This window comes from Balaenoptera borealis (assembly GCF_965194805.1).
Source record: "Balaenoptera borealis genome assembly, chromosome: 1".
Taxonomy (NCBI): Eukaryota; Metazoa; Chordata; class Mammalia; order Artiodactyla; family Balaenopteridae; genus Balaenoptera; species Balaenoptera borealis.
The window spans coordinates 172,981,246-173,122,836 of record NC_138860.1 but is presented as its reverse complement, the minus strand read 5'-3'; the positions used below and the strand labels follow the sequence as shown (position 1 = coordinate 173,122,836).

General features: G+C 49.7%; 3 protein-coding genes and 1 long non-coding RNA gene across 8 annotated transcripts; 2 read left to right on the top strand and 2 right to left on the bottom strand.

Annotated features, from left to right (window-relative positions):
• Positions 1 to 1,779: 1,779 nt before the first annotated feature.
• On the bottom strand, positions 1,780 to 8,628 carry TENT5B (terminal nucleotidyltransferase 5B). Its single transcript, XM_082349241.1, has 2 exons — positions 8,189 to 8,628; positions 1,780 to 3,678 (listed from the first exon to the last, which is right to left on the bottom strand). Exons 1-2 carry the CDS (start codon positions 8,450 to 8,452, stop codon positions 2,656 to 2,658), a joined length of 1,287 nt encoding a protein of 428 aa, XP_082205367.1. The 5' UTR covers positions 8,453 to 8,628; the 3' UTR covers positions 1,780 to 2,655.
• Positions 8,629 to 8,800: 172 nt separating this feature from the next.
• LOC309608837 (uncharacterized protein) lies at positions 8,801 to 38,178 on the top strand. Its single transcript, XM_082349448.1, has 5 exons — positions 8,801 to 13,988; positions 22,116 to 23,124; positions 23,525 to 23,602; positions 35,759 to 35,858; positions 36,873 to 38,178. Exons 2-5 carry the CDS (start codon positions 23,008 to 23,010, stop codon positions 36,884 to 36,886), a joined length of 309 nt encoding a protein of 102 aa, XP_082205574.1. The 5' UTR covers positions 8,801 to 13,988; positions 22,116 to 23,007; the 3' UTR covers positions 36,887 to 38,178.
• A 29,331-nt stretch (positions 38,179 to 67,509) lies between these two features.
• SLC9A1 (solute carrier family 9 member A1) lies at positions 67,510 to 117,928 on the bottom strand. 2 transcript variants are annotated; one of them, XM_082349057.1, is made up of 12 exons: positions 116,903 to 117,928; positions 80,505 to 80,965; positions 77,172 to 77,422; positions 76,032 to 76,249; positions 74,869 to 75,071; positions 72,821 to 72,910; positions 72,276 to 72,346; positions 71,984 to 72,157; positions 71,637 to 71,751; positions 71,382 to 71,483; positions 69,992 to 70,064; positions 67,510 to 69,369 (listed from the first exon to the last, which is right to left on the bottom strand). In XM_082349057.1, the coding sequence occupies exons 1-12, from the start codon at positions 117,252 to 117,254 to the stop codon at positions 69,032 to 69,034; spliced, it is 2,448 nt and encodes an 815-aa protein (XP_082205183.1). In that variant the 5' UTR covers positions 117,255 to 117,928; the 3' UTR covers positions 67,510 to 69,031. The 2 variants fall into 2 exon arrangements, with proteins under 2 accessions (XP_082205183.1, XP_082205184.1); XM_082349058.1 differs by lacking the exons at positions 80,505 to 80,965; positions 116,903 to 117,928 and adding an exon at positions 80,313 to 80,498.
• Positions 90,387 to 133,017, top strand: LOC309608701. Of its 4 annotated transcripts, none has more exons than XR_014233071.1 (5): positions 90,387 to 107,025; positions 109,524 to 109,868; positions 119,698 to 120,966; positions 122,661 to 122,794; positions 131,051 to 133,017. It is a non-coding gene; the product is annotated as an uncharacterized lncRNA (long non-coding RNA). The 4 variants fall into 4 exon arrangements; XR_014233074.1 differs by lacking the exons at positions 122,661 to 122,794; positions 131,051 to 133,017 and adding an exon at positions 129,786 to 130,125 and having other exon boundaries at positions 106,153 to 107,025; positions 119,698 to 120,031; positions 120,841 to 120,966; XR_014233072.1 differs by lacking the exons at positions 122,661 to 122,794; positions 131,051 to 133,017 and adding an exon at positions 129,786 to 130,125 and having other exon boundaries at positions 90,390 to 107,025.
• The last annotated feature ends 8,574 nt before the right edge of the window (positions 133,018 to 141,591 follow it).

The window sequence follows — 141,591 nt, the reverse complement described above, 5'->3', positions numbered from 1 at the left end:
CTCTTTCCCCAGACATCCGCATGGCTTGCTTCACACTGTCTTTAAGTCTTTGTCCAATCAAACGTCACCCTTTAAAGGAGGTTCACCCTTTTTAAAATTGCAAACCCAGCACTTCCAGTCCCTTACCTTGCTATGTATATTTTTAGGCATTGCTGACCTTCTAAGACTATATAATTTAGTTTATTTTCTTTCTACCCCATTAGAATGTAATCCTCACAAAGGTAGGGATCTTGGTCCTTTGTTTGCTGATGTGTTCCCACCCCTGGAGGGGTGGCTGGCACACGTGGGCTGAATCCAGTGCATACACGCATGTGCCGTGGGTTTCTGGCTCTCTCCCCTCTGAAACGAGCACGTCCAGGTGAACCCCACTCCCCACCCACCCCAACAAGCTAGGCCTGTGTGCTTACACTGTGAGCATTCCCCTCATGCCCAAAGCAGGAGCTGGGACAAATTTAGTCCCCCATCCCAGGACCCTAGTTGGGTAGGCACAGCCAGCGTGGGGTGGGAGGCTGCTTTCAGTCACCAAGCAAAGAAAGCCTTTCCACTCATCCTTCCAGCCATTCTGAGCCCAGCAGGGACCCAGTGAGCAGGTGAGATGGCTGGACTCACCCAGCTGACCAGGGGCCTCCTCTGTGGCCTTGTTTTTTCCACCCTGGCTGGAACCATCAAAGCCAGCACTTCAGAGGCCACTAACGAGGCTGAATATGTTAAGAACTTTGCAATCCTTGGATCAAAGAGGCTGGGTAAACAGTGGGCAGCGTCCAGGCCTGTGACTGGCTGATGCCCTGAGGCATCAGCCTCCCTGAGAGCTTATGGCTGGCAGCTGGCACTCACTCCCAGACAGCCAGGCATGGCCCCAGCTGCGTTTGGAAAGGAGAGTCCCTGCCCCTCTGGGGGACCTGCTTAGAGCAAGCCAGAGTGTGTCCATCAGCAGGAGGGGGTGAGAGAGGAAGCTGGAGCATTGAGGGAGCCTTTCCCAGCAGGGAGGCCAAGCCTCAGCTCTGGCTCTGAGGGCCCTAGAAGCCCCCCAGTCCCAGCTGCCACCACTGGGGGCGGGGATCTCCAGTCCAGACTCACCCTGCTTGTTCTCCACCTGCTTCCTGGGAAGGGTTAGGGAAGGGTGAGCAGGGCTGGGGTCAAGCAGCCCTGAGCACTGGAGTGTGAGGCCAGGTCCAGGGTCATTAGGACTCCAGGTAGGAAACATTGAAATATTTGCTTTTTTTTTTTTTATTTAATATTAATTATTTATTTAGGCTGTGTTGGGTCTTCGTTTCTGTGCGAGGGCTTTCTCTAGTTGCGGCAAGCGGGGGCCACTCTCCATCACAGTGCGTGGGCCTCTCACCATCGCGGCCTCTCTTGTTGCGGAGCACAGGCTTCAGACGCGCAGGCTCAGTAATTGTGGCTCACGGGCCTAGCCGCTCTGCGGCATGTGGGATCCTCCCAGACCAGGGCTCGAACCCGTGTCCCCTGCATTGGCAGGCAGATTCTCAACCACTGCGCCACCAGGGAAGCCTGAAATATTTGCTCTTTAGCAAGAGACTTGCTGAGGTGATGTCCAGGGGCAAGTCACACCTGTGTGGACAGGGGCTCCTAGGACAGTTGCCAAGCTGGGCTGGTGTTGGGGGAAGGAGGAGCATTCCCCAGCTACAGCCCAGGACTCAGACCCTGCCCTCCAAATGTCCCCTCCCATAATACAAGCCAGACTCAGGCTGGGGGAAGCAGCCACAGATCCCACAGACTGTGGAAGGTCCTTCTCCCAGGAGAAAGCATGGTACTAGGTTCAGTGTAGACAATCTTTATTGGCAGGTGTTAAGAGTGCTAAATAGTAGCAAATACAAAGGGAATGGAAGGGAAGTGGGGCGTGGCTCTCCTCCCCCATGTTAAGGACCCTGTAACCAGGCCAGTGGGGTGGGAGCACTTGACTGTGGCTACTTTGGACCCAGCACCTTCTGGAGAACAAGATCCCAGGCAGGAGGGCTCCTCAGGACATGGGGGAAGGCGGCTGTACCCCAGCAGGGGCATGGGCTGTGTCCCACCCCAGGCTGCTTCATTCCTGTCCACCGCACACCTCAATCGACAGCTCGGGGTAGGGGTGTTAGGGGACTGAGCTAAACCTATCCCTTTCCAAACCTAGGTATCTGCCTCATGCCTCAGTTTCCCTCCTCCTAGTTAGTGGCCCAGCCCGACCCAAAGTGAGTAGTTCCCATAACGTACCATATTTTAGCCACTGTGTGGGCTGCAGGCCCTCGGAGGCTGCTCTTTTCACTGTGGGCTGGCCCGACCCAAAAAAGACCCTTTCTAGGCCACAGAAATCAACCTGAGATGATAGGCATTGAAGCTACCATCCCAAACATTCTTTGTCTCCTGAAGGCAGGTGACCCCCAAGACGAATTTCCCCTGCACCCCACAATCATGCTGGTCCAAAAGTGTAGTGCAAATAACCAAAAGGTCCATCTACCAAGAACCTAAGCTTGGCCTTCAGCCCACAGGGGCTTCACTCGGGGGAGGAGTCTGGTCTGTTCAGTTTAAGGCCCAACCCTGCAGCAGTGCTGGGCTACCTGGCACGGGCTGCCCGTCTCTGGTCATGTTCTCCATGCACTTCTGGAGGCCCCACTCCATCTGGAGAGGCCTAGTCCTTTCTGGCCAGGGTCTGAGTCAGTTACAAGGCAGCCAGGTGGGATAGGAGGCGTGGGCCCGGGACAGCAGAGGCTGCACGGGGGTCACGTAGTAATTGACAGTGGCGGGCACGACCCCGTCAGGGACTGGGGAGCGCCAGGCCAGGGCGGCCGCGGCCGCCGGGCCCTGCTCGGCCAGCGCCTGGAGCGCCAGCGTGGCGATGAGGCCCAGCGTCTGGCGGCGCTCGTGGCTCATGAGGCACACTGTGCTCTCGTTGACCACCCGGTGCAGCGTCACCAGGCAGGCGTAGCGGCGCGCCGAGTCGGCCCCGCTGAAGTGGGCCTCGAGGTAGCGCTCCAGCATGCGCTGCTGCTCCGCCAGGTCCGGGAAGTCGATGAAGAAGCGGGAGCACATGTAGCGCTGCAGGGCGCTCACGTCGGTGCTGGGCTGCGGCCGTAAGCCCCGCACCAGCAGGTGGCAGTACTTGAGGAGGCCGCCCCCTCGGATCTCTTCGGGACTGCGTGTGGCGATGACGCGGTGCCGCAGGTGGTCCAGGGCCTCGGCGAAGTCCCCGTACAGGCTCTCGCCTGTCACTGTGGGGTGGAAGGCCTCGGACATGGGCGTGGAGGAGCACTGGCTGAAGAGCAGCAGGGAGTCCAGGAGGATCTGGAAGGAGTCTACGCTAAACTCGAATTGGCGCCTGACCGAATCCACGAACTTGAGCTCCACGTTCTTACCGCTCTTGTTGGACAACGAGATGAGGCTCCAGCGGTCCGTGTCTGTGCACACTTTCACCAGCTTCTGTACATAAGCCTCCTTGAGTGTCAGGGGTGTGATCTTGGCCCGGCTCACACCGGCCGGCAAGAAGTCCAGCAGGCAGGCCAGCACCACCTCTTTGGTCAGCTGGAAAGACGCCTCGCTGCGCAGGTCCACGCGGAACACCAGGTCCAGGTCCTTGTAGCCCAGGCCACTCTCGGGGTGCAGCACGTGGCTGGCGGCCGAGCCGTGCAGCCGCACACTGTGCACGCGCAGTCCCTGCTCCTCCAGGCTGCTGCGGACGACCTGCAGAGGGGATGGCAGGAGGGAGAGGTATCAGCGACTAGGGCTCCTGGGGTCCGCTGTGGGCTTCCACGTAATAATCACAGTGATATCAACCACTGTTGACCACTTATCAGCTGTTGTGCCTTTGGAAAATCATTTAATTCTCTAAGCCGAAGCCTCTATTTCCTAATCTAGAGGGTGGCCCGTTTGGAGGAATGACTCAGCAATAATGATAGCACATACGTGCATAGAATTTATTGAATGCCAGGTCCTGATCTAAGCACTTTATACATTAGGATATAAACTCACGTAAATCTTACAGTGACTCTGTGAGGTGGGTATTATTACTCCCACTCTACAGATGGGGAAATGGAAACACAGAGAGGCCAAGTAACTTGCCCAAAGTCACACAGCTGGTGAATGCAGAGCTGGGAATTAAACTCAGAGTTCATGTCTTAACCAGTATGCAATTCCACCTCTCTAAAACTGCAAGTAAAACACTTCATTTTGTGCCAGACATGATGCAAACTGCTCAAATGTGTTGGGAATGTAATTGGCTGTTCACATGCATTACTACATTAATGCTCACAATAATCCTGTTTGAGTATTATTACTCCAATTTACAGATGGGGGACCTGAGGCACAGAGAGGTCATGTCCAAAGTCAGAGAGTAGTCGGGCTGAGACTAGAACCCAGGACAGTTGGATTCTCAAGTCCATGCGTGCTCTTTTGACTATGACACATTCATTTACCTTTACAAGGACACAGTGAGGCAAATATTAGACTAATTTTACAGATGAGGAAACTGAGGTTTATAGTGGTAAAACACTTAAGGCTCAGAGAGGAAGCCATTCAGAAATGGCAGGGCTGGAAGTTGAAACCCAAACTCTACCTGCTCTTGGTTGAGGGGATGGGTCAAAATCCCTGGACCCGGACATTCAGTTTTCTCAGCAGCCCAGAGTACTTCACACACCGAAAGTGACCAGGCAGCATTCCTACCCTGAGGGATTCTGCAACCCCGCCTTGCTGCCAAGTCAGCTCCAGACCCAGCTGCTCTTCTGGCCTCCCAGGGAATTACTACAAAGAATGCACGTAAGTGCTGAGGAGGCAAGCTGCAGTGGGGCAATCTGAGGCGGGCGGCTCCCTCCAGAAAGCTTCCAGGAGGAGGACCCTGACTAGGGGAAGGTATTATCATGACTATGGGGGGATGGGGAAACATCTGGCCATCAGGGACCTGCGGGGCCAGGCAGCTGGGGCAGGGGAAGAGGAATATTGGCTCAGCACCTATTGGGTGCCAGGCATTGGACCTTCTTACCAGAATCTATGGGGAATAGATCTTTAAAATCTCCAAGTTATAGATGGGGAAACTGAGGAGTGAAGTTACCTGCCCAAGATCACCCAGAGGTGATCCAGGTATGGCTGACTCCAAAGTCTATCTTCTTTCTACCACATTACCAACCCAGGGTTTGGAAGGAGCAGAGGCCAGAAAGTAGGGTTCTAATCCTCTCTCCCTTTCAAAATTTCAAAGTGAGGGCAACCCTCCAATCACTGAAGCCCAGGGCCAGAGTAGCTAGGGAGCAGGAGGGTGGGGGTTGGGGAAGCCTGGCCAGGCAGACGGGGGAGGCTGGAAGTAAGGGGCCAGTTGTTGCAGTCCAGCCTGTGGGACTTCTAACCCACACTCTGGCAGCTGGCAGCTGTGCCCATGTAGGCCAAGGGGAGAATTGGGCCAAAGACTTTGTCCTAAGGACCCTGGCAGACCTGCAGAGTAGACCAGCCCCCTCTCCAAGTCCCATTAGAGCTGACTGGGCCTTACTCAGCGCCAGCTCCTGCTCCCAGGCTGATGCCCACCCTAGGGCATGGCATCTGGCCTGGTGAGTGGGTAGGAGTACCCTTGTTAAATCGCCTGTGTCAGGCCGTGGGGCCGGCCGTGTCAGCCAGCCAGCCAGCCAGTGGCTGTTGTCTCTTTCCCAGGTGTGACTACAGCCAGCTTGGCAGGCAGTCCCCAGATACCGCCACACCCAACGACTGCAGGGCAGCTTGGAGCCTCCTGAATCAGACTTTCCAGCCATGGAGGGGGCAGTGGCTGCACCTTCCTTTCTTCTGTGCCAAGGCCCTCCCCCAAACCACTCTGCTCCCAGGCTGCTGCTGAGACCTGCAGGGAGACCATAGGTGCTGTCAGCCAGCAGGCTTAAAAAACTTGAATCCAGAGCCACTTGATGCAGGCCCTCTAGCTGCAGCTGGAGAGATCCGAGTCTAATTCAATCCTCTGGATCCAGAGAGGGCAAAGGACTTGTTTAGGGTCACACAGCCAATAAGTGGCTGAACTTAATTAAAACCAGTCCTCCTAGAGCTATGAGCAGGGGGCCTCCTACAGGAGAGTGGGTCCCTCTAGCCCAGGGACAAGCAAGAATGGCATCTCTAACTGCCCAGATCACTGCTGTAGGAAAACCTTGTGGGGGGTAGAGAGGGAGAAAGGTTCCAATTCTTGAACCATCGGACAACTCAGCACTAGTAAGAAGCCCAAAATCAACAACCAGCACCCCCCACCACACACACGCAAAACCAGTACCTTCACCCCCTGCCCCCCCCCCCCCCCCACACATATATCCCAATAGTTTGTGAAGCTGCCGGCTGCAGATTCCTGCCAGGAGATGGACTTTCTTCACACCAGGTGAAGGCACCTGTTTCCTTTGGATTCTGGAAGCAGAAGGGGCGTTGGAGAGCAGTTCAACCCATCCCCATTGAACAAATAGGGACACTGGGCCCAGCAAAGGGAATTGACAACTGTCCAGGCCCTGAAGCCAGATGTCCAACCTCCCAGTCCAACTCTGAAGTCGCCACTTCCCCCTCCCCACCACAGCCGGCAGCTCCCTGTTTTGTGATATTTCTGACCCTAGTCTAGGATAATAGTACATTGTACTATTATCACATTGTAGAGTCAGCTCCTATTGACCTGCAGTCTCCCCCACCTGGCTGGAAGGCAGGGAGGCTGGGTCCCAATCACATCTATGCCCCTAGTGTCCTGAACAGGGCCTGGCACAGAGGAGACACCAGTAAAGGCAGTTTGGACCATACTGATAGGGGCAGGGACTTCCCCTCCAGGGCACTGCACGGTGCAGAGGTGAATTGCCACACTGGGCTCATGCCTGGGACAATAGTCCTAGAGATACAGCATTTGGGGCCCAAGGTTGACCTGACTGTCAAGGGGAGAAAAGCCTCAACTGGTTTCCTAATCACCCCATGACAGTGGGGCAGCCAAGAAATGCCTCAGTGAGCACCATTGATGAGTCAGCCCTGGGGAATCTGTCCCCACCCCCTCCCATTCCTTGGGAGGGAGGGCGAGGTAATCCCCCAGCAAGCACCACTCCCCCTCTGTGGAAGCTAAGGCAGAAGGAGCAGGGGGGTGGCCTGCTTCACCTGGCTTGTATGGTTCACCTCCCCAGAAAGAAAGTCCATCTGCTGGCAGGAATATGCAGGAACTGTGGCTAGATTTTCTGGTTTCTTCTATCTGCTAACACCTAGAAGTTGAGTCTTGGGAACTGGGGAAGAGGTGGGAAAACCTTGAACCTGCAGTAACTGGCTCCTGGGAAGACCCAAGATTCTCTGGGTTTGATTTTCCCCTCTAGGTAATCTTAGGCAGCTCGCTGCCCCTCTTGGGGCCTCAGCTTCCCCAGCTATAAAATGCATACAATAATTACCATCTTCTGGTATGTCAGGGCATGACAGTGCCTGGGCTAACAGGTGAAAGAGCAATTTTAGGGTTGTTGAGAGTCAGGTAAAGGGAAGAGGGAGTCTGTGGAAGAGGAGAGGAGTTGCCAGAATTCTCTTCTGCTCCTCAGGAGAGAGGTGGGGCTTGGGGCCAGAGACTCGGCCCTCATTTCCAATCTTGGGGAGGGAGAGAAACACCTAAACTGGACACCTGATGTTGCCCTCCAGCATGCAGGCATCAGGTCTGGCCTGGTGCTTAATCTCCTCCTGCCACAACCCTACTTGAGAGGGAGGGAGTCCTTGCTGGAATTTCTCAGCTGTCCCACCTAGCGAGGGGGCTCTTGAGCCATGCGCTGTGGGAACACAGGACAGAGTCCGCTCCTAGAACCTTGAGAGAGGGAAGAGGTAGAGGGTGAGACCCGGGGATGACGATTTAGAGATGAAAAGAACTATTTTGGACTCAAGCATGTACATCTACCCACCCAGGGCTGCCTGGCATCTGTTGTCCCTGCAGGCGGGGTTGTTCTTCCTCCACGGCCAGGTCCCTCCCCACTTCCCGCCCCTCTCCCAGCCAGGGCCTAGGTGAATGGTCCGAGCGGAATTGGGGCTCCTTAAGGGGCGGGGGACGGGAAAGTCAAGCGGGGAGAGAGTATGAGGTGCAGGGGGAGGAGGGTATGGACTACCATCAATGTCGTGCGATTTTGTTACAGCCCCTGTCCTTCTCTGAGCCTTGTTTCCTTAGCTTTCCAGCAAATCGAACAGACTCCGGGAGCCTCCCAGCCACGAGAGCCTCAGCCCCACATCCCCGCCCAGCGTCTCTCACCTGCACGATCTGCCGGGGCTGCACGCTCAGCGTGGGGAAGTTGCCGCGCCCATGAATGGGAATCGGTTCGCTCAGGAGCGCATCCAGTCGCTTCACCTGCGGCCAACTCAGCCTACTCAGGTGCCGTCCGAGGGAGGCCGATGCGGCCTCCGGGTCGGGGCCGCCGCCTGCCGGGGCAGCCGTAGCCACCGCCGAGGCCGCAGCGGTCTCCACCTGTGCAGCCGCTCGGTCCGGGCTCTCCGCTCCGCTTTTCGAAGGCATCATTAGCCCGGCCCCGGGGCCCCGACGGCAGAAACCGGGGGGCGGTAAAGGGGAAGAGGGCAGGGAGAGCGGCTGGGCCGGGGCCAACGCGGAGGGCGCAGGGCCGGACGGCAGCGACGGCGAGGCAAACCCAGGGCACACCTCCGACGGCAACGACCAACCGACCCGAAAGCTTATGGCCTGGGGCCCAGCCGACTCTTATAGGCCGCGGGCTACACGCCCATTGGTCCCGGCTGCTGTCACACAGCGGGAACCGCCCCGCCTCTCGACGCTCCTACCATTGGTCAGCAGAGCTTTGCACGTGAGTCACTGGTCGCCAGGAAGATTCCGATTGGCTGGAAGGCACGCCCCTGCCCCGCCCTCCTTCTCCGGCAGAATTCCCTCCTTTGGTCCTTAAAGGACTTCTGTTCTCGGTGATTGGCCCGGGCGGAAGGCAGGACCTGGATTTAAAGGGACTGCGCCCTCCAGGGGCAGACGTGAGGGAAGTGACCTGTGGAGTTTGTAGCGGAGTCGGACCACTAAGATCCGCCCCCCCACCCCCACCCCCGCTGGAAGGAATTTCGAAATCACCCGGCCTGGTGCTGGTCGTACGCTGTTTTCAGAAGCCCAGAGAGATTGTGCCACTTGTTCAACTCCACGCAGTGCTCCTCTTGCTCTCCGGCAATCTTCCAGAGTTGAGAAAAGGTAACAAACTTGTATACCGTGGTAGATACTTCTTTTTTTTAATGTGACTTTATTTGGAAATAGGGTCTTTAAAATTTTTTAAATTTATTTAATTTATTTATTTTTGGCTGCGTAGGTCTTGGTTGCGGTGCGCGGGCTTCTCATTGCAGTGGCTTCAGTAGTTGTGGCTTGCGGGGTCTAGAGCGCAGGCTCAGTAGTTGTGGCTCACGGGCTTAGTTGCCCCGCGGCATGTGGGATCTTTCCGGACCAGGGCTCGAACTCATGTCCCCTGCACTGACAGGCGGATTCTTAACCACTGCGCCACCAGGGAAGCATAATACTTTTTAAATGTACTCTCTTGAGTACATCACTGCCTGGCCAGCGTTAATGTTTTGGTTTAGGGGTGAGGAAACCTGCTCAGAGAAGGGGCCTACCTCTCTCAAGGTCACACATTAGGTGAGACGGGGCCCTGGTGATGAATCTGCGCTATATAATCTGTGGGCGCATGCTCTTTCCACTGCACTTGAGCAGACCCAGGGCCTTCATGGGGCTGGAGGTTGGAGGGAAGCTGTAACTGGGGTGTTGGTCTTCTGGCAGGAGCTTCCTGGGCAGCTGGTGGAAGTCTTTCTTGCCAGCCTCTTACCTTTCTCAGGTCCTGTGTGACCTTGGGCAAGTCACTAAACCTCTCTAAGCCAGTTTCCTCATCTGCTCCAGAGAAGGGGCTCAATAAATTTTTTTAAAAATTTGATTTGATTATTTATAGTTGGCAAAACATTTTCGTATGTTCTATTGAAATAATACGTTTACGTGTTTTTGTCTCGCACTTTACAGAGCCTAGTGGGATGAGGCTTATTATTGTTGTTACTTTTAATCTTTTTTTCTTATTTTAAATATATGTGCTTGTGGCAAAATTTTAGAAATTGAGTCTGATTCATCTCTGCAATATTCTCTTTTAAATTAAACATCATTCTTCTAACAATTAATTAAATATCATTCTCCTAACACTCCCATTCCATAAGGTAGGCTGGGCAAGGAGCAATGTGTCCAATGTACAGACAGAGAAACCAAAACCTAGAAATGGTAAACTACATTCCAAGGTCACCAGGTTGTCTCAGACAAACCTAGGACTAGATCCCAGGAGCCTGACTCTCAGACTAGAGCAGCTGCTTCCTCTGTCTGGAGGCCAGCCCAAGCAAGATCCTGCTCTTGTCCCCTCCCTCCCTCCCTCCATCTTATCTGGGGTCAGGGACTTCCTCTGGCCCCCAGGATGGGGACCTGCTATTTGCTCCACTGCTTGGCTTTGTGACTTCGGGCAAGTCTCTTGCACTGTCCTCAGCACAGTTGCTTGCTATTTTGTTTTACCTTCTCTTGAAAGATAAGAAATAGATAAGAAATATACTTCAACCGAACCCAGCGTCTCTAAACCCTTGACCTATCACTTCCATGCCCCAGCAGAGGAAGGAAAAGAAAGGAAACTAACATTTACTTGGATAACCTACTATGCACCAGATACTTTATATACGTGATCTCTAATTCCTAAAAATGCATCTCAAGAAGTGGCATCATTATCCTCAACTTACAGATGAAGAACCTAAGGTTTAGAGAGGTCAAGTGACATGCCTAAGGTCATACAACTGCTAATTGGCAGTGTGAGACTTGAACCCAGGTCTCCTGACTCCAGAGCCCTAATTCCCTGCTCTTCTTAAAAGAGTTGGCACAGGGGCTTCCCTGGTGGCGCAGTGGTTGAGGGTCTGCCTGCCAATGCGGGGGACACGGGTTCAAGCCCTGGTCTGGGAAGATCCCACATGCCACGGAGCAACTGGGCCCATGAGCCACAACTACTGAGCCTGCGCGTCTGGAGCCTGTGCTCCTCAACAAGAGAGGCCGCGATAGTGAGAGGCCCGCGCACCGCGATGAAGAGTGGCCCCCGCTTGCCGCAACTAGAGAAAGCCCTCGCACAGAAACGAAGACCCAACATAGCCATAAATAAATGAATAAATAAATAAATAAAATAAAAAAAAAAAAAGAGTTGGCACAGATCACAGAGTCATGCTTGGCATAACCCTGGATGAATGGACCCACAAGATCCATTCATCCATTCATTTATTCATTCATCAACCAACACAGATATACTAAGCACCTACTGTGTACCAGGGGCTGGGCTAGGCCCTGGGATATTATAGGCAAGGTCCCTGCCCTTCTCGAACTGACATTCAAGTGTAGTAAGACAATAGTCAAGTAAGTAAGTAAATAAGACATTTTGAATAGTGCTAAAAAGAAAATAAAACAGGGACTTCCCTGGTGGTCCACTGGGTAAGACTGCGCCCTCCCAATGCAGGGGGCCTGGGTTTGATCCCTGGTCGGGGAGCTAGATCCTGCATGCATGCCACAACTAAGAGTTCGCATGCTGCAACTAAAGATCCCGCATGCCACAACTAAGACCTGGCACAGCCTAAATAAATAAATTAATAATAAATAAATAATTTTAAAAAACAGGGAAATGGAAGAGAGAGCAGCCACAGGTGTATGTGAGTGTGAAAAATATATAGCAAGAGAGGGGAAGAGAACTAGAGAGATCAATATACATCATTAGATGGTGTAATCATGGAAGTCCTCCCTAAGGAGGTGACATTTCCATTGTGTCTGCTGGATCCACTTCTGCCCTATCTCCCCATGCTTGTCCCTAGACAGCCAGGGCAGCAGAGAAGGTGCCAAGCTACATATTCCTAGAACTCTGAAGGCTTTAGCTGAGAGGCCCTTTGACGATCATTTTGTATACTCTCTTCCCACTTTGTAGATGGGGAAACTGGGGTCCAGAAAGCAGAAGGGATTTACCCCAAGGAGACTGGCTAGGGCTGGAACTACACAGGGGCAGCGCCTTGTGGTGTGGGCTGGTGCTGTGCCCACCCCATACACTTGAATTAAGTTCTCTAAGGAAGGAAACTTAGAGATCTCTTTTCCTCTCCCCTTCCTTCTGCCTGGGCTAGGAAGAGCAATTAGCAAATTCATGAACTGTGAATCACACTTCTGTTGACACTTCTATTTCCAAAGCTAATTGGTCCAATGTTTGACCAATAACAGGACCTGAACTTTAGTGTTGGGGGGGTGTGACTTGGGGATGTAGGAAGAGGAGAGAGAAGACAAGAGCAGGGGTAAACTCATAGGGTTTTTCATTTTCACCAAGACCAACTTTTAATTGTTCCAGTGAATGGAGGGGATAATGACAGCTGAAATACATCCTGAAGAGTCCTACCGGCTTTCAAATTTTATATATGAGCCTTTTCCCCCCTGTACAAATTTCCCATCTTAATTCTGACTCCAGCTGATTTTAAAAGGGAACTTACTCTGTATAATAATTGAGTCATAGTGACACACTTTCCCTATCTGGGCCTCAGTTTCCTATTCTGTAAAATGGGAGAGAAATAGGAGTCAGGCTCTTCCATTCACACCTTCTATGATTTAAGGTGGTGGAAAGGGAGAAGGGGTCCCAGGAGAGTCTTGGTCCCTACATTGGCCCCTCAGCTCTGGGACCCGAGGCAGGAGCATCCTGGGATCAGCCCACATTACTGAGTGCATTGTTCCTAGACCCACACCAGGCACTTTCCACACAGTTTCTCATTCAATTTTCAGAACATAATCTTTTGACATAGGAGTCATCTTTCACTTTGCACGAGAGAAAACTGAGGCTCAGAGAAACTAATTAATCTGAGCATGAGTTGGCCAGTGACACTTCATATCCAGGTCTGGGTGAATCCCAGGCCCATGCCCTACCCAGGGTCCTGCCCCTGAGGATGACTTGGTTTGTTCAATTACACACAGATAATCCTCCCCTGTGGAGAACACCCATTCCCTCCTCCCAGGGTTCTTGTCCTCCACCCTGCCTGCCTCAGCCCCTCATGGCCAAGGTGATTTCCTAGACCTCGTCATTACCAACAATTATGCCCCTACCCTGAGTAATTTCAATATCAAGTATCCCATCCTCCTGACACCACCTCCTGTCTCTTCTGCTCACTCCCTCTAGAACCCTGACTCCATCAGTTGCAGATCTACGAGGACTTCAATCCACTGATCTTCCCACCTTTTCCCCTACTGTTCCTCACCTCCCTCATGTCCTGACTTTCCTCCTTAACCAGCTTAGATTCTGTGGACCATAATTATAATTACTTCCTTGCATACGCCCTCAACCCCCTTGCTCCTTTCTTGTTAAATTGCACTCACCTGGCAAAACCACACCCTGGTTAATCCAACTCTGCACTTGCACCCACACAGTTGGCAGAAGCTGGAGAAAGACACACAGCCCTGCTGACTGGTCTCACTTTCATGTCACACCCACCCTCCTCCAGGGGACCCTTTGCACTGTCTCAAGATCCTACCATATGACCCAGTCCTGTCACTCTCCCATGGTCCTATAGACAATTTCTTACCTTCTCCTCTCTGCTCAATCCCTGACAGCTCTTCCCCCAACCCTCCCTCAGCTCTTGACCTCGCTTCCTACCTCACTGAGAAGATAGAAATGATCAAAAGAGAATTTCTGCAGACTCTCAATACCTCCTCTACCCAATCCCTGGGTCTGTCCCTCATTTTTACCCTCCCTCCTGCTACCTTGGATGAACCCCATTTGTTCCTCTCTGTGCTTCCCTTCCACTCATACACCAAATCTCCTGCCTCTCACCTGCTCAAGGACTTCACTTGGGCCATTTCCCCCTCTCTACTGGTTCATTCCAATCAGTGTTGAGACATAATTTTTTGCATCTCAGAAAAAACCACAACAAAACCAAGGAACCTCTCTTGACCTCACATCTGCATCCCCTCTACCCCATTTCTCTATATAGATCTTCCTTGACTTACGGTGGGGTTACATCCTGATAAACCCATGGTAAGCTGAAAATATCCTAAGTTGAAAATGCATGTAATACATGTAACCTACTGTTAACTAGGCTTAGCCTAGCCTACCTTAAACGTGCTCAGTACACTAACATTAGCCAGAAGTTGGGCAAAATCACCTAATACAAAGCCTATTTTATAATTAAATGTTGATTATCTCATCTAATTTATTGAATACTGTATTGAAAGTGAAAGACAGAATGGGTGTAAATGTATCGGTTGTTTCCCCTTGATGTGATGTGGTCGTACGGTTCAATGGGAGCTGCAGCTCGCTGCCACTGCACAGCATCACGAGAGAGTATCAGACCCAATATCGCTAGCCCAGGAGAAGATTAAAATTCAAAATTCAAAGTACATTTTCTACTGAATGAGTATTGCTTGTGCACCACTGTAAAGTCGAAAAATTGTAAGCAGAACCATTGTAAGTTGAACCACCGTAAGTTGGGCACCGTCTGTATAGCAGAACTCTTTGAAAATGTTCATATTCGCTGCCTTCGCTTGTTCTCTTCTCGCTTGAACACACTTTATAAGGCTTTTGTCCCTACCACTAGACTAAGACTGCTTTTTGTCGAGGTCACCTGTGACCTTCACGTTGCTTAATCCAATCCTCAAGGGGTTTTGGCCCCACCGTGCAGCTTGCAGGATCTTAGTTCCTCCACCAGGGATTGGACCTGGGCCACAGCAGTGAAAGTGCCCAGTCTTAACCACTGAACCGCCAGGGAACTCCCCACCACATTTTTTTTGGAAATAGGTTTATTGAGATATAATTTACCTAATGAATTATATGGGTGAAGTATATGATGGCTAACATATACTTCACCCATATAAAGTGTACAATTCAGTGGTGCTTGGTATACTGACAGAGCTGTTCAACCAGCACCATAATCAATTTTAGAACATTTTCGTCACCCCCCCAAAGAAACCCTGTGCCCTTTAGCAGACCCCATTTTCCCCCAACCCCTTCAACTCACAGGCAACCACTAATCTACTTTCTGCCTCTGTATAGATTGCCCTATTCTGGGCATTTCATATAAATAGAATCACATAATACGTGATCTCTTGTTACTAGTTTCTTTTACTTAGCATAATGTTTTCAAGGTTCATTTATATTATAGCATGTATTAGTATTTCACTTTTTCTTTATTGACAAATAATATGCCATGGATATATGGATATACCACATTTTATTTATCCACTCATCAACTGATGGACATTTGAGTTGTTTCTACTTTTGGCTATTATGAATACTGCTATTAATATTCATGTACAAGTTTTTTTTTAACTTTTTTTCTTTTTAAAGAGCAGTTTTAAATTCATAGCAAAATTGAGAGGAAGGTACAGAGATTTCCTGTATAGACTCTGCCCCCACATATGCATAGTCTCCTCCGTTATCAACAAAATCCCACCAGAGTGGTACCTTTGTTACAACTGAGGAACTTACATTCACACATCATCATCACTCAAAGTTTACATGAGGGTCCACTCTTGGTGTTGTACACATACAAGTTTTTGTGTGGACATGTGTTTTCGTTTCTCTTGGGTAAATATCTAGAAGTGGAATTACTGGTCATAGGTAATAAGGTAACTTTATGTTTACCCATTTGAGGAACTGCCAGACTGGTTTCCAGAGCAGCTGCACCATTTTACATTTCTCACCAGTGGTGTATAAGGGTTACAATTTCTCCATATCCTTGTCGACACTTGTTATTATATGTCTTTTTGATTATAGCCATCTTAGAAGTAGTATCTCATTGTGGTTTTGATTTGGATGTCTCTGATGGCTAATGATGTTGAATTTCTTTTCATGTGCTTATTGGCCATCTGTATCTTTGGAGGAATGTCTATTCAAATCCTATACCCATTTTAAGTTGCTTTTTTTTTTTTTTGGCTGTGCCGTGCAACATGTGGGATCTTAGTTCCCCTACCAGGGATGGAACCTGGGTCCCCTGCAGTGGAAGCGCGGAGTCCCAACCACTGGACCGCCAGGGAAGTCCCCTAAATTGCATTATTTTAAAAAGTTATTGTTGGGACTTCCCTGGTGGTGCAGGGGTTAAGACCCGGTGCTCCTAGTGCAGGGGGCCCGGATTCCATCCCTGGTTAGGGAACTAGATTCCACATGCATGCCGCAACTTGAGTTCGCATGCCGAAACTAAGGAGCCACCTGCCACAACTAAGACCCGGTGCAACCAAATAAATAAATAAATACTTTAAAAAATTATCTTTAAAAAAATTGTTGGGGCTTCCCTGGTGGTGCAGTGGTTAAGAATCCACCTGCCAGTGCAGGGGACACGGGTTCGAGCCCTGGTCCGGGAAGATCCCTCATGCCACGGAGCAACTAAGCCCGTGCGCCACAACTACTGAGCCTGCGCTCTAGAGCCCGTGAGCCACAACTACTGAAGCCCATGCGCCTAGGGCCTGTGCTCTGCAACAAGAGAAGCCACCGCAATGAGAAGCCCATGCACTGCAATGAAGAGTAGCCCCACCTCGCTGCAACTAGAGAAAAGCCCTCGCACAGCAATGAAGACCCAACGCAGCCAAAAATAAATAAATAAATAAAATTAAAAAAAAATTGTTGCGTTCTGAGGGTTCTTTATATATTTTAGATACAAGTCCCTTATCAGATATATGATTTGCAAAATTTTCGTCCATTCTAATTGTCAATTCTTAATCCTCATATTTTCCTAGATCTATAAATTGCATGTGACACAGCTGATCATTCCCTCCTCTTTGAAATACTTTCTTCACTTCGCTTTTAAGATATCTTACTATCCTGATTTTTCTCCTATTTCACTGATTACTATTTTGTGGTTTCCTCCTCATCCCCTCAACTGCTAAACAGTGAAGTGCCCAGGCCTCACTCCCTGGTCCTCTTCTCTTTTCTGTCTATACTCACTCCCTTGGTGATCTCATCCAGTTTCAAGCTTTAAATGCCATCTCTGTGCTGGCAAATCCCAGATTTATATATTCCAGCCCAGAGCTCTCTCCTGAACTCCAGGCTCATTTATCTAATTTTACGCAACACCTCTACATGTATCTTTATGGTCTCCTCAAACTTTGCACATCAAAAGCTGAATTCTGGGCTTCCCTGGTGGCGCAGTGGTTGAGAATCTGCCTGCCAATGCAGGGGACGTGGGTTCGAGCCCTGGTCTGGGAAGATCCCACATGCCGTGGAGCAACTAGGCCCGTGAGCCACAACTACTGAGCCTGCGCGTCTGGAGCCTGTGCTCGGCAACGAGAGGCCGCGATAGTGAGAGGCCCGCGCACCGCGATGAAGAGTGGCCCCCGCACCGCGATGAAGAGTGGCCCCCGCTTGCCACAACTAGAGAAAGCCCTCGCACAGAAACGAAGACCCAACAAAGCCATACATACATACATACATAAAAAGAATGTAAGCAGACAAGAATAGCATTAAAAAAAAATAGAAAAAAAACAAAAACAAACAAAAGCTGAATTCTTTTTTTTTTTTAATTAAAAAAAATTTTATTTATTATTTTTGGCTGTTTTGGGTCTTTGTTGCTGTGTGCGGGCTTTCTCTAGTTGCGGCGAGCGGGGGCTACTCTTCGTGGTGGTGCGCTGGCTTCTCATTGCAGTGGCTTCGCTTGTTGCGGAGCATGGGCTCTAGAGCGCACGGGCTTCAGTAGATGCAGCACGTGGGCTCAGTAGTTGTGGCTTGTGGGCTCTAGAGCACAGGCTCAGTAGTTGTGGCGCACGGGCTTAGTTGCTGTGCGGCATGTGGGATCTTCCCAGACCAGGGCTCGAACCCGTGTCCCCTGCATTGGCAGGCAGATTCTTAACCACTGCGCCACCAGGGAAACCCCCAAAGCTGAATTCTTGAACTGAATTGCTCCTCCCACAGCAAATGGCAACTTCCAGTTCTTGGGCTGAACATATGTAGCCATTTTTTATTCCTTTCTCCTCTCACATCCCACATCCAATTTGTCCGCAAGTCTTGTTGGCTCTACCTTCAGAATACAGGCAAACTCTGACCCCATCTTGCCCCCCACCCAGCTTGCTGCCACCTCCGTGGGCATCACCCCCCTCCCCTGGATTATTGGAGCCTCCCTGCTGGCCCCCCTGCTATTGCACTTGTCTCCTACAGTGTGGTTTCAACCCAGCAGCCAGAGCGATCCTTTTAAAACACAAGTCAGATCATGTCATTTTAATGCCTCCATCTCACTTGGAGTAAAAGCCAAAGTCCTCCACTTACCACAAGGCTCCATGGGACACCCCACCCCCATCTCCTCCCACTCTCCCCTCGCTCATCTGCTGCGGGTACACTGGCCTTCTTGATGCTCCTCTCGCACCTCAGAGCCTTTGCAAATTGCTTTCATCTGCCTGATACACTCATCCCCTCTTAGCCACATGGCTTCTGCCCAGTTCCTCCAGGTCTTTTTCTCAGTGTGTCCTTTTCTCAGTGAGCCCTAACTACCCAATTAGAATGGCAGTCTCCCCTCCCCACCCTCTCCTCTGCTTTATTGTTTCCATAGCGCCCAGCACCATCTACACATCATGCTACACATCATACCTATTTATTGCCTGTTTGTCTGTTGGAACAGACGCTCCAGGAGGGCAGAGATTTTGTCTGTTTTTGTTTTCTGTGTATCCCAGCTCCTGGAGTCTATAAATATTCATGGGACGAGTGAAAGGATGCTTGAGGGAAGGAGGAAGGAGCACTCTTCCAGAACCTGACCTTGCAGGGAGTGGTGCAGTATGGCTAGAGACAGATCTCTGAGGAGGGACTTGAACGGAGTCCTCCTCAAGGTCGTGGCAAGTTGGTTCCTGTTTCCAGCCAAGGAAGCCTGGTGAAGTAGGAGCCAAAAGCTTGAGTTCTCGTTCCAGCTTGGCCTCTTATTGGCTGTGTGCAACTGGGTGCAAATCACTCTCTTTCACTGAGCCTCGGTTTTCTCATCTGCTCATTGGGGTATTATGACCTAGTCTCAGGGCTGGCATAAAAGACCCAGTGCCTGAAGGGTCCTGTCACGTAGTCAGCACTCAGTGCATGCTTGCTCTCCCCAGAAGCAGTGCTAATTTGCTAATTTGGAGCAAGGTTCAGATAGGTGTGGGTTTCTGCAGGGGGCGGGGGAGGAAGGAGGAAGAGAGAGTGAGACCATAGCGGCAGATGAGGCTCTGGGAGAGAAAGAGGAGGCTGAGGGCTAGACCCTAAAGGACAGGGAGAGACACCAGAAGACAGAGCTGTGAGCAGGGCACTCTCAGATCTCACTTCCCTCACCTATGAGGCAGCTCATAAAGCCCCACCCCCACCAAACTCATTTGAGCCTGTCCAGCCCCTTGGGGAGGCAGGCAGACATGACTGATGATTGATTACACCCATTTCATGGGTGAGGAAACTGAGGCTCAGGAGGTGGCAATATGCATCTCTGTCTCATCTCACTTGCTAGAGGTAAGCTCCTCAGGTTCAAGGGCTGCCCACTTCCATTTCTGTCTCCTCAGGGCTGACGCTGCCAACTGAAAACAGGAGTGGGTATTCATCAGTGGGTTTCCAGCCCCAGCAGACCCCACACCCTCTTTTATAATAAATTTCTTGCAATATCTCTTTCCTGTAATGGAATGAGATTCACAGGTAAAATATCCTATTCACACACTCAAAATTTTGAAAAAAAAAAAGAATCAAGGTAATGCCCTAACTGAAATGTAAAGAAGAAATGAAAGGAAGGTAATCTGTTTTTTTTTCACGATTTAATTTTTAATTGATATCTAATCATAAAACATTACTTAAGTTTCAGGTGTATGACATGGTTTGATATTTGTATACATTGTGAAATGATCACCACAATGTCTAGCTAACATCTATCACCACATGTAGTTGCAATTTTTTTTCTTGTGATGAGAACTTTTAAGATCTACTCTCTTGGGACTTCCCTGGCAGCAGTCCAGTGGCTAAGACTCCGCACTCGCCACAGCTAAAGATCCCACAGGCGGCAACGAAGATTCCGCGGTGCAGCCAAATAAATAAATTTTAAAAATATTCAAGATTTACTCTCTTAGCAACTTCTGAGTTATGATACAGTATTATTAACTTTAGTCACCATGCAGTACACCCATGACTTATTTATCTTAACTGGGAACTTGTAGGTATTTATTTATTTATTTATTTGCTGTGTAAATACACAGGCAGACACTTGCAAAACAGGGCTTGTCAAATTGAAATGTGCATAGGAGTTACCTGGGGATCTTGTTAAAGTGGAGATTCTGAACAGCAGGTCTGGGGAAGGACCTGACAACCTGCATCTCTAACCAGCTCCCGGGTGCTGCCCAGCAGCTGCTTCACTGGCGCTGGCGGGAGAAGGATGCTTCCTGTTCCCTGGGCCCACGCACCACTCCGCCTTCTCAGCAGGACCTCCGCCCAGGGCCATCCCCTCCCCAGGCCCGAGCAAGGGGCAGCCCTGTTGGGACGGCCCAGAGCAAACACTGTCCAGGAAAGCGCCCGCCCTGCTGCCAAGCCTCATTCCTGGCACCCACGTGGCTGGGTGCCCGCTGCCGAGGCAGCAGTTCCCACAGGAGGAGCCCGCCCTGGGGTATGGGCCACTGGGGAGGGAGGGAAGCCCTGGGAATCAACGTCTGAAGGGGTGAGGGCTTTGTGTCCCCACCGCACTGCAGCTTGGGCCACTAAATCCCAGTGCACTGTTTTCTTGCCCTGAGCGCCCTCCCATCCCCCTGTCTTCCACTTCTCCCTCATTCCCTTTGCCCTCAGTCTGTCCTAGGCCCCTGTAATGGGGAGCCCAGATAATCTAGCTGTTCCCTATCCCGAGAAACTTTCAGGCTGGAGGCCAGCAGACAGGCAAACAGACAACTTTCACCTTTAAGCAGGTGTTCTGTCAAAGGAGGTATGTGGGAGGGAACTCATTTCCAGCCTTTTGGGTGCCAATCAGAGAAGGCTTCCTGGAGGCAGCAGGAGCCCAGCAGGGCATGAAGGCTGTGGAGGGATACCTTAGACAGCCCTCTCTCCCAGAGTCCCCACCTGGCCAGGGCCTGCTGATTTGGGGCACCAGCAGGGGCATTGCTGCTGTGAGGATTCCAGAGGACCCCATTTTACAGGCTAGGGTAGAGGAAAGAGAAGCTGGGTTTGAGGCCCAGCTGTGCTGCTGACATACTGTGTGCCTTCTGGGGTAAACCCTTTTCCTGTCTGGGCCACCATAAAGGGATGGGATCTGAGGATCCCCAAGGCCAGTCTAGCTCTAAAGCCTGCGGTCCCTTGGTGACCAATGAGGAGGATTTATCATCTCTGAGGTGAGGAGGCCAGGCAGCAGACTTATGCAGGGCTGGAGCTGGCTCTGGGCAGGGGGAGTGGGTTCCGGGGAGACTCTGAGGCGGTCTCCCACCTGAGAGCTAGGCCAGACTGTTCTACTTTCTGGGCTCTGCTGGAAGGCAAAACATTAACCCATGACAGCAGAAATAACAAATGACAACAGGAATAACAAGTGCCCCTCCCTCCCACGAGGACTGTGCTCCACAGCTTACAAAGCTGTTTTTTTTGCTACCATCTCATTTGATCCTCACAAACTTGGCGTTAGTGCCATTTGACAGATGAGAAAACTGAGGCCCAGAGAAGTCAAGTCACTAGCACAAGGTCTCAGAGCTAAGAAGACATCCCAGGACTTGAACCCAGTATCCCATACATGGTTTAGGGAAAGTTTCCTGAATCTCCTGGGTCTGAATTGTCCCTGAAGTACAACCCTTGAACATGGGGCCCTAAATTTCCATCAGGATCATTAACTTTGGATATTAGAGCTGGAAGGCTAAATCTCTCACTGTACAGGTGGGGAAACTGAGGCTGTAGAGAGGAAGGGTCTTGCCCATTTGCCAGATAAGGTACTGGCCTCCACCCCTCGGTTCTCAGGTGAAGTTTCTGGGGCTTTTTCAGCTCCCTCTCCTCCTAGTGATCTGGAGGCCTGTGTGTGGGCACAGTGGGGAGGGAGGGTTTAGTGCAAGAATCCTCCAAATCAAAGAGGGAGCCTGACAGGAATGGGGAGGGGTTAGGTCATAGAAAATATGCTTTGCCTTTAGGCTTTATTTCCTAAGATGAAGATGTGTCACTAAAGCAAGGAGGAGATGGTGGTGGGTTTTAATTTGGTTTTGTTCTTCACTGTTTGCTTCCCAGGCAGGAGCTCAAGCCTTGACTGCAGAGGTGAACGACGCTGAGCCAGCCCCTGGCCAGGTCTGCTCCCCTCTCAAGGCCCTGGCTTTGACGTGATTTTAGTGGTGAGCCTGTGTCAGGCACTGATGGAAATGGGAGTGTGTTTTCTGTGGCCCAATCATAGCCCAACCCAGAATCAGGGTGGGGTTCTGTTGGGGCCTGGGTGGAGATCTTTGTCACTGGGCTCAGGTCCAGTTTATGACCAAGGTCAGGGCTCATCCTGGGAGCAAGGAGCAGGGAGCAGGGAGAAGCAGCCCTTGGTCCCTCCCAGGGGAGACCCAGCCCAGGAGGGTGAGTCAGGCAGTCCGGCTGGGAGTTCACAGGCCTTCCTTTAGGCTCCTGGACTGGAGCAGAGGCTCTGGTGAAGGTGATGCGCAGGCTCTCTGGTCCACCATCAGGTGTGTCTTAAGGGGAGGTGACCTCCCACCTCCACCCAACATCCTCTCACCAGACAACCTGCCCACCAGGACTCTGGACTCTCTTTCTGCTGGTCCTGCTCCAGGCTCTGAAGTTTACAGAGGCAAGTGGTGCGGATCATGGTCTCTAACTGTCCTCAGGGCTCTGTCCAGAGGTAAGCTGATGAATTGGCTAGCTGGGAAAAATAACCAAAAGCCCTGCACTGTGGCTGATTTCAAGCCACCCATGCGATGTCACTGCATGTAGAGTTGGGAAGAGATTCACAGAATCAGCTCTTGCAAGCAGGTAGGAGCCAGCTCCAGCACACCACTGGCTCTGTCCCAGGACAGTCCCACTGCCGTCCACAGGGCAGGTAGCGGCTCGGGTCCCACTAGCTCACAGGGTCAGGGTGCCCTCGAGGGTTTCGTGTCCTATCCTTGTGCCTGTTGGTGTGAAGGTGATGGTGATTATGATCGTGATTGACGTTGTGATTGTGATGGTTGAGGCTTCACTTGCTACCACTGACCTCTTCTCAGTCAAGGAAGTGCCTCCGTTCCCCGAGGGAAACTGCCAGGAGGTATGTGCCCAGGAGTACGATGGCCGATTAGGTCCTCCCCAGGGCTGTATCATGGCTCTTTCCAGGACACTGGAAGCCTGATGTGGCCTTATGGACAGATGTCCTGCCATCTCCTACTCCCCCTGTGCATTGATGACCTAGCCTCATACCTTACTGAGGAAACAGGAGCCCAATGTGTGGGAAGCCCAGCCCTTACCTCTACTGATCCTATACCCCTCCCTGCACTCGGCCCATCTTCTCCTTCCCTACTCATTCCTGAGAACAAGGCCCTCCTCTTATCAAAGGATGGCGCTTAGTGGCTTCCCACTGATGGGAATAAAAATCCCACTTCTTTCCCCGGCTGATTTTATTTTACTTTATTTATTTATTTATCGTTTTGGCCCTGCCACGTCGCATGCAGGATCTTAGTTCCCCGACCAGGGATCGAACCCGTGCCCCCTGCAGTGGAAGTGCGGAGTCTCAACCACTGGACCACCAGGTAAGTCCCTCCCCGGCTGACTTTAACCTCACCTCCTCCCACCCTGGCTTCCTATGCTCCAGCTACTCGGGCCACCTTTCTGTTCCACAAGCACAGCAAGTTTGTTCCGGCCTCAGGGTCTCGGAGTCCACAGTCGCCCCAGATCTCTGCACGACAGCTTCAGCTCAGAGTCCTTCCCTGACCCCCCCATCTTAAGGGGCTCCCCGAGTTCCTCTCCATCTCATCCTCCTTGTGTTTCCTGCCCTGCAGTGTTCTTGTGTGTTACTGATTCAACTGTCTTCCCCATTAGATTGTAAGCTCCACGGTGCAGGGACCTCATTCTCTGCTGTATCTGGTACCTGGTCTGTGCCCAATAAAAGGATATGGAATAAATGAATAGATGTCTATGTTTCTTCCCTCTTTGTTCTCCCTGGGTCATTGCTAGCATCTTGTTTGAATGTCCAGGCCTGGTTTCTGCTCTGTGCTGGGCTATAAATGGAAGGGGCAGTGTCCCAACTGCATTTGGCTGGAGTGCAGGGCACTTGTGGTGGTGGCATCAGAAATTGGTAGGTGATTGCAAGGGGCTTTGGGTCTGACCAGTGTTGAAAGGTCCAGATGCCACTGACTTGGGTTTGGTTTTAATAAAGAAGGCAGCATCTCCTCCTAGCTTCATGCTATCATTACCACCAGGCTTCCTTACTGGGTGGACTTTTGTTGGTTTTTGGCTGCCCTACATCCCAACCCCCTTTCTCTTTAGGGGGAAGCCCCCACTACATGTGTCTCGATGGACATCCTACTACTGAAGTTGAGGGGACCACAGGCCCCTCCTCCCACTCCTTGGCAGATAGGACATGGGCACATGACCTGGGCTTGGCCAATTGGATGCCTCAGCCCAGAGCTTTGAATCTTGAGTGAGTGATGCAAAGATAGGAGGGTTTAGAATTCACTGAGAAAGGTGGCCTTTGGTAGTAGTGGTCAATGTGGTGTCTGATGGTGACAGTTCTATCTGGGTGTCTTGCTGAGGGGCTTGGTCTGTCCAATGCTGTTACTTCTTTGGTTCCTGCCCTTTATCTCAGCCTGGATCACCGGGCTTTGTGTCCATTCTGGGAACTCCCCAATATCTTTTGTTTCTTCATAGGTCAGCCAGAGTCAGGTTCTATTGCTTGCATCCAAGAACTCTTATTGCCACCTACCTCCACCACTAGACATTGTCATTATCACCATTCCCATCAATCCCAAGATCAAGCACCCATCAGTTTAGCCCCATAATCTTCACCAGACACCATCACCATCCATGTCTTGTGACCTCAAGCATCAATAGCTTTAACCATCCTCAGGCTCTCAAACTGTATTTGTCAGGGTTCAGTGCAGGAAACAGAAACCCTGCCTTAGTGTTTTTAGCAGGAAGGTATTTAATAGAGGACAATTGTTCCAGAGGCCGAATGAGCCACGCCTCTAAGAATGACTCCCAGAACCATACAGAACTGACCCACCAAGAGAGTCACTGTGAATTCAAGAACACGCCCCTGAAGCTTCAGTCCAGGTATCAGGAAGCTGCAGGTAAGAAGTTGCTACCACCACATTCACAATTGCCACTGCCTCTGGGCAAGCAGGAAGCTGGACCCGATACCAGAACACTGCTGCAGAAAAACCTCCTGTTACTGCAAACTTGCGGGCTGGCAGAAACAGCCAAAAGGGAGCAAAAAAACAAAAACCAAAAAACAAACCCCCAAAACCCCCACTACAAAAACCAAATCATAAATAGTGCTTATTATGTGGCCAGCACTCTTCTATTATTATCCCTGTTTTATAAATGAGAAAACCGAAGCACGGAAAGGGCTGCACCTCACTTTAGCCTTCCAGATCTTGCTGGAGTGAATCTAATAAGTGGAGCCTGTTCCACATATAAACGCTGCAAGGGAGGGAAATGTAGTTGTTAGCTTTCCAACCTCCCCGTCTAGCAGGGTGGGATGGAGGCTGAGAGAGCCCAGCCACAGGATCTACCCTGTAAACCATCACTACCACTGTCACCTCTCCATCAACAATATGATCTGCTTTTTTTCCCCCTGAAATAAACTCTGCTTTATTCAGATAGCAAAAGGTTGAGAATCAAACATTATATTATATTTTATTTTTTTGGCTGTGTTGGATCTTCATTGCTGCGTGCGGGCTTTCTCTAGTTGCAGCGAGCAGGGGCTACTCTCGTTGTGGAGCCCGGGCTCTAGGCGCGCAGGCTTCAGTAGTTGTGGCGCGCGGGCTCTAGAGCGCAGGCTCAGTAGTTGTGGTGCACGGGTTTAGTTGCTTCGCAGCATGTGGGATCTTCCCAGACCAGGGCGCGAACCCGTGTCCCCTGCATTGGCAGGCGGATTCTTAACCACTGCGCCACCAAGGAAGCCCTCAAACACTATATTTTAAACCTCATTTGCACATCTTTGAAACCAGAGGGGACATCCCTGGGCCAATCACCTGGGATGACCTTGGCTGACAGACACCTGGATGAGGGAACCATCCCCTTAACCACCATCAAGTCATTACCAGCCCCGTCACCTCCTCCACCAGCACTGAGCTCTGACAGCCGTCACTTGACAAACATCACCATCAGTGTCACTACCACCATTGTCATGATTATCCCCATTACCTCCATCCCCAGCGGCAGGGCGGTGTTGAGCGGCAATTGAGGTCACTTCCTTGCCTTGGTGCTCCACAAAGTAATTGCTTAATTAGATGGTTGTGCTTTGAGCTATTTCCTCAAAGTAGGAAATCTTCCCAGGCTCCGATGAGGCTGGGGATGGTTTATATACTGGAGGGGTCTGCCCCTGTGAGTGTGGCTGTGAGGGTCCAAGGCAAGCCTCTGGGAGGCCATTCCATCCATCCCCCTGCCTTTGTGGTGGAGAAAAGCAACATAGTAGTTAGGAGTGCTGGTCAAGTTAGTCTAGGTCAGCTTAGACAAGTGACTTCACCTTTCTGGGTCTCAGTTTCTTTATCTGTAAAATAGGATAGTTCTTATAGAGGAACGTGGGGATTAGAGGTAATGTAAATAAAGAACCTGGCACAGTGCTTAGTGCTTAGGAGGGTCTCAAATGGAAGTCACTAATACCTTTTATTTCTTTTTTTTTTTAGTGTTTTTCTATGTATGGGAATATGCAAGAGCCTGGGCTCATTGAAAATATTCCTTTGATATGCATTTTTTTTAAAAAAATAAATTTATTTATTTATGGCTGCGTTGGGTCTTCCTTGCTGCGCGCGGGCTTTCTCTACTTGCGGCGAGCGGGGGCTACTCTTCATTGCCGTGCGCGGGCTCCTCACTACCGTGGCTTCTCTTGTTGCGGAGCACGGGCTCTAGGTGCGCGGGCCTCAGTAGTTGTGGCTCACGGGCTCAGTATTTGTGGCTCGAGGGATCTAGAGCGCAGGCTCAGTAGTTGTGGCACACAGGCTTAGTTGCTCCACAGCATGTGGGATCTTCCTGGACCAGGGCTCAAACCCGTGTCCCCTGCATTGGCAGGCGGATTCTTAACCACTGCGCCACCAGGGAAGCCCCCTTTTATTTCTTTTATCAAACACTTATATAGAGCTCACTTCGTGCCAGCACTGTTCGGAGCACTTGACAAATTTCAGTTCATTAACTGAAACTTCATAAGAGCCCGTAAGAGATAGGTACTACTATTTTTCCCTTTTTACAGATGAGGAAACTGAGGCACAGAGAAGTTAAGTAGCTTATCCAAGGTTACACAGCTAGTTAGTGATGGAGCTGGGATTTTAGCTCAGGGAGTCCAGCTCAAATCTGAGCTCTTGACCCCGATGCTCTCTGGCAGCAAGTGTTTCTTCCCTGGTCTAAAAAGCTCCCCTTCTGCCCCATCCAGGTTGGAGAAGACGCTGCTCTTTTTGTCCAGCAATTGGAAACGGGCCTCCAGAAGTCACTGTGTCCAGTTTCTCATCTTGGACAGAAATACCCGCATTCACCTTGTCCAGGGCCTCCCATCCCTCCCAGCCAGGAAGTCTTTCCTGTTGTCTGATTTGGATTTGGGCTGAGGCAACAGTTTCCAGGGAGGAACCTCCTGGGCTGAGAGACCTCGTAGTGGGGACCTCAGGAGATGTGGTGGAGGGAGGGGTCTTGACCCTGGGCTCTCAGCCAGTGGGATGGGGGTGGAGGGGGTCTGGGGTGGGTGGAGCTCTGGGGCAGGCCTCCCTGTTAGCTGCTCTGCAGGGGGCCTTGTTTCGCCACCCACTCCATGACTGCACCGGAGACCTCTCAGGCCCCAATGAGCTCCAGGCCCCTCACCAAGCCCCCTCCTCCTAAGCTCCCGCACGCCTCACCCAGGCCCTGCCATGTCCTCTGGGCCCCCTCTTCTTGGTCCCCATCCCTTTTGCCCTCTCGATGTCTGATATCGTTGTCTGCTCCCTGGATTCTGAGATCCCATTCTGCCCAGGCTTCCCTCCCCCTGCAACCCCCTTGGTCTCTTCTCCCTCTTACTGCATCGTGGGGGGCTCCTTGGGGAGCTGGCACCACACCCCAGGGCCTGGGCATCTCAGTCACCACAGCCTCAACATGTCCCAAACCCACCACATCTTCTCGCTCCAAATTTGGCCTCCATCTTAGCCGGGGGCCCAAACCGAAAAGAAAGCTCGGGGTCTCCCTAGACTTGCCCCCTTCTCCTCCCTCCACACGACATCCCGGCCATCTAACAGTTAGTAAGCACTCACTGCATACCAGGTGAGGAACTCCCAGAGTGGGGCCGACCAAAGCAGGTTCCTGGGCATGTATAAACACTCCTGAAGCTTCCACAAATACAGGGATGGGGAAGAGGTTTGTAATAAGTCTGGATTTTTCAGTTAAGCTGGGGTGAGGAGGGCCCCTCTGGAGGGTCGTGTGAAGGGGCTGCTCGTGGATGCTGGCGTACACCACTCAGAACCCCCTACAGGACTCAGGCACTCGTTCCCCCAGAAACCACTTAGTACAAGATTATGTCCCCTCCTTAGGGGCAGCCTGGATTCAGGGACTGGTCACCGGGGAAGCTCAGGGGCCTGGTCCCCTTGCCTCAGCTGGGGTTAACTCTGAAGGGCTGTCCCAGCGCCTTGAGGAAAACATTTCTGACACCCCACCACCTATTAGGCCTCTTGTTCCCTCATGCATAGACTTCCTGTATTTTTCATTCATAGCCTTCGTCCCACTTCATAATTGTCTTCATTCATTTGTTCAATACCAGGAGTGCTCCACGCACTGATACACCAGTGAACAGGAGGCAAAATCCCTGCTCTAGACGGGAGACAGGCCATAGCACGTATATAGTATAACGTGAGGTGGTGACCTGCGTTCTGAAAGAAAGTGAGGAGGACAAAGGATGGAAGGAAGATGCACTTTTTTTTTTAGAATTTTTTTTTTCTTTGATGTGGACAATTTTTAAAGTCTTTATTGAATTCGTTACAATATTGCTTCTGTTTTATGTTTTGGTTTTTTGGCCTCAAGGCATGTGGGATCTTAGCTCCCCAGCCAGGGATCGAACCCGCACTCCCTGCACTGGGAGACGAAGTCTCAACCACTGGACCACCAGGGAAGTCCTGGAAGATGCTCTTTTGAGATGTTAACATTTGAATGGAGGCCTGTGTGGAGTGAGAGAGGAAGTCACAGCGACATCGGGGCATGGGGCATCCCAGGAGAGGGAACAGCAAGTGCAAGGGTCCCTGAGGCAGGAATGTGACCATGAACTTGAGAAACAAGGAGGCCAGCATGTCCAGAATGGAAGGAGCCAGGGCCAGCTGCATGTGCTGGATTCCTTGTTCCTTCATCCCACCTCACCGGTGCCCTTGGGCAAGAGCCTGCCCTGTCTTGAGATTCAGGGTCTCCATCAGGTGCAGCGGGGGTGAGTCATCCTTGGCCACTGCTGGGCAGGCCTGTTGGGGTTAAATTGGGGCCCCTTATCATTTTCTCCCCTGGCTCCCCTCTATCATTCTCTCCTAGCCCTTAACCCAATTTCTAACTATATTTTTATGTGTGATTACTCGCTGTCTGTAAGGTCTCTAGGTGCAGGGACGGTGCCTGCCTCATTCACCAGGAGATGCCCAGAGTCCAGCACTGTGCTGGTTTATACAGGAGGCACCCAGTAAATGTTGAATGAATGAATGACACCACTTTATAAATTATAAAGCAGGAGTGATGGGAAAGGCTGTGATGGTTGTAAAATAACTGCTGTCTACACAGGCAGAGGAAGCTGCCCAGCAGGAATCTAGCCAGTGTGTGGCTCGGGGTGGGGGTGGGGGGCGGGGAATCTGAGCAGCCTCGTCCCCACCCCACCCCTAACCCCAGGACTTGGTAAGACTGAAAATAACACTGATAACAACAGTCATTTCGGCCATGCTACCTCATTTAATCTGCATAACAAAGTCACCGGGTGAGTACTACCATTATACCCATTGTAAAGATTTGGAAGCTGAGGCTCAGGGATTTTAAGGAATTTACCCAAGATAAATAAATGGTGGGGCTAGGATTCACGCCCAGGTCTGTCTGAGATCATGGTCCACCAGAGGGTTAGCAATGACATTCTCCTGCTCCTCTCCTCAGTTTTACACTTTTAAATCTTCCCTATCCCCATCTTGCCTTCTCCAGACTCCCTGCTCCAGGCACCTCTCAGAACCTGTTTATCTATCTGTAAAGTGGACACATTAATCCCTGCCCATTTCATAGTGACGGCCCATGAGGATGAGGACATTCTGTACATTGTCAAGGGCTGGGTGGTGCCGAGGTAGTGGAAGACGCAGCAGGGACCTGCCCAAGGCCACCTCGAGGTGGCAGGTGAGCATCCCTGGGTTGTGGCTGGGCACTGTTGGTGAGTGAGTGTGAGTGTGTGAGAGTGTGGGTAAGTGTGAGTGTAGACCAGCCTTCAGGGGACTCTTGGAGGGCAAGAAAAGCCCCCTCTGCTTCTAACGTAAGGCTTCCAGTTTATTAAATGAAAAAGTAAAAAGGGCTGCATGATACATGGTATATTTTAAATGTTTACATTTAACAAATGAATGCTTTTAACACACAGAATACAATGCAATATAATAGTGCTATTCACAAGATAATTACAGGATTTATAGAAAATATTAATTCATTGTGCACTGCAGGGGGTGTGGTCGGGTAATGAGACCCAAGTTTAGATTTGCCTAACGAGCAGTCTGTGCTTCTCTCCCATCGTGTACCTTTGTCACTGCATGTTATATCCTCATTTGGGCATCTCAACAGCCTATAAGGCCCTACTCCATCTGGTCCCCTCTTCCCCCCACTCAGCCCACTCTCTGGCTTCTTCACGGCTCTTTGAATCAAGGCAAGCACAGTCTTGCCCCAGGGCATTTGCCCTTGCTGTCCCCTCTGCCTGGGACCCTCCTTCCTCAGATACTCTCATGGATTACTTCCATCACATCTTCTGGTCTCTATGCAAATGTCCTTTCTCAGGAGGCCTTCCTGTACCATCCTATTTAAAATTGCAAACCATCCCTACGTTCCCTATTCCCCATCCCATCTTTATTTTTCTCCCTAAAATAACTTTTCAACATCTCATCACCACACACACACACACACACACACACACACACTATATTGGTTTATTGTCTAGCTGCATCACCAGGGCTGCTAACAGCTGGACCATAGTAGGTACTTAATAAACAAGAATGAATTACTGGTTACATCAAAGGGTTCTATCTGATGCCCTGTCTGTGAGGCCCACCCCAGTTCCTTGACCTGGTGCCCATGCGTTATAGGACGAATCTCTGCTATCTCATGGGTGTTGGACATTTGGACCCCAAGGGATGTCCTGGTGCTGCCATCTGAGAGGCACTGGTTTAAACCAGATGGGGACTGTGATCCCCTGCAGCTCGAGTCTCAGGCCATTCCCCAGTGGCCTCTGGGACCTACTTACTGCCCCCTGGTGGCTATACCTACCCCTGAAGTGCATCTGGTGTGGGTAACAAGTCAAGAGTACTAAAGGTTACTGTGGGCCAGGCTTCAAGACTCATGTCATCCTCATCTTATTCCCATTTTGTGGTTGAGGAATCTGAGGCATAGTCAAGGGAGGGTTTTGTTTTAATGGCAAATCCCTGATGAATTTCCTGCAGACCTCTCTTCCTCCCTTTATGTTCTCCTAAAGGCTTAGAATTCGCAGTGCACACCATGCAGGTGCTTGCTTGAGCTGTGGCCTCTATCTGGAGTGCCTTTCCCCTTCCCTCCTTTATAGGTCTCAGCTCTGCTGGTTGTCCTTCTCAGGGCTTCAGGGCAGGATGCAGTTAAGTGCCTCCTCTGGGTCTGAAATCTCCTGTGCATCCCTCTGGTAAAGCACTGAGGGAAGGTGGGCAGTGCAGGAGGAGGGGGGTGCGGCGGGGGAGCAGGAACCACTCCTGCCCTTTACTGATCTGCTTTCCTCACCAGGCCCTCAGCGCCTTGAGGGCAGGGACACATTTTCGGGTTTTTAAAAATCTTGTATTCATTCATTGATTTATGAGTTCATTCACAAATGTTTATTGAGCACTTATTCTGTGTTCTGAGATCGATTTTAGCTCAGAGACACAGCATCAGTGCTGTGAAGGGGATTAACAGGGACTGAGACGGAGGATTACAGGAGATCCCAGTGCCCAGTGTAGGGTCTGGCAGAGTCAGCAACAAAAACATTTGAATTAGAGCCGAAAGGCCCCAAAGCCAACCAGCGGTTAAGGGGCAGGACCGACTGCTTCACCGTCCCTCTTCTGTACAGAGAGAAGCTCTTCTGGTCCACTTCCTAGCTGTGTGGCCTTGGGAAAACTCCTTCACTTCTCTGTGCCTCAGTTTCCTCATTTGTAAAATGGTATTAAGTATTACCTCTCTTTTAAAGCTGTTCCAAGAATAAATGTGGTAAAGGCCTGAAAAGGGCTGAGCACAGAGTCTGGAATACAGTTAGTGCTCAATACATGGCAGGGAGAAGATGAGGAAGAGGATGGAGGCCAGGAAATTTGGAGGAGTGCTGGCGGGCCTCCTTCTGCCCTTGGATCACCCGCTCAGCCTGGGTGGGCAGTTTCACAAATGGCCACGAGGTGGCGCCCAAATCCCAGTTATTTAGTTGTCGGTAATTTTTTTTTTTTTTTTTTTTTTCCTTTAGCAGATGAAGCTCTTCAGGGGAGTTGGGGCCAGAGAAGCAGCTGGGCTCCTATGGCTTAGGATGGGTGGGGGCTGGGGTCTGGTCATGGCGGTCCTTCCAGCCTCTCTCTCGTTTTGGTTTTTCTCTTGGGGTTTCCCTGTTAGTGTTCAGGTATACAGTCCACCCCACCCCCAGTGTCCGCCCCGACTTTTCCCCTCCCCTCCCAGGTTTGGAGTCCAAGGCTTCTGCTAAGTAGGCCATGATCCTTGACTGCCAGCTGATGGGCACCCTGGCCCCTCAAGCCATTTCCCCTTCCCTTTCTCATTCATGAACGAGGCTAGGTTGTAGGGATTGGGGGACACTTAACATGTCCCATAGGCCTTGCAGGGTGGCGAGCCAGAGGAAACGACCCTGTTCCTGTTCTTAATATTCTGGGGGTGGGGTGGGAGGTCGGAATAGAAAGCAAAAGAGGCAAAAGGAAAACATGCAGGAGTTACTTAAGAATTCCTTCCCATCTGTATTTGCAGCACACCAGAAATATTATCCTCATTGCACAGATGTGGAAACTGAGGCTGAGAAGTGTTAGGCCACGTGCATATATTGCCCTTCGCGTACACTGGGCTCTCTCACCAGCAGGGGTTGTGGTCCACACTAAGTATATTCATAAATTCATTCAACAGCATCTACCAAGCTCTGCAGATCCAGTGAGAATCAGACCTAGCCCCTGCTCTCGGGCACTAGCAATCTGGAGGGAGAGGCTGGCAGGGAAGCACACAGGGCAGTTTGTCCTTGAAGTCAGTGCTGGGGGCAGTGGGGACCCAGAAGATGCAGTTGCTGGTGCCACCTGAACAGGTTGGGGGCACGATGGGAAGGAAGGTCTGAGAGATTTGTAGATTCCTTGAAGACCAAGAATCTACTCAAGTGTAATTTTCAAAAAGGTAAAATCATGACCTTCATACAAAAAAAAAAAAATGAATGTGTGTCAAAGATTTTCTTTAACTCTGTAACTGACAAGGAACCAGCAAGGTGTTAAAAGTAGTTCAAATGAGAATGTTCTCTCCTGGACAAAATTCCTTTGCGTGATTATAAATAGGAATCATTTGCTTGCTATGGGCAGGAATCATTTGCATTATTATCTGTTTTCTACAAATTACTTCTATCCCTACAGAGTTATAAAGTCAGTCAAAGACAACCAACAGCACACAGTCCTACGGATCAGATCATCATCAGAGGATGCTCAGCCTTCCTCTGAAAGGACACCTAGGACTCTCTTTTGCTTTTTCCAGGGGCTTTATATGTTTTCTTGACTAACACTTAGAAGGATCAGGAAAAATCAGGTAGCAACTGTTCCTGAGGGAGTAGGTCATCTGGAGAGAGCCTGGTCCCCATCCTTCCACCATCCCCTTCTGCATCCAGGTGACAGATTTCCAACTCTAGCAGGAGCTGTCCAGTCAGTGCCCACCAGCAGGTGGCACTGAGGGGAATTCTGGGGCTGGGAACTGGGGGCTGACTCCCAGTTTTCCACCACTGCTGGCCTTCGGGAGTCAGGTTTCATGACTTGAGGATATCACAGGGCTGTTTCCGTGTGAGCTCACCTAGAGCCGTGAAGTCAGTCATTCACTGATTCAGCCATTTTTTCATTCAACAAACATGTGGTCAGGCCCACAAATCATGTTCCTGAGATTCTCCAGAGAATCAGTTCTTTTCTTTGCTTGTCTTTGCTTGCCTGGCTTTGCTGCCAGGACTCAGAGTGATCTGAAATTCTGAAAACTCAGAATCACTCCACTGCACCCCAGCCCTGCCTACGCATGTGTCCACTTCCCTTGGAAAATTCACCTCATCAGAGGTTGAATAAAAGCTTTAATTCTATAATCTCCTTTTAAGATCTTATTATTCCCATTTTCCAGGTGAGAAAGCAGATTCCTCGTCTTCTGGGGCCGTCCTGGCTGTGTGGGAAGGCTGTGCCCCTAACCCTTGAGGACCAAAGATGGCTGAGATGCCACCCCAGACCTCACCATTTCCCTGGCCTTCCCACAAGTTCACACTCACAGAGGCCTGCAGCATAAAGGGCACCTCCTCAGCCCTTCCCAGGGGTCATAAGAGTTCTCCAAAATGTTGTGGGGATAACTACAAACTCAGTGCCCGCCCGACTCAGCAGACAAGGAGCTCTGGAGTGACCTCACCTCTCCTCAGCTGGGACCCCTGATCTGGGGAAGGGTCAGCCGGCTCAGGGATGGAGGTGGGTAGGTGGGGTCCTGAAGGCCACTGTGGTAGTAAGATCTGCGCTGGGGCGTGAGAGTGGTGCGGGGAATGTGGCATTGGGCCACCAGAGGACGCACCTGTCCCACTGGGCACTGGGCAGCGGTTTCCAGGAGGGTCCTGCCCTGGCTCCTTGGCCCTGCCCTGTGTGCTGGGTCCAGGATCGTGGAAGAAAATCTTCCTCCCATCCTGGGAGGTGGGGAGTGAGTTAGGGTGAGGGTCCCTGCTCCCACCATGACAAACATCCACAGGACAGAGGTCACCACAGTGCTGTTGTCAAGCCCCTCTGGAATTTCCCAAAAGAGGAATCTTTGAGAGAAAAGAGTGGGACTACATGGGAGGTGGATCCTGAGGGAAAAGGCCCCTGGTCTCTAAGTACCTTGGGCCTGCAGGCAGCCAGATATGGTGGGAATGAGGTAGAGGTGGCGGGGTGCAAAGCGTGTGGAGAAGTAGAGGACAGGAAAATGAAGAGGAATCATGAAGCTCTCAGAGGCCTACATTTCCCTGAGGGAAGTGACGAGCCCAGACAGGCCAGGAAGATTCTCCACGCTATTAGCACAACCTTGAGTCTCCCTTCTTTCCCGAGAACCATGCAGCCTGACTCAGCATCCAGGACAGCTTGTACCAATGGCTTGGACTTCTTTGCTCTAAAAAATTGGGACATCCCTAAGTTGTTCCTTCAGGAAGGGTCCCTGGGCTTTTTGAAAAGGCAATGTTTCCTTTCCTCAGAAATGCTCTGGGAAACTGCTAGAACTTCTGGTTTGGCAAAGGCTGTGCAGCTGAGAAATGGGCCCCCTCAGTGGTCTTGACCAGACTTTCTGGTTTCTTCTTCTACCAGGAGAAACCAACCAGGGTGGCCTCCTTTGGACTGGTAGATTCTCTGCGATCCTTGGATTTACCTCAGGAGAAAAAAAGGTGCATCTCTCACTATCACCAAGGTGGGCACTAAGATGGGCACGTTGGTGCTATATGATGGGGCAGGCCCTAGAGCTGGTAATATTGCTGAGGGCTGAGAGTCTCACTGGGAGATATTTATTCAGGAAAGAGGTTTGTTCTGTGCAGAAATAAAGTATCTGAAATATTAGGGAGCGCCAAGGCCACATTGCATCCCCTTTCCCTTTCTAGAATCTTCCTGGGACTCTGAGAGCCACTCACTTATTCAAGAAGCTTTCTTCTTGCTTATTCTTCCCCTCTGAATACCTACCGGCATCTGGCATCCACTTATGGGCTTCGAAGTCACTTCAAAATGTGGTTCAAAGACTACCCACTTAGGAAGCTTGTCAAAAATCCAGGCTCTAGGGATTGGGCCTATGAATCTGTATTAAACCCACTACTCAGGTGATCCTAATAAATAAGGTTGAGAAGCACCACCTTGGAGTACTTCAGATGTGGCCCACAAAATGGCAGAGCTCTATGGGAAGCCACTTCGTCACCCCCGTCCCCTCCACTATCCCCTGACCATCTCCTGGATCTAGTTCCAGCACTCTCCAGCGACTCTCACGTCCCTCTCCTAGCAGGAGCTTGGACCTCTGAGACACACATCTTTGTTCTGAACCTACTCCTGCTACCATCTTTTGTTTTTTTCCTACCTTCACTTTCCTTCTGTTCTGATTCTCTCCGATACTCATTTTTAATTTAATTTTATCATTTAAAAATCTTTGTGTTTATATAAACAACCTGAAACAAATTTTTTTCGGAGCTAGGTGATGAATATCCAAATGAAGGAATGAATTTCAATTGTCCCTAATCCTAGGGGATTATTAGTCCCTATGCAAATAGGCCTAATGAGCACTGCACTAGGATTTCTAATTATCCTTAATGAGCTTCCAAAATGCATGGGGCATAATAGGGTAAGGTGGGTTGTTACCTAAATGGCCCAGTGAATCAAGCCTCTGGTATCTATACCCTCCCACATTGACTCTGGGCTTGACCATGTGACTTGCTTTGGCCAGTGGAGTACCAGTAACCATGATACAAACAGAAGCTTGAAAAATGCTGGTACTTTGGGTGTTTCATCTTGGAACTCTCATGGAATCACCATGTGAGGAAACCTAGCTAGGACTATCTTCCTTGAGGATGAAAGACCACATGGAGATGGAGGCCCAGCCCTCCCCACTGTTCTAGCTGAACTCAGCCCTCAGCCATCCCTCCAACTGAATGAAGCTGCACAAGCAAGCCCTGGAAAAACCAGCAGAAGAATGCAGCCAATCCACAGAATCATGAGAAATAATAAAGCATTATTAAGTCCTAAATTTTGGGTGTTTTTTTTTTAAATTAATTTATTTATTTTTATATTTATTTTTGGGTGTGTTGGGTCTTCGTTTCTGTGCGAGGGCTTTCTCTAGTTGCGGCAAGCGGGGGCCACTCTTCATCACGGTGTGTGGGCCTCTCACTATCGCGGCCTCTCTTGTTGCGGAGCACAGGCTCCAGACGCGCAGGCTCAGTAGTTGTGGCTCACGGGCCTAGTTGCTCCACGGCATGTGGGGTCTTCCCAGACCGGGGCTCGAACCTATGTCCCCTGCATTGGCAGGCAGATTCTCAACCACTGCGCTACCAGGGAAGCCCTTGGGTGTTTTGTTATGCAGCAATAGCTGACTGATACATAAGGTCATAGTAATAATCACAGAACAGTACTTCTGTGCCACTATTTCTACCTGATATTCTGTAGCCTCATGTATATCTGCTTTAGTGAAGCAATAAAAAAATACACTGGCTTAAACAAGATAATTTCTTTCTCTTATATGTAAGAAGTAGGTGGTTCAGGGCTGGTGGGGCAACTCTGCCCACCCTCAAAATGGCTCTTCCATCTTTGGGTCCAAGATGACTGCTCAAGCTCTTATTATCCTCCCACCAGCAAGAGAGAGAAGAGCAAGGGGAGGGCATGCCCAGTGCTTTTAAGGGCAAAACCCAGAAGTGGCACGTATCACTTCTATTCACATTCTTTTGGCTAGAACTTGGGCATATGGCTTCACCTAGTTGTAAAGGAGACTGGGAAATGTAGTTTCTAGCTAGGCAGCATGTGCCCAGCTAAAATATGGCAGTTCTTTTTATTAAAGAAAGGAGAAACTACACAACATTGTAAATCAACTATACTTCAATAAAATAAATTAAAAAAAAAAAAAAGGAGAAACTAAGTATTTGAAAATAACTGGCAGTCACTGCCATAGTCTGCCTGCAGGGTGAGTATTCTCATCAATAACTATGAGTGTCCTGTAGACTAGGTGGTCTTATCCTCATTGTAAATCAATAATGGAGTCAAGTTTTTTTTTTTTTTAATTTTATTTATTTATTTATTTGTTTATTTATTTATTTTTGGCTGTGTTGGGGCTTCGTTTCTGTGCGAGGGCTTTCTCTAGTTGCGGCAAGCGGGGGCCACTCTTCATCGCGGTGCGCAGGCCTCTCACTATCGCGGCCTCTCTTGTTGCAGAGCACGGGCTCCAGACGCGCAGGCTCAGTAGTTGTGGCTCATGGGCCCAGTTGCTCCGTGGCATGTGGGATCTTCCCAGACCAGGGCTCGAACCCGTGTCCCCTGCATTGGCAGGCGGATTCTCAACCACTGCGCCACCAGGGAAGTCCTGGAGTCAAGTTTTATGTACAAATTGGTCAGGATGATTTAGGACGCAGGTAACAAAATACTCAACTAAATGTTGCCTAAAGAGTTGAGAGTTTTGGGCTTCCCTGGTGGCACAGTGGTTGAGAGTCTGCCTGCCAATGCAGGGGACACGGGTTTGAGCCCTGGTCTGGGAAGATCCCACATGCCGCGGAGCAACTAAGCCCGTGAGCCACAACTACTGAGCCTGCGCGTCTGGAGCCTGTGCTTCGCAACAAGAGAGGCCTGCGCACCGCGATGAAGAGTGGCCCCCGCTTGCCACAACTAGAGAAAGCCCTCGCACAGAAACGAAGACCCAACACAGCCATAAATGAATAAATAAATAAATAAAAGAACGTGAATTTCTTTAAAAAAAAAAAAAAAAAAAAAGAGTTGAGAGTTTTATTATCGTAAAAGGGCTTGTTTTGGAATCAATACTGCTGTCTTCTTTCTGCCTTCCTGTCTTTTATTGATATGTTAGGGGTCCCTCCTTCATGGCTAAAAGATGGCTACAGTGGTTCCAAACATCATATCCACAGATAAAAATAATAATAACAGCTATCATGTATCGAGTGCTCATCATGTGCCAGAGATGTCTAAACATTTTAGATGTGTTTGCTCATTTGATCTTCACGACAGCCCTATGAGGAAGGTGCCATTATTATTTTCATGTTGCAGATGAGGCAGGAGATCAAGTAACTCTCTCCAGACCACACAGCTAATCAGAGCCCAGCCATGCTTTTAACCCTGACTCTGTTTTTAATGGCTCAGCTGCTCGGCCAAAGACAGCATCTCCAAAAAAGAAAGCTGGGGCAGGCCTTGCTCTAAAATGGCTCGCTCTCCTTTTATTAGAGAGGGCAATCCTTCCTGAAGCCCCCAGCCCACTTCCCCTTCTGTCTCATTGGCCAGAAGAGGGTCACGGGCCTACCGCAACCCAATCACAGCAGAGGGGAGTGGGAACACATAGAATTATCTTTGACAAGTCATCAACCTCCCCCAGCTTCTCTGGGTGGGTACATTGCCCTCTCACCTGAACACAACAGGCTTCTTTTAGTAAGGAAGCAGGGGGCAGAGTCTGCCCCGATGGCAGAACCCAGGCTTGCCTGGGGGTTCCCAGCTCATCAGGACTGAAATAAATTTGACTCAGACCCCATCCCTCACCCTCCCCAAGACTTCTGCAATTTCTCAGGCTTACAATTGTGTGGCTCTGGTTTCCTGCTTCTGCTGAATTCTAGCAGCTGTTCCCTTTATTTCTGCCCTGGAATTGACTCAAACGTAGGATGCAGCCCATTTCTTCTCCCAAGAAACCATGAATACCAGGCTGCTCTAGTGAGCAGAAGCTGTCTGGGTCTCTGGAACTCACAGCGCTGCTCAGCACACAACTGAAAGCGACATTATTAAAAGCTGCGGCCCCCAGGCCTTCTTCACTCACGCTTCATCCCAACACCCCCAGCCCTCTCTGCTGCCCTCGCTGGGCTGCCTGCTGCCATCTGCTGGCTCCCCCATCTCCACCTGCCCTCCTTCCTTCACAGCCCTCCCACCTCACCGCCCACAGGGGCTTCCCCTGCTCGGCTCACTTGTGACACCAAGCAGTTTGAGTGATTCGGCCTTCCCCAGCTTCTCCTCCTAAACTCGGCTACCTGGCTACCTTTGCCAAACCCAACAAGGGGCCTCAGAACAAAAGGGCTATTTATTTATTTACTTATTTAATTTTTGGCTGTGTTGGGTCTTCGTTGCTGCGCGTGGGCTTTCTCTAGTTGTGACGAGCAGGGGCTTCTCTTGTTGCGGAGCACGGGCTCTAGGCGTGCGGGCTTCAGTAGTTGTGGTGTGTGGGCTCAGTAGTTGTGGTGCACGGGCTTAGTTGCTCTGCAGCATGTGGGATCTTCCCGGACCAGGGCTCGAACTCATGTCCCCTGCATTGGCAGGCGGATTCTTAACCACTGCGCTACCAGGGAAACCCAGGGCCTTTTATTTAAAGAAGCAGGATCTACTCTCCAGAGAAGGAAGCTGTGGTTATAAATAACAATGGTCCCCCCTCTGGATTCCTCTGGGTGAAATCAAAATTTCACAGTAAATTGACAGCCAAGAGGGTCCTCTCCCTGTCGGGACCTCAGCATCCTTAAAGTTCACCATAAAGGAGACAGTCGCTCTTCCAGAACCTGAGAAGTAAAACCAAACTTAGATCAAAATTAGAAAGGCACTGTCCTCCTGGAGCTTTCTAAACCCCTGTCCCCAAAACTGGTGCCTCTTGATGCATCTAGGGGTTACCCGTCCCAGCCAGCAGGTTCTCTGCTTCTGAGACTCAAAAGCCTCAGTGATTCCTCGTATGAGCCTGCTGTGAGTGATTCTGAGAGCCGAAGAAGTAGGAAGGATCCTCAGCCCAGCATCTCTCACAATATTCCTAGAATCATCTCAGGGCCAGCTTAGCTCAGAACCAAACCCCAGTCCTTGCCCAGCCCACGGGAGGCAGAGTCCCACCCTCAGGCCTTAGCTGTCTTCTGTCTGCCCACAGGGTTTGCTCAGATCAGAAGCACCCCCTTCCCGATCTGGGGGCTCAGACTCAGTATCCTTACTCCCAGGCTCTGCACAGGTGCATTTCTCTGACTCTCCTGCCCTGGGCCCACTGATCAAGGGTTTGGCCACTGGTGGGACTAGGGCTGAGTTGGGGAGGAGGGGGTGGAGGGAACCCATTGCTCTGATGGAGGCATCGAGGGGGGAGGCGTGTGTAGGAGAGAAGGCAAGGAGGAGGGGAGAGGAGCTGGCTGGGCCCTGTGAGGGGTGAAGGGCCCTGAGAACTCACCGAGAACCTCAGTGTCAGGGCAGCCCCAGGGCTTTTAAGAACAGGAGCGGCTCCTGTGCTATTTTCCACTGTGTGCTGCATCTTTACTAAAAGTCTCGCTCACACAACAGCCGGTACCCACGGTTGCTCTGTGAGCTGGGGAAAATGTTCTCCGCCCCTCGTCCTTCACTTGGGTCCATTCCAGGGCAGAAATAAAGGCCATAGTGACAAGAAATCAGCAGAAGCAGGACAGTGGCCATGAGAACTGGCAGAGATCGGGGGACGTCTTCGTAGAGCCACAGCCCATCTCCAACCCCAGAGGCTGGTCAGAGGCCGGGTTACATCTTGGGGGCAGACATTTGTCCCCCTCCTCCTGGGATTCTCAAGGTCTGGTCCTGGGATCATCAGCAGCAGCAGCAGAAGCATCTGGAAAATGCAAATTCTTGACCTTACTTGAGACCTACCTAAGCAAGCCTGGGAGGTGAGGCCCAGAAATCTGTGTTGTAACAAACCCTCCAGGGGATTCCAATGCACCTGGAGTCTGAGAAGCACATCAGAGCTAACAGAAGCCTGATTTTGTCCAGCTCTTGTATAACTAGGGCTTTTCCTTTCCTCTCTGCCAGTTATTCATTTAGGGACAGATGTGGAACACAGTTCTGGTCAATGAGACAGAGGGGGTTCTGGAAAGATATCCCATCCCCAACCCCCTCATAAAACAGGAAAGGCATCTGAGTAGAAGCCTTGCCCTGTCTTATCACCTTTGGACACTGTCAGAAGCTGTGTACAGAGGGGTTAAATGTGGGCGCTCTGCAGTCAGGCTGCTGTGGCATGAGTCCCAGGGTAGAGGGCAAAGGGAAAAATGGAACAAAATTGTAATAGTCATACTGCTAACTTTTATCAAGGGCTTTTCATATGCCAGGTGCTGTTCTAAGTACTTCACTTAGCATATTTCACTCTCATAGCAGTTCTAAGAGGTAGGCTCTGTTATTCCCATTTTATAGATGGGGAAACTGAGGCATGCAGAGGTCTAAATGACTTGTCCAAAGTCACATAACTGATATATGGAGTCAACGATTCAGACCCAGGCCGTGGGGGTGGGCTTCAAAGGCCACGTAGGAGATCTTGGCCTTCTCCTAAGTGCCACAGGAAATTGTTGAAAGATTGTGAGCAGGGGTGCAGCCCTGATTTGCCTTTTAAAAATCACTGAAGCACTTTGCTCATAAAATTCTCCAGGTGGCTGGGGACGAGCCAGATGCACTTGCAGGGCCTGTTCTTCAGCCTCTTTCACTCGCCTCTGAGCCATCATCCCCCTTAGCAAACCCAGAGGCTTGGGTGACTGTGTGGGACCAGGGTGACTCATGCTGGTGGGGGTGGGAGAACCACAAATACTAGTCACCTTCTGGGGAAAGAACAAATAGCACCAAATCACTATGATATTAATTCAATACAAGAATAGAAAGATGATCTTTGGAGAGTGGGATTGTAGGTGATTTTTTTTCAATCTGAATTTTTGCAGTTTCTACCAGTTGACCATGTATCACTTGTTACTTAAAAACCAACTTTATTATGCAGAAAAAGGAAGAAGAAAGGACAAACAGCCCTCTCCAGGTGGTTGGCTTCTGCTGGTAACATCTTTCGCTGAAATAGGCATAATGATGACTAATTCTTGGAGACTGTTGATAGAGAGTGTGCTGGCCCCTTTCTCAGTGCTTTCTGTGACATATTAACCCATTTAATCCTCACCAGGTCACAAAGCTGAGGAGTGACAGGCTAGAGTCCAGCGGTTCAACCACGTACTCTGCTGCTTTTCTGGAAATTGTTTCCAAGTCCCCTGTGGATAAAAGGCCTGTCCTCCTTTCCTCTCTCCACAGTGAAAGTGGCCTCCATTTTGGGCAGCAGGATCACTCAGGTGGTGGGTTAGGAGCAGGGGAAATTGAGGAGACCGACAGGAGTGTCCCGCAGTAGTTTGAATCCTTGGAAGCCCAGACAAAACTCATTCTTCTTGTTTGTGTCAGTGCACAGAACCATCAGCCTAGACCCCAGGCTCCTGGGACTTCCATGGTACGTGTGGGTAGAGAGGGGTGGCTATTTGAGAGCTGTAGACATCCAAGCATTGTGGTTAAAAAATGTGTGGCTTCAAATCCTAGCTCTACTATTTACCAGGTGTGAGACCTTTGGCAAGTACCTTGTCTTTGTGAGTTTCAGTTTCTTCATCAGTAAAATGAAGATCTTGACAGTTGTCAGTGTTAAGTGGCATAATATATGTAAAGCCCTGAGCATAGTTCCTGGTGCGTGATAAGCACTCATTAAATGATGGTTATTGTCGTTATTATTCAACAAGCATTTAGGGAGCAATTACATTGTGCCCAGCACTGTGCCAACAGCAAACACTCCTGGAGGTCCCAGAGCCCAGGAATTGCACCTCCAGGCTCCAAACACCCACAGACATAATTTAGCAGAAGCAAGAAGCCAGAGCTAGCGACCCCTAGCATGACCACGGGATGGGGTTTGAGTGAAACTTACCTCAGTCTCATGGGGCTCCTCTGCTGACACCTGGCTTATAGACATTAGGGCAGCACATACCCTTTCTTCCTGGCTGGCAGAAGTCTGACATGGTCAAGGTTTGGGGGGCACAATGTATCCAGGTCTCAGGGGTAAATTGTGTCTGGTCTGAGCTGAGTATGGCTTACCTATTCTGTTTTGCCAGCAAAGAACTTGATCAGAGTCACTCAGGAAGTAGCTGGCAAGGCTAATCTTTCAATTGGTGCAGTTTGGGGGTGAGTGTGTGACTCCATTCTGACAAACAAGGAATAGTAGGACCTATGTCACAAGATTGTTGGAAGAATTGAATTCATGGTTACACACAAAGAGCTTAGAACAGTTACTGACATTCATAAGTATACGACTGGGGTTAGTAGACTGGTTTTATCTTCCTCTCCCACCACCCTTTCCTCTCTGTTTCAGCTACTTTACACACTCTGTGCCTTAAATCACTATTTACAAACAAATATCTATATTTCCTGATCTCCCTTACGACAGATCTAGCCATTTAACTAAGTTCTGGCTAATGGAATGTAAGTAGAAGTGGTTGTTTAACTTCCAGGAATTGCCCTTAAACAAGACTGTGCTGTTTTCTTCCCCTTTTCTTTTCTCCTACTGGATGAAATGCAGGCGTGATGGCTGGACCTGGAGCAGCCATTTTGGACCACGAGGCAAAGCTGAATGTGGAGGATTTGGGACCAACAAGATAGAAAAAATCTAGGTTCCTAATGATTGTGGAACCACCATACCAGCCTGAATCCAGGACATTCCTGGACATTCACATGAGAGATGGAAACTTCTAACTTCCCTTTTGTTTAGGCTCCTGTTGTTTTGGGTATCTACCCCTCACCGATGCAATGAATCCAAACTGATTCAGGAACAGAACTTGGATTTGGACCCAGGCTTGCCTGTCCCTGAGACGCTCCACCAGGTACATGGCAGACTACCTGAATCAGAATCATGGGTGTGGAACTTGGTTAAAATGTGTATTCCAGAGTCCCACATCAGCTCTGCCAAGTTAGACTTTCCAGAGTTAGGGCCTGGGCAATTCTATTTAAAGCAAGCTGCCCACCTAGAGGGTTCTGATGTACACTCAAGTCTGAGAACATGACATGTCATTCTGTTTCCTCTTGCAAATCCTAAGAAAATCAGAAGTCCATTCTGATCCTTTGGGTTGAACTAAAGGTAAGTAGAACTCAGGGGCCTAAAAATAACAGAGGACTCTGGGTTGGAGGGGGGCTTGTGGACAGAGGTCAAGAGTCAGGAGCCTCAGGTAATCTGCATCTATCCCCCGAGGCAAGGGGCTGTGCAGCCCTCTCTGAGGTCGAGGACGTAGCTCTATTGCGGTGGTGGGTAGGGGTGGCTGGATAATGTGGAGGATCAGCCATCTCCACACTCCTGCCCTCACACATGACAGTTGCTCCAAAGCTGGGATCGTCTGAGTCCCCGAGTGTCTCTGGCATATTGAGATGCCCTTATGGAGCCCAGGACAAGCCCCAGGAGGCAAATCTCAGCTCAGGAGCCTGGATTTTGGTGCAAAGCTGTTTCCCCTTTTGCCAGCCACTGTTCTCCTTTTGAGAAACAGCTCATGCCTTTCATAAGCTGGTGGGCCCCAGGGGAGACTCAAAGCCTGACATGAGGCACCTGGGGACCGTGTGACGAGAGCTGCGTGCTGTCTGACTTTGCCACAAAGTCAGGTGTGCCCAGCAGCATCTGTCATCAAAGGGAGAAGGCACACAGGGAGAGAGACTGGGCCCAGGCACGTCCTGAAGCCCAGGCGAGCGCTGAGCAGGCAGCTAACTCCCCGGAGGCCCTTCTCCAGCTTCCAGCTGCCCATCCCTCCACCCACACCTCAGACGCAGGTCCCCCAGGCCCAGTTGCCCAAGGATTGAAAACTCGATCCTGTGCCATGTAAAGAGCTCGGGGGACACTTGGCCCAATACTCAGTGAAGATTGCAACTCACGGGCAGAGCGCCCACAGACAGCAGGTCCCTGGTGAGACTGGAGGCACCATGGGACAGAGGGACCCTGGTCCCCGCCTTGTTCTCCCTTTCACAGGCAAGTGTGCGAAGGACCTCGGGGCGATGGCGTGAGGGGAATGAATGCTAAGCAGTCTGACCTTAAGCGTCAGCTATTTGGGAAAGCCAGCCTGGAGGCCTTGGGCGCCTGTGCCCCACCTCATCATCATCCCAGGAAAGGCTGAGTTCAGGCACAGCCCCTCCTTCAGGGACCCAGAGCCACTGGTCCCAGCTTGCTAGTTGCCAGGCAACCCAGGATGAGCCTTCGAGGTCGTTTCTCAGACAATCTTGAGGTCTCTCCACAGGCTGCTAACAGATGGTTCCGCAGCAGCCAGCCCAGCCAGAAATCGATTGCTGTGGCACTGCTGCCCGTTTCCGACGGCGACGGTGACGAGAAACCTTTTCAGGGTTTCTAGCAGTACATTTTGTTGTCCGTTTTGCCTGGAAGGAGAGGCGGCTTGAGGTCAGGCTCTATGTCAGTTCTGGGCAGTGGCTGGTCTTGCCAGGTGGGCAGGGATTTGGAGGGAGGGAGATCGGAGGACTGGTGATAAGGAGGTACTGTGTGGTTGGACTCTCAGGATGGGCCCGGATTGCGAGAGAACGATTGTCCCAGGTGACTGTCCACCAAGGGGCACCCCTTGAATGGAGGCTCAATATTCAGGGGATGCCTGTGGGTGTCATTCTCTTCCCTTCTCTGTTTTTAGGACCTGGACAAAATTAGAGAAAATATTGCAACATCCACTAGGCCTTACCTTTGATACTTCTAATTGCAGTGAGACAAATTTTAGGACAAGAGACACAAGTCATGGCTTTTTCCTGTCCTGTTACCCTGACCTAAGATAATGCTAGCAACATTTGGCTACTATTCCCTGGGGACAGAACTAGTCACAACTAGATTGTGACTCTTACTCATTCCAGGCAGCTTCAGAGGTGACATCTCAGCATGACTTTCTTGCCTTCTCTGAGGCACGAAGAGCTTCAACTTCCTGATAGAAATGTTAAGCTGCAAGCCAGCATTTTTTTTTTTCCAGGACAAGGACAAACTCCCTTAAGAATTTTGCAAACATTACATGTTCTCTTTCCCCTTGTTGCAGTATGTATAATTTATCTTCTGGTGTAACTTGCTTAATAGTCATAGTTTGTTAATTCCATCTGTTTCCCAAGAAGAGGACAAATTGTTACATGGTGACACCCTGGGTTCTGAGAGTCTCCATAAGCCACAGCTGGTCAAGAGCCTCATCAGTGGAGAAGCAGCAATTTGTCCTCCTGCAATAGAACCTTATTGTAGAGTTGGACGTGCTTCCCCATCCTCCTTCTGCACCGCCATTCTTAAACTTATTGAATGGCAGCGCTGGGCCTTGTCTAAGACAGCATGGCCCACTACAAAGAAGCTCATGTTTCTGTGAAGACCAAAGGCATACACCAACAAGCCAGGGTCCATGAGGTTCAGTGGTCTTTCCTTGTGCCCCTCACCCAGGACCAGGTGGCCTTGAAGCATGGGGAAGTGTCCCACTGCAGGCTCAGTTGTGATATGAGCTGAGAGACACCTCCACATGAGACCTGCTGGCCTGAAGATGGTGGAGTGCTCCGAACCAGTATCAACATAGGATGCTAGTTCTCCTGGAGTCATACACGTGGGTCTGGGAGCCAGCGGGGGAGGTTGGAGCGGTACATACTCAGTACCCAGGAGGAGAACTGGGTCCATCAAGAGATACAAAAGTGATCCCTCTGAAGTGGAAGCTGAGACTGTCACTGGCCACTGAGAAAACAGGTAATGAGGTGGGTTACGGTGTTGGCTGGGTGTTGACCTTGACTGTGGAGAGGAAATGCAGGCTGCCATAAAGCAGAGACAAGGAGGAACCTGGAGACAGCCGGGGGTGGGGTGCGATCATCTGGACACCTCCTTGTTCCTCCAGTCCCAGTGGTAAAAGTAAATGGAGGATTTCTACCCTACATGGCAAAAATACACGCGGGGTTGAGATTCTTCACGAATGAAGCCTTGAATCATGAATGAATCCTCCAGCGGTGGTGCTGGCTAAAGGCAAAAGGAACGTGCAACCGAAGTGCCAGTGAGAACCACTGCCCCAGGAGGACCAACAGACTCGGATGCCCCTTGGTGGGCCCTGCGGAGGGCAGTGGGGGTCTAGACTGGGACAGTCAAGAGGGAGCCTGTTCAGACAGCCCAGCCCCTCCTAGGGCAACTGGGAACCCTGAGTCCTTCCAGCCTCTCCTCCCCTCTCCTCTTCTCCAGCCCCTAGCGCTCAGCTCTCTCTTCCCGTCTGGAAGGACAGGGACGTCTGGCCCTAGAGAATAGTTTGGTTGGGTTCCCTCTCTCCCCAATAGCACCTTTCAAAAGTGGTCCAGAGAGGTGTGTCAGAGTTTGGGTCTAGCGTCTGACCTCTTGGATTCCAGCCCCAGCACAACAATTACTTGCTAAGGGTGTGTATGTGTGTGTGCCCATGTGCGAGTTACTTAGTCTTTGTGTGGCCGTAGTTTCTTCCCCTATGAAAGGGGAAAAAGTACCTAAATCTTACGAATTGTTGTTGAAATTAAATGTAGAACTAAAACCATAAGGTTGGGCTTCCCTGGTGGTGCAGTGGTTAAGAATCCGCCTGCCAATGCCGGGGACATGGGTTCGAACCCCGGTCCGGGAAGATCTCACATGCCAAGGAGCAACTAAGCCCGTGCGCCACAACTACTGAGCCTGCGCTCTAGAGCCTGCGAGCCACAACTACTGAGCCTGCGTGCCACAACTACTGAAGCCCACATGCCTAGAGCCCGTGCTCCGCAACAAGAGAAGCCACCACGATGAGAAGGCTGCGCACCGCAAGGAAAAGCAGCCCCCGCTTGCCGCAACTAGAGAAGGTCCGTGCGCAGCAACAAGGACCCAATGCAGCCATAAATAAATAAATAAATAAATAAATGTGTAAAACCGTAAGATTTCTAAAAGAAAAAATAGAAAATTTTTACAATCTGTGGGTAAGAAAAGGTTTCTTAGACTGGACACAGAAAACAATAACCATCAAAAAACAGTAAATTAGACTTCATTACAAAAGTCATCTTTAATAGAATGAATAGACAAGCCACGGAGTGGAAGAAAATATTCACAAAACCCATATCTTGACAAATGATTTGATTCCAGAAAATATAGAGTTTCTAAAGCTCAATGATAAAAAGACTAATACCCAGTTTTAAAATGGGCAAAAGATTTGAACAGATACGCCACAAAGAAAGATATGAACTTGGTCAATAAGCATAAGACAATATGTTTAACATCATTAGTTGTCAAGGGAATGTAAATTAAAGCCACAATGAGATACCACTGCAAAACCTAACAGAATGGCTAACAATGAAAAGACAGTCCCAAGAGACACTGAGGATGTGGAGCACCTGGAATGCTCGTGTATTGTTGGTGAGAGGATAAAATGGCTCAGTCAATTTGGGGAAAAGTTCTGGCAGCTTCTTATAAAACTAAATACTTACATACCCTGTGACTGGCAAGTCCACTTGCAGGCATTTACTAAAGAGACATGAAAATATATGCCCACAAAAAGATTTGGACAACAAGATTCATAGCAGCTTTATTCACAAGCCCAAATTGTAAACAGCCCAAGTGTTATCAACAGGACAATAGATTTGACTGTATACTTACAATAGAATACTAACCAATGAGGTAGAAGGGACTATTGCTAGATGGCAGCAACATGGATGAATCTTAGAAACAGGCTGAGGGAAAGAAGACAGACACGGAAGAACACACAGTGTATGATTCCATTTATATGAAGTTCTAGAACAAGCACAACCAATCTATGGTTAAAAAAATTATTACAGTGTCTGCCTCAGGACTGGGGACAAGGGTGACTGAGAATTGACTAGGAAGGAGCATCAGGGAATTTTCTGTGGTGATGGAGGTGTTCTATATATTGATGAGGGTCTGGGTAACATGGATACATGCCTTTGCCAAAATTCATCTAATGGTACACTTATAATCTGTGCATTTCACTGAGTCTAAATTTTATCTCAAAAGTAAAAAAGGGGGCAGAAGACCTGAATAGACGTTTTTCCAAAGAGGTCATGCAGATGGCCAAAAGGCACATGAAAAACTGCTCAGCATCACGAATCATCAGGGAAATGCAAATCAAAACCACAGTGAGATATCACCTCACACCTGTCAGAATGGCGATCCTCAAAAAGAACACAAATAACAAATGTTGGTGAGGATGTGGAGAAAAGGGAATCCTGTTCAATGTTGGTGGGAATGTAAATTGGTGCAGCCACTGTGGGAGACAGTGTGGAAGCTTCTCAAAAAACTAAAAATGGAACTACTATATGACCCATCAACTCCACTTCTGGGTATATATCCAAAAGAAACAAAAACACTAATTCGAAAAGATACATGCACCCCAATGTTCATAGCAGCATTATTTACAACTGCCAGGATATGCAAGCAAACTAAGTGTCCACCAACAGATGACTGGATAAGGAACATGTGGTATATATACAACAGAATACTACTCAGCCATAAAAAAGAATGAAATTTTGCCATTTGCAGGAACATGGATGGACTTGGAGGGTATTATGCTAAGTGAAATAAGTCAGACAGAGAAAGACAAATAATGTATGATATCACTTATATGTGGAACATACAAAATACAACTGACAAGTGAATATAACAAAATGAAACAGACTCACAGATATAGAGAACAAATTAGTGGTTACCAGTGGGGAGAGGGATCAGGATAGGTGCATTATAAGGGTAGGGGATTAAGAGGTACAAACTATTGTGTATAAAATAAGCTACAAGCGGGAATTCCTTGGAGGTCCAGTCGTTAGGACTTGGTGCTTTCACTGCCGAGGGCCCGGGGTTCAATCCCTGATCAGGGAACTAAGATCCCACAAGGCACACGGCGCAGCCAAAAAATTAATAAATAAATAAAATAAGCTACAGAGGGAATGGATAAAGAAGTTGTGGTGTATATATACAATGGAATATTACTCAGCCATAAAAAGGAACAAAACTGGGTCATTTGTAGAGACATGGATGGACCTATCCATTCAGCCAGTCTATGTCTTTTGGTTGCGGCATTTAATCCATTCACGTTTAAGGTAATAATCGATATGTATGTTCCTATGACCATTTTCTTAATTGTTTTGGGTTTGTTTTTGTAGGTCCTTTTCTTCTCTTGTGTTTCCCACTTAGAGAAGTTCCTTTAGCATTTGTTGTAGAGCTGGTTTGGTGGTGCTGAATTCTCTTAGCTTTTGCTTGTCTGTAAAGCTTTTGATTTCTCCATCAAATCTAAATGAGATCCTTGCCGGGTAGAGTAATCTTGGTTGTAGGTTCTTCCCTTTCATCACTTTAAGTATATCATGCCACTCCCTTCTGGCTTGCAGAGTTTCTGCTGAGAAATCAGCTGTTAACCTTATGGGAGTTCCCTTGTATGTTATTTGTCGTTTTTCCCTTGCTGCTTTCAATAATTTTTCTTTGTCTTTAATTTTTGCCACTTTGATTACTATGTGTCTCGGCGTGTTTCTCCTTGGGTTTATCCTGTATGGGACTCTCTGCGCTTCCTGGACTTGGGTGGCTATTTCCTTTCCCATGTTAGGGAAGTTTTCGACTATAATCTCTTCAAATATTTTCTCTGGTCCTTTCTCTCTCTCTTCTCCTTCTGGGACCCCTATAATGCGAATGTTGTTGCGTTTAATGTTGTCCCAGAGGTCTCTTAGGCTGTCTTCATTTCTTTTCATTCTTTTTTCTTTAGTCTGTTCCGCAGCAGTGAATTCCATCATTCTGTCTTCCAGGTCACTTATCCGTTCTTCTGCCTCAGTTATTCTGCTATTGATTCCTTCTAGTGTAGTTTTCATTTCAGTTATTGTATTGGTCATCTCTGTTTGTTTGTTCTTTAATTCTTCTAGGTCTTTGTTAATCATTTCTTGCATCTTCTCAATCTTTGCCTCCATTCTTATTCCAAGGTCCTGGATCATCTTCACTATCATTATTCTGAATTCTTTTTCTGGAAGGTTGCCTATCTCCACTTCATTTAGTTGTTTTTCTGGGGTTTTTTCTTGTTCCTTCATCTGGTACATAGCCCTCTGCCTTTTCATCTTCTCTATCTTTCTGTAACTCCATGGATGGACCTAGAGTCTGTCATACAGAGTGAAGTAAGTCAGAAAGAGAAAAACAAATATCGTATATTAACACATATATGTGGAATCTAGAAAAATGGTACAGATGAACCAGTTTGCAAGGCAGAAATAGAGAGACAGATGTAGAGAACAAACATATGGTCACCAAGGGGGGGGAAATTGGTGGGGGGGATGAATTAGAAGATTGGGATTGACATATATACACTAATATGTACAAAATAGGTAACTAATAAGAACCTGCTGTATAAAAAATAAATTAATTAAATTAAATTTAAAAAAATAAAATAAAAATAACAGAAAACCCTAAAAAAAAAAAAAAGCTAAACAGGGAATATAGCCACTATTTTATAATAACTATAAATGGAGTATAACCTTTAAAAATTGTGAATCACTATACTGTACACCTGTAACATATAATATTGTACATCAACTGTATTTCAATAAGAAAAAGAAAAAAAGAACTGCAAACAAATATTGAACTCTGGCCAATGCTATTCATGCTGAAGTGTTTAGGAATGAAGTGTACTGACACCTGCAAATTACTCTTAAATGCATTAAATATAAGATGTGTTGTTATTCACAATAGTCAAAATGTGGAAGCGATCCAAGTGTCCATTAACAGATAGATAAATAAAATGTGGTATAGACACACAAAGGAATATTATTCAACCTTAAAAGGGAAGGAAATTCTGACACACGCTACAACATGAATGAACCTTGAAGAAATTTTGCTAAGTGAAATAAGCAAGTCACAAAAGGACAAAAACCTCTATGATTCCACACATATGAGGTGCTTAGAGTAGTCAGATTCATAGAGACAGAAAGATCGGTGGTTGCCAGGGGCTGGGGGTGGAGGGGAATGGGTAGTTATTATTTAATGGGTACAGAGTTTCAGTCTTGCAAGATGAAAAAAATGCGGAGATGGATGGTGGTGATGGTCACACAATGTGAATGTACTTAATGCTGCAGAACTGTACACTTAAAAGTGCTTAAAATGGCAAACTTTGTGTTATACATATTCTACCACAATTAAAATAGACAAAGTAAGATGTATTGATGGATAAATACATGATGAAGCAAATATAGCAAAATGTTAACAATTGTAGAATTCAGGCAGTGAGTATATGTGCATTCATTGTACAGTTTCTTCAACTTTTCCATGCATTTGAAATTTTTCAAAATAAAATATTGGGAAAAAATAGATATGGGAAAGTAGTAATAGTGTAAATTAGTACAACATTCCTGGAAAAAAATTCAGCAGCATTTATCAAGAGCCTTGCCCCACTAATTTCCCTGTTCTAAGGGAATAATTGGAAATGAGAACAAAGATGTATGTAAAATTGGAATTGTTACTTTAATACTTGGCAGAACTTAGCGTGGAGGCCTGGGATTTTTCTCTGTGAGAAGATATTTGACTGCCGATTCAATTCCTTTACTCATGTGATGAGCAGACTCTAAGATGACCCTCTTCTGGTATCAAGTCTTTGTGTAATCTGCTCCCCTTGAGTGTGGCAAAGACATGTGATTTGCTCCTAAACAATAGAATATGGAATCATGGAATGTCACTTCCATGATTAGGTTACATAAGATTGTAACTTCTGGCTGGCTGGCAGACTCTCCCTAGACTCTCCCTATTGCCTTCTTGGCTTGTACCCTCTGATGAAGCAAGTGGCTGTGTTGGAGAGGTCCGTGTGGCAAGAAACAGATGGTGACCTCAGGTTAAGAGCCAGCTGGGAACTGTAAGCCCAGAGTCCAACAACTTTTGAGGGACTGGATTCTGCAAACAACCATGTGAACCTACAAGTGGACTTTCCCCAGTTGAGCCTTCAGATAAGACCTAGCCCTGGCCAACAATTGCAGCCTTGTGAGAGAGTCTGAAACAGAGCACCCACCTAAGATGTGCCCAGACTCCTAACCCACAGAAATCATGAGATAATAAACATGTGTTTTTAATTTGCTAAGTTTGTTGTAATTTGTCACATTGCAATAGGTTACTAATTATAGAACTATTCAGATATCTTATTACTTTTTGATTCAGTTTTGTAAAGTAGTAGTTTTCTAGAAATGTATTCATTTTGCCTCAGTTTTCAAATATATTGGCATAAAGTTGTTCTGTTTAAAAACTTGATTGTAAAATATAACTCACATACAGAAAGGTGCATAAAACATAAATGCATAGTATAATGTACAATTACAAAGCAAACATCTGTGTAATCACCACCCAAGTCAAGAAATAGAATATTGCCAGCACCACAGGAATCCCCATGGGCCCCTTCTCAATCACATCCCCACCTTTCCTCTTAGGAGTAATCATTCGTTTATTTACGGTTATCTCTGCCTAGTGTTATAGTTTCATCGTTCTATATAGCTTATCCATCCTTATATAATATAGTTTAGATTTTTCTGTTCTTGAATTTTAAATAAATGGAAAAGTTCCCTACATATCTTTTGTGTTTTGCTTCTTTCGCTCATCACTGGATTTATAACATTAATTCATGTTGTTGTGAAGTTCTAGTTTATTGTCACTGCTGTTTAATATTCCATGGTATGATTATACCAAAATTGACTTAGCTACTTCACTATTGATAGGCATTTTGATCGTTTCCAGTTTGGGGCTCCCTAAATAATTCTCCTCTGAACATTTTTTACATGTCTCCTGGTGCACAGTCCATGCATTTCTTAGGGCATTTTTCCAGTGGGGATGTTGCAGGGTCACAGGATGTGAGTATTTATACCACTTTACTGGAGAATGCCAAACTTTCTCCCAGAGTAGTTGGGCTAATAGTCACCAGCAGTGTATGAGAGTTCCTGTTGGACCATACCCTTGTGACCACTTGGTCTTGTCCCACTTTTGAATTTTACCCAACTGGTGTGTGTATAGCGGTATTTCATTATAGTTTTTGTACTACCTTGATTATTTATGGAGTTAAGCACTTTTCCATGTATTTATTGGTCATTTGGATTTCCTTTTTTTGCAAAGCATGTATTGAATTTATTTGCCTATTTTTCTGTTTGGTGGGTTTGTCTTTTCTTGTTGATTTGCAGGAGTTCTTTATATATTCAAAATAAGACTCCTTTATCAGTTATATGTGTTCAAGTATTATTCCATTGTATGGCTTGTCTTTTCATTCTCTTTGTGGAGTTTCTGGATTGTGATATAATTAAATGTATCTATTTTTCCTTTATGGTCACTTATGATAACTTGTTCCCTTGTTTGCATGGTTAACGGTTCACATTTTAAAAAACATAACTTGTTGAAATTTTGAGGCTTAGGATGATGGTGCATTCCTTCGGTGGGCATTTGCTTCTATCAGGTGCTAGGGGACATTACAAGTCCAGGATCATTTTAAATTAAATTTACAGTCTGAATATTTGTAGACCATGATAGATGATGTGAATTGTATGCATAAGGGACAGCTTCAGGAAGCATCTTCTCAGGGATATGGTTTCTTTCCTCCTGCTCTTTTCGGCACCATGGCGTATTTCCTTGTAGTCCCCGGGGGGTGGGGGTGGGATGGTTTCTGCTGCTTCACTCTTACAGTGAGAGTGTGGCCCCTTGGGGTCTCTTATCAGCTTCTCCTTCTTGGTTAGGTCCTAGGCTTTGTGAGATCATCAAACCCGAAGACCATCAGATATCAAACCCAAAGTTGGCAAATGACCTCAGGGAAAAACAGCTCCACACCTTGACTAACCTCACTCATTTCGCTTAGGTTTTGCCTGGTTATTCATTATAAGCTTGTCGGAATTCAACGATGCTTATTCATATAAGCATCTTCCTAAAAAAATCTTCTTTTCAGGAAGATGTTTTTAGGAAGATGCTTACCAGAAACTTCACTCCCAAAGACTTATGTACTAAGATGTTAATTGGCAAACTAGTTAAAATACATACAAATTAGGTAGAATAGGTAGTGTTCAAAAAAAGGTGAATTATTAAATTATGATATCCATATATGACAATTACCGTGCCCATTTTCTAAAGTACCCCCTATGGCAAAGACTGTCAGATGTCCATCAAAATCTGTTGTCTCCTTCTTTTGTATTAGCAGTAGGGTTGCTTATCTGCCAAGCTAGAAACTACATTTCCCAGCCTGCATTGTAGCTGGGTGTGGCTACATGATAGATTATTCTCAGTGGATGCGAGCAAAAGTGATGGGCGTCACCTCCAAGCCCAGACCTTCAACTTTAGGTGCATTCCCCTTCATGTCCTTTTTTTCCCCACTGGGCTAAACATGGGCCATGATTTGACTATGAAGATGAAGACAACACCTTAGGAGATATCAGAGCCACAGGATGGGAGAGACCTAGTCCCTGAATGACCGCAGGGAGCACAGTGGCCCCAACAATCTGGACCACTTATCTCAGGATTGTTACATGAGAAAAAAAAACAAACTTCTGTTGAGTTACTGTATTTTGGGATATCTTTGTTATAGCACTTTGCCTTTCCCCCTAATTAATACACACTCACTTAATGCTCCCATTTCATGGAGATGTCAATCCATTGACCTCAGTTGTTCTTCTTCCTCCCATCTTTACTTCTCTTGGGATCTCTTCTTGATTCTACGGTCTCTTATGACAATCACATCCCTGCAATATTAAGTCTTTAGCCCCTCTTTCGTTTCATTTTACTTGGCAAAACTCATCCTTCGGTGCCTGTGCTCAAGTATCTGAAGACCACTGATAAAATCATACAATTAAGGCTGACTGGTTTTCTGTTCTCAAACAGAAAATGGACTCAACATGGAAAATTCTACTACGTTTTTTGAATAAGCACCATTTCCTTCTTCTCTACTCTCTCAGGATTACAGTTTCATTTCTTTTCCTTGTTCTTCAAAATTTGTACCTCCTTTCCTAGGTTCATTCTTGTTTGGTGACCTTGCCTCATTTTTTCCTAAGAGAATTAAAGCCTTCAATCACACCGACATGTTTCATCTTCCCGCCACTAAATCTGCAAACCCACCTGCTTCTGCAGGCCCTGGAGAAGCTGGCCCCGCTTCTCTCAAGGGTGTCTGACTCTGAATCTCCGCCTCTTTTACATTCTCAAAGTGTTTTCTTCTCAACTGGGTCATTTTCCAATAGCTCACGGATATCTGTAATATCTCTCTTGTTTCGCCCAACGAAACAAGACACATATCTCTATTCACTTTCTATTCCGTATGACACACAACCACAGACTTAGCGGCTTAAAACAACCCAGATTTATTGCGTCACAGCTTCTGTGGGTCAGAAGTCCAGTAGGTTTTTGCTGGGCTCTCTGTCCAGGGTCTCACCAGGCTGAAAGCAAGGCTCTGATCGGCCAAGGCTCTGATCTCCTCTGAGGCCCATGTTCCTCTTCAAACTCACCAGTTGGTGGCAGAATTCAGCTCCTTGCTTCTCTATCCACACTGTCTCCCTAGGTAGGGTCAGTTCATCTGGTGATGTGGCTTTAAACGCCATTTAGATACTGAAAGACTCACATCACTTTATCTCTAGCCCAAACCTCTTCTCCAAGCTCCAGACTCATTTCTGTGGGAACTTATCTGATAGTTTCATTCAGCTCTCTCACTGGCATCTCAAACTAAACGTGTCCTAAAGGGAACTCTGGATTTCCTGCTCCCCAAACCTGTTCTCCCTCTGGGTGACTGCACCAACCCGCACCCAGTCAGAGAGCCAGGAACCTGGAGTTTTCCTTGATCCCTGCCTTTCCCTCACTTCTCATACACAGCCTGTCAGGGTCTGTCATTATACCTCTAAACTACACACACCTGCATCAACACTGTCTGTACCCTAGTCCTGACCTCTGTCACCTTTTCCTGGACTACTGTTCTAGTCTCCTTACTTCCTACTTCCATCTCAGAGCCCCTAAATCAATTCTCCATATGGCCCAAAGGAATCCTTTAAAAGCATAAATCAGGTAATATAACTTTCCTGCTTAAGTCATGTGAATAATTTCCCAATGCACTTCAAATAAAATTCACTTTCTGGGACTTCCCTGGGTCCAGTGGTAAAGACTCCATCTTCCACTGCAGAGGGTGCAGGTTTGATCCCTGCTCAGGGAACTAAGATACCACATGCCTCGCAGAACGGCCAAAAAAAAAAAAAAAAAAAAAAAAATTCACTTTCCCCCCTGGCCTATGAATTCTGTGGTCTGTGTAATCTGACCATTGCCTTCTCTGAAGCTCTCAAAAATGTCATCGTCCTGCCCGTCCCTCTGACCAAACAATCTCTCTACTGTTCATCAGGGCTGGTTCCCTCTTTCCTTCAGCTGTGGTTTAAATGGTACCAGCTCAGAGAGCCCTTCGCTCTCCAATGAATCTAAAGGGTCCCCTCCTAGTGCTCCCTCCGTCTCTTTCAGGGCACTTGTTTGATGTGTGCACTTGTTTATTGTCCGTCTGCCCCACCAACCCATGGTTGGTTTCACCTTTGCACGAATGGTGAACTTGCAGAGAATGGGACGCTATTCTAGCTGTGGGACTGGGCTGACTTCTAACCAGCCAGGCTCCCAGAAGCCTCCCAAGTAGCAGCAGAACAGCGAGTGCTGCAGGGGTGAATTATCCAGGATGTGAACTCAGGGCTGGTCGCTAGATTTTTTTTTTTTTAATTTTATTTATTTATTTACTTTTGGCTGCATTGGGTCTTCCTTGGGTTGCGTGGGCTTCTCATTGCAGTGGCTTCTCTTGTTGTGGAGCACGGGCTCTAGGCTCGAGGGCTTCAGTAGTTGTGGCTCTCGGGCTCAACTGGCACAGGCTCAGTTGTAGCACACGGGCTTAGTTGCTCCCCGGCATGTGGGATCTTCCCGGACCAGGGCTCGAACCCATGTCCCCCGCATTGGCAGGCGGATTCTTAACCACTGTGCCACCTGGGAAGCCCCAGATTTTTTGATATCTTTTTTTAAATGGATATAAAATTTACACATAGTAAAAAAATGCACACATCCTAAATGTACAATTCAATGAGTTTTGATAACACCCTGATCAAGATATTGAACACTTCTATCACCCCCAAAATTCCTACTTTCCCCTTTCCGGTCAGTCCCCAAACCACACAGGCAACTGCTGTTGGTAGCTGGATTTTTTATTCCCTGTTCAGGCAAGGACAGTGGAGTGTTTCTATGATACTCCAGCCAATCCATATATCTTGACACCACTATTTTTATCAATGAGACCCATTTCTATAATTAAAAAAAAATTTTAATTTATTTTATTTTTTAGCAATAAAGGTATGTATATTGTTTTTGTAGACAGCGCTATTGCACACTTAATAGACTACAGTATAGTGTAAATATGACTTAAAAATAGTTTTTATTTTATATGGGACTACATTGATTTATAATGTTGTGTTAGTTTCAGGTGTACAGCAAAGCGATTCAGTCATACATATACATATATCTATTCTTTTTCAAATTATTTTCCCATTTAGGTTATTACAGAATATTGAGCAGTTCCCTGTGCTATACAGTAAGTCCTTGTTGGTTATCTGTTTTAAATATAGTAGTGGGTATATGTCAATCCTAAGCTCCCAATTTATCCCTCCCCCTCAGTGAGACCCATTTCTAATATTCAGTGTGCTAACTGTCACAGCTTCTGGGGTCAATGGGAAATAAAATAAGCTGAAGCTCTGGCAGTGGTCAGGACTGGAGAATGGCCCTTCTGGCTAAATGAGAGCTGATAACCTCCAACCCTCTTCCCTCTCAGTGTGAATTCCCAATCAGAGCAATTGTCTGCTCCCTGGAGCAGAGCTTAAACTAATACACATCTCACATCACACTGTTTATGCTCAAATTCAGACACTACAGCGAAGTAGAACCAGTGGAACAGGCTAAGCAAAAGGGACCTTGGGGGTGGGATGGTGGGCCTGGAAAGCCAGCCAGTGGACCCAGGGCTGGTGGGCTGCTGAAACAGTGAGTCTGGGTGATGTGTCCTCCGGGGCACACACCCAGCCCAGCAGACGGAGATCACATCAGAACGCAGTCTTCCCTTACGACCTGCCACCTTGTTTCAGAGCCACCCCTGACCTCCCCTTCCGCCTTCCACGATGTAGGCTGGTACCAGGGGCTCCTTGGGGATGTGGAAGGAGAAACAGTTCCAGAGATGCTTGACCAAGGCTGCCCCCTTCTCTTTCTCTGCAGCTCCCAGACTTTCCACCTTGGACTCAGGGACTCCCTCTCCTGGGTTCAATTTCCTTGGTCTTTCTTCCTTACATCACTCTCTGGGACACCTTGGGCACTAAGAAGGTGGGCTTCAACTATCTACAAGTGTCCACTTCCACCCCCCCATCCTCTCCCTGAGCACAGAGAACAGCATACAATGGGTCCTCAAAAAATATTCCTTGATGGAAAATTGCTTTCCTGGATCTCACTGGCATGATCCTTTTACTGAGTTTATGACGTGGGCAATAATTAGGAATCCTTTGTTACAGACGAGGAAATGAGGCTGAGTGTGTCTCCCTCACCAGGCTGCCAGTTCTTCCAGGATGGGGCTCTGTGCTTCTGTTTCTCCACAGCAACACCCCCCCCACCACCGAGCCTATTTGCTGAATTGCACGAGGGCAGCTAAGGCTTAGTTTCCTTATCTGTAAAATGACGCATCATGTCTGGCGTTCTCCATGTGCCAGTACCGGTCCACTCTTCACTTTTCTCCGTTCTGCACTGGTCAACAGAGGCTGACATTTCCTAAGGCTGCAGCTCTCATCAGGTTCTGGGACCGTCCCTTGCTCCCTGGGTGGTGAAGCTGCCTGCCGCTGCTAGCCCCTGAGTACCTCACCAGTCTTTCTTGGTTCCTTTAACTGTGCCCACTACTTTGAAATAATCCCTTCATCAAACCCTTTTCAATTACCCCTTTAAATGTGCCATCTGTTTCCATCCAGTGCCCTGACTGCTACAATAATTGGTACCAGAATAGCCTCGGGAAACAGATTCTTGGCTGGGATTCTGGGATTCTGGGATTGGGTGGCTCACACATCTTGATTAGTGTGTGAACAGCCTCCTTGACGGGGGTAATGGACGATGGTTATCTGTGGCATCACAGTTACTGCCTTTATGACCAGTGGTGGCATGACATGAACTGGTAAGATGTTGGGAGCTCAAGTAGCTATGACACTTAGTCACTATGGTGACAGAAGTGATTACAAAGACGGGAGTGGCCTTCTGACTCTACATCTGATTGCCCTTGGAAACACACACAAAGGAAAAAAACAAAACAAAACAGATTGAAAGCCTTGAACTGGACTAAATGGGATAGAATTCTCATTATGGTCCTAGAGGCAATGAGAGGTGATGGAGTGCATCCTGAGGAAAATCAGCATCCCTTGTGAGGAAACTGCCCCAAGTGAAGTCCCTGCAGGATATTTATGCTAGGAAGGCTGGTTTCCTCAGACTGAAGGCGGGGGGTGGGGGCTCGGGGCGGGGTAGGGTTGCTGCCTTCACCAACGAGGAAGATTCAGGAGGTGTTGGGGGTTCCAAGTTCTGACCAAATGTCCCCATCCCATGCCTGGGCTTCCCATTCTTTCTTAACCAGTGCCTTTCCATTAGCATAAGAGACTTGGTAGGGTTGCACATTTAACTGGCTCTGCAACCCTGGGACCCTGACCATCAAGGCCTGGGCTTGGTCCTCTGTTATATCTGCTCTGTGACTACCAGAGATCAAAGATTCCTTCAGAGTCATTCTGGAGGCTTTTTGAATGTCCACCCTTGCACTGAGTCATGAGTTCAAGGCTTTCAATTCGTTTTTAGCCTGAGTGAGCTCAATGTGACCACAGACCCATCCTGTGTCTGTAAATTAACTGGCAGAATCCCACCACTGATTTCTTGACTCATGGTAAAAGAGCACTTAGGTGTGGAAGGGCCAAATGGAAGACCCTGAACGGCAACGTCCCCACCATCAAAACAGCAAACCAAAGGCAACACTACATCCCTAAGGGAATTCTAGAAATTAGCGCCACCATCAAGGTTCTGAGATATGTCAGGGGGGGTCACTCCTATTAAGACTCAGTTTAACATACCTATTTGGCTGGTGCAAAAACCAGTTGGGTCTTGAGGAAAGACTATAGATTACTGTAATTAATTATAGATTACTGTAATTACTACAGTTAACTAGGTGGGATGCCAATTGTAACTGTGATTCCAGACATGAAATCTTTACTGGAACGAATCAACACAACTCTTGCCCTCGTGTACATCTTTGACCCCAAATTCTAACTTTTCTATTCCACTAAGTAAAGATCATCAGAATTAGTTTGCCTTTGTGTAGCAGGGACAGCAGTATATCTTCACTCTACTACCTCAGGGCTTTGTTTACTCTCCTGATTTCTGCCATAATATAGTCCAAAGGGAAACTGATCATCTTGACATAGTTCCAAACATGCTGGTCCATTATATTGATGACATTATGGTAATTGGGCCTAGTGAGCAGGAAATTGCAAGCACTTTAGATTCTCAGTAGAACACATGTATGCCAAAGGAAGGGTGATAAATCCCACAAAAATTCAGAGGAATGCCTTTTCAGTGAAGTTTCTAGGGTAGCCAGTGGTCTGGGGTATGTCAGGATATCTCCTCCAAAATGAGAGACAAGTTATTGAACCTGATACTACCTACAACAAAGAGAGAGGCAAAACATTTGATGGGACTCTGGATTTTTGAGGCAATATATACTACATTTAGTCATGCTGTTCTACCCATTTACTGGAAAAACCCATAATACTGCAAGTTTTGAGTGAGGCCTGCAGCAAGATTAGACTCTACAGCAGGTCCAGACTGCGAGCAAGCTGCCCTGTCACATGAGCTTTACGATTTAGAAGTTTATGGCAGAAAAAGATGCTGTAGGGACAAGCTCCAGTAGGAGAGTTGCAGTACAGTTACAGACCCTTAGGGTTTTGGATTAATTCATGCCCTCTTCTGCCAATAGCTATTCTCCACTTAAAAACAGCTCCTGGCTCAGAGCTGGGCATGATAAAGACTGAATGCCTGACTGTGGGACACCAAGTGACCCATGCAACCGGAACTGGACATTTTCTGATCCATCTAATCATCAAATTAGACATGCATGGCAACATTCTATTATTAAATAGTATATATGAGATCAGGTCTGAGCAAGTCCAGAAGGCACAAGGAAATTGCAGGAACAGGTGGCTCAGATTCCCGTGGTAGGTACTCTTAGTGCTTCACCGCTTCTCTCTCAACCCAAAGGTCGGGAAGTTGCTATGGCCAGTTATCATGGAGGAAAAAGCAGACATGGTTTCCAAATGAGTCTGCATGGTATGTGAGCACCAGCCACAAATGGATAACTGCCACATTAAAGCCACACTCAGAGTGTCTCTAAAAGACAGTGATGAAGAGGTATCCTCTATGGGCAGAACTTCTGGTTATACTGATTGTCCATTTTGCATGGAAGGAGAGATGACCAGAGGTACAGATCTACTCTGATTCATGAGCAGTGGCTCACAAGTTGACTAGCTGGTCAGGGACTTGAAAATAAGAAGATTGGGAGATGGGTGATGAAGTGTTAAGAGGTCTAAGGGAAAGAGATATGGATGAATTGCTTGAAATGGGCACAGGTGTTGAAGTTATTTTTAACCCACACAAATGTCCTGAGAGGGCATCCATTGTGAGGGAGGGTCTCAGTGATTAGGTGGACAAGATGCCCTATCCTGTTGATGTCAACTTCTTTCCCCATCTACCCTGGTTCTTGCTCAATGGGCCCACATACAGAGTGGCCATGATGGCAGGGATAGGGGTTATTCACAGTGTGGTAGACGAATAATGACCTCCCAAAGATGTCCATGTCCTAATCCTAGGGACCTGTGAATATATTTTATATGGCAAAGGGTAAATTAAGGTAGCAGATAGGATTAAGGTTGCTAATCAGCTGACCTTAAAAATAGGGAGATTATCCTGAATTACCTGGGTGGACCCGGTGTCATTACAAGGGTCTTTAAATGTGGAAGCAGGAGGCAGAGTCAGAGTCAGGGTGGTGTGAGGTGAGAAAGATTCTACTGGCCATGGCTGGATTTGAAGATGTAAAGAGGGAGCAAGCCAAAGAATGCAGGCAGCCTCTAGAAGCTGGAAAAGGCAAGAAAACAGATTCTCCTCTAGAGATTCCAGAAAGGACTGCAGCCTTGCTGACACCTTGATTTTAGCCCAGTTAAACTCATTTCAGTCTTCCGACCTCCCAAAATGTAAGATAATAAATTTGTGTTGTTTTAAGCCACTAAGTTTGCGGTAATTTATTACAGCAGCCATATAAGGCTAGTACACATAGACTCAACAGATTTCCCTCACCAAATCTGATTGGGCAGTTGGCACTGTTGAGTGCCCAAGCTGCCAGCAGCAAAGACCAAGCTGAGTTCCCTGTATGGCACTATTCCCTGGGGCAATGGTTCTCAAAGTGTGGACCAGGAAGCCCTGGGGGTCCCCAAGACTCTTCCAGGGGTTCTATGAGGTCAAATCTACTTTATTAATACTAAGACAGTATTTGCCTTTTTCACTGTCATTCTTTCATGAGTGTACAGTGGAATTTTCCAGAGGCTACACGACGTGTATACAACAGACTGAATGCTGAAGCAGATCTGAGAATCTAGCTCTCTTTTATTAAGCCAGACTCTAAACAGATTTGCAAACATGTCAAATAATGCCACCCTTCTCACAATTTTTGTTTTGAAAGTTATTTTTCATTAAAATATTATATTTATGTTGCTATGTAATGGGTTTATTCATTTTAAATAAATAGTTTAAAGCTTTAATTTCTAATCCAGTAAAATAGATATAAACCATATAAACAAAAACCCTTTGCAATTTTTAAGAGTATAGTTTTTCAATAATTTTGAAGAGTGTAAAGGGATCCTGAGACCTTAAAAATATGAGAACAACTGCCCTAGGGGGACCAGCTACTTACCTATTGGTAGGTTGATTGTCCCCTTCCTTCGTAAAGGATCTATGACCTCATGGTAATAAATATGTATTCCTGCTCTGGACTTGGCGTCCCTGCCTGCAGTGCTTCTGCCAGCCTCATCATTTTTGAACTTGCTTATTCATCACTATGCTATCCCACACATTGCCTATTTTCATTTTATGGTGAAGGGCACATAGCAATGGTCTCACCCATGGAACGTACTGGACACACAATATGCCCCATTGCTCAAAAGCAGCTGACTGGATAGAGAAACCTTCAGTGCCAGCTGGGAGACAGCAACCTTCAAGGTTAGGTTATTGACATGTAGGATGCAGTATAAGTTTAAAATCAGTGGCTCCACCTCTCTCACAGGCAGAATGCAGAGGCCCAGGGACCAAGGGGTGGAAGTGGAGGTGGCTCCTCTCACTATTATTCCAATTCACCTCCTGGAGGAATTTTTGCTTTCCATCTCTCAACTTTCTGTTCAGTGGGTCTGGAGTCCTTAGTGTCCAAGGGAGGAATACTTTCTCCAGGCAACACAGATGTGGTTCCTTGAAACTGGAAGTAGAGTCTTCCTTCTGGTCATTTTGAGCTCTGTATGTTGTTTAACTAAGAGGCAGAGTGGGCATCAACTGTACCAGACAGAGTGATGAATCTGGAAAATGGAGGGTGGGCAGGAAGGCCACGTCTGGAATCCAGAGTATTCACTGGGTACCTCTCAGATCTCCCATGTCTAATAACAACAGTGGGAAACGGCAACCCAATAAACCAAAGACCAATAAGAAACTGAATCGCATAGGAATAAAGACTTAGGACACACACACACACACCTGGTAAAGAACCAGATCAGCCAAAGTGCTGGCAGCTGGTGAGAGGAGCATGGAAGGGGTGGGAGGAAGAAGGCGTGACTGCTAACTCAGGCCTCCTGACCAGCTACAGAAGCGGGGCTGGAGCAGGTTTCTGCTGTTATCCCCCCTCTGCTGTCTGATTGAAAGAGCCTTGATGATGACTAAGTTAGGCTCCAGGTGAGTGTGACTGAAGGATGACAAGGATATGGGGGCTGGTGAGACTGTTTTTCCCTGTTAGGGATGAGCTTTCTTTACCCCTTAATTTTTTTTTAAGTATTGAGGTGAAATTCACACAACATAGAACAAGCCATTTTAAAGTGAACAATCAGTGGCATTTGTGCAACCATCACCATGATCTATTTTCAAAACTCTTTCACTACCCCAAACAAATTCTGTAACCATGAAGCAATAGGAACATGAGTTTAACAAGGACAAGAGTGAATGGTGGGGGAGAAGGGGGGGTAAGGAATTGCTCTGCTTGGATACCCTGTCTCCCCTCTAAACCTACTCTCCCCTTGTTCCATTCCTGGAAGGCTGACCTCTGTGGACTACACTCAGTGAAGTCACTCAGGTGCCTCCGCTTTTGGCTTGCAGATGGGTCTGACCAAGGGGAGGCACCAGCAGGATCCAAGTCAGAATATTTATCCCCTGGCTCCGCCTGGCAGAGGCTGTGTTCCGCTCCCCATGGCTGCGGCCCCAGCAGGGCATCCCCTCCCACCCACCCCCCTGCCCCCATAGTAACAACTCCCCCCTTTCGCTCTTCAGGTCTAGGAGTTGTAACGGCTTCCTGTAATGTGAACCCCCTGGGTCCCATCCCTGGTAGGTTCCCTTAACCCTGCCCATACCTCTGTAAAGAATTCCATAGTTGAAGGCTCTTCAGTAACCCTTTGAGTGTACCATCCGTTTCTAGCTGGGACACTGATACAGAAATGGATTGTGTGGTCCCTCCGTATGGTCCTTTTGGCATGGACCACTTCAGGTTTTATGGATTAAACCAGCTCTGTTCACAGGTCCCAGTCTGGGCAAAGGAGATGCTTTCCTCCACAGAGCAGGTTCCAAGGGTGCCGGGTGTGTGTACCAAGGCCTCACTGCCCTCTGGCGGCCAGCTCCTGAAAATGCACCTCAGGGATCCAACCTCAGCTGAACTCAGCCCACTGGGCACTGGTGCTGAGCCCATTTCACTCCTGAGCACGTTTCACCCAGGGGTTATTGTTCCCACTTTAGAGCGGAGAGCCTCTCCATTGCCCTTAGTATAAACCAAAATCTTGACCATGGGCTGCAAGGTCCCATCTTCGCCTCCCCTCCTGTCACTCTCTGCCCCAGCCACATCAGCCTTTCCTCAGATCCTAGGGTGTTCCCACATGCAGCTCCCAATTAGAACATGTGGGCACTCTCTGAAACCTTCTTCACCAGGTTAACCTCGGCTCATCCTGTAGTTCTATCCATCACTTAGGAAAGTCCTCCTCATCACCCCTTCCTCCCCTCACTGTCATTCTCACACACACACACACACACACACACACACACACACACACACACACACACACACACACACACACACACACACACACACACGGGTTTTCCTGGTAGGACTGATTAATGCTGCTCTTCCCCAGAGGCTGAAGGAGCCTGAAGGGAGCGTCTTGCTTTGCTCACAGCTGTATTCCTGGTGCTGGACCCACAGTAATAACCACACCAACCTCTGACATGGATTAAGTGTTTCTCTGTGCTGGCCATTGAGCCAAGTCCTTCAGGCCCCTGGGCCACCCTCCTCCTGCAAGTCCCTGGTCCCCAGGGAGCAGCCCTCGACTCTATCAAAAACTCACATGGATTTATTAGAATATGAAAAAGATTCGGTTTCTTCTGTACAGGGGGCAGAGCGGCAGCAGCTGTGGTGGCTTTGAACATGGTTGTCAACGTTACCCTTGCATGGTGACTCCTGCCCAAAACAGCACTTACATGGAGAAGAGGGGGGACAGATGAGCACCCACTGCCCAGTCCATTGGGAAGGGGGACGCTCTGACTATTGCACAATCCTGGGGAAAGGAGTACCCTTGGGAGAAGGACAGACACCAGGAGGCCTGGGCCTGGCCCATGGTGGCAGTGGGGATAGGAGTGTGTGTCTGTGAGCAAAGGCCTCTGGGGGCCCAGGACTCAGCCCACCCACCAGCCCTGGCCGGTGCGAGATGCTCAGGGGAGGCCCCTCCCCTGAGGACGGGGCTCCACGCAAGCTGGGTGCAGCGCTTATAAGAGAGGTTCCCGGGGCCAATGGGGGAGTGGAGAGGGATGAGAGAGAGAACAGGCCAGCGGGAACTGAGGGTCAGGCCCAGGAGAAAGAAGGTGCCAGGAGGCCCGGCGTCTGTGACTTAGAGACAATCATGATTAGGGTGTGTATGTGAGCGGGTGAGGTCACTTCTGAAATCAGAGCCCTGGGGACAGAGGACTGTTGTGGGGGAGAGTGTTGGGCAGACAGGCACAAATGAGGATGGCTAATGCTCCAGAATAGGATGGCTGGAGCTCTGTTCAGCTAGAGGTTTTCAAAAATGTTTTAAAAACAGGAATGCCCTCTGTGCAAATAGAATCATACATGGAAGTGTGAACAAACAAAACAGATAAAAAGGCAGCACTTTCTGGAGCCCCTGGCAGCGGCCCCTGAAGGGCCCAGTGGTCCCCGCTGGAGCACAGTTTGGAGAGCTGAGTCATATCATCGTCCAAAGCGCCCCAGCTCCAGACAGAGCTCAGAGATGCCCTCAGCCTGCAGCTCTGAGTAAGGACAGGTCAGGTGGCTGGCCAGGGTGACAGAGCTGGCTGGAGGAGGGTAGGATGGCCATGGGTCACCGATCCCTCCCCCAGTCAGATGCCTGGTCCCCTAGTCTTAACGCTGTTAATGGAGGGCCTGGCTTAGGCCAACAGAAGCCTCGGCTCCTTCCCTTTCCAGGAGGGACCAAGGCTGAGCCAGAGGCTCTTCGGTTAGAAACTAAGATTGACTTCAATGAGGAGGGTGACAGATTGGGAGGGGGCCCTCCGAGGTCTGGGAAACTCAGAGGCCCTGGTCTGGGTATGGGAGAGAGCTTGGATCAGGAAGGGCAGGGTTTGCCTCAGCCCAGCAGGTCTGCCAAAGGACTGGGAAGGCAGTTCTGGTGGGAGGGAGGGCGCTTCCCAGGAGGCAGGGGGAGCCGTGCTGCGGTGGGGGCTATGGGCCCAGCTGCCATGCGACAGGGGGAGGGGCAGGGCCAATCCAGGTCGGGAAGGACGAGGGGAGCCCCGCCAGCAGGCCCCTGCTCTGGTGGGAGAGTCTGTGGTGGGACGGGCACTGCCCGCTGGCCCCAGTGCTACTGGCCCTTGGGGATGAAAGGCTCTCCCTCCCCAGGCTCAGGATGGGGGCCTGGGTCACTGAGGCAGCGCTGTATCCTCTGGGAGCTGGGGCTGTCACTCGGCGCAGGGCTGAAGACGTCGTCGGTGCCTGGGGACGAGGGCTCCTTGGTCCGCATCATGATGCCCCTGTCGTCCTCATGGTCCTCCTCGGCCACTCTTTCTGGATCCTGGCTCAGCCCCAAGACCTTGCCCTTCAGCTCCTCGTTCACCAGGTCCACAGACTCGGGCGACTGTGGGGAGGCTGGGTCGATGGTGATCGCAGGCAAGTCGGCCTTTGGCTCATAGGCCAGCGGGTCTGGGGACGGAGAGCAAGGCACAAGCTGGCTTCTGTCCCTGAGCCCTGCCCAGCGTGTGCCCCACCTCAGCCCGTGCCAGCAACTCCTACAGAACCTCAGCAATCCTGGCGCGCTTCAGATCACTCCACAGGGGCCTTTCCAAGCCCTTGTCAACACAGCAGATTGCTTTTCTTCCCCTCGGACGGGGGTCTGAGAGGTAGGACTGTGTTCCCCTCCTCAGCCCTGGGGCTCCCATAGGAGTCCCTCCTCAGACCAAGAATTCAGGCTCCCTCCTGAGCCACCGGGGTCCTGGAAGGTCTGCCCTTGTTTTCCCCACACGCTGGCGATCCCAACGGTGCAGCCGCCTCCAGCCTCCCTGCCAGGCACCCAGCTCCTCAGCAGGAGCCCCACGTGGAGCGCTCTGTCCCTGGGGAAGACAGCAGGGCCACTCTTCTGCCCCCTTTGGTGAACCCCCAACTCTACCCGATGTAGGAGGAGCTTGGGAGGAGGTCAGGGAGGGAGCAGCCCGTCCTCCACGCGGGCTCTCTGAGGCCCGTCCCTGTTGGAGCCTCATCCTCGGGATGGTGGCACTGTGTGCCCAGCCTTGAGGCCCCTCGCCCAGCACCCTACGCCCTGCCTTACCTGAGCCAATGCGGGCCCGCGACATGGTGGGCGAGTCCAGCTTGTGGGCCGGCACCGTCAGGTAGTTGTTGATCTGACAGAGGAAGAGCAGACAGGGGTGAGACTGGGCGGCCCCTCTGGACGGCGCCCAAGGCCAGTGGCCACACCCTCCTTTGGTGTGTCTGGGGTGCCCGTTCCCTCTCTGCCCGGGCCAGTGCTAGGTCCTGAGGGCTTGGTCCAGCCTCTTGCCAAGCTCTGCAAACTCCGGGGTGGCCTTGAACACGCCCCTCGCTGCCCCGCCTCTCCCACGGTGACACTTGCCCAGACTCTAGCTCCAGCCCACACCTACCCCTGAGGTACAGACCCAGAGAGTCAACTCAGGAGTGTCACCTGGGCCCTGGATGGCCCCCAGGTATCTCAATGCAACACGCTGAAACTGAACTTAGCTTCTTATCTTCCTGCAAAAGCTGTTCCTTCCTCGGTGTCCCCTCTCTCAGCCACCACTCCTGACTACCCCAATGGTAGGCTAGACATGACCCCTGACTCCTTTTCCTCTTCCCTCAGTCCCACCGCAGTGTGGTGACCAAGTCTTGCTGCTTCCACCTCCTAAATGTCCCTTGAATCTACCTGCTCCTTTCCTCCCCCTGCCACTGCCCTAAGCCGGGCCACCCCCACTGTTTCCCATGTCGTTCCCTTGCTTAGAACCCTCCTTCATGACTCTCCACGCCCTTGGAATAAAGCCCAAACCCCTACACCATTAACAAGCTTCCTGGAAAGCTGAGCCCCCTCAGTCTGTGGTCAGGAACTTATGCACAGCTTCTTCCTTCCGCCTGGACCTCCCTCTGCCACACTCCCTCCCCTGTGGCTCTTATTCCTAAGCATACCCTGACCACTTCCTTGTTCAGGGTGCTCAGGGCCCCTTGCACTTCCTGTCCTGCACGGGCTACTGCATGAGAAGCTCCGTACGGGAGGGACTGGGCCAATTCACCACCGGATTCACAGAGGATACTCTGCTGCTTGGCACTTAGGAATCGCTCCACAAATGCTTCCTGAACAAATGAATGAAGGCGTGTGTGCCTTGCTTTGTGATTGTGGACAGGTCCCTTTCCCCTGAGCCTTAGTTTTCTCACTAGAAAATGAGGGGTTAGAGCACATGGATAGACTCTTCTAGCTCTGATGCCTGAGGACACAATGGGGAAGGGGGCCTCTTTGCTGCTCTGAGTGGGGAAGAGGGAGAGAAGGCAGCTTTCTGGAACCCGCCCTGGGGCTCAGCCTTTGAAACAAGTGGAGGAGGCCAAAAACCAGATCGGAGTGGCTCTATCTCCAAAAGGGCCTGGTGGTGGCGGTGCAGGAAGAGGAAGAACCCAGGCTCCCGGAGTAAGGCGGGAGCCAGCTCCAGTCCCAGACACACCTTCTGCTCCAGTTGCCGGGCCTTCTGTCTCTGGAGCAGCATCTGGTTCCAGGCCTCCTCGTAGGGGTCTGCCACCAGGGTGTGTCTGTTGTAGGACCGCAGCTGTGGGAGGAACAGTTGTCAGGCAGGGCAGGCCCCAGAAGCTGGGCCTGGAGGGGCTGGGCGGCTCTGGGCGTGTGGGGCGGGGCTGGAGCAGAGAGGGGGCAGAGGGGCTCCTCTGCTGTAGGGGGGGCCGGGTGGGGAGGAGCTCCTCACCCGCTGCCTGGTCTTCTGCAAGTTATTCCTCAGGATCTTGCGGATCTCCTCTTCCTTGTCCTTGGACAGTGCTGGCAGGATGCGCTCGGCAGGCAGGGACTTGGGGTGGATGTTCCTGGGATAACGGGGCACAGATGAGAAAACTCCTGGGACCCTGGGGCCTGCTGGGCTGGGCCAGAAGGGTCCCCGGGGGATGGCCGGGAGGGTGGGCCAAGCCTCAGGTCCTCAGTGTGGCCCTGCAGCTCTCCCGCCCACCCCGGTAGGATGCCCCAGGGGGCCTGCTCCAGGTGGGTGTCGAGGGGTCAGTGCGCCTGCAGAGGCTGCCAGGGCTGGCCACTAGCACTCACTGCATGGAGACGGTGGAGACGGCAGAGGGGATCTTGCCCATGCCCCCACTTTCCACCAGCTCGATAGCCTGCTTCATCTCCATCTTGTGGTAGAAAGCGATAAGCTGGGGCTCCTTGGAGCGCTCGCCAGCTATCAGACACTTCTTCACATACTTCTTATTAAACCGATTGAGCCTGGTGGGAGGAGGGAGGACATGGATGAAGCCACCTCCTGGGATGGGTTGATGCCCAGGCCCCGGGAGACCCTTACCTGCCCCTCCCCACCCTCCTGCCCACAAGGCCTGCCACCTACTTGTCCTTCCAGTGGTGGTGGCCGTAGTGGCCACAGATGTCCTCGATGCCTGTCAGAAGGTGGTCCAGGAACTGAAACGGGCCCAGGGCCAGGTCAAGCCTTACTACTGGGCTCCTCCCCTACCAAGACTTCTGTATGGGCGCCCCCCTTCCACCCTAGTGCAGCTCTGCTCAGCCCAGCCCTATAGTTCCAGGACCAGCCAGGAGGTGGCACCTATACCTCACTCATCCTGAACCCCAGGGAAACCTCAAGCCCTCTGGCCACTGGGGCCCGGCTGAGACCCCTTCTCTGAACCCACTTGTGCCGATGCCTGGGATAGGTTTGTGCAGAGGCAGAGATTGCATGACGCCCCTTCCTCAAGTTCTCGGCTGCTCATACCACACCTCCCTATGGTGTGACCTTGTGACCTCAGGAGGCTGAAGGACCACCCGGGCACTGGGATGAGGGAGGAGGGGCTGACTGAGGGCATGGACGCGAGGCCTAGCTGCTCCCCAGCTTCCGGAGCCTCCTCCTGCAACACAGGGCCCAGGCCCAGCTTCCAGTACCTGCGTGTGGATCTCCTCGTTGATAGAGCGCTTCGTTTCTTGCTTTTTCTTCACAGCCAGCAGGTCTACCAGGGGCCGAATGGTCATGCCCTGGGGGGCAGGTGGGTGTCAGGCACTCTAGCTCTGCTACTCTGGCAGGGAGAGCACAGAGGTCCCCCACCCCAGCGTCCCTGAGTCTGGGATGCCCTCTGCTCTGAGGTCCCCAATCTCCCAACCTCCCAGCAGCACTTATATAAAGCAGGTCCTTAAGGCCCGCTTCTTCCCAAAGACACAGCCAGCGGTTTCACAGCCCATCCAGCCGAGTGACTCACACACAGGCATCTAGCCCAGGTCAGGGGTCAGAGGGCCTGGGTTCAAGTGTGAGCTCCACCACAGATGCGTTCTGTCACCCCAGGGAAGTGAGGCCTGGCTAACAGGGAGGACCACCTCTGCTCTGCCCCCCCTTGCAGGACTGCTACCAAGGAGGACCTAGTAAGAGCAGCAGCAATTTAACTGCACACTTGCCATGTGCCAGGACCAGTTGTGTTTTACTAGGATTAGCACTTCAATACCCACAATGACCCTAAGAGGTAAGCCCATTCATTATCCCCATTTCACAGATGAGAAAACTGAGACTCAAAGAGGTTAAGTAACTTCCTAAGGTCTCACAGAAGTAGTAAAGCTGGATTCAAACTCAGGCAGGGAGGTCCCTACCTCAAGGCTGTTTTCATTAAAAATGGGCTTGGTAGGGCTTCCCTGGTGGTGCAGTGGTTGAGAATCCGCCTGCCAATGCAGGGGACATGGGTTTGAGCCCTGGTCTGGGAAGATCCCACATGCCGCGGAGCAACTAAGCCCGTGCAACACAACTACTGAGCCTGCACTCTAGAGCCCGCAAGCCACTACTGGAGCCCGTGTGCCTAGAGCCCGTGCTCCGTAACAAGAGAAGCCACCGCAATGAGAAGCCCGTGCACCACAACGAAGAGTAGCCCCCACTAGCTGCAACTAGAGAAAAGCCTGTGAGCAGCAACTAAGACCCAATGCAGCCAAAAATAAATAAATAAATAAATAAATAAATAAATAAATAAATAAATAAATTTATATTAAAAAAAAGGGCTTGGTAAACCATTAGCATATACAACTGCAAAGTCAAGGTGATAAAATATTTTTGAAGATGGAAGCAGGGTAAGACGACAAAAGAGGCAGTCCCCTCTCCTTTTAAAGGACAGAAAACAAGTCCAGCCCCAGGAAGTTTCCTCTCTACTGTTTTTTCCCGAGAAGGCAATGATGTTTCCCATCTAGGGCCTGGCCAGGATTAGTGTCCAGGAACGATGGAGGGGATGGTAGAGAAACAGAGGCCCAGACAGGGTGTTTCTCACTTGCCCAAGGTCACAGGTCAGATAAGGAAAAGCAATTTACATCATCTCAGGCTGGGCTTCCTTGGGGACTCTGAGGGCGGTGAGGCTCTCAGCTAAGTCTGGGTTGTTTAAATGCACAGGAATCACGGCCAGCAGGCTGGAAGGATTCTTCAGGATCATCCAGTTCAGTCCCCTCACTTCACAGATGGGGATCTGAGACCCAGAGATGGGAGGAGAGTCTTTCCCGGGGTCACACTGACAACAGCAGAGCTCTGGCTAACTCTAGACCTCCTGCTGGCCAGTTCAGGGACCTTTCCAGTTCCCCATGTTGTGCTATTATTCCCATTTTACAGATGCAGAAACTAAGTTCCTAAGACATTAAACCACTTCCTTAAGCCCTTACAATGAGCATCATGGGCCTGCTGACTGGACCCGCTCCTCTTAATGCTATCTGGATTCCTAACTGAACTAGGCAGCAGTCTGGTTACTTTATATTCTGATTGGTCACTTTGTAATGACACATGATCACAACTCTCCCTTTACAATTTAGGACACTGGGGCCCAGAAAGGGGGAGTGGCTTGTCCCTGTGATAACTGCACAAGTCATCAGTGGAGCTGGGACTAGAACCCATGGGCCCCCTCTCGGGTCATGTGCTTCCTCTTTCCTGGTAGAGTCAGGGTCCCCAGGCAGGGCTGCTCCACCCCGTCCAGCACCTGCACAAAGACGGTGAAGAAGATGACGGTGATGATGGCCGTGAGGAACAGGTCACACATGGGAAAGTGCTTCTTGTCCAGGAGGTAGCCCAGGGAGAAGGCGATGGCCCCTCGCAGGCCCCCGTAGGCAATGATGAACTGGTCCTTGGGGGTCAGCTTCACGATGCGGAACTTGTTGATGAACCAGGTCAGGCCCAGCACGCCTGCCAGGGACGGGAAGAGAGGGGTCAGGCTGTCCCAGGCCCTCCTGGCTTCTGCAGCAGAGAGACTTCTCTGTCTGGAGGAAGCCTCCATTAGTAAGCCCGCCCAGCTCACTCATTTCTCAGGTCCCTCAGCCCAAGATGCTCCAGATCCCTCAATCCAAGAGCTGGGTGGATCTTCAATTTAAGGGGGTCCCTCAACCTGGATATATTTTAGAGACATTACAGAGGCCTCCAGTGGCTGGAGGTCAGGAGGGGGATGGGAAAAGAGATGGCCACAAGTTGATACCTATTAAATATGATGGGTACATGGATCTACTTTTCTGTGTGTTTGAAATCTTCTGTAATAAACAATTATTTAAAAATGCAGAGTTCGTCCAATCTCAACCCACAGAACCAGAATCTCTGGAGGATGAGGCCCAGGATTAAAGGGGTTTTAAGACAGTGCAGCAAGTAAATGTGACGCCCAGACCTAACCTCAGAGAGGAGGTGAGATCCAGAGCGGGGAAGCCATGCAATCACTGAGGTAATATTTGCCTGCAAGGTGAAGCAGCACCCAAGGGCCTAAGGCCTGGTCCCCGTGTGCACCCCAGGCTGGCAGCAGAGGTTGGGAGGAGCTGCAGGCAACTTTGAAAGTGCTAAAGTCCAGACACTCACAGACCTGGCTCTGTGGGCCTCGGTCCCCTCCCCAGACACCGACAGGCTCAGAATCATAGGGCTCCTGAGGCCCCTCCACTGGCACACCACGACTGTCTCCCCAGAGATCACGGATGCACCTCAAGCACGTCCCTCTCTCCCCTCAAGGGCCCATCATGGCCTCAGCACTGCAGACAGCAGGAGTGGGGAAGCCCAGCCAGGAGCCAACCCCAGCCCCTCCACCCAGCGCCCTTCTCACACACACACACACAGCACCCACCCCCAACACGCACACACACCGCCCCTGGCTCGGGCCCGGGACCTCACCCAGCACTCGGGCGATGAGGCAGAAGAGCAGGGTGCTGATGACAAAGGTCCAGTTCCAGTGGTGGGAGCCGGCCACGGTGGAGACACCGAGGAAGATGAAGATGAGGGTCTCGCTGACACTGCTCCACATCTTCAGGAAGTACTTGATGGTTGTGTGGGACTTGTGGGAGATGTTGGCCTCCACGTAGGGGCGCATCACCACTCCCGAGGCAATGAGTCTGGGGTCAGGGAAGAGCGGGGTTCGGAGTTCAGAGTCGAGCTGTACCCTCCCAAAGCGCCTCCACTGCCAGGGAGGCGGACAGGTGCACATCTCCTGAGCGCCCCTTACGAGTCAGACGCCCCTGCGGGCTTCACACACTTGTTCTCACTCAATCCTCTCACCCAACCCTGTAGATACAGGCATATTCTTGCGTTTTCCAGATAAGAGATCTGAGACTTGTAGAAATAAAGTCGCCTGCCCACGGCCACACGGCCAGTGAGTGGCAGAGCTGAGACGCAAACAAAGGGCTGCCCAACTCCTACGCCTGTGCCTTCTCCCCGAGGCCATGCTGCCGCTCGACCTTATAGAAGTCAAGTCTGCGGCCTCGGGTTTATCCCCCCGAGTGTGGTGTCCCTTTAACCTGTGGGGGTCCCCACGGGGAGCTCTCTTCCGAGCAGCAGCCCAAGCCCTCCCAGCCTGGTGCCCACACCTGGGCCCCATTCCTGATGGCCCAGCCTCCTCGTTGTCACCCCCAGTGCCCCAATCCGGCCCCGCCTCCACACTTCCAATGGCCTCCCCTACTGTGAGCACCTTTGCACCTCACTGCCTCTCCACACTCCCCCGGCTTCACGACCCATGTGGGGCCTCAGGACCTCCAGGACCCTCACTTCAAGCGAAGCCTGGAGCCTCCTTGCTGGGGCTGCTGAGGGGAGGAGCAAGCGCGAGTGACTGTGTCCGGCTACCACAAGGGGTTCCCTTCGCGACAAATGAAGGGAAGAAATAGCTGGGCTGAGACTTTCCAGAACCTTAAACTCAGTGCTTCAGGGGCAGTCCCGGGACCTGGAGTCTGGATCTGGGGGCTGGGCGCTGGGTAGCTCCCTTTGACCCTACAAGCCTGGGGAATCTGAGTTGGCAGCCCCCCACGCCACGCCCAGACTCACGCCATGATGCCCGACAGGTGGAAGAGCTCGGCTGACAGGTAGGCCATGTAGCTGTAGAGGAAGACGAAGAGCGGCTCGATGACGCGGATGTGGGAGGTGAACCGGGAGGTGAAGGCTGCGATGACCCCGTAGACCACGCCCACAAACACCCCGCCCAGGGACACCACGAAGAAGCTCAGGAAGCCGAGGACGATGTCCACGATGCCCACGCGGTCGTAGTTGGCAAACTCCTCAAAGAGGTGATACAGGACCTAGGAAGAGTGCGCAGGCTGGTCGGCAGGAGGGTGGGGCCCTGCCCCACGGCTCCCTGGGGTGCACCCAGGGTGATCCTATCCCCTCCGCTGACCACGGCCATGTGGTAGCAGAGAAACCTTAGCACCGAGCAGGTGCCAAAGCCACCGGCCTCAGGGCCAGAGGGTCTTCGGGCCTGCAACGTGCTGTGCAGGTAAAGAGCACAGCTCTGCGGCCAAACCACCTGGGTTGAAATTCTGGCTCTGCCGCTCCCCAGTTGTATACGTGAGGCAAATTACTCAATCTCCCTGTGCTTTAGTTTTCCTGACCAGAAAATAGGGGTAATAGTACCGACTTTACAGGGCTATTGTGAGATTAAATTAGTCGATGAAGGCCAAGTGCCTATCACAGTATTAGCTGCTACTGCACCAAGTTCGCCTCTCATGTCCTTGCCTGGATTTCGGTTTTTCCTTCAGCACAAAGCAGGGGAAGTTCAGATAATGAACTAGGACAGGACTTAACCGCTGAAGTTTTCTGAAAATATACACGGCCAGGCCATACATACCCCACTTGGACTGTCTGGAAGTGGGGCCCAGAAATCTCTGCTCAACAGGTGGTTGCAATGAACCACCAAGTTCAGGCACTGTGGGACTAGAGGCTCTCCATGGCTTCCCCACCTCCAGGCGGGGGAAATAAACGGTCATTGTAACACTACCATCAGACTTTAAGTGGCACTTCATACACTGTAAAGCCCTTTGATTATGGTCATCCTGCTCGACACACTACAGCCTGAAGAGGTAGGCGGGCTAAGGATGCTTGTTCCCTTGCTAAACTTACGCTCAGAGTAGTGAAGCGACTTGCCAGATGGCCCCCAGCCCAGGAGCAGCAGAACTGGGCCTAGAGCTTGTTCCCTGACAGCAGTGGACGGGGCCTCCCTGGGGATTCAGCTTGGAGGTTCTGCCCCCTCTTAGGTGCTGGCTGCTTGGCCTGCTCCTAAACAGCTCTACCTAGAAACCAGCTGGGGAGTGTCCAGGCCCGGGGGACACTGAGGGAGTGGGGAAGAGGACCTAAGGATCCTTGAGACAGAACCCTCCAAAGCCCCCAGTACCTGGGCCGCACCTGGAAGCAGGGCACCTCTGCTCCAGGGCAAAGGCCTGAGGCCACTCAGCTTGGGGCAGCCTTCAGCTCTACTGTCTGGAAAATGGGGCACTCACACCCATGCCCAGAGCTCTAGAAAGGGCCTGACTGGGGCTAGGCAGGAAGGGGAGATGCCAAGCACCGGCCAGTCCCCGGTGCTGCCAGGACACAGCCGTCTGGGAGACGGGGCAGGGCTCCGGTGAAGGACAGCGGTGCATTCTCAGCCCTGGGCTACCTAAACTTACTCCTGGCCTGAGGAAGTTCATGGGTCCCTAAAGTGCATCACCTGGGCCAATGGGGCAGGTATAGAGGGCAAGGTCCTCCTTTCTGGCCTGGTACCACTGTCACTGGGACTAGAGAAGCAGAGTAGCATACTGGTAAGTGTTTGGACTCTGGACTCAGACTGTGTAGATCTGAACCCCAGTTACATCATTTATCAGCTAATATGACCTTGGATGAGTTCCTTAATCTCTCAGTGCCTCAGTTTCCTCACCTGGAAAACTGGGGAAAATTACCATGCTAAGCTCATGGAGCTTCTGTGCAGATTAGATGAGACAATACATATTCCGACAGGAAGCACTCAGTGAACACCAGTGATTATCACCAATGCTGCCACCGTCTTGGGGAGGTGTGGCCGTGGCCCAAGGTGGCTGGACTGAGGTATCCACTCTTGCAACCACGCCCTGCTGCTCCCCAGTAGTGCCAACCTGGACCCCAACACCCAGATCCTCTGGGGAGGGCTTCGTCTCTGGCACCCACTGATTTTACAGACATCAGTGAGTGTGGCTCCTGTCAGAACCCCGGGAGGATGACAGGCTAAGCACTGCAATCCCTGTTACAGATGGGGCAACAGGCTGGTGTGGTAACCCTGGGCAAGAAGAGACAGAACAGATGCCAGCCTGCTCAGGTCAGGCTGAGCAGCACTCCACCAGCCTCACAAGGAGCTGACGAGGGTGGCAGGGAAGGAAGAGGGAGAGGAAGCCAAGGCTGTCAGCAGCCGACCACCACCGTCTGTCACTTCTTTCAGGTGTGGCTTCCTGAGGGGCTGGGGGGGAAGTGGGAGTGTGTGTGCGAGCGTGCACAGAGCATACACACACGTCCTTGTGTTTTCCTGTGCGGGCAGCTGCTCTCTGAGGGGTCCAGCTAGGAGAGGGGTGTAGGTGTTTTCACAACATAACGTGAGTGTGCACATACACGTATCTGTTTCCTGAGGAAGCCGACTGGGAGGAAGGGTATGTGCAAACATATACAGCCTTGCCACGTGAAGACCCTGCAGTAGGGGATGTCTGTCCTCGCTAGACCTGGAAGGAAAGCACTAACTACTCTGCCACTCTGCAGCTGTCAAAGGTGAGGCCCAGAGAGGTACAGTCACTTGCCCAAGGTCACACAGTAAGGAAGTGGCCAACCCAAACCAACCCCCTTTACTTGTCACTTTCTGGAGGTGTTAGAGGCAAGGTCCCCTTCCACAATTGCTGCCCCTGAACTCTAAACAAATTAAACTCTAACTTAAGACACAGTTAACATGAAAGCTGAAATGCCCCTCAGAGACTAAATGGTCTATAAAGGGTAAACTGAGGTACAAAGAGGATAAGTAATTTAACCAAGATCATACCACAATCCATCAGGGACAGAGCATATGACCTGGTAAGGCCAAGAGCTCAGGCCCTGGAGTCAGACAGACCTGGCTTCTAATTTTGGTTCTATCATATTCTAGCGAGTTATTTAACTTCTTTGAGCCTGATTCCTCCTTTGTAAAGTGAGAATAATAAGCACCTCCTAAGGTGGTCATGAGGATGAAATGAGATAATCCATGTCCAGTGCCCATCATGATGTCCGCACACAGCAAGCAGGAATGGACATTTGCTATCTTATTACTATCATTAGCGGGTGGATGTGGGATTCACTCTGGACCTGGATTCGGATCTGCGTCTTGTGTGCACGTGGGTGTGGTCCCTGCCCCCTCACCACAGTGACGGCGTCATTGAGCAGGGACTCCCCGAAGACAAGGATGTGCAGCAGCTCATTGATGTGAATTTCCTCGAAGACGGCCAGCACGGCCACGGGGTCCACGGCGGAAATGATGCTGCCGAAGAGCAGGTTTTCCAGGAGGCCGATGTTGTTGATCTGCTCGCCGCCCACCAGGCACACGGCGTACATGAGGCCGCCCAGGAAGAAGGCATTCCACAGCGTGCCCACCACAGCGAAGATCAGGATGGTGCCCAGGTTCTCTGTGAACTGCCGCAGCGGCAGGAAGTAGCCCGCATCCAGGATGATAGGCGGCAGCAGGAAGAGGAAGAAGACGTCTGACTGCAGGAAGGGGGGCGTCTCGCCCACGCCCTTGATCAGGCCCCCCACCAGCAGCCCCACCACGATCAGCAGGCAGCTCTCCGGGACAATGCTCGAGATGGTGGGGATCACATGGAAACCTGCAGAGGGGGAGAGAATGGGAGGCGTGGGCTTGCGGGGAGCAAGGAGAACAGAAGGCTGGGGATGGGGTTGGGGACGAGAAGGGCAGCTGGTGAGAGGGGCACGGGCTTGGTTTCAGAGGGCCGCTCTGTTAACTTCCTGAGCCTCAGCTTCCTCGCCTGTAAAACAGAGCTGATGATACCAGCCTCAGGGGGTTGCTGTATAAACTAAGCGATGATGTTGTTAAAGGGCTTTTTGCAAAGGATATACAGATGCTATCTCTGTCACTGTCATAAAGTAGTAGAAAGAAGCAGCTCTGTATGCCTCCAGAAAGCAGAAATTATACACGGATTACTGAGGCTCCAAGTACCTCCAAGTTCCCTGACCACCCTGTCTGCCCAGGTCAGGGTAGGAGTTCTTTTCTGGTGCCTTCCCCTCTCACAACTTCTATCTGCAATCCTAAGGGCATTACCTACACCTGAACCCAAGTCACTTTCCAGGCACAAGTTCAGGGAGACAGATGTGAGCTCAAGACCAGGCCTAACAATCCAACAATTCTGTCTGAGGGAAGACAGCCAGTTCCTCATCATGGAGGTATTTAAGCAAAAGGCAGACAATGGTTGGTGGGGAAGTGACACAGGAGATACGAAGAAGCACAGAGGAGTCAAAGAGTGTCAGTGCAGGAAGGAACCTGGGGAATCATACTGCCAGGGGCCTGCAAACGTGCAGAACGCACGCAGCAACTTCCAATCCCAGACTCGCGTGCTTTCCTGCTGAGTCCAGAGAGCTGCTCAGGAAGCCGACACCAATACAACAGTTTTGCATGTGAGACAAAACCTGTTTGCCACCCTGTTTCTAGCCCAATTCCACCCACTTTAAAGACAGGGCAACTGAAGCTCAGAAAGGGGAAGGGACTTGCCCAAGGTCACACAGCAAATCAGTAGCAGAACCAGGACAGAACCCAGGTCTGACTCAGAAGTTCCCATCAAATTCCACAGTTCTTTAAGTCAACCCGTCCTTCCTCCCCATTAAGGCATAAAATGACCCTCTGCCTGAGACCCATCAACTATCTCCCCAAGCCAGGTCCTGACCAGCAGTAGCAGCAGGCCACTCTCTGCAGCGGGTCCCCTTGGTTCCAAACCCAGAGCTGGGAGGTAGCAAAAATCCCTTTCAGAGAGGGCACCTCTCAATGCTATGGGTTTGGCTATGGATTTTTGGGTTGTTTTGGGTGAGGAGGTGGGTGGAGAAGACCTGGGCATCTAGCTGCATGTCAGGCACATAACCCCCAAGTCCTCTTGGTTAAGAGGGTCTGCTTGACACTTTGCTCAAGGTGAAAGCTCTTGCTCTCCTACCCTCCTTAACCTGTAAGCTCTGTGCAGGCAGATTCCATATCTGTTTATGATTATATCTCCAGGGCTGGGGACACAGTAGGCACTCAACAGGTATCTACTGATCTGAAAATGCAAAGGGCTTGGCCAGGACCCACATGATTCCCGATAAACTGTTTAGCTAGGTCTCTGCTCTCTTCATCCCTGAGATCCTTGGGAAGGAAGAGGAACATCCCTCCCCATGCCCAAAGCCCTCCTGCTCTCAGGTACTGATCTGGGTGGTGCCAGTACAGCTACAATTCAAGACTCAGTACACTATCTGGCCCAGAACCTTGTCACAGCACCAAGCACCCAGGAGATACTCAAAACATGTTGGAAAAAACGCATCTCCATCCTAGGCCAGGAGACTTGAAAACAGACCTGACCAAAAGTCACCTCTTTTGCTAAAAAGGCCCCCTCCCCCGTCCCCTGTCTTTGAGTGTCCTTCATTAACCCTCAGTGTTCACCCGGCTGGTACACTGGGAAGGGTAGGTCAGGTTGAGTCCGAGTCTCCCTTGCTCACTTGCTAAAAGGTTAAAGTCCAAACTTTCAGCACTGCCTCCATCATCTGGTCCTGCTCCTGTCTCATGCTCCCCACTCCCCACTGTCAATTTTTTTTTTGGCTGTGCCGTGCGGCTTGCGGGATCTTAGTTCCCTGACCAGGGATCGAACCTGGGCCCACAGCAGTGAAAGCACCGAGTCCTAACCACTGGACTGCCAGGGAAGTCCCCCCACTGTTTATTCTTATGTTTCAACCTTGACAAATTCCTTGCAAATGAGCTACATCCTCTTTTGCCTGCAGAACTTTGTGTAGTCTAGTTTGCCTCTCCAGAACACCATTCCTGTACCTCTACCCCCACCATGTGTGGCTGACACCATATCCTTGGGGAGACAGGACAGCATGTGAGTTTGGGGAAGTCAAACCCAGCCAGCTGACCTCCACACCCCTACCCCCCACCCCTGGGAGCTGAGCACCAACGGCTGCCTCAGGAGAAGGTGGAGTCTAAAGAGACAGCCCAGGGCAGGTGGAGGACAGCTTCCACCTCCACCTAGCATGTTAGGCTTTGAAACTGCCTCACCGCCCTCTCTGCCATCATCCAATCCACAGAGCTTTCCTGGCCCCAGGAAGTGCGAGGCAGTGCACGGAGACCCAGAGACAAATAAGCCACAGCCCCGGGGTGGGGGGCTGGGGGTGGTTGGGTGTGTGTGTGTGTGTATTTGTGTGAAACAAGCCAAGAACAATAACATGAAGAATGTTCACTACTCCTAAAGGTGAATCAGGATCCAGGCCCTGAGCAGGGAGCATGGCACATGTCATCTCTTTAGTTCTCACAACAGCCCTGTGGGATAGGTATTGTCCCCATTTTGCAGAAGAGAAAGCTGGGGCTCCGGCAAAATTCAGTAGCCTCCCCAGAGTCTAATGGAGGAGTTCGACTCTAGCTCAGAACGTCTTACTTTCTTCAAATAAGCCAGCCCCCAGAGTACCTGGGGTGGAGCCCTGCTCCCGGAGCAGATCCTCCCAGGTCTTCCTGTGTTGGCCCTGCCTCTCAGAGAGCAGAAGAAACTCCGGGCCCTGAAGGCGAGGGAAGGGGGGGATGGGGCAGGCCCAGGCTGGGGAGGGAGGTCTGGGATCCACGCTGGAGCCAGCGGGTAGGCGGCACATTACTGGAAAGCAGCTTCAGGGGGAGGGGGTAGATTCTGTCATCAGCACAGTGGAACGGGGCCTGAGGGCCTGTTCTGGCGTGTCCCTCTCCCAAGGCCCTGACTCCACCCTGTGGAGTCCCCACCCTGTACCCCTGAAGAGTCCCCTCAAAGCGCAGGAAGCTTGCTGACACTGAGTGAGGTGAAAGGGGGACAGTTGGGTTCCTGGTCCCCTCACAAAGGCCCAGCACTGAGGCAAGACCCCAAGATGCCAAGACATGAGGCAAAACTTCCAAGGCTCGAACTTGTGGCAGTGGTGATGTCACCAGGATGGAATCAGGGGTGGGGCAGAGGCAGTTAGAATCAGATCCAGCACCGTGAGAGGTGAAACAGACCTTGGAGATCATCCAAATCCTCCATTACATGGTTGGGGAAACTGAGACTCAAAGAGAAGCGGTGACCTGTCAGTGGTCACGACCAGTCCCACCACCAGAACCCGTGAAGCTCCAAGTCCAATGAGCACTCAAGCCACACGGCCTCCTTCAGGAGCACCCAGGCCTCCCAGAGCAAGGACAGGAGGAGAAGGTGTGGAATTCAACATCCCCGCCATGGGGCAAACCCTCCGACACAGGTTGGGGCTGGCCTCCCTTTGATGTGAAGAGGCTGGGGGAGGGGAGAGGTGTTTCTCACTCTGTCTAGTGTAGGTGGCAGTTGGGCAAGTGGGGGCACTGTGGGAACACACACACACACATACATACATACACACACTCTCACTCTCTCTGACACACATTCACACTCACACCCACACTCACTCACACACGTACTGACACACACACTCGCTTTCTTACACACATGCACACAATCACCCACATTCTTGCTCTCTCTGACACACTCTGACAAACACACACACTCACCCACCCTCTTCTCCTTCTTACACAGACACACGCACATACTCTCTCTCTGACACACACACGTAAACGGAACAGGCACTGGACTAAACTTCAGATTGATGAGGGGCTCCTGGTCCTCTGCAGCCTCTCTGCTCTCCACCATGAGAACATTTTATTTACAGCTCCTCAGACTGTCTGCATCTGCTGAGACTGGCGCGGTGGAGCAGGCAGGCGAGGCTGTCCCACATCACCCTTGGTTGCCGGGGTGACCAGACACCCCAGTCCCACTTCCCGAATCTTTCCCCTGCCCTGGCGGTCAGAGGAGAGTGCCGGGAAAAGGGGCCTCCTTGGCTCACCAGTGCCGGGTCACCAGGGACCCAGGGGCACGCGATGGGCTCTGCCGCCCTAGTTCCAGGCCTGAGGACTGCTCTGGGGCTGCAACTCGGCCAGGTCCCAAGGGATTCCTGGTTGCACAGCAATTCCGTTTCTTTAACTCCCTCTTCAACTGCCCCAGCAACCAGTCTCAACTACAGTAACGAAAGGTAATACCTCCCAAGGAAAGCCTGGTACTCTATAGTTTACAGCAGTGTGCTGACACGTCTAACTTACTTGCACCTCACCAAGCTCTGGGAAGTCACAATTACCATCCCCTCATTTTAGAGATGAGGAAACTGAGGCACAGAAAGGTGAAGCAACTTGCTCAAAGTCAAGCGGCTGGTAACTGATTCAAATCCAGGCAGTCTGGCTCCAGTCTGTGTTCTTAGCCACTCCCTACATTATCCCTGGTTTTATTATTTTGTTTCTAAGGGGAGCATCAGAACCCAGGACTGAAGAGCCCCAAAGTGGTTCCCAGGGTGCCAGAGGTATTTCCTTCCAGGAGCTCTTCTCCAGGGAAGTCTCGCCACTGCTCCTCTTCCACTCTAGAGGCCGAGGAAAGACCTTGGGGAATCTTTCCCATCTTTTAAGCCTGCCGCCTCACTCCCCAGTTAACTCAGCCAGAAGGGATCAGTCTTCTCCTAAACTCCTAGGGTAGGAGGAGGGAATTGTCAGATTGCTCAGCCCCTGCCTGCCTGGTCTGTATTCAGCTCCGGTCTCCACTGGGGCTGGAGGGTTCTTTGGGGTAGGAGGGGCTCTGATTGTTCTTGAGTCAGATTCCTCTCCGTGTCGATTCTTCCCACCATCAATGTCAGCTCTGAGGACCAGGGAGAAAGATAAACCAGACGCAGTTGGCGGCGCCTCAGTAGATATGCAGCCAGACCGGCAGAGACAAAGACATGTGGCACTCGCCACTCTGCCCTGGGTTCCAATCAGGGTGTAGCCACTGACTAGCTTGGTGGCCTTGAGCAAGTTACATCTCCTACCCTCAGTTTCCCCATCTGTGTAAAAGCCTATTTCAGAAGGTTTCTGGAGCACAAGAGGACATCATCAGGGCAAAGAATGCCAAACAATGCTGGCACTCAATGTTAGCAAAAAGCGGTGACTGCTATTATTATAATCTTCAAAATCCAGGTATAACATGAATCACTCTACGTTATCATGACCTGCTGGTGTGCACTTGTCCATCACTTAGGTGTCAAGCTCCTTAAGGGTGGGAACTTTCTAGAGTCATCTGGGTCTCCAGCTGCCAGCATAGAGTAGGCATACTAACTATTTGTGAATTGAGATAAAACTGACTTTCAGATGTGAAGTGTGGGAAAAAGGGAGGGGGCTCTGAAATTTCAAGAGTAGGTGATGCTCCCAGAGCAGGGACCATCTGAATTGGGCTTTGAAGTTCACCAGAGAGAGAAGCAGGAAAAAAGCCATTCTAGGGTCTGTATTCTTTAAAGACCTCAGCATAAGTACCCTGCACGTAGCAAATGGATGTATGGGTAATGAATGAATTAAAAACAAGGAAAGAAAAAGACATATAGGAAGGCTTGACTTCGCCAAGCCTTTGCCAATATCCAAATATGAGTGTTGCTGAGAAGATTAAATGAGATGGTGTATGTAAAACACTTAGCACAATACCTGTTACATGTCTCTTTGAGTCTTGGTCCCTCCTCTGTCACTGGGGTGATGAGTGACCTGGTCACCCAGTGACCAGGGTGGCTGTGTCACTAAGATCATTTATTTAGAGCTCCTGGCCCACAGGAGTCACCCAATGAGTGACAATTTAAAAAAAATATAAACCAACAGTGCCCACTCAGTAAGACTATATTTGATCATGATTCACTTTAAGATACAATCTCCAGCACAGAGAAGGAGAAAAACACTTACTGGACACTTAGAGTGTCTGATGCAAGGCTTTTACATATCTCCTCTCATTTCATCTCATATCCTGACCCCCATTTGACACATGAAGAAACTGAGGCTCAGAGAGGTGAAGTGACTTGCCCAAGGCTACCTAGCTGGGAAGTGGCAGAGTCAGAATTAGAACCCAGGTCTCCTAATTGCCAGTTCTTTGTGCCAGGCTGCATCAATGAAAACTAAACCTGTGAGCATCAACAGGAAGAGAATTCAAGTCTGCAATATGCCTCCCCTGCAAGACAGCCAAAAATAAATCTGTTCCAAGTACCTGGAGAAGAACTGTTCCCCATGCTGGTGGAGTCAGTCTCTCTCTGTGCCTTTTCCCATCATTCTTCCAAATGGTACCTCTATCTCTTGCTGTTTCAATCTACATCTCAGGGAGACAGGGTCCCACCCTCTGGGAACATCGAGTCTGGGTGGGAAATTAGCTAATAAGCTAGCTGAGAACACAACAGCATACGCTGGGCCACCTGAGGCATGGGGAAGAGAGGACTAGGCCAGGAGGTCAAAACCTGGGTTTGAGGCCCAGCTCTGCCCTTTAGTAACCAGGAGGCTTGGGCAAATCATTACACCACAGACGGCCTCAGTTTCCTCAGGTGTAGACAACTGAGAATCAAGGGACTGGATACAGAAGCACCTGTACATTGTGATGTGGCAGACACACTTCAGAGATGATTGATAAAGGAGAGGTAAGGACAGAAATGCCACATCGGCCGGAGGGCAGGGGGGACAAGGAGACTCGAAAGCAATAAGCAGAGTGATGCTGTGACTGCCGGGCCCTCTCGGAGACCTGGCAGGGGAAGCTGTGATCAGGATTCCAGGTTCGTTAACCCTTAGCACTGAACCTCCCATCCCTATCAACCCCTGTCCTCCAGTTGCGAGAAGTCCCCAAACCCCACCTCTGTGCACACAGAGGGAAATCCTTCACCTTGAACTTCTACCCACCTTTCAAAACCCAGCGCAGGTGTCACCTCCTCTGGGAAGCCTTCCCTGAACCCCCAGGCTGAGTCAGGTGCTCCTGCAAACTGAGGAGTGAGAGCTCTGTAGCTGGTGTTCTAGTCGACTTGGCAGCCCAGCACACGGGGCTGGCACTAATCCTGTCGAATGGATCTGAGGTGGCTTTCCAAATATCCTGAGCCCCATGAAAATAATGCTCAGGATGAGTGGGTTAAGGGAATGATGGAAGCTTCCTAAAGGATGTGGAATTGAAATTGGGTCTGGAGGGCAGGGGGGCTGATGGGGGAAGAGTGAACAAATGTACAGAGAGGGCGTCTCAAAAGCCTTCCAAGGACCCTGAGGCCTCCAGCCAGCCTGGAAATGAGACTGGAAGCGAGGAAGGTGCTGGCACACAGCTGGAGGAGGCAGGCGTGCAAGGACCCAAGTCAAGGGGCCCGAGCTGATGCTGCAGGCCTCAGAGGGGCCCCTGACCTTCAGGCCTGGCCCTTGAGCCAGGTTCTATTCCTGCCCTGCCTTTCACTCCCACCAGACTTCTCCCTGGGTCTCAAGACCCATTTCAGTACCCCCTACTCCCCCCTCACCCCACCCTGAGCTGGAACAGCAACTCTAGGTACCTAGTCCAGCCTCCCCAATCACCCAAGCTCTCCATAAACATTTGTTGAATGAATTTCACTCCCGCAGATTCTCCCCACCCCCCACAGGAAAGATGCTGGCTGGAGAGTCCCCATGCAGTGAGGTGAAGGATGACTCACAGAGGGGCGGGGAGGCAGGGACACAACAGGGACAGGCAGTAAACAGCCTGTGTGTGTTGACAAGATACAGAGCTCCAGCAGGCAACAGCAGGCAGCAGAGGTCTCTGCGCAGCCCGAAAGGGCAGCAGCTCAGCAGGGTGGGTAGGACCTCAGGCTCCAAAGACTCTCGTGGCTGGTTTGGGTCCCTGGCAGGGGACCATGTGATACACACTGGTTTCTTTTGATTTTTTTCAAAATGGAAATATATTACTTTGGTGATTTAAATGAAATCATTTAAAACTTTTTTCCAGAAGTATATAAGTTCGTTAAGTCGAAGGAGAATAATCCGCCAGTGATTCTCCTTTTCCTATACCCATTCTACAACCCCCTTACCCCCGAAACAGATTGATATATAAACTTCGAAGCTTTTCTGTATCTATAAGTTTAAAATTTTTGTGTAAATGGTGTATGTTACACACTGTGCTGTGACTGCTTCTGTGGGGCAGAGACTGCGCTAAACACTTCACTGCAGCATCTTGTTCAATTCTCTCAACAACCCTACTGCAGTAGGTACTATTATTGCCCCCATTTTAAGGTAAGTAAAGAGAAGGTCAGAGGGATGACCACTTACGTGCCCCAAGGTCAGAGAGCCAGGGTTACAGAGCAGTGTTTCAGACCCCACGCCCCCAGCCCCCCACCCCTGCCCCCTGTGAAGCAACCTCACTGTGTGTATGGCCTTGCCTGTGCCATCATGTATTGGATGGTCCCTCCACGATGGCATTAGGCTGAAGCCTGCTTCCTTATACTCTGAGATCCTCCACTAAGAGTTCCAGGGAGGCCTTGCCTCTGTGGCTGGCAGTGAGACTAGAGGGCCTCGGCTTCTGCTTTCTCCTGACCCTGTGGTACCACTGGTATCAGAAAAATCAATCACATCCGTTTCAAAGGAGGCCTTTCTGGGCTCCCCAGATTTCAACCACAGAGTGTGGAGGAGAGGAAAGCACAGGATGCTTGAGCTGGAAAAGAACCTGGCATCAGTCTGGTTTCAAGCCACTATCCCCTTCCTTTCCTGGTGCCCCAGGTATGCCACTCCTGAGCTTGGGCTCTGCCCTCCCTGCCCATCCCCATCCCCAGCCCTGTCGTGACTCCTGCCAGACCGCTCTCAGGACTTACAGAGAGCAGCAGGAGCTCCAAGCACCAGTCTGCCCCACACCTGGGGTGGGGAAGAAACAAGAGGTTCAATAATAGAGGTTCTATTTCCAGAAACCTTAGAGCCCTGGGAAAGCTGGGTTTTTCTTTTCCTTTTGGTGGGGGTAGTGTGTAGTTTGCAAAATCCAAATTTAAGAGAAAACTGAAATTGAGTATACCAAATACCTGTTGTTCTTAATGTCCCAGCTGAAAGTCACTTAGCTTAGACGTACAACAATGAACTAAATTCATTAGATATAACTTGAACTTGCTCACGATATCATCGTACTCAGATATAGAGAGGTGGAGTACAGAGAGGTGGCCGTAGGAAAGCAACACAAAGAGAAATTCTACCATTTCCAGGACAACAGCCGTGCAGAAAGCAAGTCCTGGCGCCCCATTTTCAGCTGCCGCAGAGGAGGGAGGGGGAGCTGCAAAGAGAGAACAGGACTTAGGTGGTGCTGGCTGGGCGGGGAAGAGGGAACAGCGCCCTGGGGAGGCATCTGGGGCCCCTTCGACCCCTTCCAGCTCAACTGGCTACAGAGTCTACTATGTGCTTCACAGTGTCTGGGGGTGGTGATGAAGAAGGGGTGACCGGCACCCCTCAACTAGGTTTTGGTAACCACTCAGAAAGGCCAGAAAGACACTGATGAAAGAAAATGACTCTCAGAGGACAGAGCTTGGAGCGAGCCTGAGGAGATGGGGAGGCTTCCAGTGGGATGGGCATGGGGTGACCCCGAGGCTGGTGTGTCTGGGTGTGCACCTGCAGAGTGGCAAGGGCACAGGAGCTGAACTCTCATTTCCCCACCCCCAAACCCGCTCCTCCTCCCACGGTCCCCGTCTCCCCAGCATCACTCAGTTGCTCAGGCCCCAAACCCTGGAATCATCCTGACTCCTTTCTTTCTCTCACAACCCATAACCCAATCCAGCGGCAAACACCGGATTTGGCTCCACTCCCTCCCTTCTGGCGCTACTGGCCTCCTTGCTTTTCCTTGGATGCAAATATGATTCCACCCCAGGGCCTTTGCATTTGTTGGCTCCTCTGCCTGAAACATTCTACACTGAATACGTGGACATGGATGGCAGCTTCCCTCCCTTCTTACGGGTCCCTCCTCAGGGAGGCCTTCCCGTACCCTCCTATCCGCTTACCCTGCTTTATCAGTCTTGAGAGCACTTATCACTTCCTGACTGTCTGTATGTGCTCACTGACAGTTCCCCTGACCCAGAATGCGAACTCCGTCAAGGCAGACTGTCCCAATCGCTGTCGTGTCCGTAGCACCTAGAGTTGTGCCTGGCACACAGTAGGCTTGCAATCAGTATTTGCTTAATGGATGATCGTCTCCTGCTTCAGTGACCTAACAAGGTTGTTGTGAGGACCACATGAGACCCAGACATGGGAGCACTGAGCAGACCAAGAGTCTGCTCACACCGTATTGCTGGTTGGCCGTCTCCCGTCCAGATTGCTCAAGGGCAGGGACCCCGTCCTACTCACCACTGACTCTCCAGCACTTAGCACAGAGCCTGGCACAGGGCAAGGGTAAAACTTGTTTGTTGAGTCTGCATGACTATTCGAGGGCAGAATTCCTGTCCTAATTTAACCTAATCTCCAGTGTTTGGCACTAAGCTTGTGTGCACTAAACACTAGCTGAACTGGCCTGAGCCTGAAGGAAGGGCTGGGGTTAGGGAGACACGGGGAAGGCCTTGCAGGCAAAGCCCCTGCGTCCGGAAAGGCAGGACAGGCGGAACAAGTGTGGTGTAGGCAGAGGACTTCTGGGCGTAAATGACAGTGAAGGCTGAAGAGGAAACCATTACTCAGATGGTCATCAAGCAGCCTTTCCTCTGGTCCTCATTAAAACCCAAGGCAGTAGACAACAGATGAGGAAACAGAAGTTCAGAGAGATCCAGACATGCACCCAAGATCACGGGTAATAGCAGAGCCAGGTCACAAAGCTGAGACCACTGACCCAGTCCAGTGCTCACCCAGGGCCAGACTGTGAAAGGCCTTAAGTAGCCTGGAGAGAGAATTCTGGGTCAAGCTGGTGAACCAGGCAGAGCTGCTGGAGGGTTCTGACAGAGGTGGTGAAAAAGTCCTGCCTGCAAGCACCTTGGGGAGGGAGTCAGGGAGATGGTGCTGCCCCCAGGCTCAGCACCCTGGGGTGGAGCAGAGCTCTCCAAATGCCCAGCCATCAAGTCTAGGCTCCAGCGGCAGCCGGCACTGCTTCCTGCAGATTCCAGCAGGTGGACAAGCCCAGCCCCCATCTCACCTCCAAATGCCTGCAGAGACCAGGAAGCAACATTGGGAGAGGAAAAGGGCCTGAGCCAAGCTCAGGGTGGGGATCAGGAGATCTGGATTCCTGTCTAGATCCTGCCACCACCACCTCACTAGGTGCTTTGAACAAGCCCTTGCCTTTCTCTGGCCTCAGTTTCCCCATCCTCAGAGGCATGTTGAGAGCCTTTCCAGCTCTGACATCTGACCGATGAGCCCTGCTGATGGACAAAGCTGGGGCTCTGTCATACCGTCTCTGTCCATGCCAACAAGCATGATGTCTGGGCCCAGAACAGTCTTCATGCAGAGCAAGATTGCACAAGCAGCATGGGGCAGTGTACAGAGTCCTGGTCTGCCAACAAGGGAGTTGGCTTCTGTTCTAAACTTGAACTTCTCCGTGATCTCTGGCAAATCACGGTACTGCCCTGAACCCCACTTCCTTCCCCTCTAGCATGGGGATAAAGCAATACCATGGCACAGGGTGTCTGTGAGAAAGAGGAGGGAATGGAAGTAAAAAGACTGAGAGGAAAATAAAACAAACACCCAGAGAGCTGCGGCAATCACCGTGACGACTCCTCTTTCAAGGAAGACGCGGAGGGAGGACACATCTTGGAGGGAGGGGTGGGATGGCAAGGGGCCTCTCTGCTCCTGGGGGGAGCAGGGCATGTCTGCCCTCCAGGGCTCAGCTTATTGTGTGGCCCAGCGTGGCTGCCACCTGACTTGGGTTCCACAAGAGCACAGCAGGAATATGGTGACGCCAGAGGTGCTGGGCCCCCCGCGGGAGCAGAGACTCACTCCGAAGCCTCGGCCCAGCCAGGCAGCCAGGCCCTAGTGAGAGGAGGAACCCCGGTCAGGCGGCAGTCTGCACTAGAGGCAGCTTCTCCTGGGGGCCCGGCAGCCAGCTCTCTGGGGGACTGAGGCAGAGGGACCGGTCCCGGGCTTGTAGGAGGGCTGGGCCAGGGGAGGCAGTCCAGGTGCAGGCTGGGAGCGAGATGGCTGGGAAGGGAGACACTGAAAAAGCACACTGGGGTGTCGCCTCAGAATTCTGTCCCAAGTTTCAACTCAAACTCAGTTACCAGAGGAGGCAGGGAGGCTGGTCTTGAAAATGCAGCAGCCTGGTTTCCTGGCTCTGCCACCTACTAGCAGGCACTCAACCTCGGAGTCTCCATTTCTTCATCTGAAAAGTGGGGCTCATAATCATTTCTATGTCAAAGGGCTGTCCTGAGGGTCCGAGGAGATGATATATCTGGAGCAAAGGGCTGCCAAACAAAGTGCTCAGCAAAGGCCATGGTCCCATCGCTGTCTCCCCAGTCACAGGCCAGAGAGGGCCAGCTGGCACCAGAGCACGGCTGCCAGGGAAGCAGCTGTCAGGAGACCAGGGCACCTTCTGAGGCAGCCCCTCCGAAGCAGAGCTTGGTGCCCTGTCCCTGTCATCACTGGTTCCAGGCTGAGCCTGGCTGGCAGGAGTTTCTAGAGGTGCTGAGAGAAGACAGAGGGGACGCTGAAGAGAGGCAGAAGCCCCACTGAACCTGCTTCTCGTCCCCTATAAGACCTGTAAAACCTTCTCCGAGGGTACCTGAGCACAGATCTTGAGAGCTGTGGATGCGGCTGGGGCCCTGCGGATGCAGGTTCCCTGAAACCTCGGCAGCAGAGTCCCTGCGGTTAAGCTGCTGGAGCTTCCCCCTAAGCAGGTGCCTGAGGCATCCATCTCGGGTCTGCCCTGAAAGTCTCCACACACTTCTCCTGAAAACAGCCCAGTTGGCTGAGTGTCACGAAGCTGGGGGCGGGGGGGGGGGCATAGAGGGAGCATTGGCGGGCCTCTCCCCGCCTCCTCTCCCTGTCCACTGGGGACAGTTTGCCACCTCAGGCCTCTGGGAGCCAGGAGATATGCGGAGTGGATGGGAGAGCTGAGCATGCTCAGAGGAGGCTGCCCTTTAGAGGACACTGTAGAGATGAGGATACAGCCGGCTGCAGGCCTTGGTCCTGGTGCCAGGAAGGCCTGGGGCTCCAGAAACAGCAAAGGGAAGTTGGACCTCTCCTGGCGAAGAAGATGGGCAGCAAAAAGCCACAGGAGGTTAGAAGAGGCAGGGCCTCCCCAGACCATTTCAATCTGACCCCTCCATTTCACAGATGCAAAGAATGAAGCTCAGAGACAGGCAGGGACTTGGCCAAGGTCACAGTGCAAAGTGGTGGCAGAGCCAGGATTCACACCCAGGACTCAATATTCCAAAGCTAGTCCTCACTTGGAACACAATACCACCCCTCATATTACTCCCACCTTTTTTCAAAGAACGACCTTTTTTCTAGCACTTCACTGTGATGCTTTGTACACGTTAACTACATGGTTCTCCTGAAAGTTCTCTGATACAGGTATTGTCATCCTCATTCTGCAGCTAAGAAAACGGAGGCAGAGAGAGGTGAAGGGACTTAACCCAGGCCCTACAGCTGGTCTTTTTGACTCCAGAGCCACGGCTCAGCTAGGCTGCCTCCATCTCGAGCCCTGGCTTTCTGTCCTGCTGGCTGGGAGCAGAAGCCCCAGTTTACTTCCAGCTCTGTCACTCCCTTGCTGTGTGACCTTGGAGGTAAGCCACCCACCCACTCTAAACCTCTGATTCCCTCTAGGTAACCCCTAGCAGCACCCACGTGCCCTGGTTCTGCATGTGCTTTGCTTGCAGGAGAACCAGGAGCTATCTGGTACCCTAGTGAAGAGGAATGGAACTCTTGCAGAGGCACCTCCCAGGCCTGGGTTGGGCCTGTGCGCACGGCCTCAAGGGGCACAGCGTAGCCCTCCAGCTGCCCACCAGCCTAGGAAGGGAGGATCACACCAAGCCCTGTGCTTTCTCATTTCGTCTTAGTAACGCCATGAGATAGGCAGTGTTTCCATTTTCTGAGGAGAAACTGAGGCTCACAGCCTAAAGAACTTGCCCAGGTGGCACACAGCAAGCAACACAACTTGCTTGCTGTATTTGATCCCAGGACCGCCTGATCCCCGAAGACAAGCTCTGCCCTCAAGCCAGGCTGCTCAGTAGAAAACAACCTGTAACAGCTTCCTACTGTCTATCACTCTCGTCCTCAGGGCACAGGTTCCGGAGTCCGGCTCAGATTGTGCGGGGAGAGCCTGGCTGGAGGCTGGGAGCCCATCAGTGAAGAGCCAGGCATGGAGGGGCAAGGTCCCAGGCAGGCTGAGAGGCTGCCCACCTGCCTACTTGCCTGCCACCAGCCCGCCCCATAGAAGGCAGTGCCCCGTGCCCAGGAAGGAGTAAAGAAAGTCTCCATGAACACATGCTTCCCCCTGGGCAGGGCCCATCGTATGATCCTTCACATGGTACAGAAGTGGGGATACCTGTGGCAGCAGAAGCTGGGAAAGTAGCCCCTGCAGGGCAGGACACGGAGGGCCTGGAACTCCGGCTGGAACCCCGGTTCTAATCAGCTAGCTCAGTGGCCCAGCTTCTGCTTGAGATGGGGATGTTAATGATGACAGCCTCACTGAGGGCTCCTTAGTCCTCACAACTACCCAGTGACAGAGGCCCTTTCATGCCCACATCACAGATGAGGAACCTGAGGCTCAGAGGGGCTAGGTTACTTGCCCAAGGCCTCCTAGCCGGTAAGTGGCAGGGCCAAACAGGACTCCAGCCCAGGAAGCTGACTCCAGAGCTGACAGGTGCTCATCCTCCAGGGCGTTTCTCAGCCAGGTTCCCCATCTGAGCCACAGAGAAAATGATGTGGATACCATTTTCTCAATTCTCTGAAGGATGGACCTAACTAGAACTATCTCAGAATGTTCAAAGGACCAGGCTGGGGGCCTCAGTATGCAATAACTGTTGTTGTTATCAGTGGAAAGGAAAGAACACTGTCCCTGAATGCCAGTCCCCACACCGTCCTAACTATGGGCCTCGGGTTTGCTCCCCTGTGAGGGGAGGGGACCAGGGAACCTCAAATGGGTCTTTCACTCTGGCTTCCCAGGATTCAAGGTCACTCAGTTCTTCCACTTTCTGGTGCGTGTGACCCTGGGTAAGCTAGTTAACCTCTCCAGACCACAGGGTCCTCATTTGTAAATGGGGACACTTCCACCCACCTCACAGGGTCAGGTGAGCCCCATTGAGTCGATGAAGGCAAAGGGCCTGTGAGGTCAGGCTCAAGCACCAGGTGGTGGTGCCTCCTATTCTTTGAGCAGGACTCCTGTGACGTCACCATTCACTGCCTCTAGAACACGTGTCACTCCACAACCTCACCCTGAAAGCAGATACCAGGGCTCAGAGCCCCTCCCCAAGCCCCACCCTGGATCAACACGGCACTCCCAAGCAGGGCCTTGCCAGCTCCCCGGTATCACTGCCCTGGTGCTTTCATAATGAGCTGCGGCTCCTAGACGGATGGGAGCCAGAGCACAGGAGCCATTTCTGCTGCTGTGTGCCTGGCACCACATGCGGTGGCTAAACACCGAGGAAAGTGGGGCCCTCCTGGGCTGGTACCGTGCAAATCTTATCATGCCAAATTCTTCCCGGGAAGGGGCAGGGTAGTGAGGCAAAGGCCTAGCCCATGCTGGTCAGGGTTTTGTTTCCGGATTCTTGACCTCAGCCTAGGCTGTAATCTCACAGGCCTGGAAGACGCCCCTCTACCCTCTCGCAGAAGCTGTGAGGGTGAAGCCTCAGGAGACCTGAACACTGAGCTGGAAGCTGTCTGAGCGACTACTCAGTTCCAGGCCTTTGTCTACCTGAGGACAGGGGCAGCGGTGCTAACTTGGCTTCTTAGGAGGAGGAAGTGAGCTCCGTGGGGCTGGGGGACTCACACAGCCCCAGGTTTGGGGGTCCTAGACCAGGGCTGCATCTCCTATCCATCCAAGTCCCATCCAAGTCCCCGCTCCTCTGCCCCACCTCCCTGCTTCTCTGCTTTCTTGGACCAGGGGAGGGTGGGGACAGATCAGTGCCTGGAAGTTCTAGTCTCCAGTGGCCTCAGTCAGGAACCAGGGGGAGAGCACCCTTCCTCCCAGCAGGGAGTCCCCACAGATAGGAGGTGGACCGGTTAGAGCCAAGCTCTGGTCCAGAGAGAGTGGGAATGGTGGGGAGGGGGGCGGCGGCGGCAGGCGGGGGTGAAGTGGGGTGCCCTGTGAAGCTGTAGCTCCTACGCCTCCCTTGGTTCAGGTCTGGCTCCATCACTTGCTGGCTCTGTGACCTTCCCCAGGCCACTGTTTCCTAACATTTAAGACAGTGGGCTGAGTTAGCTTCTCAGAGGCCTCCTCTAGCTCCGACAGCCCCTGATTTTACATAATAACCAGCTCACATGCATCACTTTCCATTTTGCTTTGTACTTTCGCATACTTCGTCTCATTTAAACCTCATGGCATGCTTCAGAGGCAAGTATGGGTTCTCCTCGGTTAAAGATGGAAAAACCAAAGCTCAGGGCATTTAAGCCCAAGAACATATCCAGATAGGGCACAACAGAGCCAGAACTTGCACCCTGGGCTCCACATTGAGGAAAGCTGAAGGCAGTCCAGCCAGGCCAGGGCAAAAGGCCGGAGAGACTGGTTCAGGAGCTCACTTAGCCTGTCTCTCTCAAAGCTGCTCCACTGACACAGAGAAGGGGACTCTTTTAAAAGATCAGATTTAATGACAAAAGTAAGTTGCAAAAGATTACGGACAGCATGATTATTACTGTGAAACTATTTATATTAAAAAGAACTTTATACAACTGTAGGGAAAAGTCCAGGCAGACACACTGAACTGTGAAGACTTATCAGCTCTGAGGAGCAGCTGGGGTGAAAGGTATGATTTGCATTTTTTTCTTTAAATATTTATGTAGTGTTTGTTGGTTGTTTTTTTTTTTTTCCTTTTTACAAACGACAGCAACAAAAATCTGGGGGGAATTTTCTGGGCAGCAGCTCTAAATCAAAACTCAGCATTAAACATGTTACTGTAAATGATTATCTCACTTAATTTTCACAAAAACCCTATGGAGGATAAGAATATTCATAGCAGCTTTATTCATAATTGTCAAAAAAGGGAACCAACCCAAATGCCCACCAACAGGAGAATGAACCAACTGTGGCTTACTCACACGAGGCGATGCCGCAAAGCTATGGAAAGAACAAACCTCTGGGACATGCAAAGATAAAGGGAAACCTCACAGAAATGCTGAGCAAAAGAAGCCAGACACAAGAGTACCTGTGTCTGACTGCGGGTATATGGAGTTGAAGAACAGGTACAACCAAGTGACAATGACGGAAGACAAAATGGTGGTTCCCACAGGGGACAGTGGGGGTACAGACTGGGAAGGGCAGAGGGGACTCTGGGGGGGTACACAGATGTTCTTTATCTCCATCTGGACGTGAACATTTGTAAATAATCAGTGAGCCATACGGACACTTTAAGATCAGCGTACTCTACTGCGTGTATGTATGTTATTCCTCGATTAAATGAACAGAGGGAAAAAGGTTTAAAAAAAACATGCAGGCGAGGGACTTCCCTGGTGGCGCAGTGGTTAAGAATCCACCTGCCAATGCAGGGGACATAGGTTCGATCACTGGTCCGGGAAGATCCCACATGCCGCAAAGCAACTAAGCCCGTGCACCACAACTACTGAGCCTGCACTCTAGAGCCAGTGAGCCACAACTACTGAAGCCCATGAGCCTAGAGCCCGTGCTCTGCAACAAGAGAAGCCACTGCAATAAGAAGCCCGTGCGCTGCAACGAAGAGTAGCCCCTGCTCGCCACAACTAGAGAAACCCTGCGCACGGCAACAAAGACCTAATGCAGCCAATAAATAAATAAATAAAAGAAAATTTAAAACAACAACAACAACACCACGCAGGCGACAATTATTTCCAGATAAAAATGATGCTGGTAGGTCAGGTACTCAGCCCAAGGTTATACAGCTGGCAGGTAGTAGAGCTGGGATTCAAAGCCAGGTTTGTTAGCTTCTGAAGACCTTAAGCCGCCAGGCTATTCTGACCCCTGACTGCCCCGAAGGATGCCCTGAATCTCCCCATGGGTCCCTGTGTCACTGCAAAGGCAGCCTTGCCCCTGGGTTCAAGACCGTCTAAGACCATCTGGCTCTTCACTGTTATCACTGTGGTTCAGTCACCTGCTCACACCAAGTGGGTGGAGCCTGGCTTCCCGGGAGGCTCGGCACACCGAGGGCTGCGGTTTAACCCGCGAGGCCAAAGAGGAGCAGAGGCCACGCCCACAGCTAAGGTCTTGGGCCCACTGGGAGCTAGGATGCAAGGAGTGCTCTGTGCCAGGAGCGGGTGCCTGGTACACACCTGCTTCCCATAATAGGCCCTGGCCCACAGTGATGGGATTTCAGATGTGTAAGGATAGCTAAGCAGCAGTGCTGGGCCTGGGCTTGGCTCTGATACCCAGCCCAGCGCTCCAGCCGCGAGGCTTCACTGCCTCACATTCTCCTATTAGGACCCCAGCTCCTGTTGACCCAGAAAAGCCAGACGCTGCCAGTCAATCTCACCCTTCTTCCCCACCAGGGACCAGGAACAGAGGAGCTCTGAGGAACTGGGCTTCCCCGGAGCCACCACATTGTGCTTTAACTTTCCAGCCTGCCCAGGCTCCCCCTCCCCCTCCAAAGGGAGCCACCTCCTGCTGCTTGGCATGGATCTCCCTCTCCCGCTACATCCTCCCCACTCTCTCCCCAACTCCTACACAATCCTTGTCCCAAAGCATTTCCTGCAGCTTCCCATCTGATCAGTTTCTTAGGAAGCATAATTATCCAGGGAGGGAGGAGGTGGAAAATTCCCAGAGCCAGGAACACTGGGGAAAAGTTCATCCAGTTCATTCTCCACCTGCCAGGAGAGCCTCTGTCCTAAACACAAGCCAGTCAGTCATGGTCACACCTCCCTCCTAAACCTCCGCAGTTCCCGCCACTGCACTACAGTCCTCGCGGCTCTGCAGTGAATCAGAAGCCTTTCTGATCTGGCCCAACTTTGGCGCGGGCCTCATCACCACTACATTCTAAGTGACGGCGCCAGAACTGAGACCGTCTGCCACCAGGGCCCACGCTGCATTGTGCCGCCTCCCTGTGTCACTTCAGCCTGCCTTGTATTTAAGCTGTTTACATGTCTATCTCCCACACAGCCCTGCCATTGCGTAGTAGGTGCTCAGAGGCAAGCTGAGGAGGAGGTGGGATGCCCAGGGGCAGCCGCCTCACCCCTGCAGAAGGGCCAGAGGACTGTTCCAGAGGAACAGTGCAGGAGGGAAGGAGGGAAGGGCCACTCACTCCATCACAGGGGAGCTCCGGACCAGGAGCTGAAGACCTGCACTAGCCCAGCTCTGCCACCGCCCCCCTGTGGCCTGTGGGCAAGTCATTTCCTCTCTGGCCTTCTGCTTCCTCCTCCGTGAGATGAGGAGGCCTGGCCGCTGCTCGGTGCTCTGCACGGCACTGTCACCGAACCTCCACAACTCGGCCCGTCAGTCACCACACAGCTGCAAGGACAGGAGCCGGGATTCGCGTCCAGGCCTTTTAATCCCCAACGCCCTTATCTTTTTCCATTACACCTCCTGGACTCCCAACTCCGTCTCTAGCATCCCTCCCAACAATCAAGTCCAATTCTCTGATTCCAGGCCTGCCCTTTCTGGGCCTGATAACTCCCCAGGCCACGTGGGACCATAAGGTTCAGGCGGTAAGAGGCATGTCAGGGACCTGGTGCTTGGCAGTGCCACGCCTCCCACATGACAGGTCTGGTGACATCCTGCCTAGAGGTGCTGGGGCTGGGCAGGGGAGGGGGCAGGAGTCCAGCAGAGCCTGGCACCTCGCTCAGCCCCTCCCCTCGCCACGTGCTCTCATGCCCTCCCTATCCACTCCTCCCTGGGCACGGCTCTCCATCCCGCTCCTGGCCTGGCCAGAGATGCCTGTTTGGAAGCTTCGCTCTTGTTGCTCTCACAGACCTGGCTGAGTAGCCCTGGGCCAGGGTCCTGCTTTGCTTGGCTCGCTGTGGCCAGCCCAAAGCCAGAGCCGACCCTGGGAGCCATCTCTTGACCCCTAGGCTGCTCTGCACATCCCTCCCCAGCTCAGTGGCATTGCACGCACCTAGAATCCAATCCAATGCCTAACCCAAGGCCCACGGGCCAAGCAGGGTCTGGCCCCCGCCTTCCTCCCTGCCCTCACACCGCGCCTCCCTCTTATTCTACCCCAGCTTCCTCAAAGACGCTCTCCTCAGGGGCCCTGATCTTTGAAAGGTGGGCTCCTTCTTGTCATGTGCTCAGCTCAAAAGCCAGCTCCTTAGAGAGGTCTTCGCTGACCATCCAAAGTAGCACATCCTTCTCATATTTATTTTCTTCTGGACACTGATCACTGCCTGACGTTGTGTCCACTGTGCAACACCCCACACTGGCCCGTGAGCCCCCTGACATCGGGAGCCTCCTCATCTTGCTCCCGGCTGTGTCCTCAGCACCCAGAAGACTGTCTGACGTGGGCCGGGGCAGGGGGTGGTGAGGCGTGTGCTACATATTAGACTAGGGGGCCAGGGAGGCCTCTCTGAAGAGACGGCATCCAACCCAGAGGATGAATAAAGCAGCCGGCCTGCGGCCATCTCCAGGCAGTCTTCCAGGCTGGGGAAAGCAAGCGCCGCGGGCCTACGGAAGGGGAAGAGGTCTGGCAAGGCTTGGTGTGTTTGAGGAACCCAAGAAGGTTGGTGTGAGTGGTGGGGAAAGAGCAGCAGGGAGTGAAGGAGAGAGAGGTATAGGCCACACCTCTCCTGGATTTTATCCCACGTTCATCAGGAAGCAACTGAAAGGTTTTAGCAGGGGAACACCACATTGTGAGTCATGTTTCTAAACGACCCCACTGGCTACTCTGTGGAGAGCTGATTACAGGCAGAGGGGAGTGGGGCCAGGAGGCCACTGGAGGCATCCGGGTTAGAGATGCTTGTGGCTTAGATAGGGAGAGCAGAAGTGGAAATGGAGGGAAGAGGAAAGCGTTCGATCCGTGGAGCCATCTGTCCACCGGCCTGAGAGGCCTGGCCGACTCTATATCCCTCTGGCTGGAGTTCTAGACGCCTGGGAATCCCGCCCAGCGCACCTACCCAATCTTATTTCTCAGTGAACCCCAGCCCAGACTTTCCCCCCAGCTGGCTGGGCCTCCTCTCAGCTGCCCAGTCACACGTGAAGCAGGTGCTGCAACCCTCACTTGACCTGCCACCTGCCCTCCCCTTATGAGGGTCTAGTGAAGGCACCTGCGCAAAGGCCCCTGCTCCCTGCTCATTTCAGCCACATTTCTCCCCTCTCTGAAGTCCTCCTGGGCTTTGAGGCAGTGGCACAGCAATCATCAAGCACTTAATTATTCCCTCTTCCACTTTCCCGAGGTAGCTGTAAGCTGGATAAAGGCAAATACCATGACTCGCACCCTTCGGGGTTGTCGTGACACGCAGTGATGCGCTGTGTGGAGCCCTCAGTACAAGGCCAGGCACTCGGTAGGTCTCACTCAATGGTAGCTTCCTCCTTATCGCCTGCATATGAGGACACCCATCCCTGGTGCACACTGTCCCACAGGGAGGCTCAGCTTCTCTGCCCAGCCAGGCACGTGGGTTAAGTACGTTTGGGGGTGAGTGAGGTGGAGGGGATGCAGAATGCCCCAAAGGGTTTCAAAAGCAAAAGTCAATGGCTCTGCACTATCTATGCTCTGCATTATCCACATCTCGTCTTTCTCCAGCTCCTCCCTCCATGTGAAATGAGCAAACTCCTGCTTAACCTTCAAGCTCTGGGAAGCCTTCCTGATCCGCCCCCCACCCAACTCCTCCCGTGCACCCACAGTCCTGTGGGCCCCTGCTGTGGCACTTCACAGCACATGGCAAGTGCCAGTTTCCATGTCAGCCGCTCCCACGAGGCTGGGATTATATTTATTCATCTTTCCATCTTCAGCACAGCATTTATCACGCACAAATCAGTGTTTACTGAGTGTGTGTCTCCCCCTCTTCCAACTGAAGGCCAAACTCAGACACTTCAGCTCATGGTCTCATTTTATGCCCACCCCAGTCCTGGTGACATTCAGCCCTACCCCAGTGTCCTCTGGCCCCCTTACCTAAAACCATCCTCCACTGCTAGACTTCACTCTCATCTCCTCTTCCTTTATTTTATTTTTTTTATTTTTTAATTTTTTTTGGCTGCTCTGCGCGGCTTGTGGGATCTTAGTTCCCCAACCAGGGATTGAACCCGCACCCTTGGCAGTGAGAGCATGGAGTTCCAACCACTGGACTGCCAGGGAATTCCCTCCTTTTCCTTTAATGTTACAGGACAGCGGTGACTCCCATTTCTGAGCGCTTATGATGTGCTCAGGGCTTTACAGACATCACCGCATTTGATTGGGAAGACTGAGGCTCACAGGGTGAGGTGATTACGAAGTGGCAGAACCTTCTGCCCTTAACGCTGGCACAGATCACCGGGCACCTCATCACAGCTGGGCCTATTTTAAAAATCATCATCTGGGGGCTTCCCTGGTGGCGCAGTGGTTAAGAATCCGCCTGCCAGTGCAGGGGACAGGGGTTCGAGCCCTGGTCCAGGAAGATCCCACATGCCGCGGAGCAACTAAGCCCGTGCGCCACGACTACTGAGCCAGCGCTCTAGAGCCCACGAGCCACAACTACTGAGCCCGAGTGCCACAACTACTGAAGCCCGCACGCCTAGAGCCCGTGCTCCACAACAAGAGAAGCCACCGCAATGAGAAGCCTGCGCACCACAACGAAGAGTAGCCCCTGCTCGCCGCAACTAGAGAAAGCCTGCACACAGCAACAAAGACCCAACGCAGACAAAAATAAATAAATAAATAAATTTATTAAAAAACCATCATCTGTTCTGCAATATTTAGTGCTTTTATAGCTACACATCAAATTGTCATACAAAATCATGCTTTGCTCATTAAATGTTTCAAGAGAAAAGTCTTGCTACTCCAGCTAGGTGGTGAAAGGACTGTTATGTAGGAGAAACAGCATAGGACTTGGAATGGGAAACCCTGGGTCTGGTTTCAGCTGTGCCATAGTCAGGCTATGTGACCCTAGGCAAGTCACCTAACCTCTCTGGGCCTCAGTTTCCTCATTTGTAGAAAGGAGAAGAACAGTATCTCCCCAAAAGGTTTCCTGATGCATGCCGGAAAGTGCTCTACCCACTTCATTAAAATAATAAATTTTGGGACTCCCCTGGTGGCGCAGTGGTTAAGAATCCACCTGCCAATGCAGGGGACATGGGTTCGATCCCTGATCTGGGAAGATCCCACATGCCACGGAGCAACCAAGCCCGTGAGCCACAACTACTGAGCCTGCGCTCTAGAGCCCGCGAGCCACAACTACTGAGCCCATGTGCCACAGCTACTGAAGCCTGCGTGCCTAGAGCCCGTGCTCCACAACAAGAGAAGCCACCGCAGTGAGAAGCCCGCGCACCACAACGAAGAGTAGCCCCCGCTCGCCGCAACTAGAGAAAAGCCCACGTGCAGCAACGAAGACCCAACGCAGCCAAAAATAAATAAATAAAATAAATTTATTTAAAAAAATAATAATAATAATAAATTTTATTTACCCGCAGCCACCTCACCCCTGTGTTTAGCACAGCACTGGATGCCCAGCAGGGCGTCAGTAAGTCTTGCTGAGCGATTTTTCAGTTGCTGGGAGAGTCAGGAGTCACAGAAAACAAGCTAGTATTTCTCCTCCTCCTGATCCTAGAAGGACTCCTAAGTGCCACCATTTATCATATGTTCAGAATGTGTCAAACCTGTGTCATGCATCTTACAAGGGTACTCTCCCTGAACCCTCCTAACATCCCTGCCAGGTGTTACCCCATGTTGGGGAGGATCAAAATGAGACACAAACAGGGTAAAGTGACTTGCCCATAGTCAAGGTGCTACAGTGGTAGAGCTTAGATTTGAACCCAGGTCTGTCAAGTTGCAAAGCCTGTGTTCCTAACCACCATGTCTCCAAAGGAAACTGCTCTGGGACACTCCTCTGCAATCCAAAGGTCCTGCCCCGAGTAGAAGCTTCTGGCTGTGCCCAGTGAGCCCTGTTTCACTCGAGCATCTCATCTAAATCCTACCTATTCTTTAACGCCTAGTTCACCAGTCACCTCCATAAAGCCTCCCTGATCCTCCCAGGTGGGAAGTTCTTTCTGCCTCCTCTAAACCCTCAAAAAATTCCATCTGCACCTCGACGCGCACCCACTTTCTACTGCCTGACTCTCCTGCAACTATACTGAATTTCTCAGACCAGTCCTTGAGCTCCTTGAGAGAAGCAGTTCTTGTGCATCTTTGTTTGTTCCACCAGCCAGGCAGGCCCAGAAGGGTGTGGTAGGGTGCCAGCTCCCCTCCCCCACTGAGCTGTAATCTGAGTCTTGGGCTGGGCTCAGTGAGGTGAGCTGGCCCTGCCTCCACACTGGCATCCTGCCTACCTGGTACTGCATCCAGATTCCTGTGGGCCCTGGCCCCAGGAGATAAGATCTCATTCCCTGGTTTGAGGGCAAAGATGCTATAAAAAGCAGAGCACCCAGGCTCAGTATTGGCTTGTGAAGGAGTACAAAAGCCTGAAGAATTTGATGGGTATGGGCAGAAGCTTCTGGGTCCCAAGGCTTGCACTTTGTTCTCCTGCAAGGACCTGTATGACCAAAGCCAAATGGCTTCTCGGCCAGGAACAGCTCTTCTGATGGATAGTCCAGCACGAAGCTGCCCTTCCTTAGGCTTTTAGGGCCCACTAGAGAGGTACCAATGCTTAGATACCAACATCAAGGCCAAAGACCACAGCCCCTCCTCTTGGTCCAGCTCTTACTGCCTAGAGACCCTTGAGTTAGTTAACAGAGCAGGGAAAGCCCTCCCTGCCCTGCCGTTAATTCACATGTGGCTCTGGGCACATCCTCTCTGGGCCTTAATTGGGAGATGAGAGGACTGGATCAAAACATCTCCATCGGGCTTCCCTGGTGGCGCAGTGGTTGAGAGTCTGCCTGCCAATGCAGGGGACACGGGTTCGAGCCCTGGTCTGGGAGGATCCCACATGCCGCGGAGCAGCTGCGCCCGTGAGCCGCAATTACTGACCCTGCACGTCTGGAGCCTGTGCTCCGCAACAAGAGAGGCCGCGATAGTGAGAGGCCCGTGCACCGCGATGAGGAGTGGCCCCCGCTTGCCACAACTAGAGAAAGCCCTCGCACAGAAACGAAGACCCAACACAGCCATAAATAAATTAATTAATTAAAAACAAAAACATAAAAACATCTCCATCTCTCCTTTGGGCCCTGGGGCCACAGGCTATGATAAGGTTCTTTCTACCTCTAACATCCTACAGGTAGAATAATATTGTCTACTTTCGCTCCCGGAAGCAGGGTCAGAGCAGGAGATGGGGGTCCTCAATCCAAGAAACAGCAGAGGCCAATCGGGGCTGCCTAGTATTGTGCCCTCAAAGCCTGTCCCCTTAAGAGGCAATGCCTTGTTTCTGCTGCCTCCAAGGTAGCTGCTTCGCGTAACAGAGTCTCAGAGGACTGTCTGGGCCCTGGCCACTTTAGGAAAAAGGGCAGGAGGACTGAGTTACCTCCCAGGGTGTCAGCTGAGCTCACCTTGGAAACCCAGCAGAACCAGGGGGCAGAATGAACCCAGTACTTTCCCTGTCTACACTGGGCAGGGGGAGCCTGCTTCATCTGCTTTGATCCCCAATCCAGAAAAGTTTTTCTCTACTTTACAGAATCATCTTTCCTCCTCTTCTCCTGGGACACAGCTTGTTCACTCTGACTGGGTTCATTCCCCTTGCCTAGAAGGAGTCCTGCAGTTCCCCAGGCAAACCCCTCTCATCCCAGAGGTAAGTACCACTTCGTCCAAGGAAAGCCCTTTACCCTTCTTCAGATTTCCACAGGACAAGGGCCAAAGCTCTTAACCTTTGGCCGGGGGGCAGGGGCACAAATCGTGCTGAGAATCTGTGGCTACTATGGGCTTTCTTCCTCTGATACAAAGACACAAATGTCTGCAGATATTTGGAGGGGGAAGGTCCATGGGTCCCCTGAACTCCATCAAGAACTCAGAAAGAATCTCAGAAACCTAGATTTAGATCCTAGAAGAACAGCAGGTCACCCAGGCCATTCTCCCACCTAAGCCAGGATCCTTCTAACAGCAAGTCCCCCTGAGTGATGTTCCTCTTCTCCACCTGGCCCACTGCTCAAGATCACCTCCTTCAGGGAGCCTTCCCTTGTCTCTCCCCCTCCTCTCTGAGCCCCTCTGTATCCTAGCCAGAGCCACACAACTTCCCACCTGTGCTTTCTCCCCTGTGTGTTGTCTTACTTCCCCAGCAAGAGAGCTGGCTCTCTGCAGACCCATTCATTTAACCCCATAACCCTGAGCTAGAGTTGGAGATGACTATTACCATGAACTTGAGAATTCTGTGCTTTGAAGCCAGTGCTCATGATAGCAGTGGCCCATTCCCCCAAAGGATGGGGCTGTGGAGATCTCCTTCCGAGGGCCTCAGTCTGCCCAGGCCTCACCAGAGGAGGGGCTCCTCTGCGACAACTGCCTTTCCTGCTGGAAAGTCCCGGAGAGCCTTTCAACAACTGAAATCAACAGACAGGGAAGCTAAGGCCCAGGGAGGCAAAATGACAATATTCAAGAAAGAGGCAGAGCTAGGACTAGGACCCAGGTCCCTGATTCCCAGCCTGGAGCTCTCTTCCTTACACAAGTGGCTTTATAAAAACTAAATCCGGTTACAATAGCCAGGACATGGAAGCAACCTAAGTGTCCATCAACAGATGAATGGATAAAGAGGATATGGCACGTATATACAATGGAATATTACTCAGCCATAAAAAGAAACGAAATTGAGTTATTTGTAGGGAGGTGGATGGACCTAGAGTCTGTCATACAGCCTGAAGTAAGTCAGAAAGAGAAAAATACCGTATGCTAACACGTATATATGAAATCTAAAAAAAAAAAAAAAAAAATGGTTCTCACGAACCTAGGGGCAGGACAGCAATAAAGATGCTGACGTAGAGAATGGACTTGAGGACACGGGGAGGGGGAAGGGTAAGCTGGGACGAAGTGAGAGAGTAGCACTGACATATATACACTACCAAATGTAAAATAGCTAGTGGGAAGAAGCCACATAGCACAAGGAGATCAGCTCAGTGCTTTGTGACAACCTAGAGGGGTGGGATAGGGAGGGTGGGAGGGAGATGCAAGAGGGAGGGGATATGGGGATATATGTATATGTATAGCTGATTCACTTTGTTATAAAGCAGAAACTAACACACCATTGTAAATTATACTCCAATAAAGATGTTACGATTAAAAAACAAAAAACAACTAAATCTGGGAATTCCCTAGTGATCCAGTGGTTAGGACTCCACGCCTTCACTGCTGAGGGCACGGGTTCAATCCCTGGTCGGGGAACTAAGATCCTGCAAGCCTCGCAGCCACACACACAAAAAAGATTAAAAACTAAAATCTGCCCTCACACTCACACTCATATACGCACAGAGAATTTCTGAAAAGATGCACGAGAAAGTTAACAGTGGTAACCTCTGGGGAGTATGACAGTGGAGGTGGTCAGAGAAGTGAGGAGGAAAACTTTTACTTTTTACCTTAATACCCCTCTCTACTGTTGAACATGTTTTATTTATTCATATCATAAAAATAAACTTGCCACAGAAAGGAGATTCTGGCCCCAGCCCACTCCCAACACACACACACAAACAAAGAGAAGGCATAAGTCAACCTGTCTAGGTACAACTATAAATTAGCAAGACTGCCTTTTTGCATGGTTTATGGCACTGGTCTCATTAATTCACAGTCACAGTGCGGTTGATGACTCGATGAATCTTCCCAGGAAAAGCTTAATTCAATTAGGGCTCTCGGCAGCTCCCTGAGGAAGCTCTGGTATCTTGCTTTTACTTATACAAATTGAGGGTAAACCAAACAGATGCAGACTTTCCCAGAGAGACCCCACCCAGCCCAGAGAGGATGCCCTAGAAGACCCTCCATTAGAGCCAAGCCGAGGGAGACAGAGGGGGAGGAAGGCGGCTGTGGCAGCAGCACTTACACAGGTGCTGGCTGACGCCTAGAGCATCACTCTGTGTCAAGCTGATTTCTTGTCTTCCTCAAAGGCTTCACATGGACACTATCTCTACACGGGAAGTCAGTCATGCACTTATTTGTCCCCCAAGTATTTAGGAGCCCTCCCTCTGTGCCAGGCACAGAGAAGAAAGCAAACAAAGGCTCTGCACTCAAGGGGCTTACATTCTTGTAGGAATCCTGTCCTAAGAATAGCTCTCTCTGTCCTGCCTGCTTGCCTAATTCCTCTCTATCTTCAAGACTGGCTCAAATTCCACCTCCTCTGAGAAGCCTTCCCTAACCACCTGTGCCCTCGGGGACTGCTTGTTCCCTCTGAACTCTGCCTCTGCCAGGAGTCCGCCAAGACCTCAGCACAGATGGACCATTTTCTCCAAACAGACTGGAAGCTCCTGGTGAGCCAGGCCTGGGTCTCACTCTTCTTGGTTCCCCGATGTGCCACAAGCTCAGAGCCCGCTGGCTGGTTTCAGCTGACCTGCCTCTACGACCCCACCTTGGACAGACGAATTAATTAGCTGCTCTCAGTCCTGGCTGGCCAGCCCAGAGCCAGAGCCTCTGTGAGTCTGCCCGGCACACAGCAAGTGCTACGTAAGTGTTAGCTACTTATTATTTTTGTGAGCTCATAGATTCTGCCTGACACAGCTGTGATGTCACCTCTCCGCTTTTCAGTGGCCTGGTCTCAGATAGGCCCAGTGCTGTGGAAGGGCCAGTCTGGGCTTAGGGGTAAGTGTCCCCCAAGGGACCGGGAAGGGGACTTGGGAAGGAATAGGAATTCTCATCCTGAATCTCACTCAGAGCTGCTTAAGGCTGTATGTTTTCAGGAAAGAGCTTGCCTGGGTAATTTGGGGAAACTCCAGGTTCTCAGCAAGTCAGTGTCAGAACTCAGGGGTCATGTACGACCTAACAGACTCCAAAACTGGCCCCGCATGTTGAAAGAGCTTTCAGGGGAAGGAAATGAAGTCAGCACGATCCCAGGGAAGGGGGGCAGCCCACTGATCCCGGCCCAACTCAAAACTTAGTTCAGTTAAAATTAGATTAGCCTGTAAGATTAAAAATACCCACATATAATCACGGCCTGCCTTAAAGTATCAGTTGATGTTTGTCAGCATCTAAAGAGATGGTTGGGCCCAGCGCAGTGTGTGCAGACAACCTTGGGGAGACATGTCTGACTCAGACGTTTACAGGGGGAGTGAGTGCTGCAGAAGGAGGCCCACACAGGCAATGGATGACTCAGGAATAACCCAGGTCCTGGGTTTGCTGAGTGAGCCTTCTCTCCCCACCACGGAAGGAAAGGGGGGCAGGTGGGGGAGGGTGACAGGAGGAGGGAGGGAGGGAGGGAGGGAGGCAGGCCCGCCGGCCGTGTACAGGCTGGCATTCCCAAAGGGAGCCCAGGGCTGCTGAGCTCCAGTGCCCTGTCCCTCCTGTGTTTCTGAATGCTACCACCTCTGAGAAGGGCTATTTGCTTCACGGTAAGACTTGGAGCGGGGGGGGTGGGGGGGTCACAGTTTTCCCCCCAACCCAAGAAATGATCCACAGAGAGCAGCCAAGACTTGAAATGCCTTTAATCCTTCCCTGTTCAAAATGATCATGGGAAAAATAAAACTTTTGAACCGAAAGGGAATCAGGGCATGATGATGAAAAGAACAAGAGCTCCAAAGTGAGACAGATCTGGGCTTCAACCCCACTGTTTTCTAGCTGTGCAAGTACCTGACACAGCCTCTGCAGCAGGAGCTTAATAAGTGACAGCTAATATAATTAACAAATATTTAGCATAAATATTACAAATTAGGACATGAGGGCTCAGAGAAGTAGTGCCTTGCCTAAGGTCACACAGCTAGGCAGCAAAAAGCTAGCAACATACCATACCTCAGGGTCTCTTGACCCCTTCCCTCTCCTGCCCCATCCAGCATGTTTTCTGTTGTAATTCACTTCTCTGCCTCTCCCTTCTCCTCCCAGAGTGCCTACAACACATCAAGGGAAAGGAAAAGTTTCCATTTCAAAAGTTTGCTGCTCCCCAGACTGTGAGAATGACAGGTCCCAAGGCTGAGTCAGCCTTCACACTCTCACACACTTTCTTCATACAAATACAGGCATGCTTGAGGGGTTAAGAACTTGGAGTTAAGTTGGCCTGGGCTCCAGACCAACCCAAACCACCATGCTCCTTTAGCCCTTCGCTCCTCCAAGAGGAAACAGTGTCTCTCCTCTCAACTACTCAAGTTACCAACATGGATGTGCCTGGTCATTTACTCTAGTTAAAGACCCTTGGGAAATCTGGTCCCCCTTGGTCTTCACAATGACCTGACCAGGCAGGAAAGAGGACACGGCCTTGGGTTAGAAATCCAGGGATTGTGTCCTTTGCCACTTACTTGCTAAGTGACCTCAGGCAGGTCACAACCTGGGGCTCGGTTTCCTTAGATGTAAAGTGGTTACATCAATACCACCTGCTATTCTAACCCACAGGACCACTGAGAAGATTGGAATTAAATACTGTACACGCAAGTGCTTTGGAAACAAGTTACAATACTAATGAGAATTACTACTAAACTCTACCTGCCTTACAAGGCTAAAGAGAGTTGTGCCATTTGCTCCCAGCACAGAGGCTGCCTCTCAGGGGATCCTGCTGGGCCCCAAGGGTAACCAAAAGCAGCCCAGTACCCTTCCAGCCCAGAAGCAGGAGATGGTAATCACAAGGTTAGCCATCCCCTGCTGGGAAAAGGAAACTACTCTTTAAGTGGCATTCCCCTGCCCAAGCAGGGAAGAAGCAAGCTCAGTCAGACCACTGAGAGAGCAAAGAGATGGCAGGCAGGGTCACTAGCAGAGGACAAGGGATAGGCCCAGCCTGGCTGTGTGATTCAGGTACACGTATGTGGACTCACAGGGACAGAGGATGGGCCCAAAGCCGGCACAGAACCCCTACAGCTTTCTCAGGGCAGGGAGAGGGCTTCCGCCATCAACAAGTGCCAGCCCCCAGAGGGAGTCCTAAAATCCCGGAAGGCAGGTGCAGTGAGCTGGGCACCCACCCCGTGCAGGGGCCCGGGCATCTGCTGAGGAGGACGTGAGGGGCAGGAGATGCAGCTGCACCCTGAGAGGAGACTGTGCCAAGGCTCAAACAGAAGATAAATGGCAATTCAGCATCACAGCAGATAACCCCTTTGGGCTGTTTCCTCATCTGTGAGACAGAGAGCCTTTATCTCATAGGATGATAGTAGGAATTAAATGAGATTACTTTTATAAAGTGCCTGACACCACTCTGTAGATACTTAATAAATGGTAATTCTTACTAAAACACACATCCCCCCCCAACAGAAGAGATGTCACAGGGCAGGCTAGGCCTAATGCCAAAGTTGTGGATAAACAATAAGGGATACGGTTTTAGGGGAGAAATGAAGGCAACGGCTGCGGGCTGGAGTGGGCTGGGAAGACCGCCCAAAGTGGAGGAATCCGAACAGGCCCTGGAAGCTGCCACAGCACGCTGGGCTCTGTGCTAGCATTCCACGTTCGGTCTCTACATCCGTCCTGGAAGGTAGAGACGGCATCCTTACCTTCCCGATGCGGCAAGTCAGGTTCAGAGAAACTAGGGGCCTGGTACCGAGGGGCATGGGCAGAGACCAGGCTTTTGTGACAACGTCTGTCCTTCCCACCAGGGCCGGAGGGGCTAGGTGGGGCGGGAAGGAGAGGCAAGGTGCACCTCATGGGTGTTCAGCTGAATGAAGTCCAGGCGATATGACCAACAGAGGCCCTCTAAGTGTCCTGGAGCCTCAGGACACACATGTCCTACCTGAAGCTTCTTCCCAGTCCCCAGATGACCTCCCCTCCCACTGTCCTGCAGTCACTCAGCTGTTTTCCCAAAGAGGAAAAGGTCACCTCCTTCTTTTTGGAGAGTTCCATCTGGGCTTCTAGAGACAGTTTCAAGGTGACCTTTAAGTCGTTCCTCTCTCATTCTGAGAAGTGAGAGGCGAGTTCTAGTCTTACACAGGAAACCAGTTGCTGGGTCTGATATCCACGCATGTGAAGTGGGCAATAATGATCCCCATCTCCCCTCCTCACAGACTTGCTCTAAGGAGGCAATGGCAGAACACACCTTGCAAACACCAAAACCAGAAAAAGCTGTAAGATGTGAAGGGACAAAGGAAGGTTTTTTTTGTCTCTGGTCAGGAGACGAGATGAATACTTGCTTCATAGGCTGCCAGGAGTTCCGGGTCCGCGATATGTGTAAACAAACGCAGGGGGTGCCAGTGGTGACCTGGGTTACAGTGAGGCTCTCCCTTGAAACAGGCACTGGACTGGGAGCCAGGTAAACAGGGACAAAGCGGAATTCACGCACAGTCCGAACCACAATGTAAGGCGGGGCTGGGGGAGGGGAATGGGCCTACTTAAGGCTTGGAGTCATTCTCACAGTTCTCCCAATAGTCTAACCCCAACTCACGTCACGAGCCCCTCCTCACCAAGGAAAAGGCAAGAATCCCTGACTGTCAGAGAGAGAAAAAAGGCCCAGAGACGGGAAGTGACTTGCCTAATGTGACCCACTGAGTCACTTAGAAAAGAATCCAGAAGCATCTCCTCTAGAACTTCAGCTCTAACCCCACCTTTCCCACACGCATCTCCGACAGTATCTACCTGAGGCTCTGCTCAACGATTAGGATAGGAGTGAGAACTGCACACAGCACCTTCTATTTTTAAAGGAGGGGTAACTTGCAAGGGAAGCAGCTGCCATAGATGACAGAATGAGGCCTCCAACATAGCTCCTACCCATGCTGGGGTGCTGAGAGAATAGGCAAGACCCCAAAATGAACTCCTAGGCTCCTGGGTATCTGACAGTACAGAGGGAGCATGGTCTCGGCACACCCCCCATCCCCCAAGTCGGTTGGTGCCATGTCCCCTCCCCACAGGACCTGCTCTGGAGGCAGCTTAAGTGAAGGAAGAACAAAGTCAGTAGGACTGACTTTCAGTCCTTCCTGAAACCTTAAGGAAGGACTGCTGGTGGCAGCCCAGGTTGAGAGATTTGTAATCCTCCAGCCTCAGAGGAAGACTGTAGGAGGGGCTGAGGTAGGGATGCGTTTACCTTAGGTGGTTGAAATACCAACAGGAGCAGCTGCAACTCACTGAGTGCTTCCTATAGGTACAAAGCCAGCTTTACGTGCGTTAATTTTTGTCATCATCATGCCAGCAGCATTATAGCTAGATACTATTATTTCCCCCTTTTTATACTTGAGGAAACTGAGGCTCAGAGAGGGTAAGTGCAGAGTGGTGCCAACCTCAATTCAACACTGCAAAGGGGGAGTTCCCCAGCGGTCTAGTGGTTAGGATTTGGGGCTTTCAACTGCCGCAGCCCAGGTTCAATCCCTGGTTGGGGAACTGAGATCCCACAAGCTGCGCAGCCAAAACAAAACAAAACACTGCAAGGTAAAGGGAAAAATGGGCTTTCACTTTTTGCCACCTGAACTGGGATCCTTAAGATCTTTTGGCCATCTTTCTCTCTGCCCTCTTCCCAGGATGGCCAGATGCTAGGGCACCCCTGTTTTCAGAGGCAGAAAATTGCCCTATCAAGCCAGAGACACAGTCTCTTGGAACTACAAATGCCCTTGGAGATCATATCCAGCCTGCTCACTTTACGATGAGAAAACTGTGGCCCAAGGGTGAGTGACTTGCCAGGGTTACCCAAGTCAGCGGAATGGCAGAAATGTCAGACCAGCAAGAAGCCACAAAGATCAATTGACAAGTGGAGAGGCATGACTGGCCCAAGGTCACAGAGGGAGGTGGTATAAGAGGCCAAGTTTCCTAACTTCTAGACTGACACCCTTGTCATGGCACCACCTCTGCCAGCTGCCCAGGGTCCCGGGCACAGTTTTGGCGGGGACAAAGCAGGCCAAGCCTGACCCCATTAGGATTAGAGGTAATCAGGCCTGCAGAGACAAACTCCTGACTATCCAGAGTAGGATCTTTGTGGTCATGCTGTCGACCCACCAGAAGGCACTGAGACCCACAGTGTGTGCATTAGCCTCTAATGCCCTAACACAATGCCAGGTGAGGGGGTTGGAAAGAGGAGGGCAATTTATAAATAGTGCTTATGAGGCCTCTTCCTGGTCTCACACAGGCAAGTGACACATCAGTCACTTCAGCTTCTCACCAACAAATTAAGACACAGGGTTTCATGATTCAATTGATACGGTCAAATTTAGAGAGTCTTGCCAGTTTCACAGGTGGGCGAGACCTGCAGAAAAAGGCCCCAGCTTGTTCAAGGTCATGTATTTGTCAGAATCAGTACACATGGCTCCCCTTGCCCAGGCCTCGATTTTTTCCGGGAAGCTGGCTGCCATCAGGGGATAGGTGCTGGTGGCCCAGCTCCATGTGCAGGCCTGCTACTGTCACAGCACCAAAGCCCCGTATCAGGAAGCCAGCTCCCGGATCTGTCAAAACAGAAGCACGAGTGCCCTCCTGCAGCATGTCCCAGAGCCTGCCTCATACCAGCCTGGCATCGCCACTCAGCTCCTGCATGTCCTTGGGAAAGCTGCAAGGCTTCCTGCCAAAAGTCACAAACTCTCCAAACCCAAACCAGCAGAGTTGCAGGCCCCCGTGCCTTCCACAGCTAGCTGGGGGCTAAAAAAGCAAAGGCAGCTTTCAAACTCCCCCACCCCCCACCTCCCGGACACCACTTCAAGGGACTTCTGGGCTCTGCAGGCTCTGGTGAGCTCCATCAATCACCCAGCAGAGCAGAGCGCTCAGGCCTAGCAGGGAGACGATCCTCTGGAAGGGAACAACTCTTCTGTTTCCTTCTCCCAAAAAGAACGTTTCAAAGTCTCTTCAGATCAGAACATGCTGAGCTCCTCCACCTGTCCCTCTCCCTCTTGGATGAGCAGCCGGCAGGCCAACATGACAGCACCTTGAGACACAGCTGGGTGCAACCTGGAGATGAGCTGGGGCCAGACCAAGCTTGACCCTCCTCCACTCTCCCTCCACCCCCAAACCAGACTTCAGGAATTCCCAAGGCCCCTGTCCCATAAACTGTATAAGGAATGGCATTCCCAGGCAGGAAACTGACTCAGGGGCTCCTGACCAGCCTGGGCAGGCAAAGCTGACAGATAACACGCTGGGGACGAAGGAAGGTGAGGATATGGGGATGCCTCATCTTCCACCACACCTGTAAGTCTCCAGCACACAGGTCCCCCACTACACTCAAACTCCTTAGACAAACCAAGTAGAAATAGCCTCCATCCTGGAACACCCTCCCATGAAGCATGTAATTACACTGGTCGCTGTGGACAGAGCGGACTGTGCCACTTGCTGAAGACACTCCTGTCTCACACAGCTGGGTCCCTGGCTCCCCTCGGGGTCTGTCCCAGCCAGAGGAGACTTGCCAGGCCTGGAAGCCTCGCTGAAGGTACCTAGTACCTGAAGCATCCCATCCTCTCCCATGAACAATGCTGCCTCCAATCTTAGGAGGCCTCAGACCACAGAGGCCACAGAGCTCCCGTTTGAGAAGGACCACGATGATGGGATAGAGGCTGCCTACTTTACAGGAGTAGTCCAGACCTTTATTCCTAGGCAGCCTCAAGTGGTAAGGATGGTTCAAGAAGCTCATTAGTTTGGTGGCGGCGGAAGCATTGGGGGCGAACTGCACTTACCTATCTTCATAAGGCAGGCCAGCAGGATCCACAGGGAGATTTCGAAGGGTGTGCGCACGTGTGTGTAGTCGATGCCCAGGACTGGAAAGGCCTTTCGAGATTTCAGGCTGTGTTCAGTGAAGGAATGGTTAACAGGGCGGCTCTCGGGGGCGAGCTCCGGTGGGGCGGTGGTGACCTCCCCAATGGAGCGTTCCCGTGGCGGCTCTGAGCCTCTGATGGTGCTGGCAGTAGGGCTGGGCTGGAGGCCATGGCTTCTAAGAACGGGTAGCAGCCCCACCAAGGCTACTGCCACGAGCAGGGAAGGGAAGATTCGAGGCGGAGAGAGGCCACAGACACCAGACCAGAGAAGCATCCTGCTGCCACCCTCGACCCTTAGCAAAGTGAGAGTAAGACCTGGGACATAGGTAGCAGGGGGTCAGCAACGGGGGAAGAGAGACTGGGGGAGTCTCTAAGCAAAGTTCATGTTTTAGAGATGTGTTTTTGTGGAAGCAGTCCTCTGGAAGTGGAGGAAGGCTGGGTTCACGATCTAGAACTCCAAACTGGGGAACAGGGACAAGGACTCAGGACCGTAAGAGAAGACCAAAAGGTCTGGAACTCCAGGCCTGGGAAAGGGGGTGGGGGAGGGGAGAGACTGCACCCTAGGGACAGAGGAAGGGACAGGATGGGTTGGATCCCAGGCAAGGAAAAGGAAAAGGGAGGGTGGGGACCCTCGGCTGAGGAAAGTGACTGATGAGCTGGGACTCGGCTAAGGTAAGGGGAAGGGAGCCTGAGCTAAAGGAAGGGGATGGAAGGAGGTGAGACCCAGTCCAGGAGAAGAAGAGAGGGGGCTGAGAGCCCAGGCTGCGAGGAAGTGAAGCCAGAAAGCGGCCGGGAGTTTCCCCACCCAAAGAAGGACCGGGGTGCAGGCGCGCCGGGCTGAGATTCCGGGGAAATGGAGGGAGGCGGAAGGCGGAGGCAGGCGGCCTGGCGAGAGGGCGCCTTGGCGCGCGCTGAGGGCGGCTCGCGGTGGGCCAGCAGCGAAACGCCCCTCCTTGCGGCCCCGGCGCGGTGCTGCGCTGCGCCCTGGCCCAGCTTCAGTTCCTCCGCGTCCAGCTCCACTTCCAGTTGCAGCCCCGGCCCCAGCCCCGGCGGCGGCGGACTGATGCCTCTCTGAGCCCGGCGCTGCCACTTATAGGCACCAGCGAGCAGCCGGTGCAGCGGGCTAGAAGGACGTGTCAGCGCCCGCTCAACGCAGCGACCCCTGTCTCCGAGGAAAGGAAGTATCGCGTCGAAAGAGGAGGGAGAGTCAGAGATGGCAAAAAAAAAGTCCTGAATCTACAGAGATTCTAACTAACATGAGTAAAATGCTCTACTACTTACAAAGCGCCTTCACATCCACATCCACAGTCTCATGGAGACTCCCCAGTAATCTTGTGAAGGATGTATTATTATCTTATACATTTAGTTACCATGTGATCTTGAGCAAATTACTTAACCTCTCTGTTGCACAGTTTTCTCATCTGAAAAAGTGGGGATAACAGGAGTACCTATATCTGCTGTAGTATAGTATATGTGATGACTAAATGAGATAATCTATGTAAAGTGTTTAGAATGGAGCCCAGCACATAGAACAATTATTATGGTTCCACTTTTGCAGATGAGGAAACAGGTAAAGAGAGTTCCTTAACTAGTATGTAAATAGTTATATCGGTTTGCTAGGGTTACTGTAACAAAGTACCACAAACTGGGTGGCTTAAAGAACAGAAATTTACTGTCTCATATCCTGGAGGCTAGAAGTCTGAAGTCAAGGTGTCAGCAGAGTTGGTTCCTTCTGAGGGCTGTGAGGAAGAATCTGTTCCATGTGTCTCTCCTAGCTTCTGGTGGTTTACCAACAATCTTTGGTGCTCCTTGATAACTCCAGTCTTCACGTGGTGATCTCCCTGTGTATCTGTCTCTGGGTCCAGATTTCCCCTTTTTATAAGGTTTCCAGTCACACTGGATTAGGGGCCCACCCTAATGACCTCATCTTAACTTGATCATTTTCAATAACCCTATTTTCAAATAAGTCCACATTCACAGGTGCTGGGGGTTAGAACTTCAACATCTTTGTGGAGGACAAAATTCAACCCACAACAGCAGTGGAACTGAGATTTGAACATATAGTGTTGGTTGGAATTTGTAAGATTTGAGAGATCATGGCCATACACTGGAATCCTTGGAAAGCTTTTAAACACTACCATTGCCTAGGACCTTCAGAGGTTTGTATCCACTTCCTCCAGGGTAGTGCCCAAGCAAGATGGATAGTTTTTCAAAAGTTTCCCCAGGTGATTCTCAACTAGGGTTGAGAATTATTGAGATTACTGAAATGCCACCCTTGTTTTGCAGAAGAGTGAATCAAGGCAGAGAAAGTCCAAGTGACTAGCTTGAGATCACAAAATGATGTCAAAGGGCTTAGTTCAGTTTAGCAACTATTTATGGGCCTCTTGACAAGGCTTTGTGCTGGGCTTTGGCAACACAGACATAGACATGGGGCGGAAGGAGGTGGCAGTGGTTAGGAGGGGGCACAAAGTGGACACAACAAGGGCTTCTAGGGTGCTGATAATGTTCTCTTTCTTTACTGGGTGGTGGTTACAAAGGTTACACAGATGTAGTTGTTCTGTGATAACTCATTGAGCACTCATGATCTGTGTACTTTTCATGAGATATGCTCTCCTTTCACATAAAAGTATATTTAAATGCTACTAGAGTGATGTGATTGTGACTGAAGGTGCCAACATTAAACTGAATTCTCTGTACTTCACATTCTCCTGGCACAGGTCCAGCCACTTGGGAGATGACAGAAGAGCCTAGAAAAGCCTTCAGAGAAATCCAAGGGCCTTGTGTCACCTGGAGCAGATGAAAGGAGAACATCAGCTATAATGGAAATAACCAAAGAGAGGAAAAGCATTTAGGACAAGGATCAGAACAACGACAACATGCCTCACATGGTTCGGTCCTTTATAGTTTACAACCAAATGCCCCAGGTTTATCAATGATCCAAGTCCTGGTGCTCAATAAATAGCAGCTATTATTCTCATTTCCATTTTACAGATGACAAAACTGAGGACTCAGAGACATAAAGCCATTTGGCCAAGATCACACAGCTGTTAGGTAACAGATCCAGGACTTAAGTCAGTTTTCTAACATCTTAATCCAGAGCTGTTTCAAAACACCACAGGTTCAGTGTAGAAAAAAGGAGGCAAAGGTGGGGCTAGTGGAGGGACTTTATGCAGGTGACATGGGCCAGAACCCTGAGACTTATAGTCCTTTCCAGTCTTTTTTTTTTTTTTTTTTTTTGCCATGCTGCGTGGCTCGCGGGATCTCAGTTCCCAGGGATTGAACCCAGGCCACGGCAGTGAAAGTGCCAAATCCTAACCACTAGACCATCAGGGAACTCCCAGTCCTTTCCAGTCTTGAGGTCAACATTCACCCGTGCACTCTGATCCTCCTCACTCTCTGACTCTCCCTCATTCCGGTCCTCAGTCAGTCCTTGGGTGCCAGCCTTGGAGGTAGCAGATCCCATGAGGACCAGGAAATAGCGCCCTAAGATCCTCCGCAGCTTGGAGAAGGTTGTATCAACATGACAGTGCCAGGAAAGAGCCCTTGGGAAAAACCACCTGGGACAGCCAGTGGCCAAGGCCCAGCCTGGACCAGGCAGTATAGCATAAGAATTAAGATTAAGAATCTAGCCAGATTGTCTAGGTTCAGATCCCCACACCACCACTCACTAGTTAGAAGACCTTGGGTAAATCAGTCAACCTCCCTGATTCACTGTTTCTTCCTCCATCACATGGAAACAATAATGCCAATCTCATGGGGCTGTTCTAAGGGTCTTAGCCAATGTACATATAGAACTCAGGGCAGCAGCCAGCAAGTACCACATACATTTACCATCTTTATCTTTATTTACATGTACTGAGGGGCTCAAATGTAGACTTTCGGTGTTAGGGCCACATGAAGTTATACATTCAGACACAGAAACACAGGCTAGAAAGAAGTCCCTCACATCTGTGAAACTGGTCCCATCATCAGACCACTCCCCCGTGGTATGCTATGAATTTAATAATTTTATATAAATTATATTGCTGTGTATTCCACATGTTTTTTTAAATTTATTATTTATTTTATTTTATTTATTTTTGGCTGCTTTGGGTCTTTGTTGCTGTGTGCGGGCTTTCTCTAGTTGCAGTGAGCAGGGGCTACTCTTCGTTGCGGTGTGCAGGCTTCTCACTGTGGTGGCTTCTCTTGTTGCGAAGCAGGGGCTCTAGGCGTGCGGGCTTCAGTAGTTGTGGCACATGGGCTCAGTAGTTGTGGCTCACGGGCTTAGTTGCTCCGTGGCATGTGGGATCTTCCCGGACCAGGGCTCGAACCCATGTCCCCTGCATTGGCAGGTGGATCCTTAACCACCGCGCCACCAGGGAAGTCCCTCTGCATGTTAAAAGCATGATCTTGTTGAAGGTAATCAGTTAAAATATGCTACAATATTTGTAACCCTGTTTTAGCAAGTCCTCTTTTTTTTTTTTTTTTTTTCTGGCCACCCCAGGCGGCATGTGGAATTTCCTGGACCAGGGATTGACCAGGGATCGAACCCATGCTCCCTACAGTGGAAGCACAGAGTCTTAACCAATGGACCACTGGGGAAGTCTAGCAAGTCCTCATTTTTTAACCATTGCAGGCCCACATTGCCCTTGACTCAGAGGGGCTGTATATCTGCAGACTCTTCTTCCTGCAGATCCAGAACAGTCTCAGGATGCCTGGGCCTGGGTGGTATCCCCCCTTGCTTAGGCCATGTCTGCTCCTCAGTCCCCCTCATTGAATCCTTTTGCTAAAAGGAATGGGAATTTTATGGAATTGCTATAGCTATGACAGATGCGTAGCAAACAATGTGTGGTGCTTGGAAAGGATCCTCTGGGCCACTTACTAGCTGTACATCATGAGCAAGTCATATTTTGTTTATGTCACTCAGTTTATTCATGTGTATAAAAGTGGGTGAGGTCACAACACCTGCCTTTAAGGTTAGTGCAAGGATTAAATGGCTGACATATGTCAAGCTCAGTTACTTACACATTATTGGCACTCTGTAACTGAGTTCATTTCCTTATTTCCTTTGTTATATAACATCACAGCCCTGCAAGGCCCTCTTCTTTTTTTTTAATAGTCTTTTTTAAAAATATGTATGTATGTATGTATTTATTTTGGCTGCGCCAGGTCTCAGTTGTGGCACACGGGATCTTCGTTGCAGCATGTTTAGTTGCGGCATGCGGGATCTTCAGTTGCAGCATGCAAACTTCTTAGCTGTGGAATGCATGTGGGATCTAGTTTCTTGACCAGGAATCGAACCCAGGCCCCCCGCATTGTGAGTGCGGAGTCTTACCCACTGGACCACCAGGGAAGTCCCAAGGCCCTCTTCTTTCAGTCTCCCCTTCACTCACTTCACTCCAACCACACTGCCTCCTTGCTATTTCTCAAACACTGCCAGCCACACTTCTACCTCAGGGCCTTAGCACTTGCTGTTCCTTCTGCCTGGAACACTCTTCTCCAGATATCCACTTGGCCTACTCCATCACATCCCTCAAGCCTTTCCACAAATCTTCCTTCTCACCACTACTATGTGGTGACTCCTGATACCTCCCCTACCTGACCACTACTACCACTACCACTCAGGCCCAGCCACCTTCTCACATATGATATAATAAACCTATTTACTGTATTTATTGTTTACTGCCATTCCCCCCCATAGGATGTGAGCTCCAGGAGAGCAAGAGAGCCCTAATGAATGAATGAATGACAAGGTATATTACTTGCACATGAGAAAACTAAGGTTCCAAGGAGAGAGTCAGTTGTGGCCACAGAGCTGGGAAGAAGGGGAGCCAGGTGAGAATCCAAGTCTGTCTGACTCTGAAATCCAAGCTTTTCCCACTTCTCTGGGCTGATAGCCAGCATGAAAAAACACGCACGTCCTCGGCAACTAGGAGAGAGTTGGTAAGGAGGTAGAATTTGTGATCCAGTGAATGGCTTTTAAGCTAAATTCATAAGTCACTTAATAAACATTTAGCACCTACTGTGTGCAAGTCCCTGTGCTTCCTGCCGTGGGAGACTTGACTATGAATCTGATAAACACCCATCGGTGAACTTGAAACTCTTATATCTACTCACAGGCTGAAAGTCCTGTGGGCACCTCCATCTCCACAGGTACTAAACGCAGCCCCCCACCTTCCCCTGAACTTGCTACCACTCCATCTTCTCAGGTACAGATTGCTTGGCCCTGCTGGAAACATTAGGATTTAGTAGGCTGGAGGGGAAAGGCCCAGGGTTTGAATTTTATTGAGTGCCCTTGGGAGATTTTGATGCAGATGGTCCTGTCTACACTTTGGAAAACTCTGGCCTGGACTATTAAAGTAAACTTTTTATTGTTCCCACATCCAGTCTGAGCTACACACAGCTTTCAGGGAGAACATTCTGAGCCATGGTCCCCCTGTTTAGACAGCTGCAGACCCCATTCCGGACATGGCACTCAAGGGCCTTCACACATTCAGGCCCACAAACTTTTTTTGCCCTCTAATTATTTACAAAGACATTTGAAAGTGTAAAGATAGTATAACAAACCAAATTTTTTACCTTTCTGAATTATCAGCTGTTACAGTTTGTTCTATTTGCCTTCAATTTTTTCTTTTTTACAGATATCTACACTATTTTATCAAATTTTAAAGTCTCTTTGAACCTTCACTGACATCAGCCTCTATCAAGAATGTAATGTAGGACTTCCCTGATGGTCCAGCGGTTAAGACTCTGCCCTTCCAATGCAGGGGGTGAAGGTTTGATCCCTGGTCGGGGAACTGATATCCCACAGGCTACACGGCCAAAAAAAAAAAAAGTAATGTACATCAACCTCTACCAATGACAGGGCAACCTCTATCATGAGCGTAATGCTTTTTTTTTTAAATTTAATTTAATTTATTTTATTTTTGGCTGCTTTGGATCTTCGTTGCTGCGCGCGGGCTTTCTCTAGTTGCAGTGAGTGGGGGCTACTCTTCGTTGCGGTGCGTGGGCTTCTCATTGCGGTGGCTTCTCTTGTTGTGGAGCACGGGCTCTAGGCGTGCAGGCTTCAGTAGTTGGGGCATGCGGGCTTCAGTAGTTGTGGCACGCAGGCTCAGTAGTTGTGGCTCGTGGGCTCTAGAGCGTAGGCTCAGTAATTGCGGCGCACGGGCTTAGTCTCTCCGCGGCATGTGGGATCTTCCCGGACCAGGGATTGAACCCATGTCCCCTGCATTGGCAGGCAGATTCTTAACCACTGCGCCACCAGGCTAGCCCGCATTATTTTGACACCTTAACACACATCTGTTCACCCCACACTCCTTTCCAGCTATTGCCAAAACCTTGAGAGAATTGTCTGTACTGCCTGCATCGTTTCTCTCCTCCCAGATTCTCAAATCTGATCCAGTTAGGTTTTCACCCCCGTATGGTGTACCTAAAACCACTCTTGTCAATGTCACTAGTGACCTCTGTAGGAGAATAAAAATCTCTTCTTCTGCCCATCTTAGCTTCTCCAGCTGGGCCTGCGTAAATTATACTGGCAAAAGACAGATTAACAAGAGAAGAACAAACAGAAGTTCATAAACACGTGCATAATATACCCAGAGATGAGTGACTCAAAGATTAGTTAGAACTTGGGCTGATAGCATCTTAGCAAAGGAATGGTAAACTTTTAGATAAGTGACAAGAGAAAGGAAAATGGTCTGACTCTAGGGGCAGGAAATTGTGGGAAGGCAAATCAAGGGAAATGATGGTAGATAAAGGTTAGTTAGTAAAGTCTGTATATAGATTCCTCCGGAGCTGTCTCTAGGCTGATAAGGGCCTAAAGTTGTCTCTGGTGATTGACTTCTGTCCTTCCCGGTAGAGACAGGAGGAGGGACACCTTTATAGATGTGTGTCCTACTTTTATACAAATAAGGGTAGGGTAGAGAAGCCTCTCCTTCTTCTCAATTGCCTCTACCTCAAAATAATCCTTATTTGACGTGAGTTGCAAAAATTAGTAATAATAATAATAATAATCCTTATGCCAAAGTGGCATATTTTGGGATGGCACATTCTGCCACCCTGTACCTCCATGTTGCTTGATCAAATGGTCATTTCTCAGTCCTCATCTTTCTTTACCCATCAGCAGCCTTCAACACATTTGATCACCTGATCCTTCTTGAATCACTTTCTTCAATTAGCTGGCTCTCTCTCCTGGCTTTTCTCCTGGTTTTTCTCCTGCCTCACTGGCTGCTCCTTCTCAGTCTCCTGTTGCTGAATTCTGCCCCTTCTCCCTTTCCTCCTCCTCAGCTGCAAACTCTGAATGTTGGGGCCCCAGGGTTCAGTTCTCACATTTTCACTGCTCTATATCTGTATTCATTTCTCTGGTGATCTCATTCTTTCTTGTGGTTTCAAATAAGATCTATATGCAGATGATGCATAGATTTTCATCTCCTCTTCTCGAAACTCTAGACTTTTACGTCCAACTGAACGCTCAACGTGTCCACCTGGTTTTCCAACAAAAATCTCAAACTCAGCATGTTCAAAAAGAAACTCCAGGCCTTCCCACCCCCTCCCCAAGCCTGCTTCTCCCACTGTCTTCCCCATCCAGGAAACAATCACTCTGTCTTCCCACTTACATAGGCCAAAAACCTGAGTCATCCTTGACTCCTTTCCTGAATCCAATCACTTCTTTCCACCTCCACTGCTACCACTCCAGTCCAAGCCACCACCCATTTCTTGCCCAGATTATTACAATCGCCTCTGAGCAATCTCGCCTCAACAAAGAAGGATCCCTGTAAAGCCTAAGTCAGATACTGTCACCCCCTGCTCAGATCCCTCCAAGGTCCACATGACTTATAAGGACCCACCCAATCTAGCTCCCACCTCTCTCTGGCCTCATCTCTTTTCCCCTTATTTGCCCTTATTCCCTCTGCTTTAGCCACCCTGGCTTCCTTGCTATTTATTTTTCAAACACTCCAGGTTTACTCCTTCCCAGAGCCTTTGACCTTGTTATTTCCTCTGCCTGGAATGAAGTTACCCTCAGGTATCAGCATGGTTTCCTCCTTCACTTCCTTGGGGTCTTGCTCAGATGTTATCTCTCAGTGGGGTCATCCATGACCACCACACCCCACACCCTATCTCATACTCCCTCTTTCCTTCCCTTCTTTTTTCTTTTTTTTGGCCGTGCCGAATACTTGCAGGTCTTAATTCCCCAACCAGATTGAACCCAGGCCCTCAGCAGTGAAAGTGCAGAGTCTGGGCTTCCCTGGTGGCGCAGTGGTTGAGAGTCTGCCTGCCAATGCAGGGGACACGGGTTCGAGCCCTGGTCTGGGAGGATCCCACATGCCGCGGAGCGACTAGGCCCGTGAGCCACAATTGCTGAGCCTGCATGTCTGGAGCCTGTGCTCCGCAACAAGAGAGGCCGCGATAGTGAGAGGCCCGCGCACCACAATGAAGAGTGGCCCCCACTTGCCGCAACTAGAGAAAGCCCTCACACAGAAACAAAGACCCAACACAGCCATAAATAAATAAATAAATAAATAAATAAATAAACCCAAAGTTTAAAAAAAAAAAAAAAGACAGAACTTTCTACCTAAAAAAAAAAAACTTGCTTTAAAAAAAAAAAAAAGAAAGAAAGAAAGTGCAGAGTCCTAACCACTGGACCACCAGGGAATTCCCTCCTTCCCTTCTTTATTTTTTTCCACAGCTCTTTCACTGTCTGACTTACTACACATTTTTGTGGTCTATCTTGCCTTCACTAGAATGTAAGCTCCATGACAGCGGGGGATTTGAGGCAGAGAGCATGATGGTTGTAGGACAGACTTGGAGCCAGTATGCCAGGATTTGATTGCTGTCTCTACCACTGTCCAGCTGTGTGACCCTAGGCAAGTTACTTAACTTCATTGCCCCTCAGTGTCTTCATAAGTTGGGGGTAATAACAGACCCTGTGTCGTAAGGTTACTATGAGAATTAAATGAGTTAATGCATGTAAAGCGCTTAGAATTATACCTCTATAATAGTAACTGTATAACTATATAACTATAGCATAACTATATAGTAAATGCTACATCAGTGTTTGCTATTATTATTATTGTTATTATTATTGCTACTATTATTACAGAATGCTTGGCTCTTAGTAAGTCCTATACAGTTGTTAGCCATTGTTCACTGCTATATCCTCAGAACTGAGAATAGCACTTGGCACATAATAAGGTATTTAAGAAAGATCTGTTAGGGAATTCCCTGGCAGTCCAGTGGTTAGGACTCAGCACTCTCACTGCCAGGGCCCTGAGTTAGATCCCTGGTCAGGGAACTAAGATCCCACAAGCTGCGTGGCACAGCCAAAAAAAATCTGTTAGATGAATGAATTAGGATACATGTATACATAAACAATATAAATTATTTTTGTGTGTCTTTTAAATTTATATCAATGGTATCATATCATATATATCCTTCTTCATCTTTACTTTTTCACTCAATATTTGTAACATCTGGCCATATTGATATATAGAGATCTCATTCTTTTCTTTTAGCTGTTGTATAGTAAATATTCCATCACATTTATATATCTCAATTTTTATATCTGTTTGCCTATTGATAGACATTCAGGTTGCTCCAATTTTATGTTATAGTGGACAATTTGTATCAAATGCCTTTATAAATATCTCTTGGTGTCCATGTGTAAGAACTCTTCTCTCTATATACTTGAAAATGGAATTTCTGGATTGCAGGGTTTGTACACTGACTGCTTTCCTAGACTAAATTGTTTTCCTAAAGTACCTTTGGCCCTTCTGCCTGCAAGTATGAGAGAACCATTTTTCCCATATCCTCCTGACTTATTTGAGTCAGACTTTTTATTCTTGTTAATTTCATGGGTAGAAAATAGTATCTCATCATTTTTTTTTATAGATAAGATTTTTAATTTATTTATTTATTTTATTTTATTTATTTTTTATTTTTGGCTGTGTTGGGTCTTCATTGCTGTGCACGGGCTTTCTCTAGTTGTGGCGAGTGGGGGCTATTCGTCGTTGCGGTGCGTGGGCTTCTCACTGTGGTGGCTTCTCTTGTTGTGGAGCATGGGCTCTAGGTGTGCGGGCTTCAGTAGTTGTGGTGCGCAGGCCTCAGTAATTGTGGCACGTGGGCTTAGTAGTTGTGGCTCATGGGCTCTAGAGCGCAGGCTCAGTAGTTGTGGTGCACGGGCTTAGTTGCTCTGCGACATGTGGAATCTTTCTGGGCCAGGGCTCGAACCCATGTCCCCTGCACTGGCAGGTGGATTCTTAACCACTGTGCCACCAGGGAAGCCCTCATCATTTTTTGAAATAAACTTTTTACTTTGGAATATCTTTAGATCTACAGAAAAGTTACACAGATAGTCAAGAGAGTTCCCATATACCCCTCACTCAATTTCCCCTAATGTTAGCATTTTACATCACCATAGCAGATTTGTCAAATCGAAGAAGCCAACATTGGCTTATTACTATTAAACTCCAGACTTTCTTCAGATTTCACTAATGTCCTTTTTCTGTTCCAGGATCCCATCCAGGATACTACACTGCGTCTAGTCCTCATGTCTCTTTAGTTTCTTCTGCTCTGTGACAGTTTCTCAGTCTTACCTTATTGCTATGACTTTGGTAGTCTTGAGGAGCACTGGTCAGGTATTTTGCAGAATGTTCCTCAATTTGGACTTATCTGATGTTTTCCTCATGGCTAGACAGAGGTTATGGGTTTTGGGGAAGAGATGACGTACCTTTCTTTCTTTTTCTTTCTTTTTTTAATTAATTAATTAATTGTATTTTTGGCTGCGTTGGATCCTTGTTGCTGCATGCGGGCTTTCTCTAGTTGCTGTGAGCACAGGCTTCTCACTGCGGTGGCTTCTCTTGTTGCGGAGCATGGGCTCTAGGCACGCAGGCTTCAGTAGTTGTGGCACGTGGGCTCAGTAGCTGTGGCTCGTGGGCTCAGTAGCTGTGGCTTGTGGGCTCTAGAGCACAGGCTCAGTAGCTGTGGCACACGGGCTTAGTTGCTCCGCGGCATGTGGGATCTTCCCGGACCAGGGCTTGAACCCATGTCCCCTGCATTGGCAGGCAGATTCTTAACCACTGTGCCACCAAAGAAGCCCCCCGAAGTACCTTTCTTATCACACCCTATAGGAGGTCACATGCTACCCACATGACATTACTGGTGATGTTATTACCTTTCATCACTTGGTTTAGTTGGTTTTTCTCCACTGTAAAGTTACTATTTTCCCCCTTTCCCTACTCTATTCTTTGGAGGTGATATCTAATCATTTTAATTTGCATTTCCCTCTGCAGTTGCGAGTTCCTGTGAGAATTACCTCTTCATCCGTTGCTTATGTTTCAACTTGTTTGCTTGTCTTTAGTTCTTACTGGCTTCTAGGTGTTATTTATATATAAATTGCAATTATCTTTTTCCAGAGAGTCATTTAGTATTTTAATTTTGTTCATAATGTCTTCTGCCATTTTTAAGTTTTTAATTTTAATTTAATCATATTTACAAATGGTTTCCTTTAATCTTTGTGCTTTCTGAACTACCTTTTGAACACCCAGCCAAGACTCAGCAATCCCCTAACAATCGTTGGTTCTCCTGACTTGATTCATGTTGCCCTTTTGCCTCAAACGCCCTTTCTCCTTTTCACTGCCAAGCAAGCGCCTACTTATCTTCAATGCCATAAACCAAATAAAACCTTCTGTGGGAAGCCCCTCCCAATTTCCCCAGGTAGAATTGGTTGCTCTCTCCACAGTGCTCTCACAACTTGTCCACACCTTTATTAAAGTACATATTGTGGACTTCCCTGCTGGCGCAGTGGTTAAGAATCCACTTGCCAATGCAGGGTACACGGGTTCAAGCCCTGGTCCAAGAAGATCCCACATGCCACGGAGCAACTAAGCCCATGCGCCATGACTACTGAGCCAGCGCTCTAGAGCCCACGAGCCGCAACTACTGAGCCTGTGTGCCACAACTACTGAAGCCCACACGCCTAGAGCCCATGCTCCGCAACAAGAGGAGCCACCGCAATGAGAGAAGCCACTGCAATGAAAAGCCAACGCACTGCAACGAAGAGTAGCCCCCGCTCGCCGCAACTAGAGAAAGCCCGCATGCAGCAACGAAGACCCAACACAGCCAAAATGAATTAATTAAAAAAAATAATAAAGTACCTCATATAAGTGGAATCATACTTTTTTTGTCCTTTTGTGACTGGCTTATTTCACTTAGCATAACATCTTCAAGGTTCATTCATGTTGCAGCATGTGTCAGAATTTTTTTTTTTAAGACTGAATAATATTTTATTGTATGAATATACTACATTTTGGTAATCCATTCAATAGTTGATGGACACTTTGGTTGCTTCCATGTTTTAGCTATTACGAATAATGCTGCTGTGAACATGGGTGTACACAGTAGTGTGTCTTCAAGACCCTACTTCCAATTGTTTTGAGTATATACCAAGAAGTGGAATTGCTGGGTCATAGGTTAATTCTGCTTAATTTTTTTGAGGAAACTCCATACTATTTCCCACAGCTTCTGCATCATTTTGCATTCCTACCAACAGTGCACAAGTGTCCCAATTGTTCCACCTCCTTGCCAACACTTGTTGTTTTTTGTGTTTTTGATAGTAACCATCCTAATGGGTGTGAGGTGACCAACTAATTCATCTTTGTAACCGAACACTGGGCATGATGCAGTCAATGTTTATTGAATGAATGAATGAATGAGGCTATAGCCTGGATCAGTGGTCTTCAGACTTTTTGCTCTTGTGCCCCCTTAAAGAATTTTTTTAAATTCCACATTTGTGAGGATTCCAACAGGAAACAACGCACTCAAAGTAAGACAATTCAAGAAGGTCATATATGCAAAGAAGCTAATGTAGAAGGTGTGGTCAAGGTGTAGGGAAATCACAAGGGATTATGCAGGGAGCTGGGAAGGGCGGGAGCCAGGCTGTTACCACCTGAGGTCTAAAGGGCAATTTCTCTTCCTTAAGAGGAGCACTAACTTTCTGCCCAGGGCCAGGGCCAGACTGACTAGATGTCCAGAGGTGGGAACAAGGGAATAGAGACCCTAATCTCACTCTCTTCCCTCCCTCCTGTCTCCTGCCAGGACTTCCCATTGAGCAAATCCAAGCCGAGGCTAGAAGGCATAGAGCCGTTGATGTCCTCCATCCAAGTCAGCCAACCAGGGGAGAGGAAGGGAGGAGTAGGTCGAAGAATGGACCTGCTGGTCCACATGCAGGCTATCTGGCACGTTTTAAAATTGACAACTGAAACGTTCATTTTAGGGACTTCCCTGGTGGCGCAGTGGTTAAGAATCTGCCTGCCAATGCAGGGGACACAGGTTCGAGCCCTGGTCCGGGAAGATCCCACATGCTGCGGAGCAACTAAGCCTGTGCGCCACAACTACTGAGCCACGTGTTGCACATACTGAAGCCCGTGCACCTAGAGCCCGTGATCCACAAGAGAAACCACCACAATGAGAAGCCCGCGCACAGCAATGAAGACTAAACGCAGCCAAATAAATAAATAAATAAATAAAATTAAAGATACTGCAGTTTTTAAAAAATGAAAATAAAATGAAGGAATGGATATAGATCAAACATTTAAAAAATAATAATAAAATATTCATCTTAAATGTAAGCCATTGCAAAGGATATACTTGCTAGCATATCGAAAATATCTTAAAAAAACTGTTCCATCATCAGTTGAATGTAAGTATCATCATGGTTTGATACTCACTATCATTCATGTCAAGAAAATATCAGAACAAGCTGTACATTAGCAGGCAGAAATGCTACATCATTATTTTTTTTCTTCTTGAATGTATAGTTACATTTTGCTTCCTCTCACAGAATGTTCTCCTAGGGTAATATATTTTCTGCTGGAAAGTCTGTTATTGATTACCTAATTCATACTCCCAACAGAAATTTATATATATGATTGCACTTTAAGAAATTTTAAAATTTAAATAATTTAAAATTTCCTTTGACTCTAAAGCTCTATGTTTTAAAATTTCTTCTGGATTGAAATATCACTTATTATTGCATTAGTACACAATTGATCAAAGCAACATAACATATATCTTTTGAAAAATGATTATTAAACAAAGAGTAAAATGATATTGGAAATGTATCTCTTACTGAAATAGATTTTTTTCAATTAGTTTATGTATTTATGAATAAATGTTACTTATTGCTGGAATGAAGCTGGGTTCTGCATCAACTTTATATCTATTTTTAACTTTTATAAATAGAAACTCTGAGAAACCTTGTTCCAATAAATAAGTAGGTGAAAGCGGAGGGAGTTCTGTTACAATAATATCACTTAATTATTTGAATTCTTGGCGTTACAAGCCAAAAAATTACATAGTGACCTATCATCAAAAGTTATTTTTAAGACAACAAAATCAGAATCTCCTTCAACTCTATTGAAAGCAAAGTACCAGCAACTGTCCCACTTGCAAAATGCTTTATTATCCAGTCATCACAGTTCTTCACCTTTGGTTGGTGCCCTGAAGGTGTTTAACCCCCAACCCCAACCCCCTGGGGTAAGGTTGTGGGTGAAAATCAGGGCTGAGAGCCTTTTGTAAAGTATGAGCAGGGTGGGTGGGAAAGAAAAAGGTGGACCTGGACTTCAGAGCATCTTCTCCAGAAAATGTGTCTTAGGAAAGAGCATGAATAGAGTTTGAGGATCTGCAGGTCAGTTCTTGGAAGTATCTGTGCCACACACCCTTGCCTTCAAGGTACTTCCAATCTAGTAGGGGAGAGAAGTTAGCAAATTGCCGAAGTACAAAATGCACTGAGGGGTTGGTGAGTAGTGATGGAGGTGTTCAGGGAGTTTACTTCCCTCTGTGGGAAAGGCTTCATGGGTGAGGTGGCATGTCAGCTGCTTTTCAGGTCGGGTAGGATTTTGACAGAAGAGATAGTGGAGAGGACATTCCAAATGAACCGCACTGGATGAACAAAGGCTCAGAGAGAAGAAGCCATAGGGAAAAAAAAAAAAAAAAAAGGAAGCCATAGGGCATGTTTGGGGAATAAGCAGAGTGTAGACAGAGGCAAAGAGTAGGAGAAAAGGCAGATACATAGAATCATAAACTCTCAAGCCTAAAATCTTAAGAATCACCTAATCCAACCTCCACAATTACCACCAGCACTGGACCAAAATCCACTCAGTGCTCAAAAACATCTAGTCACCAGGAGCTCTTTCTTTATAGAATACCCCATCCAGTGGAAATATAAGTCGAGCCACATATATAATTTAAATTCTTCTGGTAACTACCAAAGGGAAAAAAAAAAAGAAACAAGTGAAATTAAATTTTTTTGTCTTCTCAGACTTTTTAAATCCCCATTATTGATTTACATGCAATAAAATTAACCAATTTTAAATGTATGTTTTGTCACATGTACAGGGGCAATTAATTTTAATAATGCTTTATTTAACTCAACACATCCAAAATATTATCCTTTCAACAAGTAATCAATATAAAAAACTGTTAATGAGATATTTTACATTCTTTTTTTTTGTACGAACTCATCCCAATTCAGACCAGCCACATTTCATGTGCTCAGTTGCCCCATGTGGCCCCATCTGTGTGAATGAAGCACAGATCTAGAGGGAAATCATCATATCCTTGGACCACTCTTGGTGGTTAGAAATTTTCCCTTGGATGGTAGAATAATGTTGGCTTGGTTTCTTCTTTAAACATCTGAATCTTCAACTTGTTTACCATAGACATGTATTAATATAGAATTAGCATAGGAATAAGTACTAGGTGTTATGGTTGCTCATGTGAGGGGCACCCCATCCTGGCCTTGTAGGTCAGGGGAAGGTTTCAAGAGGAAGATACACAGGAATGGACACAATTAATGCTAAAACCAGATTTGATTATGTTCAGCTTATAATTGTTCTTTAAACCATACTTATATGTTTGATGTACTCTTCTGTATATTATACATTTCACAATTTAAAAACATAGGTCTACTCCCCAGTAGCAATGAGCAATGATCCAGCGTCCAGAGTTTGTCTTCTAAAAACCATTCTCCGATAGAAAGAACCAGGGATCTTTGGAGAAGTAGATGATTTTAGGGCTGGGGTAGAGAAAAGACAAGATGAGCTTAGAGCATGTTGCAGTGCCAGAAAGTAAGGAAGTGTTCAAAAACCAAAGGTTGCGGGGGCATGGCAAACGCTCGGGAGTCATCCTGACAACCTGAAAGAGCTCCTAATGGGCAAAGCTGGACAATTTGAGCAACAAAAGAAATAACATAGTATTGGATTATAACCCAAAGTGTAAAATAAATATTACAGAGTCCCTACTGATAAAACTAAATGATTGAATAAATAAATAAATAAATAGGGGAGAAGAGACAAATCTTCTTTAAAGAAGTATTCCAAAGAATTTATGTAGATGCTTCCCCTTCTAGGAGGTGGAACTTAATCCCACTCTCTACCCGTTGAGTGTCAGCCGGATTTAGTGACTTGCTAAAGAATAGAAAGGTAGGGGTGGGGGTTAGGGAGTGGGAGTGGATGGAGTCACTTTACAGTGGAGAGGCCTGGCAAATATCACCAAGTGATGGCGGTTAACATCACCAGTAATAAGTCATGTGGGTAGCATGCAATCCATGACAGGGTGTGATGAGAAGGGCACTTCATCTCTGGGCTATTTTTTCCCCAAAACCCATAACTTCAGTCTAGTCATGAGGAAAACATCAAGTAAGTCCAAATTAAGGGACATTCTGCAAAATACCTAACCAGTGTTCCTCAAGACTGTCAAGGTCATAGGAACAAGGGAAAACTGGTAAGTTGTCACAGACCAGAGCAGACTAAGGAGACAGGAGGATGAAATGCAGTGTAGTATCCTGGATGGGATCCTGGAACAGAAAAAGGACATTGGTGAAATCTGATTAAAGTCTGGTGTTTAGCTACTGCTAATACGTATATCAATGTTGACTCCTTAGTTTTGACAAATACACCTTGGTAACATAAGATGTTAATGTTAGGGAACTGTTGACTGAAACCATCTGCCTTGGCCAGGCCTGGTTGCTTGAGTTGTCTCACAACAGGGGTCCCGATAAGGAACATGGTTCTGCCGCCGAAAACTAACCGGGAGAATTCGAGAGGGGCCGAAAGGAGGGAGGAGACGATATGTCCTGCCCTAACCCCCCAGAAACCCTCACGCTGGAATCCATCTTGGCTGAGAGATGCATGAGCCACCAGGAAGGACCCTGAGTCACCAGATATGGGCCAAGCAAGATGATTGGCCAGAGACAACCCGGAAACTAACCCCATTACCATAAAACCTGAGACTGTGAGCCGCGTGGCAGAGCAGTTCTCCTGGGTTCCCTTACCCTGCTGTTCTCTGACCACGTGCCCCTTTCCAATAACGTCTCTTGCTTTGTCAGCACATGTGTCTCCTCAGACAATTCATTTCCGAGTGTTAGACAAGAGCCCACTCTTGGGCCCTGGAATGGGTTCCCCTTCCTGCAACATTAGTATTAGGGGAAACTGGTTGAGGGGTATACGGGAAGCCTTTTGACTATCTTTGCAACTTTTCTGTAAATCTAAAATTATTCTAAAGAAAAGGTTTAATTTTTAAAATATATCACATATATATGATATGCATATATGTATATCATATATGAAAGCGGAGGGAGAAAGAAAGAAAGAAAGAAAGAAAGAAAGAAAGAAAGAAAGAAAGAAAGAAAGAAAGAAAAGAAGGAAGGAAGGAAGGAAGAAAGAAAAGAAGGAAGGAAGGAAGGAAGAAAGAAAGAGAGAAAGAAAGAAAGAAAAAGAAAGGAAGGAAGGAAGAGAGGGAGGGAGGGAGGGAGGCAGGAAGAAAGAAAGAAAGTAGGAAGGAAGGAAGGAAAGGAAGCAAGGAAGGAAGGAAGAAAGAAGAAAGGAAGGAAGGAAGGAAGGTCTTGCTTACTCGAAGCAGAAACCTCTGATGTGGTTGCATTGCAGGGAGCATGGGGAAGAGGCCGGGTGGAGTAGCAGGCCCAGAGGTTACTATAAGTTGGGTCAGGGTTAAGCCTTTGGGCCTTCATCCCGTGGCTGTGGGGAACCATTGAAGGTTACTGAGCAAGGGTGTGGCTGATTATGGAATGACTCAGCCAAAGTTACACAGTTTCAGCTTCCCCAGGCCCCTTCCTTCCATGTGCTCTTTATTCTTTGCCTGCAGAGGCCAAGCTCTGGCAGGAATCTAAGTCACTAGCACAGAGATGATCACCTCCACTGCCCACCCTCCCGCCCCCACCCTATCCTGGTTCAGTGGTCTTTAGAGGCTCAACCTTGCCACACCTGGTAAGGACCAGAGCCACCTTTCAACCTTCCCAGCAGAGACCCCTGGGCAGGGAGGTGCAGGGCGGGGCCTCATGTAAAAATCCCACAAGCTCTAGGTGGAGTCATTTCTACCATACCCTCCTTGCTCTCTCTCCTCTCTCCTCCCTAGTGAAAGGAAACCAGTCCATCGGTGGGGGAAGGGAGCTCAGGTACAGAAGAGGCAGCTTCAAGACTGAACCTTCAAGACTGACACCAGGAAAATTGTCTGTTATCAGTCTTTCTTCCATGGCCTGCTTGGAAACACAAATATGTCCAGGTCAGAAGCTGGGGGGGAAGAAAAAGGGAGAGGAAAATTGTCAGTGTACAGTCTGCCCTCCATATCCGTGGATTCAACCAACTGCAGATTGAAAATATTCAGAAAAAGAAAATTCCAGAAAGTTCCAAAAGCAAAACTTGAATTTGTTGAGCACTGGCAATGATTTACATTATATTTACAACTATTTACATAGTATTTACATTGTATTAGGTATCATAAGTAACCTAGAGATGATTTAAATCTTTTTTTTTATGGTAGATTTATGTTTTTATGCAGATTCACTCTTTTTTTTTTTAATTAATTGATTGATTTATTTTTGGCTGCGTTGGGTCTTCATTGCTGCACGCGGGCTTTCTCTAGTTGCGGCGAGCGGGGTCTACTCTTTTGTTGCGGTGCGCGGGCTTCTCATTATGGTGGCCTCTCCTGTTGCAGAGCACGGACTCTAGGCGTGCGGGCTTCAGTAGTTGTGGCACACGGGCTTCAGTAGTTGCGGCGTGCGGGCTCAGTAGTTGTGGTGCACTGGCTTAGTTGCTCCACGGCATGTGGGATCTTCCCGGACCAGGGCTCGAACCCGTGTCCCCTGCATTGGCAGGCGGATTCTTAACCACTGCACCACCAGGGAAGCCCCTAGAGATGATTTAAAGCAGGGGTCCCCAACCCCTGCCCCCCTCCCCCCCGCCGTCTGTGGAACAATTGTCTTCCAAGAAACCAGTCCCTGGTGCCAAAAAGGCTGGGGACCACTGATTTAAAGTATACAGGTGGAGGGTGGGCTGAGGGTGCGGGTAGGTTATATGCAAATACTATGCCATTTTATAAGGGACTTGAGGATCCGCAGGTTTTGGTATCAGCAGGAGGTCCTAGAACCAATCCCTCACAGATACTGAGGGACGACTTGTACACATTTCCAGCCAGCAGTTGTAGCAGTGAGAGTTCAATGCTAGAATTTATCAGATTTCCACACATCAATTAAGCCAGTTTGAACTTCCCTGGTGGTGCAGTGGTTACGAATCCGCCTGCCAATGCAGGAGGCAGGGGTTAGGGCCCTGGTCCGGGAAGATCCCACATGCCATGGAGCAACTAAGCCCATGCACCACAACTACTGAGCCTGCGCTCTAGAGCCTGCAAGCCACAACTACTGAAGCCCGAGTGCCACAACTACTGAAGCCGACATGCCTAGAGCCTGTGCTCTGCAACAAGAGAAGCCATTGCAATGAGAAGCCCATGCGCTACAATGAAGAGTAGCCCCCACTCACCGCAAATAAAGCAAGCCCACGTGCAACAATGAAGACCCAACGCAGCCAAAATTAATTAATTAATTTTTAAAAAATTCAGCCAGTTTTCTCATCCTTTATCTTTTATCCCTCCATGGAAAAAAAGAAAACAAAAGGCTAACATTATTGAGCAACCTGTTCTGTGCTAGGCACTACGCATAACTTCACTTGGTCCTCACGGCAACTCTACTAGTATATCCATTTTATTTATTTATTTATTTTTAAATTTTATTTCATTTTTATTTATTTACTTTTAGCTGCATGGGGTCTTTGCTGCTGCTCGCGGACTTTCTCTAGTTGCGGCGAGTGGGGGCTACTCTTCGTTTCGGTGCGTGGCCTTCTCATTGCGGTGGCTTCTCTTGTTGCTGAGCATGGGCTCTAGGCATGCAGGCTTCAGTAGTTGTGGCACGTGGGCTCAGTAGTTGTGGCTCACAAGCTCTAGAGCGCAGGCTCAATAGTTGTGGCGCACAGGCTTAGTTGCTCTGTGGCACGTGGGATCTTCCCGAACCAGGGCTTGAACCTGTGTCCCCTGCATTGGCAGGCAGATTCTTAACCACTGTGCCACCAGGGAAGTCCCAGTATACCCATTTTATAGATGAGAAAGCTGAGGCTCAGAGAAGGTAAGTGACATGCCCAAGGTTATGCAGCTAATCGGTGGCAGAGCTGGGAGAGAGCAAAACCAGTTCAAGTCTTCAGAAGCACGGGCTTGAAAATGATCTTGGGGAATTTTACCTTTCAGGGTAGAGGAAATGGTTTTATGGTAAAATCAAAATTTCTTGCAGGATATCTAGCCCCCATTTCTTTCTTTTTTTGTTGTTTTTAATACATTTATTTATTTTATTTTTGGCTGCATTGGGTCTTTGTTGCTGCACGCAGGCTTTCTCTAGTTGCAGGGAGCGGGAGCCACTCTTCGTTGCGGTGCGCAGGCTTCTCATTGAGGTGGCTTCTCTTGTTGTGGAGCACGGGCTCTTGGCACATGGGCTTCAGTAGTTGCGGCTCGTGGGCTCAGTAGTTGTGGTGCACAGGCTTAGTTGCTCCATGGCATGTGGGATCTTCCCCGACCAGGGCTCGAACCCGCGTCCCCTGCATTGGCAAGCGGATTCTTAACCACTGTGCCACCAGGGAAGCCCATCATTTTGCACTTATTAATACCCTGCATCCAATTATGTACTCTTGCTCCTGTGTGGTAGCCTGCTGTTTACAACCAGTGCGGAAGCCAACTGGGATCATGTCTCTTACAGCTCTTCTGCATCCCCTAGAGTTCAGAGATCAGCGCCTAGCTAACAGAAGGTGTATTTTATTTCTTATTACTGTGATTGTAACCAACTACCATTTATTGATCGCTTATTATGCACTAAATACTCTATATTTTATTTCTCAGAACTACCTTAGAGATAGGTATTTTTATCTCCACTATGTAAACTGAGGCTCAGAAAAATTAAATAACTTGTCCCAGGTCACAGAGCTGTTAGGACCATGGGGGCAGGAGCCTTGAAAGTCTGGCACTGTCCCCAGACTGATGTTAAGGGGCTTGTGGCTTTTCACCTACTTGCTCTTCCCTTAACCATCAGCTGAGCTGTGTCTGGAGAAAGAGAAAAAAATATCAAACTAGAGGCTTGTCAGAGGAGGTGGCTGCCATGTCATGGACCAGACCACAGGGACAGGAGACTTTTGACAAGTAAGTTAGGTATGACTCCACCAAAAGCAGTCACAAAGTCTTGTTCCTGTGGATGCAGGGGGTGAGAAGTGGTCAGGAAAAACCCTGGGACATCTAGCAGTGTCAGCACTGGACAGCTGCCTACATCTACGTGCGGAGAGTAGAGAGTGGGATCTGATGGCCAAATCACTCACAGCGAGGGGGTGATCAACTCACGAGGGTTTCCATCTTCCTTGTCCAAGAATTTGATCCAAGAGGAGGAAATGCAGGGTTCATAGTGCACCACTAGGTGGCACTGTGTGAGGAGGGCACAAAAATTATTCAATCAGAACTTTTCAACATGAATAATTAGAAGGGATTTTAGAGCAAGCAAACCATAAAGTAAACATCTCCTTTTACAGAAGGCATGTGAGATCCAGAGAAGTTATACAAGTTTCCCAGCTTTGTGGCTGAGCCAGTACCAGAGACCCAAGTCTGCCTCTTTCTAAGTTCAGTGCATTTCATTTTAACGCTCATCAAAACACATCTAGATGTCCATCTACTCATGGTGTGATCTTACTCAAGTCACTGATGTTTTTCTGAGTCTCAGTCCTCTGTGCATAGAATAGAGGATTAGTCTAGATCCATGATGTCAATAGCCATACGTGGCTATTTGAATTTAAATTAATTAAAACTTAAAATTCAGTTCTTAGTCACACTAGCCATATTTCAAGTGCTCAATAGGCAATGTGGATAGTGGCTATCATATTGGACAGCGTAGATATAGAATATTTCCATTATTGCAGATAGTTCTAATAGACAGCATTGACTGGTATTTAAGGTCCTTCCAGATTTAGTATCCTATGGATCCTCTGTGAGAGCATTGGAGGGTATAGGAGTAAATGCATAAGGTTTCCCAGCTCTCAGCCTGAGTTTTTATTTATTTATTAAATTTATTTATTTATTTATTTATTATTTACTTTTGGCTGTGTTGGGTCTTTGCTGCTGCGCGCGGGCTTTCTCTAGTTGCGGTGAGCGGGGGCTACTCTTCATTGTGGTGCACGGGATTCTCATTGTGGTGGCTTCTCTTGTTGCGGAGCACGGGCTCTAGGCGTGCGGGCTTCAGTAGTTGTGGCACATGGGCTCAGTAGTTGTGGCTCGTGGGCTCTAGAGCGCAGGCTCTATAGTTGTGGCACATGGGCTTAGTTGCTCCGCGGCATATGGGATCTTCCCGGACCGGGGCTCGAACTCATGTCCCCTGCATTGGCAGGCGGATTGTTAACCACTGCACCACCAGAGAAGTCCAGCCTGAGATTTTAACCACATGTAAGCACTGAGGGATACAGAAAAGAATAAGATGGATACAAATCCTCTGTTAATGGAGTTGACATTCTAATGGACCTAAGGTACTGACTCTAAAAACCACAGCTTCTGCAATCAAGGCACTTAGAACCGTGTGTCTTCAACTTTAATATATATACATGTAAAATGCAGTTTCTGATTCAGTAGGCTTGGGATGGAGCCTATGAACCTGCATTTCTTTTTTTTGTTGTTGGCCACTCTTAGCAGCTTTCGGGATCTTAGTTTCCTGACCAGGGTTTGAACCCGGGCCCTTGGCAGTGAAAGCTCTGAGTTCTAACCACTAGACCACCAGGGAATTCCCTGTCCTTTAACTTCTTTAAAAAACTTATAGCCTACCTAGGACTTCATATTTAAAATGTATTTATGGTAGACAGAACATAGTTGGATCTTGCTTTCTTAATCCAATATGACAATTTCTGCCTTTCTGTAGGGCGATTTAGATCACTTTTAATGGAATTTTTGACATGGCTCAATTTAATCTGTCTTGCCACTTGTTTTCTATTTGTCCCATCTGTTCTTTGTTCCTATTTTTCTCTTTTCTTGCCTTCTTCTGTATCAGTTGAGTTTTTTTTTTTTTAATTAATTAATTTATTTATTTATGGCTGTGTTGGGTCTTCATTTCTGTGTGAGGGCTTTTTCTAGTTGCGGCAAGTGGGGGCCACTCTTCATCGCGGTGCGCGGGCTTCTCACTATCGCGGCCTCTCTGATTGCGGAGCACAGGCTCCAGACGCGCAGGCTCAGTAATTGTGGCTCACGGGCCCAGTTGCTCCGCGGCATGTGGGATCTTC

What these genes read in the sequence shown, in the direction of transcription:
- TENT5B (XM_082349241.1), bottom strand. Translation starts at nt 8,452, where the DNA reads ATGATGCCTTCGAAAAGCGGAGCGGAGAGCCCGGACCGAGCGGCTGCA. An exon ending in AGCCCCGGCAGATCGTGCAG is followed by an intron (nt 3,679 to 8,188) that starts GTGAGAGACGCT and finishes TCCCCTCTGCAG; the next exon opens with GTCGTCCGCAGCAGCCTGGA.
- LOC309608837 (XM_082349448.1), top strand. Translation starts at nt 23,008, where the DNA reads ATGGTGATTATGATCGTGATTGACGTTGTGATTGTGATGGTTGAGGCT. An exon ending in CCGAGGGAAACTGCCAGGAG is followed by an intron (nt 23,125 to 23,524) that starts GTATGTGCCCAG and finishes CGTCGCATGCAG; the next exon opens with GATCTTAGTTCCCCGACCAG. An exon ending in CTCAACCACTGGACCACCAG is followed by an intron (nt 23,603 to 35,758) that starts GTAAGTCCCTCC and finishes TTCTTCTACCAG; the next exon opens with GAGAAACCAACCAGGGTGGC.
- SLC9A1 (XM_082349057.1), bottom strand. Translation starts at nt 117,254, where the DNA reads ATGCTTCTCTGGTCTGGTGTCTGTGGCCTCTCTCCGCCTCGAATCTTC. An exon ending in TCTTCACCGTCTTTGTGCAG is followed by an intron (nt 72,911 to 74,868) that starts GTGCTGGACGGG and finishes CCTGCCCCCCAG; the next exon opens with GGCATGACCATTCGGCCCCT. An exon ending in ACGAGGAGATCCACACGCAG is followed by an intron (nt 72,347 to 72,820) that starts GTACTGGAAGCT and finishes GGCCCGTTTCAG; the next exon opens with TTCCTGGACCACCTTCTGAC.